Raw genomic sequence first — 144179 nt, 5'->3', positions numbered from 1 at the left:
AAAATGTTTTAAAACCTGCATAGATCAGTTTACAAGAGAAAAAATAAAACAACCATTTTATATGGCATAAAATTCAGTACTAAAACGCTGGGACTTCTGCAGCTTTGATTGTAAAACTATCAAATTCTGTTCTCTTACATCTTCCATTCTGCCACTTTTATATTTCCATAACACCACTTTTTTTAATTTCCACAATATATATATATTGGATGCCATACACAGTAAATCCTGGATGTATTGCTAGTATTGTCTGCTCTTAAAATTAAGGTAACAGTCCAATACTGACAGGGTCATTGCTGAGACTCACATTCCATTGCATGGAATTGTTCAAAGTGAGCATTGCGTATATTTTCTGACTAAACAGACATAATAAACAGATAGAGGGACTTCAATTTGTCTGCTATAACTAGGACGGGATGGAAACCTACTCTGACTGCTAGCTTGCCTGACTCCACAATTGTATCCTGCTACTTGAATGTTGGCTGGGGATTCATGGATAGAGCAGAAGCCACTGGTCCTCAAATGCTGGCAGAGGCACTGAAAGCAGTAGCTTTAATCTACTGATACTTCTATGAAGCAGAGAACTAGCCATTCCCCTGCAGACAGGAAACTACAGTTTTCACTAAGCACCAACATTTGGCAGATGTTGCAGAATGAATGAAGTTGAATGATGTAGAGACTTCTGTCTGTAGCTGGTTGCTACCTCTAACATCAAATAATACTATAGCAATGGCAGTAACAGAAGGGAGGGAAGGAAGCAGTCACAATCAGGCTAGCTCATCCAGAGCTGTATACACTGGATATCATAGGATTGCCAAGATCTTTGACCACCTGCCACACATGTCAGTCACAGACAATGCTTGCAGTGTGAGGTGAATTGGTTCATTGCCATTAGGAACAAGGTTGAAGAAGTTTTCACTCTGTAACAGACTTGCAAGGAGTCAGACACTCCCTGCTGAAACTGTTGTCCTCCATAGTAGGAAATACCCACCAGATCTGGAAAGAGAAGAATTTAAAAGAGATCCAATGCGTTGAAAAGGCATCTAAAACATGCTCCCCGTTTACCAGTTAATATAACCTTTTTTCCCCCTCAAATTTTTGAATTTGTCAGGTACTCAGGATCTAGTATCTGGAAGTCATCCTATATCAATGATCAATTATCTACTGGAAAGTACATATCTAGGGGCATTATTGAAGGTGAATTAAAACATTGAAAGACAAACTTAACACGTGATAAAGACTCATACACAGGGGGCTCATTTACAAATAATAAAAACTGAGCCCTTGCAGTACTTTGTGAAAAATATACCTAATTGGCCAATATATACATACATAGGTACAGCACATATTGTGGCCTTGGCACCCACGTCTACATATGTGTGATTGTGGATTCAGCTAGTAATCCATATGGTAGAAAGAGCAAAAACATAATTTCAAATTCCTGTCTACTGCCACTTTATTAACTTTAATTATTATTTTTTTCTCATACAATATTGCTTTATATGTTATATTTGATACTATTGTACATTTGAATTGTTTAAATTGTTTTCACATTGGTTCAAATTCACCTTTAAAGTGTGGTTTCCCATATAAAATAAAACTGGAAATTACAAAAGGCATTACAATAAAAGGCCATGCCTGACTTTGTCTACCTAGATGGACAAGTTTTTACTAAGGTAGAGAAAGAGGCTTTGCTGTCCTTCACTAAATATGGAACTTCCCCATAAATGCATTCTTTCCACCTCTTGAATCCAATTTAAATATCTTGCAGGTAAAATAAAACCTTGTTTTTGCTTCTGGGGGTGCAAATATAAGGTACACAAGTATGCCTGCATTCAGCAAGAAAAGCTATGAACCATCTAAATCCTTTCGTCTAAGCTAACAAACTTTTGCACACAAACTATTTTCATGTGTATACTTCCCACTATAAAAACAGCACAATTTTGGAGAAAGCAATATTATGTCACAAAATGTAACTTGTATTATACACTAGCCTTTTTGAAGCTTCCTAAATACCCCTCAACGTGTTGTAAATTTTTTCAATACAACATTATAAAATACATGCAGCTTGTACATCAAAGATAAGCTTAGTAATCTTCATTATTACGTTATACTACAATTGTGTGCGGTTTCTCTTATTTATCATCTTATGGTCATACTTAAAATGATGTAACAAAAAATAAATATATGCAAAATCATGTTACAATTATCTTTTAGTAAATAAACGTTTACATGGAGAGGTCAATCCATAGAAATTGTCAGTATGACATTATACATCATACAGTTAATTTAAATGCCAGATAAGTCAACTTATATTTCCTTTAAATTACTTACAAGTAAACGTGCTGATACATTATTTGAAGTACAACTGAATCATTGTTTATTTGCTTGTTCAGAAGTTAATTAAATCATTTTCTATAAGGTATGCTGTAAAAGTAAAAATGAAATACATTTTTTTATGTTGCTTTATAGTAATATAGAAACATCAGTTTAAGCACATGATGTGTGACACAATTAGATATTTGCATTTGCTTGACCTGGAACCCGCTTTATGTTAATATGAACAAAAGTTCTGTATTATGTAAATTTAATAAAGTATTTTTAATAGCAAAAAGAGTTCAAAATTATTGGATGAAATTGGAAAAAAAAAATCCCTCTCCAGCAATCCCATCTGCTACACCAAGAGGTGTTTTTGCACTTGGGAAATTTCAGCCATCTGTTGGTTTGATGCTTATTTTCAGTCTAGTACCTAAAAGGCATAGCCACAATTTTATGACAGCGTATTGTTGGCACACAGACATTATTTTATCTTAATTGTTATTCTATAATATGTTTCTCTGTAATGTGTTCTTTGTATCACGCAGTCAAAATATATACTCATTTACATAGGAACCACTGAATACATTTCACAACATATATATTTTTAAATATGTTGATTAAAAGTGTTATGTTTTTTTTGCATATTTTTATATGAAATCATTTTTAAATATTCCTTTTTTTACATTGCTAAAAGTGTGGCTAGGGTCTTTGTTAGACATGAACCAGTCATCAGTAAAGTTAATTCAGCCAATTACAGGGAAACGTAACACTCAGTGCTAAAGTTACTTATTTCTGTGGTAGACATCTTAATCTTTTCCTTCTTCTTCATCTCTCCCAAAGTTTACTGTGTTCAGAATTTCTCTCTTTCTCCTCTATCACTTGCAGCAATATACTGCCCTCTTGCACTAGTCTCTCAATCATTTTTTGCCTGGCTCCTTCCATACCTTAACATTTATACCCATACTATTATTACCTAATGTTGATTAACAGATTGTGATAAAGGTATAATGGTTTATGATGGCAAGCTATTCTTGTTTTGACAAATTACAGTGGAAATACCGCAACCCCTTGTTTTGTATCAGTGCACCTGGACGATCCATCCCATTTTCTTCATGTGTGGGAGATGCCTCCACAATCTAGAATATAAAGAGAAATATAAAAAGGCTCCAGAGTTGCAATGTGCAAAAGTGTAACTGAAACATCAAAGTCAAACTTCCTACAATTTTAGTATCACCCCTTTTATTAAAATACATTTTTCAGTTTCCATCCTAAAATATTGCTCTATTTAGGCATCAAATGACCTTGACAATGAAGGGACATCACAATTACATGTGATAATTGTGTCTGTTTAAGCTTTTTATTAGAGTGTAGCTAAAAATTTGTTTCTCCACCGAAATTCCACATAGAGGTGGAAAATGGGTCCCATCTGTAAGCTGGTTAAAAATTTAACTCTTTTTGTGAAATGAAAATGACCATGCACCCATCTGAGCAGCAAGGAACATCCCTAAATTTTACACTCTTCACCCCTTTGTTCAATAATCTTACTCTGCAAAAAGAAATGTTACTTCTACAATACTCCACAAAACTGGCACCCACTTGCAAGGGATGCCCTCCCACAGCCTTCTGTTACTCCACAAACATCACTATCTTGCTCCACAATACCATGTACTCTGATGTAAACCTAGGCACATTTGTGCAAATTGAGGAACCAATGCTCACCCACTGTCTAGCAACTACAAACTATATATAGCGTATACACATAGACTAAACAAGTTGCAAGTGTCATCATATTCCTAGAATATTGTGCTGAGAATTTGTTCAACTATGACAACAATTTAGTAGTTGTAGTTTCATATATTTTGGACTCTAGTTTACAACTATAATGGTGCAGTATATTTTTTATATAGCATGTTTATTGTTCTTGTGATTCTCGGGGGATGTGAATTCAAGGGTCATCCATTGATTGATTTTTTTTATATAAATGTCAGCATTTACTTTCAAATACAGCAAAACATTTGCACATTTTTGGCTTGTAGCATGTTTCTGTCCTTGAAACTAACTACCTTCAAATATCGTATGTGTTCTTTACTGATCGATCAGGAGTTCATAAATCATGACATACACAATTGAGGTCAAGATAAATTGAGCTAAGTTCCTTTATTCAGGGAGTCTTTTATAGGCAGACCACAAAGCAAGAAAAATTCTGTTGATTATTGCAAAAAGCACTTATCATATAACATGTCCATATATTAAGTAGCTTATCACTTCTGTGAGGAAACATCTGCCAGTTGTGGTTGGAACAGTTAGATCATCTTATGGGTGTAACATCTTATGAAATGTCTGATCTCGCATCTTGACTGCAGGGGTAGGTGTTATCACCTTCCAGGCTGGTTCCTGTCACAAAGATCTTATCACCTTCTTGTCCATAAAATCTCACTTGCACATAACTATATTTTTCCATTTAATATATCTGTGCATACTTATAAGAAATCATATATCTTAATACCTATATTTCAACATACACATTATTTTATAAGGAATCGTATCACACATTATTCCCTCACATTTCCAACAGAGTTACTATTAAGTCTCTATATTTTTTTCTTGTCTATGTCCATATCTCTTTCTCTTTTCTTGATAGTTTTACTAGGGTGCTCATTTTGCATTTATAATAAGATGCAATATACCATGGCTGCTAATTCTTCACATCACCAGCTAAAACCAAATCTATTTGTGCTCAGTTCTCTTTAGTAATCTGTTCATGTCTTTCAACGCCAATACATATCTGACCAATATCATCATCATCTTGGCTGCCTATTAACTGATGAATGTTGTCATCATTAGGTTAGAGAAAGAGGCAACATATTAGTGTGATCATGCTTACTGTCCCATTGCACATAACTTAACAATTTTAGAATAATAGAAAAGATATTGGTAATGCCATGCTTATCCCTGTTAACAAGCTTGGATGCCTCTTTAAAAGGAGTACAGTAGTGTATGATGTGTACCATTAGTTGTTATTGACATGGATGAAAAATACATTTCTTATACATTTTGATATGGCAAAATATTGTCTTTTCTTTATTCATGCAGTCCCTCAAGCATAATAACTATGTAAGAATTATATCTGGTTAGAATAGCGCAAATGAGTTGATATTGTAACATGACAACAGAATATTTTGCACAAAACGTCTTGAGATTACCAATACTAACATGAAGATGTTTTGTTCTTTCCCTTGTGTCCCTTACTGACCTTATAGGGGCACAAGGTGATGATCCTGCTTTGTTTAGAGATTTTGAAAATGTTATCATTTTAAACGGCAATCTAGTGTCAGTAGTCGCTGAGCTCCTTACCCTTGTTTATTCTCCAGAATGACAATCTTCCTTATAGGGATAAGCAAAAATCAGGGAGTAAAAATTGATGGTCCCCACTCCCTTATGTAGACAGGTGTTCACTTGCTATACTATGGGGAGATCATCTTGTAAGGGGAAAATTATTTTTTTTCTTACCATGAAGTAACAAAGTTTTTTGTTGCCTGTCCAAAGTACCAAGGGATCAACCCTGGTCCATTTAATGTCCCTTCTAATAATCAGGGTTCCATTTGAAAAAATAGGGGCTAATTTTGTGGGCCCTATAGAACCGTCTTGAAGAGTGTATAAGTTTATAGTGGTAGACTATGCCAATAGATATCATTAAGCTGTTCCACTACTTGCAGCCATTGCTAAACAAGTGGCTAACAGATTAATAGAGCGTTTCTCCTGAGTAGGTCTACCTGGAGTTTCCTTACAGATCAAAATAAAAACTTTATCTCCCAGCTGATGCAAGGGCTCCTTAAGTTCTTGAAAGTTCACTCAGCTAAGACATCCCTATGCTATCCACACACTGCCGACCTAGGTTGTCGATGTAATGGTAACTGGTAGGTTATGCTAAAAAGAGTTATTCAAAATGGGACAAGTTGGGACAAACTTCTCCCCTCCCCTGTTTGCAGATTGAGAAGTTATCTAGGGTTTAATTGGGTTTTGCCATTTGAGTTTCTATATGGCAGGAAGATTCAGGGCATTCTTAGTCTGAGCCTTGTGAGGAACAGATTGTCAAAGATAAAGTTTTTCACAGTGTATGTGTAGCCACCTGGGATTAATTGGTTGTTGTTCAAGAGAAACTAAGGAATTCATAGTGAGGTCAAGAGTGGTTGTATAATCAAAATGCCTATTTCCCTTGTATATCAGGTGACAAGGTATTATTATTACTACCCCTACAGGAGAATAAATTGTTGGCTAAATGGCAGAGCTCCTTGTATTTCAAATGACATCTGGACTTCATGTTGCGGTGCTCCTGCTTCCTTCCAATATCTCATTGATTAAGTACTCCATCACAGTTTCCCAAGTGATCACAGATTCCCAAGTGACTTGAATATTTGATATTGCATCTACATTATTTGTTATTACTAGGTCCAGTATAGTCCGGTTCCTAGTTGGATCCTCTACTAATTGGGACATGTAATGGTCTCTTAGCGTGCTCAGAAACCTATTTTCCCTAGCTGTACCGCAGGTCTCAATACTCCAATCAATGTCTGGATAATTAAAATCCCCCATAATTAAAATTGACCTAGTTGTGTAGCCTTTTCAATTTGCTGTAGAAGTTAGGCTTCCTCAATCATACTAAAATCTGGCGGTTTATAGCATATCCCTGTCAGCAACTTCTCTGAACTTATTCCTCCGCCGGATATTTCCACCCATAATGCCTCTATATTATCACCAATATTCTTGTAAATAACTCCTACTTGGTTTTAACTCTGGCTTAATATAAAGACATACTCCTCCTCCCCTTTTATTTACCCTATCCCTCCTGAAGAGAGTATAGCATTCCAAGTTGACTGCCCAGTCATGTGTATCATCCCACCAGGTCTCCGTAATACCTATAATATCATACTGCTCATTCATTGCTACTAGTTCTAAGTCCCCCATTTTACCTGTCAGGCTTCTTGCATTTGCAAGCATACACTTAAGTCTATTGCCTCCCTTAGGTATTTCTTTTTGCTTTAAAAAGGGCCTCTCCTTATCGGCTATGCTTCCCTTTCCCCCCTCTCCACCCTCTTGACTCTTGTTAAATTCCTCCTTACTACTCTCAATGTCTATCCCATAAATACTTGCTTGCCCCTCCCTCCTGAAGCCTAGTTTAAAATCTCCTCCAACCTTCTAACCATCCTCCTCCCTAGCAAAGCAGCCCCCTCCTCATTCGGGTGCAATCCATCTCGACAATAAAGATGGCAACTGACTGAGAAATCAGCCCAGTGCTCTAAGAATCCAAAACCCTCCTTCCGTATTTCTTCTGTAGGCCTGCAAAATATAATCTATATATCAGGTTTTTTGAAGAAGAAGCCATCTTGAATGACCCCTTCCTGGCAAATCTAGTTCACTCTGACAGGTACATAGACAATCTATTTTTGTTTGATGTGGGATCCCTCCACCTTTTATCTTTCATTCAGCATCTTAATCTTAAAATGCATGTTTTGTAGTTCACTTATATATGTAGTTCTTCAAAAATTTATTTTCTGGCTGAGTAAGTAAAAATATATTTGATAGGTGGCATACTGAAAATCTATTTGGAACAACAAGTGAAGCAATACAAAGGTAATTATTGAAATACCTGGGTGATAACAGTCTTACTATAAGACTGTGGACTTTCCAATTATGGGAGACTCTGAACACCTCTATTTATTGACTGGTGAACACTAACTATGGTTCTATATATATCCTGAATAATGCAACTTGCCACAGTTTTGCAACTGGAACTTGAACTGCATTCACCATATAGAAATTTGACCTCCCAGTCTGACAGACCACAGAAGATAATTCTGTGCTGAGTAAATCAACTTACTTTGAACACATTGCTCCTCCTTTAGAGGGACCTGTATGGCATCAGATTCCATCTGCGCAGAATGTTTTTTTCTGAGATCAATAGCTCCTTGTTTTCTATATTGAAGTACAATATTGCTTATTAAAAATAGTCAGCATGATTGACTGACTTTTGATAGCATCCCTATGCTTATTAAATACATTTTTATGGTCTCTTAGAGACCTTATGGTAATTTTGTATTTATTGGGTGTGTATAACAGACAAAAACTTATTGTGCTCCATTTTTTTATTTATTTATTCAAATATATATATATATATATATATATATATATATATATATATAGATATATAGATCCTCTTTTTACATATTCTAAATAGTTCTCTTGTTCCAAAGAAAATCTTTTTATAACACAGTAAAGTGTCTTTTGCAAAAAGGATTAACTTCAAAAGCATTTCTTTCTTATAGAACACAGTACTGAACACATAGGGAGAAAAATATTTTTTCACACCCCAATAATAGTTCTCTTACGTATTTAATCATCCATAACCCAGCCTATTAGATTCAAAATATCCAATAAAATATATTAAGCTCCACAGAGTCGTTTAACTCTTTTGGATTTAAAGAACCAAGGGCAAAAGTCTAAAATGCCTCTTTTTATCCCCACCTCCAATTGTGGGTTTAATTTACTCAATAGCTGTAATTTTCAAAACTTTCAGGGAACCATTATGTTTACAAATAAAATTTCTTGCTGATTATGTGTACTATTTTTTGTCAAGATGATTCTTCTATGCTCTAAAAATCTTTTATTCAATACTCCAGTGATTTGGCCTATGTATTTAGCCCCACAACTACAATGAATCAAATATATCACGAAATTTGAATGTCAGTTTATAAAACTTTCATAATTTTTTATTGTCACAACAGAACAAAAATATTTTTTTTGCTTTGAACAAACCTACATATAATGCAACAGTTGAAAAAGCCAACAGAGTTTTCTGTAGTAACTTCTAATTTGTGCCTCCTCTTAAAAAGACTTGCTACCAACTTGTCTTTTATAGTAACTCTGCTCCTTAACACACTCTTGGGGTTCTTATGCACTGAAGCCATAAGTATTTTATCATGCTCTAGTATTGATTTTTTTTTTCCTAATAATACCTTTAATTTGTTTTGAATACAAATTATGTTGACTAATAAATGTTACATCTTCTTCCTCATCACCTGCTCTATCAGACACTGTTTTTATTTCTTTACCAAATTTTGACGATAAAAGGTTTTCCTATCTACCTTTCTAACTTATAAAATGTTATAAAATTACAGATAAAACTGATCTGCTATAATATTTAGTACATAACCAAAAGGGCATAACCACCGATGGATAATATATTCACCATGCATCAAGGCTGATATATAGAATAACACAGTGTAACTGAAATGATCATACGGATTCTTTGGAGGCAGACAATTGTAATATGAAGTGGTGTATATTAGAGCGTAAATGAAAATATATAAGAAAATATAAATATAAAATGTAAAAATCAGTGCACTGATGTACATACATACAAATGTAATTTGTAATTACATTTGTATGTATGTACATCAGTGCACTGATTTTTATATTTACCTCTTCATATTACAATTGTCTGCATCCAATTTATTCATTCATTGTGGCGCCAAGGGTATATTACTTGATATCACACCAAGATACATTGTAACTGCTTCCTAACAACAGATTGACTATTTTCACCTGGTCTATATAATTTCAGCTGCAATCAAAGAATCCGTATGATCTTTTCAGTTACACTGTGTTATTCTATATATCAGCCTTCATGCATGGTGAATATATTACCCACCGGTGGTTATGCCCTTTTGGTGATGTACTAAATATTATAGCAGAATAGTTTTATCTGTAATTTTATAACATTGCAACTGTTTTAATGTATATATTCAGCCATCTTAACCAGGACCAAAGTTTATTTGCATACTAATTTCATCTTCTATCCTGGTCCTTCTTTTATTCTATTTTAATTTTTTTCTGTTCACAATAAATTTCTACATTTTAGACAACTATGTACATTTATGGTTCATGGGATTAACATACTGTTAGCTTTGCGCCAGGATTTGTACTGGTTCTTAATGAATTGTGCCTTAGTCTTCTTGTATGCTGCTCTCCACCCTCCTCTGCAACCTCTAAATCTGGGTCTAAATCTCAGTTCTTTCTTTTTTCTGATGATTGGGCTTTCTGTCCCTGATAATGCCCTCATTCTTCTTCCCAATGTTGGTGTTTCTCTAAAAAATGACTTTTCAAATGGGTCTGAGTGTTAGGTCTGATGCTATTGGGGTATCATATATCTCTTGTGCTCCATTTGTGTCTCTAGATTTATTCTCCATATCCCTATTGAGACCTAAAGCTCATTTCTACTGGTGCTAAGGGTGCAAAGTGATTATAATAACTTCTCCTCACTTTATGAGGTTCTTTTTTACTTCTTATTTCTAGATTACTTCTATCTCTCCACCTAACTTACTTTTTCTCCTAATGAATCATTGTTTTGATTAGAGAAAGGTCTATTTTTTGTATTTGCAATAGAGCTCAAATGATCATTGTTTTTTACTATATGTCCGTACTCCTCCCTGTTCAAAATCAATGTGATCCCTATTCCTTTTTGTATCATTGTTTTCCATAAGGAACTTTTCATATTCAATCAAATCTCTATTGATCAAACTATCGCGTTCTTGAACTGCGGGATTATTTTCAAAACTCGCTAGTTCTTCCTGGATCTCAATGATTTATTGTTCTAGAAGATTTATCTTTTTATTCCTTTAGCTCACCAATAGTTTCTTAAGTTCAAGAGAACATCTACCTAGAGTAATATTCAGACGTAAACTACTCACTATTTTTGAATGTACAGGATTTAAAAGTCCTCTTGGTATGAGTTTTTTTATCTATATATTTTTGCAAAGTTACCCTGTTCCACCAGTGTCTGGCCTTTGTTTTAGCTAGAGTATCCAGTCTATTAAGTAATGTATGCAAATCTTTATTAGTCACTTTTGAATCTTCAAAATCAACTGGGTGGAACATTTCTGTTAAGGCTAATTCCTATTTTTACTTTCTCTCATTTAAATAATTTTGATGATGCCAAACTAATTGAGATTTGCTGCCTCCTCATTAACTAAACTTTTTATTTCAACATAATGCTTAAATAGTGTCATATATTTTAAATTACTTTTTTAAATACTTTGCTTTAAATATAATTACAACAGTTATTTCCTGGTTTAATTCCTACCTGTCAAGCTGCTCCCTTTATGTTTCTATCTCTGGCACATGCTCCCCTTCACTCCCACTATCTTTTTTTATTGTACACCTCTTCTCTTGGGGCACTAATTCACTCATTCGGCATCCAGTACTACCTCAATGCTGTTGACTCCCAAATCTATATCTCTTCCTTTGACCCCTCAACTTCTGTACTATCTCTGGTAACCAACTGTCTTTTAGCTATTGCGACAATAGTTGAATTAGCATTGGGACATGGATGTCCCAATGCTACCTTAAGCTCAACATATTCAAAAGAGAACTTATTATCTTCCCTCCTGCCAGATTAACCACCTCCTTTTAAGTCTTCCTCTCTGTTAATAACACCACAATTTCCTCAGTCTCCCAAACCCGCTGCCTTAGTGTTACTCTTGATTCCACCCTCTGCTTTATATCTCACATCCTCACATCTCCTAGTTCTGTCAATTCTACCTTAAGAACATATGCCCTTTTGTTTACTCAACATGCTACCAAAACTCTTATCCATTCCCTCATCAGTTCCTGTCTTGACTACTGCAACCTACAGCATTCTGGCATTCCAGACACCCTTATATCCACACTTCAATCCATCCTAAATGGTGCTGCAAGACTGATCTTACTTTCTTACCACTTTACTTTTGCTGCCCCACTTTGCAAATCCATACACTGGCTCGCTGTGTCCTCCAAAATCCAATTAAATTACTCACCCTTACCTGAAAAGCCCTCAACAACACCACCCCTTCATAAATCTCAAATCTCATATCAAAATACTCACCATCCCACTCTCTTAGGCCTACCTCTGACCTGCACCTTTTTTCGCATCTGGTAACCACCTCTCAATTGCACCTACAGCAATTTCCCCATGCTGCTCTCCACTTATGGAATTCCCTAACACACCCAATCAGGCTTTCCCACAGCCTTCAAATCTTTAGAAGTTCTCTAAATACCCATCTTTTTTTCAAAGCTTACCTTATCTCTGATTAAATTATTTGCACTAATACACCCTTACAATACAATCCAAAAGAGGAAAACAAGAATAATGACCTAAACAAGCACTCAGTGCTTGTTTAGGTCATTATTCTTGTTTTCCTCTTTTGGATTGTATTGTATGCTTATACCCATGACCATAGCACCCCCCCACGCAATAGTATATCTATTAGTGAGGTAGGGTACTATCCTGTGCGGAGCGGTTTTCCCATTACCCTTTCCCCATCTCTTTCCATGATACTAATACACCCTCCCAGCTTTCCCAATCTCCACTCGTAGCCACGCTCACTTCTCTTGTTTCAGCTGTGCCCTTTTCCATTTAGAATGTAAGCTCTCTAATGAGCAGAGTACTCCATACCCTTTGTTTTTATGTCTGCATTTATTTTGTCTGCCTTGTTTGTTTAATATATGTCCTATTTTCCCTCCTGTACGGCGCTGCAGAGCACTGTGGCGCCTTACAAATCTACAGTGGATAATATTAATAATAATAATAATAATAATAGTAATTATAATAATACAATTGCACACTGTAAAAGTAATTTACATACATTGCATTTATTTTTGTGAAAATGCACCTTTTTAACACCATGTACATACAAATGTGCATGCCTACTTTTGGGAAATCCTCTTTCAGAAGAGATTAGCTGGAGTAAAAGTTTACTTGTAAAATTTGGAGTAGCAGAATAGATTCAACTAGTTTTATGGTGTAAAATGATTAATCTTTAGGAGCATAATTTTTGAGGAAGGGTAAATGTGTGACCTTTGCTTGTGACTCGGATACTCTTGTGTGCTGCTGGCCCTGATCTTTGCCTGAAACTGACCTAGCTGACTTCTTCTGCCTTTGGACCCTGGCCTGTTTCTGACCATTGTTACCTTCTGTCATCACCTTCTATTTCTGTGCTGCGGCGTTAATCATAAGCTTGCACTGCGTTGAGTTAAAGACCTGGGGGCATCTGAGTACCTGTGAGCATATCAAGCTTTGCTCGAAAGGCAGCTGCTATATGTGAAGACATCTGCTATAGTTCTGCAAGCTTATGGTAATTGCTGGTAGCAGTAACGGCATGGCCGTTTCCATTGTAAATGGAATTTAATTTTTCACCAGCTCAGTTCTTATCCTGTACTTTAATGGGATCTATTGTGTTCCTCCATGTTGCAATTGCCACATTTAACTTCCCAGCACTTTCATTTTAAATTTAAGTCATAAACTAGTAGAGTTGGACTGGCCCTCCGAGGAACCGGGGTATCTCCCGGTGGGCTCCGATGCCTGATGGCTCCACTCTTTGTTAGTGGGAGGAGAAGGTACTTTACAAAAATAAATAAATAAATAAATAATAATAATAATAATAATAATAATACTCACGTGATTGCGGCGTCGGCACTCCCCCTCCCTCCTCTCTGCTCCATTCCATTCTGAATGAATTGAGGAATGAAACTGAATTTAGTGAGGAGTGGCACAGAGAGAAGCAAGCAAGAAAAAAGACAGAAAACACGAAGAGAAGAAAAGAGAAGAGAAGAAAGAAGCCAATAAGAAGGTAAGAAAAGGAACGGAGGCAAGGGGAGGAAAGCAGCATGGCACATAGTGATGAAGGAAAGGAAGCAGTATGACACAGAGTTATGAAAGGAGGGAGCAGCATGACACAGAGTGATGAAAGATGGGGGAGCAGCATGACACAGAGTGATGAAGGGGGGGGCAAGCAGTATGACACAGAGTTATGAAAGGTGGGGGAGCAGTATGACCCAGAGTGATGAAAGGGGAGGGCAGGATGGCACAGAGTGATGAAGGGGAGAGCAAAAGCAGCATGGCACAGGGTGATGAAGGGGGGAGCAAAAGCAGCATGGCACAGGGTGATGAAGGGGGGAGCAAAAGCAGCATGGCACAGGGCAATGAAGGGGGGATCGAAAGCAGCATGGCACAGGGTGATGAAGGGGGGAGCAAAAGCAGCATGGCACAGGGTGATGAAGGGGGGAGCAAAAGCAGCATGGCACAGGGTGATGAAGGGGGGATCGAAAGCAGCATGGCACAGGGTGACGAAGGGGGGAGCAAAAGCAGCATGGCACGGGGTAATAAAGGGGGGCCAGGAGAAGGGAGCAAAAGCAGCATGGCACAGAGTAATGAAGGGGGCAGTTGAAGGGGGAGCAAAAGCAACATGGAGGGTGCAGTGTGATCATAAGGGGGCTCAGCATGGTGATGAAGGGGTACAGTAATGTGTGTGTGATGGCACAGGGGGCTTGTGGCAATGTAGTGTGTGTGTGTGTGAGGTAGGTGGTGGCTAATTAATGGGTGCTATTTTGTTTGTGGGGTGATGGTGGGGCAATTTCATTTTACAGTGGGGACTATTAATTTAAGATGGGGTGGTTTGGGGGCTATTAATTGAGTGTGGGGCTGAGTTTAAGGAGCATGAGGTCTATTTATTAAATGAGAATATGAATATTATTTAATGGTAGCGACAGTTGCGGGAAATAGGTATATTTATTATACGTAAATGCTATTAATTTATTGCAGGGGCTGTTTAGAGGGAGGGAAATAGGTTTATTTATTAAATAGGAATACTATTATTTTGAAGTTGGGGCTGGATGAAGGCCTAAGTATTAATCGTAAGTCCTATTAATTGAACGCCAGGGCTGGTTGGAATTTTCTAAATGTACCCATTTTTTTTTCCAAACAGGGCCCCCAACATTCCAGGATCCAGACAAGCCGTAACTAAAGAAACCAGCAACCACAGGTGGTGAAAGTGACAAGAACAGACAGGAGAGAGCAGGATAGTCTGTCAAATGTTCTGATTCTAGTGGGACAATCACAATTTTTGGTGACTGTTATGCCCAATCTAAGGGTCAGGTCAAGACTGTGTATTCTTTATATACTACACTATGGTGCTAGCTGTCCTTCATTGACTTACCACGCCCCGGTTTAGTTACGCCTCTCTAGTGACTGGCCATACCCCCTCTGGTGGGCCCCTACCATTGTATTCCCCCTGTGGGCCCTTCATGCCCCAGTCCGACACCTAACACTAGGCTAAACCAAACAGTATTTGTGGCCCCAAGTCCTTTTTTATGGTGCCTGGTTGTGGTCCACTTTGAATTTAGTTTCATCGAGGTAATGTTGTTTACCCTGCCACAGAGAAGACCAAACCACCTGAACTAACATGAAAGCCCAAATAAATTGGACTACTTTAAAAGATATGTTTTTTTTTATTAGGGTCAGAATCAAGTGCAAACAGAATTTATGGGATTTCTTACATAGCTATTATTTCCAGATTTATTTGAATAAGCTCTCTGTGATGGACATCTATTTTTAATGTTCCTGCTAATTACAATAATTATGTAAGTTTTCCTCCTTCACCACCTCATCCACCATCCAGAATACCTGTCACTCTGGATTCTCAGTACCTAGCAAGTGTGCACATCATTTTCATTCACTTAACCACTGTTACTTGCAGTCCTGTTCAGTCCAGTCCAGTCCAGAAATGGCACATGCATCACTGTTTTACATTACATAAGTGGACTTCACAGTAGAGAGTGAAGCTGACTCCTAAGTGACAATAGCTTTCCCAGCCCAGTGAGCATTTAAGTGGAAAGAATGTACTCACTTGTGAAAGGGAAAAAGTCTGTGCAAGGTGACATTGTATGTATGTATTTATGTATGTATGGGGCTGTAGAGATAAAAAAAATCTGCATGCCATCAAATGGAAAAGTCAGGGAGCCTATATCTTGTCTTAGGTTACTACATGGTCCTCTATTACTGCACAAGATTATCAGTCAGTGAGTATCATCATTGCTGCTCAGAGGGGTATGGAGGAAGTGTGAATTGTGAATACAAGTTAGTAACTGCAGGCAATTGCTGTTTTCATTCTCTCTGCTGCAGTGTTGCTGTCAGCCTGGGTGTTATCACATGAACTCCTCTCACCTGCAGCTCAATCTGACATCTGCCCTGATTGGCTACTACTGCTTTAAATATCTGTCAGTTTCACTGAACCTTTGCCAGTTATAGCGTTTCACGCTTACTTCTCCGTGATCCTGTTTCTGTGAATAGTCTACTCAAGTTTGGTACTCAGAATATCTGTCTTATCTGGTCCAGGTGTATCCTGCATTTTTGTTCCATAGATACAATATCTCTACTCAGCATCCCACTGTCAAGTTCTTTGTGGTTCCCACCTACCTGAATTAAGTTATCACTACTCGGTGATAACTTAACTACTCAAGTTTTGATAACTCAACTCGTAGGGTGATTAGTGACAATACACTTCCTCGTAGAGGTATAGAATGACAGCCCATGCATATAGCATACTGGGGCCTCAATCTGATTTATATGTCCCGTTCAAAAACAGTTCCTTATTGCTGATCAATTACAATCAGGGCTGTGTCCTTGGAGCATTCAGACAGAGCTCAGAGGAGACTGTGCTGCAAAAAGATTAGTCTTATGCATGGAAAATGCATGAGGCTTATTTCAATTGAAATTGGGGTTTGTGGGAAGGGTGTTCCAGACTACAAGAAACTCCCATTAATTGAATGCCTGGAGAAGGATGCTGTGTAAAATCAATATGAAGTGGACACTGATGTTTGGAAAACTATTGGCAATGATCAATGAGTTGTGGGCACTGGTTTTGCCATCAAAGATTGTTAGTGCACTGCTGGTATATTCATTTAGCTCTGCTTATATAATCAAAGGTTAAAGGCACTGATTTTATAATATGTGTGTTTGATGAATGGCCATATTATTAGTACTGAGGCTGATAATGATGCATTAACGGATACCGGTACTTCGGCTGGACCTGGTCCTCAAGAAAGGCTGGAAGACCTACACTACTCAGTCAACATCACCACCAGTCCATGATATTTTGGGAGTTCAGTGTTAGGGCTGTTTGTTTACTGGTCCCGTGTTCAGTATACACATCATGCATAATTAATAATGCAAAATATAGCATAGGTCTTTTTAAAGGGAGTTTATCTTTTTATCTTTCAACATGGAAGTCAAAATGGTACTATTGCAGTAGTCAAACTGAATAAAAGGATATATTGAGGAGGCTTGAGGGTGTAGTTATATTTTTTGCATTGTCCCCTCTGCTGCCTTGGTCCATCAATTGTTCTCACTCCAAGTTGACAGTATAGCAACATTTAGGAGCAGTGAGCAAGTTGGGAATTAAATTACAGTCATATTTCTGTTCCCTTGGTAACTACAAACATATTTTAGCAGTCAGATCTAATAGCCTATTAAGCAAACGTAGAAAAGTTAGCTTATTGCATTTATTAAACTATCAGGCCAAAATATTTCACAGCCGACTGTATGGTCACGAATGCTATTTCAGCATACTACTTGTAAGAAGAAGAGGGGATGAAGAAGAGATGTCTTGAAATGTTTAAAGCCATACAAAAAATCAAAGAAGATGGACTCATTTGCTTTTAATGCAAATGGCCAACTGAAAGTAAGATTACATGGAACATTACTATTGATGTTTTTGCTGCTTTATGGTTAAAAAGCATCTTTAAATGTATTAGTTTATATGTAGTATAAATGGCTTATTGTTTTACAGAAAGCGGAAATGTTATTTTAACAATTTTAAAAGCAGTAGTAATGGCTTCATGACAAGTTCTACTGTAGTAAAAAAGTAAGTTTTACTAATATAAATTTTAATATATGTACACAGTAAGAATAATTTACATGCATTTTATTCAATACAAAAGCACCTACTTAACCACCATATTCTACCATATTCATATAAATCTGAATACCTACTTTGTTCTTTTGGGAAAATCCTCTGTGCAAACAGTTGAAAAAAGAAAAAACATAACTATAATGGCTCAAGATATAATAAATATAAGTTGAAATAACATTTGCAGCATTTGTAATTAATGTGGTTATTCTTTTGGAATAATGCAGACCCTGGTTCTGATTCAAAGTAGAACGCATTTGTAAGTGTAACTTGCATTTGAAAAATTTGCATGCAAGCGTATGCGTATGTACGCCGTGTTCAGAGTTTAAGTTGTGATCAGGACGGAATGAGAAGCAGATACATGATTGACAACAGACACTCCCTTCAGACACTAATATCCAACTCACGAAAATGTACAAAAACTTTCATTTTTATATGTTAGCCTAGCTAATACAGCATAAAAAAATTGCTACAATATGTTTGGCAAATCATAATCTATAACCAAGCAACTATTAAAGCCTCAATAAACATCTACAAATTATTCACACATTTTTAATTGGAATTCGTCTTTATCATCCGCTGCTTACACCTTCTCCTCACCATCCGCAAATAAGACATTGCCTATGTTAGTACACCCTTTCCCTCCCCTGTCTCTCCACTTTAGGTAGTAAGGAGTCAAAAAGTAAATGGCAAAAGGTCACAGGTCTAGATAGTCATAGTTGCATAGTTGAGTTCGATTTCTGAGCCAGTGGTAGTGATCTCTCCGATTCAAGTAATTCCGACATGAGATTGAAGGACATGAAGACAGCGAATGCTTTTATTACGACATGCAGCAAATACAGACTTCATGAAAGGGTGACAGCCAACATTCCAGGCAATTATACATACCGACACTGAAGTCAATTCAAAGGGCAGCAGTTACATTCATGCTATTAAGGGGGCAATGCGAGTACCTGGTGGCTGTCTTATGTTTTTTAGGAAGGGTTGGACATTATACAGCCACAAGGTCCTCAACTTCTTTACGAACTGTGCAAAACCCTCTCTCTTCTTAATCATAGCAACAACCCCTCCATTTAAACTGTTTAGCAAGACCTCTGTTGATCACTTTAGAGCTGCAGGTACCCCTACCAAATATTATTGGTAAGGGCAGCAGTGTTGAGCAGGGGGGCAGGTGTAAAGTACCAAGCCTGAGAATGCCTGGGGGCCGAGAACCGAAGGCAAATATCCCGCCCAAATATCCTTCTCACCTGATGTAATTGTGAGGGCCCCCATCAAGAGATAGAAATAAAACAGAAAGATGATACTCACTGGGTAATCATCACCTACTCTTGATGGCACTCTCAGGATCGGCATCTAGAATAAAGGGCGTCTCAAGACAGTCTACCTACAATGCTATCTACCAGGCTAATATGTACTTCCCACACTAGTGCTCACTACAATAACACAACAAAACAGTGCCTTAGTCTTAACAACAAAACTATGTGACCAGATGCACAACTATAAACTCCTAGCACTAGGTGTTGTGTATGGCCCTAACTCAAACCCTGCAGTTCACAGACACCAATCACAAAATGCAGACACAGGGAATGCAGATACCAAAATGATACCTTTAATGGGGGCCTGACTTCTAGTTCTTGGAAAGGAAAATGCTTTTAAAAGATACAATACAATAAAGTACAGTAAATGGGACCACCACAGACTGGACATCTAAATACAAAACAGCCAGGCATGGTTTCACAATGGCAGGGTACCTCCCTAACTGTGACCACAGGTTAATCCTATACTTCAACTGATGCCCATAGGCTAATACTGTAATTACTTGGTGCTACAGGCTAAGTCTGATATTAGTTGGACCCGCAGGCTAAGCCTGAGATTAAATGCTGGCACAGGCTAGGCCTGAAATTAAATGCTGGCACAGACTATATTAAGGAAGAAATATACAGTGACCCTAAGCAATTCTAATTACCCAGGGCCTTAAGCTAACTGCTGCTGGTACGGGCCTAGTGCCCAAAAGATGCACAGGGCCTTGTGCCTAAAGTGTAATAAAGATAGAGTACGGGTGGGTTTGGAAGTGGGCTGTCCAAAGAGCCTTATCTGACCCTAGCAACTTTCTTTTGCAGCAGGAGGTAACTGTGAAAGCTCTTTTGCTCCACCCTGCTGCTTCTTCTGGGTGACGTCTTCAGTTGGCGTCTTCAGAAATCTTCTGGCTTGAACCCACAGGTCTTCGGCTCTGCATTGTCTGTCAACATCTTTATTCTTCTCTTCTTGTCTCCATCAGCTTCTTTCTTCTCTCCCACGTCTTCTTTGTTGATCCCGCCGGCTCCTTCATTGACTCCGGTGTTTTCTGTTTTGATTGCACCATCTCTCCGCAGCTCCTTCTTGATATGTCTCCACCACTGAACTGAAACTGCACCATGTGGGATGGCTATATAATAGCCATCACACGAGCGCAAATTGGTGAGACAGCAAGTCCTTTGGCTCGTTGCGGTGCCAAAAATTTAAATGGCCGGAGCTGAGCCCAGATTGCCTCACTCTTCCAGCCACTGATTGGTTTGTGGTGAATTGTTTCTGATTCGGTTCTGGACTTGCAAGAAAGAAGATGAACATACCATTGTGGGATCCCTGGACAAGTGAGTCTTCTTTGCTTCCTTTCTTCACCCTCTTCATGGACTCTGTATTTACGACCTCACATGTACAAACCTCCAAATTTGCCTAACATCATTCCATGGTTGGTTGTGATTTTTAGGAAGCTTAGAAATCCAAATCAAACAATGCACTGTGTTAATTTAGTACAGTAAAACATGATTGTGGGAGCATACATACTCTTTAGACTTGGGCATATGTCAATCAATGTGCACCAGAATGCATATGCATTTAGATTTGTGAGCATCATAGACATGCAGCACATTATGCTTTGAAAGGAGGAATGGCATCAGGCAAGCATTTGTTTGGTACAGTAAGAACATGTTCATGTAAGTGTAGATCACCACCTGGGGATGAAACATAGTGATGTGTCTCCAGATATGTCTCTTAAGAGGTGTATCTCTTGCGGGTACTTATGTGCTGGAGCAAAGATACAGGATGATGATGATAATGATAACAATCAGCGACAGTACCCAGCCACTTCTGACTGTCTTCTATCTCTACATAGAACTAAATTCATTAACATCACTGCTATGTAATATCAAGTTACAGCCATCTATTTGCACTTTTTATTTCACATTTCTATTTCAACCACTGCAAGAAATTCCTATTTAATTTAAAGAGGCAAACAACAGATATGAAAGTTTTTATTACCTTTTAAGTTGCAAATGTGACTCTCATTCATTAATAATTGTACTTATGCAGGAAAGAAGATGCCCAATTAATTTTTAAAAGTGGTAAACAACAGTTTTGAAGGTGCTTGTATGTAATTATATTTTTTATGGAAATTACAGCTGTCACATGTATTATTAGCACTGTCAAGACAATATTCTCTCTTGAATATAATCACATTTCACTACATTATTATATTGTTTACGAATCATTTGAATTCTGTTCTTACTACTAACACTGTCAAGCTGTATCCCTACATTAAGAAGATATATACATATGTGTATGCTTGACATAGAAAAACTGCATTTTTATAGTTGGAGATATATATGACTCAACCTACACACACAAGTATGTATTTTTTTGCAATAGAATCCTTACGATATATTCAGAGCACAAAATGCATCAAACTCTAAATACGGCCCTATGGATCTATCTTGTAGTGAAGACTGAACCCAACAGAGGAATTATCAAATCCTAGAGTCCGCTAACACTGCCAATCACCATGGTCCCGCTACAGTGATTGCAGAAAGAACAACATGTGGCTCATATCATTGAACTGTATCATGTTTCACAGATTATGTCTGATGTGGATGTAGTAATGTATTCTGCTGGAGTTCTATAATGGACTCTGTTTGCCCCAGACTCTGCTTGTCTTCTGTCTGTCCAGTTCCATGGTTTGGATTATCTGACTATTTTCCTGAATGTCCTGAATGTACTTTACTTCATATTAACCTGGTCACTGGTGTTTACAAACAGACTCAAAATCACTTAGGGTAAATTTACTAAACTGCGTGTCTGAAAAAGTGGAGATGTTGCCAATAGCAACCAATCAGATTCTAGCTGTCATTTTGTAGAATGTACTAAATAAATGCTAACTAGAATCTGATTGATTGCTATATGCAACATCTCCAATTTTTCAAACACGCAGTTTAGTAAACATACATCTTACTGTTTTTTGATGTGAAGAGTCACACAAAGTTCTATCCACCTCTCTACAGTCGCATTGGGGTTTATGCTTGCATATAATTATATATAAATACATATAAACAGAAAATGTTTTGAACATCTATGTCACATTTTGTATCTTTGTATGTTTACATATAAACATACAACTTAATCATATGATTTAAACTTACAGTAATTGACTCACAAAAATATGTCACTGATGTCCAGCAACCAATACATCCCAATATTAGCATAATTTTCTCCAACAATAGATTGTTTAAAAAATAATAATCTTATTTAACTGTTTGTATGTTGTTAGTTTTAAAAACAACAGCACAGATATAGATATTTTATTACCTTCACATACATTGCAAAGTATCACCAGATTAAAAATTTCATCTGCTCAGAATGGCCTTAATACATTTGGGAGCAGAACACTTTTTTAACTTCTTATCTACCAAAGCTTTGAAGCACTAATAGTACTTTTAAAATGCATCAGTCGTGTAAAAATTAATAGCATCCAGAACGTTAATTTATACTTTGGATTCCTTGTGGCCCCTCTGAACTTTTCCATGTGCCTTAATCAGGCCAAGCACTGCTACTTAATTTGGAAATTGGAGACTTGTGCTCACCATCCATCTAAATATACCAGATCAGCTTTGAAACACTACTGCAATATATGCAGTTTGACCCCTCAACTCCTGCTAGAGCAACATGGGAGTATAAAAATTTACTCCCTGGTCTCTGCCTGGTCCTCAAAGTGCCATCCGGGCTATACAGCTTACTTTTTGTAGACAAAGCTCTAATTCCCATACATAGGAGAAAGATATACCCATCTCGATGCTGACTTTTGATCATATCTGTGACATCAGCTGGTGTGAGACTTTACCCTCTGCAGGGGATTCAAAATCCACTCTTCAGCCTTGGAGGTATATTTACTAAACTGCAGGTTTGAAAAGGTGGAGATGTTGCCTATAGCAACCAATCAGATTGTAGCTGTCATTTTGTAGAATGTTCTAAATAAATGATAACGAGAATCTGATTGATTGCTATAGGCAACATCTCCACCTTTTCAAACCCGTAGTTTAGTAGATATACCACTTGATCGGTTCTATATTTATTTATTTTTTAAATAAAGTTTTATTAAGATTTTTCAGAATAAATGGGGGAGGGGAGGGGGTACAGAAAGGAAAAATGTGGGTGAGTGAGTAAGGGAAAAGCACTGGAATCTAAACATTTAGAATGACATTTATGTGTAACTCAGAGAAGTTTAATACATAAAAACCTCTTTGCGAACAAGAAATTGTAGACTGATGCAAGTAATGTTGAGAGAGACAGAGACAAGGGCTAGAGGAGGAATAAAAGGAAGAAGGAGGCAGGAGCAGTAGGGAGTAGGGAACTGACTACTTCCTTCTTGGGAAGATAAGTAGTGGGGCGGAAAGGAAGGCAGATATTCAGTAGAGAAGATCAAGTTCTCTAAACATTTTCTTGGAACTCAGGAAATAAGAACAGGATATCATGGAAATAAGTATACCAGGACTGCCAGGTCCATAGGAACTGGTTGGGTCGATCATTTATGATGCTAGTTATATGCTGTAGATTGTGGATCTGCCAAATATTGTTATTTAGAGCTGGGACAGTTGGAGGATCTGGCTGCTTCCATTTCATGGCTACTAGCCATCTAGCTGCTGTGAGAATGGGGCTCAGTAGTTTCCCACTCAGTCTGTGGACTCCAGAGGGGAGATATGGGAGAAGGAAATAGGAGAGGTGAAATGGAAATTGCAATTGAGTAATCTTACGGGTAAGGTCCTCTCGCCAAAAGGGCATTATTTTAGGGCAGTTACACCAAACATGGGCCAGGGGACCGCATTGGCCGCAATTGCGCCAGTAAAGATCTGTAAATGTTTGATAGATTGCCTTCAGTCTGGAGGGGACTAAATACCAGCAAAACAATTTGTATGAGTTCTCTTTAATTCGGGTGCAAATTGAAGACTTGGCTACTGCTTCCCGGAGTGACTTCCATTCCTCTATTTCAAAGGTTTCAGCCATGTCCTCCTCCCAACGCAGCTCATGAGATTCATTGTCGGCTCATTGTATTGCATCAGAAGAGCATAAGAAGTGGATATGCGTCCTCTAGAGGAGGACTAGTGAAGGCAGAAAGTTTCTAACGGGGATGGGCAATAGGGTACATATTGACCAATTTGAGAGCTGTGGAGGTGACGGATCTGTAGATATTGATAGAAAGTGGAATGTGGGAGGTTAAGACGATCACGGAGCTCAGGGAACCCAGGGAAACATCCCATCGGGATTATGTCAGCAAGTTATGTTTTGTCCAGGATATCAAGGATTTGGAATTGAGACCAGGAGGAAACATTCTCTCTGGGTTCTTAATAAGTTTGAAAGTCCGAGTGCAGCATCTCCATATTGAGAGAGAGAAGTGTATCGTGTTTGGTTGGGGGGGGGGGAGGCTGTGTGTATAACCAGAACAGGGTGTAAGGAGGAAGCAGATGAAATAGGTCAGCCTCAATGTCTACCCATAGTCTGGTATGGAGATTTGCATGGGCCAAGATGGCCTGCATTAGATGGGAGGACAGGTAATATTTTTGAATACAGGGTAGACCCAACCTGCCCTTTTTAGCATGGCGATACAAGACCATCTGGCAGACCCTTGGGTGTCTTCCAGACCAAACAAAGTGGGATACACTGGACTGTATATTTTTGAAGACTGTAGATGGGGCCCAGACTGGCAGAGTCTGGAATAAATAAAGGAGCCCGGGGAAGATGTTCATTTTTACTGCATTCACACTGCTGATCCAGGAGATGATTTGTGAGTTCCAGGAGCGCAGTTCCTGTTTTAGAGAAGCGATTAAGGAGGGGAAATTGGCTGCAAATAGTTTGTCATAGTGTGTGGTGAGGTTGATCCCCAGATATTTAATCTGGAGTGGTTGCCAGGTAAATTTAAAAGTGTCTTGTAAGTGCTGTAGGACACGAGCAGGAAAATTAAGAGCGAGGGGTTCGGTTTTGTCTGAGTTTATCTTATAATTGGAAAGCAAGCAATAGTCTCTAATTTCGGACAGTAGGGATGGAATCGAAGAGTAGGGGGTTGTTAAAGTGAGTAGGACATTTTCCACATAGAGAGTGATTTTGGACGATCTTATGTCAGAAGAAATACCCAAGATATTTTGGTTGTTTCTAATTCTAGCTGTGGATTGGGAATGTCATAGAAGTCATGAAGCTTAAGTAAAGAGGCAATTATTATTATTATTATTATTATTTATTATTAACTTTAATTTATAAGGCGCCAATAAAGGGTCCGCAGATTCGTACATGACATATACAGAAAACAGTGACCCATGACACAACATAATACATAAAGAACAAAATATGAAGAACAAAAATATATAAATATATATACGCACACACGCGCATGTAACATGGTAATGCAAATTAAATTATTTCTGGGACAATGAGTAGATGTGATGGTAGAAATCAGTGAGAAGTAGTCCGAAGCTTAAGAAAACAGGGCTAACAACGGTCAAGAGAAACAGAGGGTGATGGAATAGTAGAAGGAGCACACAAGGAAAGAGGGACCTGCTCGTGAGAGCTTACATCCTAAAAGAAAGGGGCAGACACAAATAGGGCGGTACTAACTTGGAGAGAGAGCCGGGACATGGGAGTTAGGAGGAAGACTGATAGACTTTAATAAAGAAATGAGTCTTAAGGGCACACTTTAAGCCATTGACAGTAAATGCTAACCTGATGGTACGTGGAAGATCGTTCCACAGCTGGGGAGCAGCCTGGGCAAAGTCCTGGAGACAGGAGTGGGAAGAGGTGATCAAAGAAGTAGTGAGGTGGCGGTCACAGGCAAAGCAGAGGGGACGGCTAGGAGTGTATGTAGAGATGAGATTGGAGATGTACGGAGGGGGGATTGATTAAGAGCTTTAAATGTGAGGGTGAGGAGTTTAAATTTAATTCTGTAGGCCATGGGAGCCAATGTAGTGACTGTTGGAGGGAGACAGCAGAGATAGATCGACGGGAGAGAAAAATGAGGTGGGCAGCAGCATCGAGGTTAGACTTAAGAGGGTCAAGGTGAGAATCATGTAGGCCAGAGAGAAGGAGGTTACAGCAGTCAAGGCAAGAGATTACAAGCGAGTGAACAAGGGTTTTCAGGGCTTACGTGGTGAGAAAGGGGCATATCTTGGATATATTCCGAAGATGGAAGTAGCAGGATTTTGAGAGGGACAGAGTGTGAGGTATGAAGGAGAGGGAGGAATCAAGGATGACCACAAGGCATCAGACTTGAGGGACAGAAACGAGAGTAGTGTTATTAACAGAAATAGAGGAGGAGGAGGTAGGAGAGTCCTGGAAGGGGGAGGCAAGCTGACGTGACTCTCTAAGTGGGCGTGCCGAAGGAGGAGGAACCGGCGAACAATCTATTTTTGCATCTTGTATGGTGTTGAAATCTCCACCAAAAATAATGTGCCCCCTGTTAGACTGAAGATGGTTAGTGAAAAAAATCAGTAAAGAAGGGACCTTGACCCGCATTTGATGCATACATTGAAGCAATCGAAACAGACGTTTGGGACAGTGATCCAGTTACAATCGTATATCTGGCCTGGTCATTGAGAACCGACCAGTCCACAGTGAAAGAACCTGAGTGGTGAATTAGAAATGTCGCACCACAAGTCTTTCGGGGAGACGTAGAATGAAAGTCCTGAAGAAACGTCCTGTTTGTGAGATCTGGGTGAGCTTGGGTAAAGTGTGTTTCTTGCAATAAGATTATAGGAGTCTTTAATCGCTTAAAATGTTGTAGCGCCATGATATGCTTCTGGGGGATTTTGAGCCCATTCACATACAGTGATACAACCTTAATAGTCATGTCGGCAATTGAGGTGGGAGGCGTAGCATGAAATGCAAGAGAACTTGATAAAAAAAAAAGAAAATGAGGAGTGAAGGGGATGTTAGTAAGGTAGAGGGAATGTAGGTAGGGAGGTGTCCGAGGGGCGTAAGGCCGCCCTCCAGATCAAGGTCAGTAGGACACATCCTGTATGTCAGAGGGGTTTGCGGGGGAAGTTGCTAACAAACCAAAGTGTTGATGTAGTGTAAGTGTAAATGCACAAGTTATAAAAGGTGAAGGGAAATGTTGAACCTCGTGGGGGAGGCATGCAGCAGTGAGTGAACCAACAGGGTGCGGGCACCGTTATCGGGAGGGTGGACCACAGTGTGATACACTTATAGAAAAAATTTTAGGCGACCCAATTGAAAAGGAGACAATGGGACATCTGCCCGGACACAAACAGGGCGCCCATTCACAATTGTAGACATTGAAAAATTTAATAATGCAAAATTTACAGTTAGTGAAGACTCACAACAAAGTCAACTATTTGTGTAACAAAAGTATATGAACAATTAGAGAGCAGAGAGTGGGACCCGATTTAAGCAGACAGCATATGTTCACTCATTGTCTTAAATAGGTATAATCTAACCGAAGGCTGTCCCAGCCCTTTCTTATAATCCTTTGTTAATGAGATCTTCCAAGACTTTTTATATCACTTCGTCGTTGTCTACCTGGACGACATCCTGATTTTTTCCCGAGATGTTATCTCCCATCGACATCACGTTAAAGAAGTCTTACTTCGACTACGAGTCAACCAACTCTTCTGCAAATTAGAGAAGTGTATTTTTGAAGTTGAACAACTCTCTTTACTAGGGTACATTGTTTCAGGATCAGGATTAAGCATGGATCCACAAAAGGTATCTGCCATTACCAGCTGGCCTCTTCCCCAAGGCACCAAGGCCATTCAAAGATTTATTAGGTTCGCCAACTATTACAGGCAGTTTGTTAAGGGGTTCTCTTCCATTATTGCGCCATTAACCGCGCTAACACGAAAATCAGCCAATCCCAGAAATTGGCCTTCGGACGCCCTGAAGGCATTTAATCTCCTGAAACAAGCCTTTTCATCTGCTCCAGCCCTTTCTCAACTGGATCAATCCGAACCCTTTTTTCTGGAGGTTGACGCTTCCGCTATAGGTATTGGGGCAGTACTCTTCCAAAAATCTAAATGTGGTTCTCATCTCCCCTGCGGGTTCTTTTCTAAAAAATGCTTATCTCACAAGAAGAATTATGGCATTGGTGACAAAGAGTTACTCGCAATCAAAGCTGCCCTGGAGGAGTGGCGACATCTATTAGAAGGCTCACATCATCCAGTAACAGTTTTTACTGATCATAAGAACCTGCTCTATATCAGTGAGGCTCGGTGCCTCAATCCACGTCAAGCTCGATGGGCATCGTTCTTCGCACGCTTTAATATCATCCTGACTTACCATCCAGGATCCAAGAACATCCGAGCAGACGCTCTGTCTCAAACTTTTGACAATACTGACCTCTGTACTCCCCTGGAGCCTCTACCCATTCTAACCCCTATCAGGGTTATCGCCCTTACCAAAACCTCTGCCAGGACACCCCCTAGGGGTTGTTCCTTCTTGGAGCCTAATTTACGAATCAAAGCTCTCCGCTGGCACATTCCTCCAAATTGGCAGGACACGCCGGGGTAAATAAAACTTACGAATTTCTTCGTCGAAGATTTTGGTGGCCGGCTCTGCATTTGGATGTACGAAGTTTTGTGGCCTCCTGTGATACATGTGCTCGTTGTAAGAACTCCAGATTGGCCCCTTCAGGGCTCCTTCAACCACTTCCCACTACAGATTTTCCTTGGCAAAGCATATCCATGGATTTCATCACTGACCTTCCCTCCAGCAATGGATGCACCACTATTTGGTCCGTTGTGGACAGATTCTCTAAAATGGCCCACTTTGTACCATTGCCCGCTCTACCATCTGCTTCTCAGTTGGCTCTTATCTTTATTAAGGAAATATTCAGACTCCATTTCAGACCGTGGAGTGCAGTTTGTTTCCAAATTCTGGAGGGCTTTTTGTAAAATACTTGGTTCCGACCTCAAGTACTCATCCGGCTATCATCCACAAACCAATGGCCAAACGGAGCGTGTTAACCAAGACCTTGAAGTCTTGTTACGATGTTTTTCTTCAGACAACCAAACAGATTTGGTCAAATAGTAAAACTAAACTCCAAGAGACTTCTCAACGCTACAAGCAAGCTGCAGATCATCATCGGAGACTTGTTCCTCTAATACAGGTTAACGATAAAGTATGGTTGTCCACACGCAACCTCAAGTTGAGGGTGCCTTCTCAAAAATTTGCTCCTCGTTATATCGGGCCTTTCTCCATAACTCATGTGATCAATGCAGTAACCTATAGACTCCGGTAACCTTCTTCCCTGAAGATCCACAATGTTTTTCATGTCTCTCTTCTTAAACGACTGATACTCAATAAGTTCCATGGATTACCTCATCGTCCAGCTCCTATACGGACTACCAATGGTGAAGAATTTAAAGTAAGTCGCATCCTGGATTCTCGTGTCCTCCATGGACGGCACCAGTTCTTAGTACATTGGAGGGGTTTTGGGCCAGAAGAGAGATCCTGGGTGCAAGAAGAAGATCTTCACGCCCCGCGGCTATTAAAACAGTTCCTTAAGCAAAGATCTATCCAACAATGTAGGGAAGGAGGTACTGTCAGACGCCGTCCCTGTGCTATGTCCGCCGCACAGGGACGGACGCCTGCTTCTGCTGCTGAGCGGCCGGTTGCTAGGCAACTGGGCGCACTTCCGGGTCGGCGGTCGCGTTCCGTTGCTAGGCAATGGAATGCTTCTCAGTAATTCCGGCAGTGGTGTTCAGCGTCACCACCGCCGATGATTGGTTAGCAGCCCCTATATTAAGTTCACTCTGGCACTTGAATAGTGCCAGAGTATTAGGTCTCATCCTAGCTCCAGCGTTCCTGTGTACTTTTCTCCAGTGTTTCCTGTGTATTACCCGGCTTGTTACTGACTACTCCTGTTCTGTGCTTCTTGTGAATTTGACCTCGGCTTGATTGACTACTCCCTCCTGCACTTCTGACGCCGACCCGGCTACCTTGACTACGGCTTTGGATTTCCCCTGTGGCATCTCCTGAATTCTCGGTTTGGACCCGGCTTGCCTGACACCGTTTTCATCTATCGCTTCACTGGTTACTCCCTCTGAGGACCGCGACCTGCGTGTCTCCCGCAGCTAAGACCATACTCCCTTGCGGGGGTTCCTGGTGAAGACCTGGGACACGTTAGACTCCGCGCCTCTTTGGTGAGTAGTGCAAAAACCAGTAAGCAAATACCCTGAGTCAGTGACAGTAACCTGGAGATGTCTGCGGCTGACAGGCATTACCACTAATGTGAAGATTAGACTTTTCCAGGCTGCAGGTACGATACAAGGTAACGTGGACATGTCTGCGGCTGACAGGTATTGTAGCGGGTACACTGGAGAGATTCTACAACAGGCAGGTAACCCGATCCAGGAGGTGAGAACTCCTTGGTTAGCTCAGCAGAATGAGGACCAAGAACAGGCAAAGGAAGTAGGACAGGGGTGCCTTAAATAGTGAGAGGCAATTAGTGAACCAAGGAGAAGAGGGTGAAGGTTTTAACAGTCCTCAGGTCTGCACGTGCGCAAAAACATAGTTAAGATGGTGGACGATCGCGGCATTGCACGGGCGCCGGCAGAGCAATCAGTGACTTAGATCTTGGCTTAGAGGAACCAACGATCTGGTGAGTGACACCGAGTAAGGGATCATTGGGTGTTGCGCTTTGAGGAGATGAATTGTTCCTTGACTTTATAATAATGGAATCTCACGATCACATCTCGAGGAGGTTGATCTGCAGCTGGCTTAGTACAGAGGGCTCTATGAGCACAGTCCAGCTGGAAGACTGAAACAGGAGAGTCTGGTAGACACTGGCAGAATAGGCCTTCAAGATACTTAGGCAGAGCATCAGTATCAATCAGCTCCGGTATGTTTTTAAAACGGACATTGTTGCGTCTCAAGCGATTTTCGATGTCCTCAATGTGATCATACACATCAGTCTGACGCATCTCCATTAATTGCTTTTCGACTGACTATTGGTAGCTGCAAACCTTGTCAACCTTGTGTGCAAGAGAGTCAGTTTGAGAGCCTAAAGCTGTGACCTCAGCTTTGATATCCTGGATGACTGCGCTCATCTCTGTCCGTGTGGTACTTTGAATTAAGCTCAGTAACTCCCGTAATTAAAGGCGCTCCGCCGTCTCTAGATGTGTCTCAGGCGATATAAATGTCTCAGGCGATATAAATCAGTGTGTATACTGTGGTGTCGGTATATATATTAGTGATATCTCACAAACATCTGGTTGACATATACTGGAACCTCTGTAGCATATATAAAATGGAGAGTAGTAGTTTACTTAACAAATAGAAAAGTGATAGTGTTTCCCTCATTTTTGTTGTTGCTGTTTAAGCACTTAGTAGAACTTTAGTTAAAAAGTTGGGCCTAGCATTATGTCTATGCTTAACCCTTAGTTTAAGTCCTACTAAACTTCTCCAGTGTTATGTAGATTTATTAAAATATAGTTGCACTCTGTGGAGTCTTGTTAACTTGACCTGCTGAAAATCTTGTTATTACATCTATGATCCTCATGCATATAAGCATATACGCAATCAAAGTTGAGACTTCCAATCAAAGTTGAAATTTGAAAGTTCCAATATCTTTTTCTCTCTGAAGTAGATGTTGTGCTGTATTGTGTTTGTCCAGGAAATCCACTGTCTAGGAAAAAAACAAAAGGAATTATGATCCAGGAGATATAACACTCACTGTCTACCATGCCTGTGACTCAAAACAAAATAAAAAGGAGTATCTATCTATTCTCATTCTCTATCATTTATGATTTGGACTAGCTGAGGCAATAACAAACAAAATGGGCAGAAAGCTTATTATCCCAGATTATCTCTAGTTAAACTAATTAATATGTGGGACCCAAATTACAGCCAAGCTTACTTTTTCCCTTCACTAGATCAGGAACTAGCACAATATAAAAGGGGCAGCGAATCTTGCTTGTGACTAATACTTTTCTTGATCAAATTCTAAACCCTCTTACACCTTGTACAATAATTCAAATGTATGTGTGCAAAAAACATCAATGAGAACATAATCACAAAAAATTGCATTAAAAAATATTATAAATTACAAATTATAATTTATAATATTTTTTACATAAATTTTATGTGATTATTTAATATTGTTTTATCTTATCTATCCAAGTAAAAATCTTACATTTGTATCTGTTGTCAATCATGTTTTTATGCACACATACATTTTAATTCTAGATTGTAACATCCATTTTGGTTAGCGCTGGAATTATTTAGTACTATACACTCTAGCAGAATGTATATAATGTTACCTTCAGCTCAAGTATCTCTCTTCAGAGACTAGGGGCCTGATTCATTAAGGATTTTAAATGAAGAGTATTCTTATTTCAGTCTCCTGGACAAAACCATGTTACATTGTAAGGGGTGCAAATGAGTGTTCTGTTTTGCCCATAAGTTAAATACTTCCTGTTTTTTCATGTAGCACACAAATACTTGATAGCTTATTTGTACACTGAAATTTAAAGTTGATATGTGTGTGCTACATGAAAAAACAGGCAGTATTTAACTTACGGGCAAAACAGAACACTCATTTGCACCCCTCACAATGTTACATGGTTTTGTCCAGGAGACTGAAATAAGAATTCTCTTCATTTAAGATCCTTAATGAATCAGGCCCTAGGAGTAGAAGGAGGCATGTAAGCGTGGACTAAATACATTATAGGCGTGTTGGAGCAATTACAACTTATGTATACTCTGACGCACAGGCTCTGTCAGGAGATGGGAAACTTGTGGATGCTCAACCACTGGTTTAATTTATGAACTGATAATGAGTATGATCAGCTCAGATGCATACAACTCAACCTATCCAAGTAAAATGTTTCGTTTTTTAGATGCAATTTACGTCTGTGTTTTAGACTGACATTGCTTCTAATTCTACACAAGACCGACAGGCTGCAATATCGGACAATTTGAACATCTGAGGCCCCAAAATGAACCCTAACACATTCTAAATATATTTGATCATTGCCAAATATATTTTCATGTTCAGTAAAACAAAGTGCATTTTAATTGCTGGAGGGTTGGATTTACAACAGAAATTGTCTATAACATACACAATACTGTTGATTCAACCAGAGAAATGAGAATGTAGGTTTAATTGTGAGAACTCTAAGACAGGGGATTTAATTATCTAAAACATATTCTGCTAAATGTACTGTAACTACATATTCACATGCCTAAACATGATTTAAATTTTACACTAGAGATGTTTCCCACTAAAATGAATATAACATGTAAATCTATGTTGCAATGACTATAAGCTAGCACAATATTTGTCTATAAGTGTGTGGTCTAGCCAAAACGTGATACTTTTATGAAAAAAACATTGGTGGCACTAAACAGATACAAATTAATGGTGATTATTCTATAAAATATATATTTATTAAAATAGAGTGAAAGTTTTGAGTGTAAATTTATCAAACATTCTAAAAAGAAATGGATGTGTTGCCTATAGCAACTAATCAAATTCCAGGTAGCATTTTCTAGAATGTACTAAATAAATGATAGCTAGAATCTGAATAGTTTCTTTGGGCTACACCTCCACTTTCCTTGTGAGAAGATATGATAAATCTATCCATACATCTTTACTTTAATTGAAAGCCATTCAATAAAAAAATAAGCCTGAATGCTAAAATATATGCGAATGAGGTAAAATTTGGTTAATTCATTCCCATAGACCTGATACATTATGCACCTTTAGGGGCATATTCAATTGTTTGAATATCCCGCCGCGTAAAAACTATTACCGTTATTACGGTAATAGTAAGCTGGATTTCAGCTCGCGGCTCAGGGAGCTGCGAGCTGAAATCCAGCGAGAAAACTACCGTAATAAAGGTTTTTACGGAGCGCAAGATTTTTGCCGTTTACGCCGACAATTGAATATGCCCTTAAGTGTTGCAAGAGGGTACTTCCTAGCTCAAATCTAAATTGCAGTGTAAAAATACAGCTGCCCGGTATTTGTGTGCTATGTGTGCAGTTTTTCCCCTGAATGTACGAGAAAAATGTATTTCCACCCCTTGCATTACAGCATGGTTTGTTCAGGTGCAAATTTGCACTCTTTAGCTGGATTAGTTCATGACTGAAAATAAGGTAGTAAATAATGTTACAACTATAGTGATAGTACTATAGTGCCTCTGCATTGTAACAGGGAATCCCACTGACATTAACATATTGAAAAGTCTCAGTATGTCTGGCGAACGTACTCAAACAGTTTTAAATCCGCTTTAATAGGCTCAAATCATGGTGGAATCTTTTAAAATTGCGAATTTTGAGAATTGTCCTATATGAAATATATCTTGTCAGAAAGCTATCCACCAATGCTGATACTGCCGATATTACAATAGGAGAATTTATTGTCAGATATGAAACAAAAAAACAATTATATGGAATTTAAAGATGTTTTTCTATTCATTAGGTCAATTTCATATTCATGTTCCAGTTAATGCATTATTTTATCTTCACCATTGAATGGTCCAGCTTGGTTCCCTATTTTTTATGTATACTACTAAACGTGGCATAACTACCCTGTATATTAATACCATTTATCCAAAGTCAGCAGAGCTTTAATGATTTGGTATATCAATCACAAAGCAGTGACATGACTGAATTGTAGTGAGTTAAAGACTGAAAATAAAGAAATAAAGATCACTCGTCATCCATGTTAGGTACATTTTTTCCCTAAGTGCTTTTGTTTACTTCAGATGAGAAAGCCCTATGTGCATAGTTTCAAGTGGAGGCCGACTCTGGTTCATGCTGGTCAGGAACTGTTCATATCAGTCCCTTGTCATGAGAAGTGAAAATGTTGAAAATATAGTCATAATGTGAAAGAGTCAAAGGTTTTTAAATGTCAAATAGTTTTGACAAGGAGCCTAACACATTAGTTCATGACTTTCATGTGCTCAGATTTTTGTATAATGGAACAAAATGTCATATTTCAAACTTACAACTATACAAACTGCTACAATATATGACTTAATCACAAAACAGTATTTTAGTCTCTGTCTAATAATGAGTTGGCCTTGTTCCAGTGTGCAAAACACATGATTGAAAATGCACCACTTTCATTGCAATATACAGCAGGATCATCACCCAAGCTCAGTTTATCGTGTCAATGTCATACATGACTATGGGATTTGCTGGCGCTATATAAATAAATGTTGATGATGATGATGATGCACTATAATGTGATTTGAGGGTCATTCCACCTCAAATCAACACAATTTTATAACAATTGATACCTTAAATTGTCTAAATTCAATTAAATTTGGTGTAATAAATGCTGCCATGGGTGTAAAGAAAACCCCCAAATCTTAAGTTATGTACACTGGTTTTGTAGTTATATACCTTTGTACATTTGTAACTCACCTAATTGAGCTAGAGAGTTGGGCAAAGTCTTATTTTAAACCTCTTTTCATATCATATACAACAGTAGTATGTTTCAATAAAAAAATTTAAAAAGTCAAAAGCAACATTTTTTATTTTCTCAAAAAAGGCAATTGTTTTACATTTTTGAAAAACACTTAAAAAATTGTTCATACTGTTGTTAATAAATCCCCAAAGTTTTTTTGGGAGATCATAATGGGATCATTTGCCACAGGAGCTTTCATTTTTGAGTGATTCGTGAAAACTGTATTTATCGAGGCTCTACACATCTGAGAATATCAACAAAACAATATTTTACAGTTCACTTCATTAGAGAAATGCACATTCCCCTTCAGGTGTGTTTGGGGACGAAATTCAACAGACAGTGCCTGCTCCCACTTCTACGCAGCTGTGCAAATTTAAGTGGAAAGATACTCCACATGGAAAGACACTTCAATTGTGTTGAATATTCCCGCCCTTTACATTTCCATGGACTACTACAAATGGTGCAGGGACAGTATAGGTTTGACAATGTACTTTACAAAGCGTTGTACATGGCTGCATACTTATATTACCCCTTTAACAGCACCGATAACAGAGTTGCGGTTTCAGTGACATCATCAAGTTGCGACGGGTTCTTCATTCATCGCAAATGGTTGGCACCTCAGTCGTCCTGGAGCATGGTCGGGAAGGTGCCCTTCGGTGTCAAGACGTCGGGGTAAGTCTTGTCGGAATAATCAGCATCAGCATCATTATTACGTACCCCATCCACCTGGAGTCAGAGATGTGGGAGCAACAATGTACTTGCAAGAAGAAGCCTCAGTCACCTAGCAAGGCAGAGAAGAGAAGGCACAGCCCATGAGGCTGCTGCTGATCTCCATGGGTCAGAGGAGCATGTGATAGCCTCCTCCAATCAGAGCTCAGCACATGCTTCTCTCACCCCTCAGCAGAGTCACATGGAAATTATTTTACCAACTCTCTGGCAGCCCAGTACGAGCCTGCTTTGGTGTTTAAATTGTTTTTGAGCACTGTTTGCAGTGGTTGATGTTTAAATTGGTTTAGAGAAGTAAAGAGGAATAAAGATGGAGGAAAGTGACAGGAATTCAACCCCTTTAAAAAGGCTGCTCATACTTCTAATAACAAGGGGTTGAGAACTGTTTCAGAATGGATGTGTAAATTATTTTCTGAAATGTCAAAAGTTGCTAAAGTTGGTGCCAGTGCAGAAAACAAGTTGGGACATTTTGAAAAGAGCATTGTTCAGTTTCTCAAGATAATGCAGTATCACATTGTGAAAAATATCCAGATTTTACATTACAGTATTTAGAGGCTATTCAGGCTCTTAAGACATCCCTTCAAGAGCTAGAAGAGTCCCCTGTCAAAGTTAAAAATGCAAAATACTAGCAGTTTTCTGCAGAAAAGATTAAGAAAATTTGTTCAACCATAAAACGTACAGTTTTTCATGATAGAGAGTTTTCGGACAGCGATAGTGGGATTCCAAATGAATTAGTCTTTAGCAACCTCTAAGCACAGTTCAGTAGTTTAACCAGCAGGAAAAAGAAACTTATGATTTTAGCTCGTTTGCCTGAATCATGGAGTGTTAGGAAAATAATGCGTGAGTATAATGGTCCTAATTACATGGTTCGGCAAGCAAAGAATCTCTTTTAGGATAAAGGGATTTTGGCAACTCCAGATCAGAAACCATGGAAAAGCATTTAAGGATTAAAGGATAGCAGTGGTCGCAAAATTTTTGTTTCAAAGAGGCTCATTCTGTATAATTTAATAGAAGCATACAGATTGTTTAAAGACAAGTTTTTCAACATGGTAGTCAGTGTTTTGAAATTTGCAGAGCTTCGACCAAAATAACTGTGTTTTGGCAGGTCAGAATGGTACACTCACAGTGTGTATGTGTGTGTGTGTGTGTGTGTGTGTGTGTGTGTGTGTGTGTGTGTGTATGTGTGTGTGTATACAATTCATCTAAAAGTGAAACTTATGATAGAAAATGCTAGGTTGGCCTCGTTAACAAACAGACAAATTAAAATATACAAAGACTGTCTTGCAAAGGTGAATTGCAACTCAGCATCAATCAGCTGCCACATAGGGGACTGCACATCTTGCCCTGGGACTGCAGAAATCAAAAGCTTAGTTGAGCAAGCATTTGATGAAAAAGTGCTATGTTCCGCCAATGGATTTCTGTTGACAGATGCACTTTAGAAATTGCCTAGGAAGCAAATATCCGAGTTCATTAGTTTAATTTGTGACAAACTTTCAGTGAGGATTCATCATGACTTTGCGGTAAAAAAAACAAAGTTCATTCATGAACCATATTAAAGAAAACCTAAAAAGAATCAGAGTTTGCAGTTACTCTTGATTTTGCTGAGAACTACTCATTTGTCATGCAGGATAAGGCCCAGAGCTATCATTGGACCAGTGCTCAAGCTATGATTCTCCCATTTGTGGTGTATTACAAGAGAAAAACAAAAACTGAGCATCTTAGCTATGTTATAGACTGTCTGGAACACAACAAAGGAGCAGTCTACCGCTTCCAGAGGAAACTCATAAACTTGTTAAAGACAACCAAAAAAACACCAAAAAGATTTCCTACTTCTATGCTGGGTCAGCAGTACAATTTAAGAACAAGAAAAACTTTGCTAACTTATGCTCTAATAAAGATGATTTTGATATAGAAGCAGAGTGGTATTTTTCAGCGAATGCATATAGCAAAGGGCCTTGCGATGGTGTAGGTGGCATGCTGAAGAAGTTAGCATCCTGAGCAAGCTTGCAATGTCCATATGAGAATCAGATTCTTTCACCACAACAACTTTTTGACTGGGCAGAGGAAAACATTACAGGAATGCACTTTACTTTATCAACAAAGAAGTACATATTGAGACAGTAATATTTCTAGGTGATTGCTTCAAAAACACAGTAACCATTTTTGGGTCCCAGAAATTCCATGCTTTCATTACTGCAGCATCCACAACAAAAATCTTTGTGAAGACGTTTTCCTTCTCACAAAACTCATTGGAACAGACTGTGACAGCATCACAAGAAAAGCTCCCACTTGCTGACAGCAGAGGGTATGTAACTGCTGTCTATGACAAGAAATGGTGGCTAGCATTTATGCTGGAGAAAAAGGAAGTGAAAGTGACATTCCTCCATCCAGCTGGTCCATCACCATCTTTTTCATACCCAAGGAAGCTGGATGTTTTATGGATTTCTATGGTAGATGTTCTGTGTAAGTTGAATCCGTTAACTCCAACAGGTCGAATGTAGACCCTTTCTGAAATGAAAATGTTAAAAACAATTGAAGCCTTCAGCCAGTTCCAACCCATCAAATAGCTCCATCCATCCAGAGCAGCAGCACCAAATGGTAATGATCTGTAGTAAGCTTTCTTATAATATGTGAAAGACGTAAAAAAATTATCACAAATGTTTTAAATAGATCAGTATTAACATATTGTGTCATTGTACATAATATACATCAAAGGGATTGTTTAAGGAGGTAAACTTAAAGAAATGAACATGCCTAGATAGTTCTCATTTTCATTATTTTAACAAATAGTCCAAAGTGAAAGCTCTTGTAGCAGATGATCCCATCATGATCCCAAAATAAAATTTTGGGGATTTGTTAACAACAGTATGAACAATTTTTGAGATGTATTTTTATTTTTTTATTTTTTATTGAAACATACTGTGTTCTATATCATATGAAAGCCCATAAAAAGTGGTTTAAAATGAGAACAAATTTCTAGCTCAATTAGGTAAACTACAAATGCAATTTAAAAACATTTTAAAAGCCACTTTTTCATTAAAAAGTTGCAGCCTTAAAGGCATAGAACTTCAAAACCAGTTTACATATCAGTCTAAGATTTTGTGGGGTTCTTTATAACTATGGCAACATTTATTATATTGACTTTCATTACAATCTGAAATGGTCAGCTTGAAACCTGCATCGATTTGATGTGGAATGACCTTTGAAAAGGTCTGTGCCCCTTACTCACCCAAGGACTTTGACATCTGTCCAAAATACCTCTGGAATAATCCATCAATGATTTATATAGAGGACAGTCCAAACATCAAGATATGCAACTTAATTGTATGCAATACTGATATGTTAAGTGGCTTTTGAGTAAAGGATCCCTAGTCTGTGGTTGCTTGTGTGTTTATGTGTGTGCATGCATGTGTCCCTGTGTGTGTATGGTAAGTAATTTAGATTGTAAGCTCCAAGGGAGCAGGGAGCGATGTGAATGATTATATATTCTCTGTACAGCACTGCATAATATGATTAATGCCATATATAAAGTATCAATAAATAATAAATAAAAACAAATTTGTAAATCAAAATAAACTTCCAATGTTGATTGGAGAATAATGATGTGCCCAATGTTTGGAATGTTCACGGAAGAACACACTTTATACAGTTTTGAAGAAATATTTCAGTAACTCATTTCCAATTTTTTTTTTAACCTTTATTGTTTTACTTTAATTCTGCCTTGTTTATTTCCATCATCAGGTTTTTGGTGTAAACCCTCGCCATGCCTTGCTCTCTAAGCCACCACCATGTGCTTGAATCCAAGCATCAATAGAGGATGTTTGTATTATCCTCTGACAGAAATGATGTGCAATGTCATCATACAAAATAACAATATGAAATACCTCTATTGGCTATTAGATACAGGCAGTGTACAGTCTGCTCAAGTAACAAAATAGGATAAAAAGGTGGCAATGTAAACTTTTAGATGGCACCAGAGCAGGGCCGGACTGGGACTAAAAATCAGCCCTGGCATTTAAAGCACACAGGCCCACGTGTTGTGGGTTCCATGCACTATATTGTTGCACACTGATGCTGGCGCAGTACAACATGATGTAATATGAGTGTGTGTGTGGGGGGGGGGTATTTATTTCTCTTAATGACCCTCAACATTACATTGTTAGCACCCCAATTACATCAATAAACACCATGACAATACATTATTAGTACCCAAATTACAGCAATAAATAACCCCCCACACACACTCATACTACATCAATCATCCCCACATTACAGCAACCGGCAGCACCCCCCCACATTACAGCATCCAGCATCACCCCCCACATTACAGCGTCCGGCATCACCCCCCCACATTATAGCAATACCCTCTCCTACTCATTAGCAATACTAAGCACCAAACACACTACAACATTGCCACCACCATGCCACCCCATACTACAGCAATACCACCAATTATACAGGCGCCACTGTAGGAAACAATGTTTTGCTTTTTTCAAATCTCCCACAAAATAGCAACAACGAACAGAGTACTTACACACACATATAGGTAACAGGTGCCCTTTTCCCTCCATTAAATAGTAATGGCAGAATTTTCATGAATCATTCCACATGAAATAAAACTTTAATATATCTAAAAAAAAACATAACTATTGAATGATCAGTTGAACCCACACGGCCGCATTAAAAGTATTTCCATCTACAGCAAAATGTCAGAGAAAAATATTTTTGTTTTACTACAGTAATTGGATATGCGTCTTTTCTATTCATTTTAAATAACACAGTATATAAATTAAGGGGGATAGAGGAGGTGGGTGAGAAATAATTGGATGTGATCCATCAGTTTGATTAGATAGGAAACATTTAGATTATTTACCTGGAGGCGTCTACCCCGTTGACTCACAGGCAGGGCTGACAAGAGGAATTTTGGGCCCCGATACAGCAACTTCTTTGGGCTCCCGTCATATTCAACAATGAAAGACTTGCCTTTGGCAGAAGTTCATATGATGCTACACCGTAGTGTGCCCAGTTCATATTATGCCACATCGTAGTGCCCCACGGTCATATTATGCCACATAGTGTTACCCTCAATTCATATTTGGTCATGCAGAAGTGCCCACAAATCATATTATTGCATAGTAGTGCTCCCAAATCATTAGTAAAGCTCAGATAAAAACTCATTCACAAATAAAAATTGGTACAGCATATCAGATACTGAGTGTGAGTCCCAAGAGCAGCTTAATACATCATTTACAATACAAACAAAAATAGATATATTGACACAATTACAGATAAAATTTATGACAAGCAATGTTTTTTGCTCTTAATTAAAAATCTCTGTACAGATAAATATGCAAAAAACATTACAACGCAATAATGAGCAATACATAGTGTTAAACATTATTGGATACGCTGTAGTGTCCCCAGTTCAAGAAAGGATGGTTAAAAACATATTGCACACGAGAAAATATATGAACTTACCTGATTATGGCATCCTGTGTTCTGTTCTCCTAGTGGGCACGCTGGGCGAGGAGGGATCAGCAGCTGTCAGCTCAAAAAGGCAGTCGGGAGCAGGAATAGAGGGCAGTGGTCGAAGCAGAAATTTAGCAGTGGGGGTATAGAAAATATAGGTGGAGTATGAAGGCTTGATTTTTTTTTTTTTTAACACTTGTCCCCTCTGTGCATTTTAATTCTTCATTACTACTTGTGTTTTATGATGGCTGCATCCCTGACATTCCCATTCTTAAGATGTCTCTCCCTTTACACTTTCTTTTACCTATGCCCCTGCACCATCTTCTCCTTTGTCCCTCTCACTTAACCCCCTGCACCACCTTCTCCGCTGGCTCTCACACATCTTCCTGTACCACCTACTCCCCTGGCTCTCTCACTCCTCTTCCTGCACCCCCTACCACCCTGTCTCTCTCACCCCCTCTCCCAGCGCCCCCTTCCCCTTGGCTCTCTCACCCCCTCTCCTAGCACCCCCTGGCTCTCACCCCTCTCCCAGAACCCCCTTCCCCTTTGGCTCTCTCACCCCCTCTCCCAGCACCCCCTTCGGCTCTCTCACCCCCTCTCCCAGCACCCTCTGGCTCTCACCCCCTTTCCCAGCACCCCCTTCGGCTCTCTCACCTCCTTTCCCAGCACACCCTTCGGCTCTCTCACCCCCTCTCCCAGCACCCCCTGGCTCTCATCCCCTTTCCCAGCACCCCCTTCGGCTCTCTCACCCCCTTTCCCAGCACCATCTTCGGCTCTCTCACCCCCTCTCCCAGCACCCCCTGGCTCTCACCCCCTTTCCTAGCACCCCCTTCCGCTCTCTCACCCCCTTTCTCAGCACCCCCTTCGACTCTCTCACCCCCTTTCCCAGCACCCCCTTCGGCTCTCTCACCCCCTCTCCCAGCACCCCCTGGCTCTCACCCCCTTTCCCAGCACCCCCTGGCTCTCACCCCCGCGACCCCCTCCACCCGAAAATTGCGGCACCCCCGCGACCCCCCCGTGACCCCCCCCCCAAAAAAAATCACGGCACCCCCGCGACCCCCCCCCCTCTTCAGTAAAAAAAAAAGCAAATTAAAAAAAAACAGGAAACTCACCACTCACCAGTGTAACTGGCTGCACAGCATAACAGGGGAGGGAGCTGGGGAGCGCGCAGCAGAAGTGGCTGGTTCCTGGAACCAGCCACCAAGAAGACAGGGGGAGTCGGGCCGGCCCATATAGCCATCGGCCCTTCTGGCATTTGCCAGAAGTGCCAGATGGCCAGTCCGGCCCTGCACCAGAGGCAAGCAGGGCAGTAAGCTTTTATTAACTAAAAGGAAGATAAAGACATACTCAACTCCAGTTCCATGCTACTACCATACCATTGTATCTATTATTTTAGGTTAATATGGGAAATTATAGAGTATTAGGATAGGAATGGGTCCTGTATGTCCCATATCCAACTTAAGTGAAATAATAGAACAACATAAATTAGTAATGATTTCTGCTGTTTGTTAAAGTCAGTAAATGTGAGCAATTGCATTTGTACTGTACAAGAAATGGCTGAAGGGAATTTGAGGTGTACTTTGTAATGAGAGCATTTAGACTGTACAGTATGCTGAGTGCATTTGGGATGTACTGTATACTGTCTGGGGCATGTCATGGGTGTAATAATGGAGTCTATCTCTAAAAGTACCATGAAGTATATAACATTTTTAAAACAGTTTAACAGGAGAAAAAATCAAATATGAATGCAGTTGATTTAGGCTTGGAGTATTACCAGGTCAAGGAGAGATTTATTAACACAGATAGACTTAAAATTTTAGTGTAACACCAATATCCTCTTTTTTCAAATAAGTGGTTTTCTTTTTAAGAATTCAGCACCACTACTCATCAACCATAGCTCAAAATAAACACATTCAGTATTCTCTCACTATATTTTCTCGCCTATGTATGCAGATGGGTCTTACACCTGTATCTCCATTTGTAATGACTTATCCCTCAGGGATTTTGCTTCACCCTCCTGCGATTATCATGATCGGACCTGTATGTAAGTCAGGGTTTAGAATTAAGGTGTGGATAGTTAGAGAACAAGAAGTGTATAAATGATACAGAAAGAATACAATAGGATTAAAAAATGTCAGGCAGGTCACACAAGGGGCTGATACAGAGATGATCGCAAAATGGGTGTAAATTACTCTTAAAAAGCTCACAGAAATATAAGTAATCAAAACAATATAATTTCTTCAAATGTATGTATATATCCAATCACATGACAAATAATATAATATTATAATTTTAATAGGCAGCTATTGCAGAACAACCCTTCAGTATAAATATTTCCTTCGTAAATTAACATATATTAATTTGTTTATTGCAAAGTATTCCTTAGCATTTCTACTTGTTCTGTCATAGAGCAAAAGCAAAAATGTGGAAGTTAGTCAAACAACAAAAGAACAAATGTACATGTATTATTAAACAAATGTTCTTAAGTAATAGCATTTTTGAAGGTTTTCTGGTAAAAGTAATTGATGAAATACCAAAATAAGCTGTATATGTATTTTTTCATATAGTAAATGAAAAAATGAAATTGAAACCTAATAATTATTTGTGTTTACTGCATGAAACTTAATTGAAGTGCCTTGTAAATTCATTTAATTGCATGCAATTACAGTGTGTGTTTCATTATGCTATAGAAAATACCTAAAAAAAGGGTTTGTATTTATCCCTAACTTTTATATCTTCGTAATTCAATATAAGGGATTAAATATGCTAATTTATCATAATAAATGTAAATAAATACACCCATACATTTGTTACCTCTAGAGTAAATTAATAGCTATTTAAAGCTAACAGGTTTTCAGCCTCAATAAGTTCTGTAACTGTTTAATTCACAAAATTAAGATACTGTTCATTTCATTTCATACTAGCTGCTGTGTATTTTTGTCAGATAACCACATTCAAATTGCATTCATTTATGAAAAGGAGAATACTTGCCAGCTTGTAAATATTCATATATCAGAATAGTTTTACAGCAAATCACAACAAATTTTAAAATGATGAATTTTTGACATTTACAAAAGGCCCGTTAAAAAATATTTGGCCACAGAAATATGTAGGTTGAGAATAAATCCACAGGCAATCAATTAATAAATACAGTCAAATATAATTTGAAAGAGTGAAGTACCTCTTATAGTCCATCATTTAGAATATTTAATGAAACTGGGGAGGCGGCTATTTATTTGCATAATAGGACATAATTTGCAGTGGTAGAGTTTTAATTATTTATAGACTGTCTGAAATATTAAAATTGGCATCACTGAGGAGCATCTTGGTTAATGCCTTAATTTCAGTTTTTCTGCTATTTTCTTTATGCGCCCAGTGATTTACATTAATTAGCACACAGGGCAATTTGAGCTAAGACATAAGGCGAGCAAATTGTTTTCAATTAATTTGCACTTGAGTGATTTTAGACTGTCATGGGTCAAAAGGAACATAAATAGTACAGTGTTTGTGTAATAAAGGTGATCTGAATTGTTGAAATTATAGATGTAGGAAATGAGTAAATGTTCAGCTCACACTTTGCTGTAGTATTGAAGCTTCATGATGTAAACCCAAATACAAGTACAGGGATGTCCAACATGTTCATTTTTAAATACATACTCTACAAATGTTACTTTATGGTAAGTGCTGTCTAAGCAATTACATGTAAAGAGCCACATAGAGATGTAGGGCCTGATTCATTAAGGATCTTAAATGAAGATGTATCTTATTTCAGTCTTCTGGACAAAACTATGTTACAATGCAAGGGGTGCAAACTAGTTTTCTGTTTTGCACATAAGTTAAATACTGACTGTTTTTTCATGTAGCACACAAATACTTGATAGCTTATTTGTACACTGAAATTTAAAGTTGATATGTGTGTGCTACATGAAAAAACAGTCAGTATTTAACTTATGTGCAAAACAGAAAAATGATTTGCACCCCTTGCAATGTAACATGGTTTTGTCCAGGAGACTGAAATAAGATACCTCTTCATTTAAGATCCTTAATGAATCAAGCCCTTAGACATTTCTTTAAGACAAACAGCATGATCAAACATTGGTCAACTCTAAGCATACTGCAACTCAATTGTGATACATTGGGTTTGGTCAATATGAAACAATTTGGCAAATCTTTTGTAGTGCAAGGTTCACTAGCTTTTACCACATGGTAAAAGGAACTGTGCTCCATATATATTTGTTATAACTATGTTCTTGTTTGCTTAATACTGTTACAAATAATGTGATACAGTAGAATTTATAGAAGTTGTCAGTAGATTACTTGGACTTTTTTATACAGTAAAGTTTATGAAGCCATAAAACAGGCTCAGAGGGCTACCAAATGAAAAGTCTCAATATAGCTAAAATCTTTTCCTGCCCTGCAGAACTCAAAAAGTAACTGTATCATAGTGAGAAGCCAATGAAAATTCTCATACATTCTATTAATGGACACACTGCAGCTTTATGTTCATATTGTTAACACCAAAATCAGTAATTCTGGGGTGGAGGAAATAGGGTGGTTGCTATTGAAATTATCTGTAATTTTTCCTCTGTTAACTTAGGATGGTGATAGATTATATCATAAAGTGAATAATAGCAATATTACCTGGTTAATATAAAATATTCTATTTCCTATTTATACCATCTTTATACCATAACTTACATGTACTATCAAATATATTATACACGTTTAATAAATTTGCATTAAGAGATACCAATTTGGTTTTATGTTATTATTATTGCAACATAACACTTGAGGCAATGTTAGTTGTAATCTGCACACCAGGCTAAATTAATAAAGCTAGAATAATCATTAACAAATGAAGTGTAATACAGCAATTTCTCCCCCAGAAGACCTGCAGTAGGGACAATTATTACAATATTTTTAAATCAGGTTAGAATTGTAAGTTTGTAAGTGCCATTGTTTTCTAGGTTTTTTTTTTTTTCATTTTTTTTACAGATAATTAGAGGTCTTACCAAACTGCACAATGTGTAAAACAGTGACTTCAGCATGCTTCACATTATAAAGCTCTTTCTTTATTATTATTTGCCATCAGTGATATTTGGATTACAACTAAACATATAAAGCAGTAAGTGGTCAAAGTGGGGGTGTATACGGTTGTATACCATACTGCCACTACTCATACTGCTTTCATTGTAAAACTATAACATTCCATTCACTTACATTTTCTATACCATCACTTCTTAATTGCCATACTTCTAAATTTTCACTTTGATCACTGATAGTAGTAAAAGAGGAATAAAATGATATAAGAGATAGTAAATAGGCAGTAAGCATAAGAAATATATATACGTTGCCCTGACAGTTGATGTTCTTGCTCTGCATATCACACTAAATCTACAAATGTTATAATTATATGAATAACAGAATACATATTTGGTGAAAAGTTGTCATAGACATAATTAATTGGAATGGTGACAAAGAAAGCATGAGCAAACCCTTAGCTCCAGCCAAAATAACAAATAAACCAATGTGGGGTGGCCCTACGTCCCCTACACTACCAGAACATGAAGAACCTATTCTCCCTGGCTCAGTACTGGACTCCCCCTCCCCACAAGGATGGTGGCCAGGACCCCATGAATGGGTGGTGTCACAATTTACTGCATTATGAAGGACCATGCTCCATAACCATCTGTTGCTCCAAACCTTGACTGTCGAGTGTTGTGTTTTCCAGCATAACTATGTCCTGTCTGCAAATAAAGATGTTCGTGCATTACAAATAAAATTGCATAAACATAAAAAATAATAAAGGCATGGGTGGCTGGGAATTTCAAAAATTCAAGAGGAGGTTCTCACAAACCCCTCTCCAATAAATAGATTTCTAGAGCCTGAATCATTAAGGAGAGCAAAGCATAAAAAAGCAGTAACTATCCACCTGGACAAAACCATGTTGCAATGGAGGGGGAGGTGAATTTAAAATGTGGTGATTTAACCCAATCTTGGCAATTAAACACCCTCGGGCTTATGCAGCCCTCTGTTATCAACTACTGACTCAAATTAGCTGGCATTATTTTCCCAAATACAAATAATGAGCTTTTCTAGATGAGGCTTGGTGAAGTTTTTTATTATTTTAATTTTTGTCAAAGTCTGATTGCTATAAAAAATAAACAAAATTTTGAAAACATAGAGGATAAAAAAACATGCAATCCAGACTTTTAAGGATTTTGCTAAATTTGCTAAAGGGATTCCTAAAAATATCATAAAAAATGTGTTTTCAAAATGTTAATGGAAAGTCATCTTCAACATAATTAGATGACATAATTTTTTGCCTCCACTCAGACCAAACTCCTTTCTTCAGTGCAAAAGATGGAAATTCTTGATAGCAATAATGATAGATGGACAAAGGGAAAGGTCAAAAGCACAAACACAAAAAAAGGTACAAAAGAGATCATCAAACTGTTTAGGTCAGTAACTATATATTAGCAGGCTATCTCAATCTAGCAGAGTATCTTCACAGGTTAAGCAAAACATGCTTTCTTAGACTAATTTCTAGAAAAACACACATAAAGTGCTGGGATATTTAGATGCTGTGACAGAAACGCTGGGAAAGAAGTGAATTGCAGGTACATAAGTCAAAGATTCCTGTCATTCATATTTAAAACACCAGGGAATTTTTTTGTGTCTGAGGAAAAGTTTCTCCAAGTGCTTTCCCACGTAGGAAAATATGGCAAGGGTCTCTGATGTTATGTATGGTGAGAGAAGGGTGGACTCCATACATAGGGCCCAGTCCGAGTCTTCTGGTCTGCCAGTCTCTCAGCAGACTAATCAGGAGTTGCACCTGTGTGGTGCCTGTAAAAGGCTGTTAGGCAGTTCACTCATTCTCTCATTGTCTGGGAAGGAGGACAGGTGGCTCCTGAGAGAAACTGCAACTTTGATCTGTGCATTCCATTGTTTGGTTTAAGTGAGGGACATTTGGCCCCTCACTCTAGAGCGGTAATACCTCTGTATTAGTTTGTAGCCAGATGGCTAGGATTTTGTTTATATTTTGTTCTATTTGCAAGCTGGTGAAAAAAACTAGCTGAGGCTATTGAACCTGAAACACTAGGTTCATGTGATTAATCTGGCTGAAATGCGACTGTCAACCCCAGAGGATGGCAATCCCAATTCGATCTTGTCACAATGCTTAAATGACTGAAACTATTTGCAATAAAAATCAACTACAGTTTATTGGTACAATAATCTTGTTGACACTACAAAATCTAAATATTAATGAAATTATTAGTAAACATAAATAGTTAAATTAGCAGAGCTGTGATTAAAAATATTCCTCATGAAAGAAGAAACATCATATGCAAAATGGTGAGTGGCCCCAACAGTGGAATGAATGATGGCCCTTTGTGTGCTATAACGTTTTGTAATATAAGTGGACCCTTCACAAAGTTGTAGAATGTACAGATGTGCACAAAAGTAAGCTTCTCATATAAATATTTGATTACATAATAATTACCTATTTAAATGATTTTACTGGTTGTTTGGGTATTTTTTGACAACTGATGCTGGGTTGCTGCATGAATCCACTAAAATATCATCCCTGGAATTGCAAGAGACACCTATTGTCTGATGGACTTTTTGATCACCCAGCAAATACAAAATCAGGTGTGGATTTAGAACTTAAATTGGTCCTGGAAATAATTTTGAAAGAGGCCTCATGTAGGTGGTATCAAATGAATTAGAGATGGAACCAACACAGAAGTAGGTGGGGTTAGTACACCATTATCCCTAGCTACATTGTCGAGGTCAATGCAATATGCAATGGTTGGTGAAGTCACAACAATGGTGCACATTTTAGGGACATATATACAAGACAGGCATTTTAGGGACCCATATACAATACATAGAGTATTCCAGTGACTGATCTACAACACTGAGAGTATCGCAGAGACCAATATAAAATCTGGAGAGCACCACAGTGACCATTATATACAAAACAGAGAGCATTCAAGAGACTGATATACAATACAGAGAGCTTCCCATTTACCATCATAAAATACAGAGAGTATTCAAGTGACTGCCTCTTAGGAACAGCAGGTAATTTCTGTTTACGGTACTGCTGCTGTAGTCTTGATGTCAGCCTGGGAGTGATCGTATTAACTCCACTCACCTGCAGCTTAATCTGACACTTGCCCTGATAAGATACCACTGCTTTAAATACTTGTCAGTTTCACTAAACCATTGACGGTTATAGCGCTCACATGCTTGCTTCTCCGTGCTCCTGTTCCTGTGTATATTCTGCTTTTTGTCTGAAACTCAGTTTTGAACTTTGCCTGTGACCTGACCACTGCTGATTGTTGTCTGGATTTACCTTATTGCTTGTGACCCCAATTATGTTTATTGCTGCCCGGTCCAACTTTTTTTTACCTATTGTTTGGCCTTTCGCCTGTGATACCACTTCCCAGCCACAATATCATGATGCCTGCTATCTGCTCCATTGGACCTTCTTGTGTCAGCTGTGGTTTACAATCCTGATTTACAGTTCAATCTTGCTTCTGAACATTCCCTAGAACTGTGTGTTGCTCTCCAGCGCCATCCCCAAAGAGTGGGCAACTGGCAGTACATCCTTCATCTATTCAAAGTGGTTATTGTGGGGGTGGTTGGTACTATACCTCACTGCAACTCAGTATACCTGATTAATCTGGTCGAGGTACATTCTGTATCCCTGGTGCCATAGAGATCTCTGCTAAGCATCCCACTACCTAGTCCTCTGTGGTGCCCACCTACCTGAGTTAAATTATCACTACTCAAGATTAAGTCCTGGGGACAACCAAGTACCAGCGAACATATCTGGTTCCATGGGAACAGTGGTTGCTAAAGTATAAGTACTGAGCAAGGTCTCAATCATTGACTCAGATCTCAATAAGCATACTAATCAGGATAATACAGACATCACCCTCCCATCAAACACTTACTTGCTATGAAGATGCTGCAACAGCAAATAATTTAACATAGTGGGGTATCCTGTGTGCTGTTGCATTAAAAATGATATATGTTCAGCTACAACTGCTGTAGATATTAAACAGATATTGTTATAGTAGGTGATAAACAATATTTTGCATTTCCTTTCTAGTATTTTGATCAAATCAAATATGACCTTGCAGTCATAGCTAGATGACTTTATTTTGTTTTAGAAACACCATATAGGTTAAGATGAATATTACAGCTTCTAACAGAGTATAATGCATTTACAAAATGACTGTGAGACACATGGTTTTCTAATTGAAATTTGCATTTATATAGAGTATTTCAGGAAAACTATATCCCACGCACATACAGACAGAAGTTGTATTTACCTTCTGATTGTTTTACAGCTGTCCAATAATTATAAAATTGCTTCCTTCTGTCAGTAGGCTCTAGGTTTTTCCATTGTATATATTTTGTATGTATTTTCTTCAATGTTCATGTTGTTTGTACAACAAGAAAAGATTCATGTTACCTTCAAATGCGAGTCCTTGATTTAAAGACAATGGGTGCACATTTTTTTATGTAATTAAGCAAAATACTAATGTAGAATACAGCAAATAGTAAAAAAAAAAAAGACAAAAGTAAGTTCCATTATGTTTCTAAAATACTGATCGATTAAGCCTCATTTTTGTCATGGGAATATGGGAACATCAATTTAATGTGTCACATTTGTGTATTTTCCTAATACTGCTACAGTGTTACATTACACTGTTTGCAATTTCTAATTCATGACCCATTGTTGCACTGTACACTATCATTGTTACACTGCATATTACTGTTTGCTGCTAGTTTAAAGTCAATTTAGGAACTGTGTACCATGCCTCTATTTCTTTTCATTGCTATTTTGTTACCTCTGTGCACTGTTCTCGGTCATTCTTCCATGCTCCCTTTTTTGCCCTTGCAGCCTCCCTATTGCTGCGATAGCCATCCATCTCTCTTTTTCTCTCTCTCACTTTACACTCATATTTTCTCACCCCACCTATCTATTTTTTGAACCCCTGACTCTCCTCACTCCTCCTTGGACCTTTGTCCAGCTTTTGATACAGTCGATTACCATATCCTATTGCACACCCTTCATTCCATTGGTTTTCCGACATTGTCTTCTCTTAGTTCATCTCCTACCTTTCTAACCACTTGTTAGGGTTCTGTTCACAACCACTTCCTTAATTACAGCCATAGAGCCAGACACGTGATATAAACGTTTAAACTGTTTATTGCAGTAAAGTAAAGTCCAGGTAAGGCAAAAATAAACAGTAACAGTTCAGGCTGAATGGAACAATGGATTTCCAGATCTTGGCAAACAAGCAGTAAATAATAAAGAAATGCAGCAGATGACTTAACTGAAACCAGTTTGTAGTAGCAGCCAGAAACATGCAGGTAATCCAGGAACAGAGAGACACATGAGCAGGCTAGGAACATCACATGAACAGGCAAGAAAACTTCAATGACCAGCAAAGCATACAGGAATCAGCAGGCACATATAGGCCACAGACAGGTGTGGAGTGATTAACTAGCAGTGCAAGTTAACCCCTGACCGAAAAGGCTGAACAGCAGTACCCCAGGAGAATCACAGGCACTGCAGGGTAATATGCACACAGGAAAACTAGGCAAATAATAACACAGGGCAAAATGCACACAACGATACAAGGCAGATCATAACAGCAGGGTAATATGCACACAGGAAAACAAGGCAAATAATAACACAGGGCAAAATGCACACAAAGAAACAGGGCAGATCATAACACCACTCCTTCTCTGTCTTCACCTTTGGGTCCTTCTCTGACACTGCCCCACTTCCCGTAGAATCACAGGCACTGCAGGGTAATATGCACACAAAGAAACAGGGCAGATCATAACATAGCCCCCCCTTTAAGGAGCGGATTCCAGACGCTCCATACATGCTCCTTTCAGGTTTTTCTCCTCTTCTTTTTCTTTTTATAAGATCTCCCTGGAGACACAATTGGGCTCTTCTCTAATGGAGTACAGAGAAAACCCAATTCTTCAGAAGCAGAAGAATTGGCAAGTTCATCCACTAACACTCTAGTATCCTCCAAAAATTCGCTTTCAGAGTCTGAGTCCCAGCCTAGAGTCGGAACAGGACTGTTAATTTTATGAGAAGATGGTGAAATGCCCATGAAGCCGGTAACCAAGGTTTGTTATTTGTGATTGTTCTTTTTATTTTTTGAAGATATAGGCTGACCAATGGAAGCAACAGACATCGATGACTTGTGAATAAGCTTAGGTGCAGAAACACAGGCTGGAATGGAAACAGAAGAACTATGACCAGGAAACTCAACTGTTGATGGAGAGTACTTCTTGCACACAGCGTTAACAAAGTCCATGGTATTATGGATAATGGGGTTATTGGAATTTAAAAGGGAGAAGGCCCAGGTCTGTGGCTCCCCTCTAAAATTCATGATCATAAAACCCACTTGGTTAAATTGGCTGGCAAAGTCATCTGGCGAGTCTTGAAACAGTTTCATGGTAAGCTAAAGAACCGAAATAAACTGTTTGATGTCTCCATCAAAGAAGACTGGAGGAGGATCTAATGACTCGGAAGAGGCATCTGGGCATTCTGGCTCACTAGGAAACTCTGGGGAGTCTTCAACTTGAGCAGCAGTCTCTGGAGAATCCCTCACTGGGATGGCAGAGCATAAGTCCCCGACTGGGACGTCAGAGCAGGAGTCCCCCACTGGGACGTCAGAGCAGGAGTCCCCCACTGGGACGGCAGAGCATGAGTCCCCCACTGGGACGGCAGAGCATGAGTCCCCCACTGGGACGGCAGAGCATGAGTCCCCCACTGGGACGGCAGAGCATGAGTCCCCCACTGGGACGGCAGAGCAACTCGGGCTGAACCGCATGGACTGGCAACTCGGGCTGAACCGCATGGACTGGCAACTCGGGCTGAACCGCATGGACTGGCAACTCGGGCTGAACCGCATGGACTGGCAACTCGGGCTGAACCGCATGGACCCGGGCCCTCTCTGGAGCGGACTGGAGGGACAGGGCCCTCTCTGGAGCGGACTGGAGGGACAGGGCCCTCTCTGGAGCGGACTGGAGGGACAGGGCCCTCTCTGGAGCGGACTGGAGGGACAGGGCCCTCTCTGGAGCGGACTGGAGGGACAGGGCCCTCTCTGGAACGGACTGGAGGGACAGGGCCCTCTCTGGAACGGACTGGAGGGACAGGGCCCCCTCTGGAGCGGACTGTAAGGGCAGCGCCCCCTCTGGAGCGGACTGTAAGGGCAGCGCCCCCTCTGGAGCGGACTGTAAGGGCAACGCCCCCTCTGGAGCGGACTGTAAGGGCAGCGCCCCCTCTGGAGCGGACTGTAAGGGCAGCGCCCCCTCTGGAGCGGACTGTAAGGGCAGCGCCCCCTCTGGAGCGGACTGTAAGGGCAGCGCCCCCTCTGGAGAGGGCTGTAAGGGCAGCGCCCCCTCTGGAGCGGGCTGTAAGGGCAGCGCCCCCTCTGGAGCGGACTGTAAGGGCAGCGCCCCCTCTGGAGCGGACTGTACGGGCAGCGCCCCCTCTGGAGCGGACTGTAAGGGCAGCGCCCCCTCTGGAACGGACTGTAAGGGCAGCGCCCCCTCTGGAGCGGACTGTAAGGGCAGCGCCCCCTCTGGAGCGGACTGTACGGGCAGCGCCCCCTCTGGAGCGGACTGTAAGGGCAGCGCCCCCTCTGGAGCGGACTGTAAGGGCAGCGCCCCCTCTGGAACGGACTGTAAGGGCAGCGCCCCCTCTGGAACGGACTGTAGCTCAGGAACAACGACAGCAGCTTGTGACTCGGAACTGGAGGCCGCGGCTGAAGACTCGGAACCGGGCAGCACAGTGGCAGGAGACTCGGGTGCAACAGCTGCAGCAGGAGACTCAGGACCGGACACAGTGGCAGCAGGCTCAGGACCGGACACAGTGGCAGCAGGCTCAGGACCGGACACAGTGGCAGCAGGCTCCAAGCTGGAGGCAGCTGATGTGACCTCAGAGCTGGAAGCAGATGATGTGACCTCAGAGCTGGAGGCAGATGATGTGACCTCAGAGCTGGAGGCAGATGATGTGACCTCAGAGCTGGAGGCAGATGATGTGACCTCGGAACAGGAGACAGAGGCTGGCACCTCGGAACAGGAGACAGAGGCTGGCACCTCGGAACAGGAGACAGAGGCTGGCACCTCGGAACAGGAGACAGAGGCTGGCACCTCGGAACAGGAGACAGAGGCTGGCACCTCGGAACAGGAGACAGAGGCTGGCACCTCGGAACAGGAGACAGAGGCTGGCACCTCGGAACAGGAGACAGAGGCTGGCACCTCGGAACAAACGGCTGGAGCTGGCACCTCAGAGCTGGTAACTGGGGTTGGCAAATTGGGTCTCATGCCAGGGAGCAGAATAGGAGAAGTATAAACAAATCCAGAATGCGGAGAAGTAACAACAGAAGATGGTTTGGTAGGCTGTCATGGTCTGCGGAGAGGACAGGCTTGTAAGAAGTGTATATTACTTGCACAGTAGAGACACAGTTTGTTGGCTATTCTGCGCCGTCGCTCCGCTTCGGTCAGGTGGGGGCGTGGACCACCTGTGAACCGGGCATCTGTTACACTGTAGTTGTTAGTTAAATGCAAATTTGTCCTAGTACTATTAAGATGTGCTGGCAGCACAGTTTCAGCAGCAGACAGAGTTGGCTGAAGCAAATCAACAGTATTGGATTTCAGAGAAACAGATTCTGATAGTCTTCTGAGTGGGTCCAAAAGTATAGCAGAAAATTGAGCCAGCTGAGAGCGTAACAAAAATATGTCAGTTTGCAGACACTGAAGCAGAGGCTGTTCAGCCATTTGTAGAGCAGACATGTTTGCAGGGAGAAAACAAATGAAATCAATTGCAATGAGAGTTCCAGGTGAAATCTAAAGCAGGGTTTTTTCACAGGACTCCAAGGCTTTCTTTTTGGCTGGTCATTCTGTTAGGGTTCTGTTCACAACCACTTCCTTAATTATAGCCATGGAGCCAGACACGTGATATAAACGTTTAAACTGTTTATTGCAGTAAAGTAAAGTCCAGGTAAGGCAAAAATAAACAGTAACAGTTCAGGCTGAATGGAACAATGGATTTCCAGATCTTGGCAAACAAGCAGTAAATAATAAAGAAATGCAGCAGATGACTTAACTGAAACCAGTTTGTAGTAGCAGCCAGAAACATGCAGGTAATCCAGGAACAGAGAGACACATGAGTAGGCTAGGAACATCACATGAACAGGCAAGAAAACTTCAATGACCAGCAAAGGATACAGGAATCAGCAGGCACATATAGGCCACAGACAGGTGTGGAGTGATTAACTAGCAGTGCAAGTTAACCCCTGACCGAAAAGGCTGAACAGTAGTACCCCAGGAGAATCACAGGCACTGCAGGGTAATATGCACACAGGGAAACTAGACAAATAATAACACAGGGCAAAATGCACACAACGATACAAGGCAGATCATAACAGCAGGGTAATATGCACACAGGAAAACAAGGCAAATAATAACACAGGGCAAAATGCACACAAAGAAACAGGGCAGATCATAACACCACTCCTTCTCTGTCTTCACCTTTGGGTCCTTCTCTGACACTGCCCCACTTCCCGTAGGAGTTTCTTAGGGCTCTGTCCTTGGCACTCTGCTCTTTTCTTTGTACACCTCATCACTAATCTTGTCAGATCCTTCGGCCTCCAGTACCACCTTTGGCTGATGACATCCATATCTATCTCTCTTCTCCTCATATCTATATCCTTCTCCCTTGCTTCCTCCATCTCTTTCAACCCTCACATTCAATCCCTTGCCCAATCCTGCCATTTCCATCGTCGCACTATAGCTTGGATCAGATCCTTCTTCTCCTCTGAGGCCACAAAAACTCTCATCCACTTGCTGATCATCTCCTGCCCTGATTACTGCAACCTGCTCCTCATTGGCCTCCCCTGTAACCATCTGACTCCTCTTCAGTCCATACTTAATGCTGCAGCCCGACTTATCTATCTCTCCTGCTGGTCCTCATCTGCCTCCCCTCACTGTCAAGCCCTACACTAGCTGCCCCTCCATTTCAGAATCCTCTTCAAACTCCTCACTCTTACCTATAAAAACCTCCCTAACTCCACCGCTCCATATCTCTCCAACCTCATCTTCACTCATGCTCATTCTTGCCCTCTACAGTCTTCCAATGACTGCCATCTCACCTCCCATCTGGTCACCACCACTCATTCTCACATTCAAGACTTCTCCAGTGCTGCCCCCTTCTCTAGAATTAACACCCCTGATCTGTCAGACTTTCCCCTATCCTGTCAAACTTCAAATAATCCTTAAAAACCGATCTGTTCAGGTTAATCTACCATTCCACCACCTAATTCTGACCCTCTGCAACCGTTTTCTTTATCTTTCTATACTAACCATACTATACCTTGCCACATCCTACTTACTCCTGTGCTTCTCTCCCCTCAGTGTTCTCATCCACCTCATATACCTTTGCCACTCTGTGACTCCTGTCAGTCCCTCCCTTGGGTCCTCTTTCCTCGTGTCCTCTTCTTCTGGTTTACCTTTGCCTTCGTCTCCCCACCTAGGGGTAAATGTATCAAAGTGCGAGTTTGCCAGCGTGTTTAAATCACGGCAAATCGCGAGTTTTAAAAAAAAAAAATGGAAATGTATCAACCTGCGATTTTGAGACTCATGTTCAAAATCGCTGGTCATCTCTGGCGATTTTGAGCGATGTAAACACTCACGAGTTTGGCAAACTCGCCTGTGTTGTAACAGTGAGTTGTCAACACATCACTGTTACACTGGCCCTGGTTAAAAGTTAAAGAATAGATAAAAGTAAAAAAAAAAAAAAGCGTGGGGTCCCCCCACTATTTAGGCTTAACCCTAGTGCTACCTGACTAGTGCTGGTCCCGTGAAAATTGGGGAAAAATTTTGTGTGGGGTTCCCCCGATTTTCACTTTACCAGCACTAGGCAAACCAGCCAGGGTTGGCGGCACTATAGCAGGGGGACGCGCGGCAGGGGTCCCCCTGCCATAATGACTAACCAACCCTAGGCTGTTCAGCGCTGGGCTGGATTCCCTAGGGAGTGGGGTCTGCCGAAAAAAACGAGCGGGCCCCCCACCTAGAAAGAACCAGCCCAGTGCTGGTAGCACTAGGGCTCTTCTTACTACCCCTGGGCTATGGGTAGTAGGGTAATACGGAGAGAAAGTGTTAAAAAAACAAACTGACACCAATTTTTTTTTTGTGGAACTACAAGTCCCAGCCAGCCAGGTTGCCCTAAAAACTGTGGCCATGCTGTTGCTTGTATAACTACAAGCACCAGCATACCCACGGCAGCCAGAGCATTTTGGCACTTGGAGAGCCACAAGTACCAACATGCCCTGACATCCCTGGCTTGCTGGGACCTGTAGTTCCACAAAAAAAAAGTTTACAAAACAACAACTCCCTCATAAAAACCACAAAGAAAGTGCATTTTTATTTCTAACTTCATGGTATGCTGTCCTTTCACTGCTTGTTTGTTTAAAACTTTTGTTGCTAGTCTTTGCTGGGGTTTACTGAGGGTCTGATTTAAGACATTGATCACATTTGTTTGTTAACCATATAAAATCATTGTAGAATGGCTGCTTAGTCAGTGTGTATAGTTTTAAGTGTATTAGTTACAAGTACATTCAGTCTGTATTAATAGCATAAGTCTGAGTTACTCCGGAGTTAAACAGGAGGAAACAGGAAAAGAACATTCTAGCTACACAAGGACAACAGTCAGTATTCAACTGAAACTCCATAATCTACTCCTGGGGGTAAATGTATCAACTGCTGATTTTTTCAGAGAATTTAAATCAGAAATGTCTTTAAAGGCATTGTTTTGTCTTTAAAGCCATTGCTGCCTTAAATTTTCACTTCAAACTCGCCGTATAGCGGCGAATTGAAAAAAAATGTCAGTTGATACATTTACCCCTGGGGGTAAACTTATCTTTCTCTGATTTCTGCAAATCGCCAGAAATCAGGGACTTTGCAGTGAAATCTTAAAGTGGCAATGGCTTGTAAAGGCAAGTTTGCCTTTACAAGCCACCTATGCTCATTCCACCTCTAATTATAATCTGTAATCTCTCTCTCTCTACTGGCATCTTTCCATCACTATTCAAGCATGCAGTAATTATTCTTATTCTGAAAAAAACAAAATTCTGCCCCAAACTCTCTCTTAAATTACCACACAATCTCTCTGTTCCCATGCCCCTCCAAACTTCGAGAGAATTGCCTACACTTGCCTCAAGCACTTTCTTGCAGCAAACAGCCTACTGAATTTTCCTCAGTCAGGCTTTAGCTTTCAACACTGCACAGAGACTGCACTGACCAAGGTTGTCAATGACTTGATCACAGCAAAAACTAAAATCCAATACTCCTTCTAATTCTCCTGTATCTCTCTGCTGTATTTGACACTGTTGACCACTCTCTCCTCATACAAATGCTACAATCCCTAGGTCTTGAAGGCGCTGTCCTATCCTGGTTCTTATCCTACCTGTCTAATCGCTTTTTCAGTGTTAATTTATCTGGATCTACCTCCACTCTGCTTCCTTTATCAGTTGGAGTACAACAAGACTCAGTCCTAGGTCCTTTGTTATTCTCTTCTACAACACTTCTCTTGGAAAACTAATATCTCCTTTTGGATTTCAGTATCATCTCTATGCGGATGATACAGATTTATCTATCCTCTCCTGATCTCTCACGATCTGTGTCGTCTCGCTTTACTGTCTTTCTTTCTGCCATTTTGTCTTGAATGTCCACTCACCAACTCAAACTCAATCTTTCAAAAAGAGAATTAATAATATTCCTACCCACCAAAAGAAACTTCCTGCCTGACATTTCTATTTCTGTTGATAACATGACCATACATTCCACCCCACAAGCTCACTACCTAGTGTTATGATTTCTAGTAAACTCAAGAAGCGCCCACGAAAGTATAATACAAATGTCTTTATTCCGGCAAAATATATGAGCAAAGATTCAGTTTAACGAATATGCAGGTGTTCATGTAACAGTAAAAACAGGTATAACTCCCAACATAAATATGAACAGGTGTGGCAGGAAAGTTCACAGAAATAACAGGTCCAATGACCAGGCAGATATCTGGCAAAACAAGTACAAGCAAAACCAGGGTCCAAGCAGAGTACAGGGTCACAAGCAAGCTAGCATAGTCCGGTAATTAGGCCGAAGTCTTGGGCAACGAGAGTTCAAGCAGTATCCAGTATTCAGGCAGAGTTCGGGGTCATGAGCAATCAAACATAAACGGCAAACAGGCCAAGGTCACAACGAGAGATCAAGTAGCAGCAGAACCAAACTGGAACAGTGAGACACAAGCAGCAGCCAGGTATATACGGATGAATTGCACTGAGCACAAGTTGAGGCAGCTGTAAGAAGCTGTGAGCCAGGTGCAGTTCTAATTAGGCAAGGAGGTCAACCCTTCAGGCATGGTGCAAGCTCTGGAGCAGAACAGCAGCATCTCTGTAGGATTAAAGGTACTGCTGCCACAACAAAACATAGGCAGAGTCGTAACACCTATGTGTAATCCTTGACTCACAAATATAATTTGTTCCAAACATCGACTCTATATCTAAATTGTTACATACATCTAAAAAACATTTCCAGAATATACACATATCTCACACAAGACACTGCAAAAACCTTAATTCATGCACTCATCTTCTCCCACATTGACTATTGCAAATCCCTCCTTACTGGTCTTCCCAAAATGTGACTGAAACCCCTACAATCTATTTTGTATGCAGCGGCTAGATTGAACGAATCCAATATAAAATTCTTCTACTAACATACAAGGCCATCAACACGATTGCACCAACATACATCTCCCCACTTGTCTAAAAATATCTCCCAACTCAACACCTCCATTCTGCATCTCTCTTCCACTCTCATTACATCCTCCCATTCCCAGTTACAGGACTTTTCTCGGGCTGCACTCAGCTTGTGGAATTTCCTTCCACACACAATAAGAACCTTCACAGTTTCCAACCCTCAAGTGTTCTCTGAAAACCCACCTCTTCAGATTATAATATTCCTCAACCACTATCATAATCTCCCTAGGTTACCCTATTACCACCCTCTACACAGCAAACACAAGACAACAACAACCGTCCACTCAATACTTTTTACCTTTCTAGCTGGACCAATATGCAATAGGACAATTACCCCTGTGTATCAAACTCCCATTGTCCCATAGATTGTACGCTTGCAAGCAGGGCCCTCTTACCTCTCTGTTTGTATGTATTACCCAGTATTGTTTTATTAACGTCTGTTCCCAATTGCAAAGCACTGCAGAATTTGCTGGTGCTATATAAATAAATGATGATGATGAATCAAGTTCTGAGCCTCTCAAAGTTACTTGTTTTTCTTCCATATCTCTAACACCAGATATAGGGCTAGTCTAAGTCCTGAGTCCTAGTTATGTCAGTATCATATGCATGCTATAACATGTGTCTGCAATCAAGTAGCAACTGTAAAAATGTCTTATGTACATTAGACATTAAGTACAGCCTAATAAAGGTTTTTCCAAGGAAAAAAAAATACAAAAAACTATTTTTCTTAAATTTCCATGTATAATCATAAATTGACTATATTATTGACAGATAACATTAAATGCTTAATATTTTTTTTTTCTGTGCGTTCTTTTGAAATGTTATATTCCACATAGGTATTGTACGTATCCTGCAGTGTCTGGTCTAGTAGAGCAGAGTTAACCTACACCCATAGTTAACACCACACATATCTTTAGATCTTTTCCTTGTTGATTTCAGGAATATGCAGAGCCGATATACGTGCTGTTTAAAACAAACGCACAATGCGCTCATTATGCGTGCCTTAATGACTCAGGCCCATTGAGTATGTTTGTTATATTAAATTATGTTTAAACAAACTTATTACAATATTTATTTAAGTGAAATCGAAACATTCATAATACAGCTAATACACAGCAGTCATAATACAGCTGAAAGCACAACCGTGTTCTCAGGCACAGTTAGTATAAAGTTTATTAAAACAGCTTCAACCTCACCTACTGCTCTATTTTATTTGAGAGAAAATGAAACTCTTGTAGAGGAGAACATTTTCAATTAACATATAGTATATACAAATCATTTTAACCCATGCACACTGCATTATTTATTTGAACTAACAAAGACATTTGTTGACAATTTAATGTCACAGTTAAAATAAAGTATATTTATTACCTACCACTATCCTGTACTCCTGCTCACCCCTGTCAGGCACCTTGGCATTGATTTCTATGTCTCCCACATACATCGGTTCATGAACTGTTTGTTTATTTGCTTGTCTTAAAGAAATTCAACATAGGTTCCATTCTAAAATCTAAATTAGCTATATTTTACGCTAGCTGCATCTGAACTCTGTAGGTAGAGTTGGACACTGATATGTCTGATGCAAATACTAGTGTTGTACAGTTGGACGCATCTTGAGATGCAACCAACAGAACATGATGCACTTCTTTTTGCATGTGTCTTTTCCTGAGTATGTTTATGCTGCAAATTCATGCAAATCTACATGAGGCCCTAAATGTGGATTAGGAGCACTTGTGTGGCTCATTTTACACGCTCATGAAAAAAACAACATTTTGGTTTGCAGGCCAAGATATTTAAATGAGATGTAAGTAAGGGGGATGGTGCATTCACTAGAGTGTTACTGTTTTGAGTGTTGCCATACAGCCTATTGTACCACCAAAATAATTTTATTTTTCCACATTATAGTAGATGACAGAAACCAGACCTAGACCTCGAAGGTAAACTTTATATGGGAAAAGTAGATTTCTAGGAAAAGTTCTATGAATATAGTGAAACAACAGACAAGTACAATAATGATAATATTGTAATAGTTACTCTCATTATTAATATAGGACATAAATGAGGTCTGACCAAGCAGTATTTCAGTGAAAAATTAATATGTTAAATTCAATAAAGATGGTGTTCCCAAATTAATACTAGTCTGGGCTTGAAATCATATTTTTAAATATTTTACCAGGTGCAAATGATATTCTGTCTACCAATCACTTTTAGTGCAATACACAGTAAAAAAGCAACTTTCAAATCTAACAATCAATTTCTCACTCTGTCTTCTCTTGCTCTAAAGCAGTGTTTCTCAAATCCAGTCCTCAGGACTCACTAACAGTGCAAGATTGCCGGGTGACCAGTGAAATAATTATACCACCTGCTACACTGTGTCAGTCAGTAATGAATACACCTGTGCTCCAGCAAGGAGATATGGAAAACATGTACTGCTAGGGGGTCCTGAGGACTGGATTTGAGAAACACTGCTCTAAAGTAATGCTTCCCCTATTCTTAGGGCAGGGTTTCCCAAACCCAGTCCTCAGGGCTCCCTAACAGTGCAGGTTTTCCATATCTCCTTGCTGGAGCACAGGTGTATTCATTACTGACTGACACATTGTAACAGATCCACAGGTGGTCCTAATTATATCACATGTGATCCGGAAAACCTGCGCTGTTAGGGAGCCCTGAGGACTGGGTTTGGGAAACCCTGTCTTAGGGCTTCCCTTCCTCTCACCTGTTCCTGTCTACTAACGCTAGTTTAAGAAATACAACCAATTTATTAACATTAACCATTGGTCAGCTCATCATGTCCTCTGTAAGTGCAACAAGCTCAACAACAATCACAAGTTGTTGCTTTCTAACCTGCTAGACCTGTTGGCTCTTACTGTATCCTCACACATTGATTTACCATTTACCCTGTCATTCTGAAAGAGACAAAGCAGCATAATATGAATAATTGTGTTTCCTCCCTATATTTATAGCACTATCCCTTAAACCTATATTTTACTTTCACATCCTTCATGTGAATACAATTTTACCCTTATATTCATGGCCAACATACAACAGCAAAACTTTTACTTGTACATTTTGTAGACACCCTTTTTTAGTTTTACATTGCAAATGGTACCTTATGTCAATTTTACTCATGTCAAGATCCTTAACTTATTTCCTTCTTTTATCTCCCTACTTCACAGAGGAAAATCATGAAACATTTTTTTTCTCATTTTAATGAAAAGTGTTTCATTATTGAGGCAAAACTATTCTATGCTTGAAAATCACATTTTCCACTTCTGCAAATTACTGTATGACAATACATCCTCTTTTCTAATAAATACTTAAAAATTAACTTCAATCAATTGTATAGAAATATGATTTATTAAAGAGGAAAATGTGTGTATGTGCTATGTTATAGGCTCTTTACAACTAATTTATGATAAAGAAAAAAAGGAATGTGCTTCTAGCTGTTCTTGAATGCATAGTTATAAGATTTATTGGAGGTGAAAGTATATCGGGAGTTTTCTTTCTGTCTCATATCTTCTGTTTTACATTAAACATACTTTATATTTTGAATTCTGCTTTAAATGTCAGATTCCACTAGATCTTTCACTTTTAAAAAGATTTTCAAGAAACATTTAAATTTACACTGCAAAATAATATTTGTACAACATCTGATACATTTGTGAAATCCACTGTTCCTATATAGTTTCTTGAGATCCGCTTGTCACTTTTTTATTTGAATTTTTTGTAACAAATTTTTTTGTTTCTTTTTCCAGACCTACAGAGAGCACAGCCTTTCATTAATGGAGGAATTGATCAGTTTGTTACACAACTAAGTTGGAACTAGAATACATCTTTCATCTGGCTTGGAACATTTGTGGATTTTCTATATTAGTGGTTGTTTTCTACACTATATATGAACTAACAATGGGAATCATGTTGTTTCATCTGGTCTTGGCATTTTTCCCAATATTCTTCACGAGGAGTATGAAAGTATTTCAGACCATTATTTAACCTTCCGACTGCTGGCAGAAAACAGAGGTGTGTAGCTTGTTTCAACAGATTTTTTTTTTTTCTAGTTTTAATTTTGTATACATAGTCTTCTTTGTACTGAATTCCTTCTTTCCCTATTAGCATATTGTTTTTCTTATTTATTTATGCTACTTCAAAATATACATGTTACCAATTCACAGTGAAAGCAGCCATTTCTGAGGTGAACCAATATTCATGATAATGCACTATACCATTTCAATAGGAACTATGGACTTCACTGAGGAATGGTCAAATATTAAAGATACATGAACTAATTGTGCATTTATAGGGTTCATTCTCCTCATTATTGGTTCAACACACACAACTGTTGCATCAACTGCTTGCATCTGACAGGTCCACTTAAAATATGTATTCTAAAACTTGAAGAATCATCTCATGTTTTCTTTTGCTGTCTAACTTGCTGCTGCTTGCATTTGTCAGAGCAGAGCTTATGCACAGCTTTGGTAATGGAGTATGATCATGAATAATAAAGAAACATGTGAATGGTTCCATGGAAGGGTGTTGCAGTTTTTACTGGACAAGGAGATACTTATTAGTTTATGTTGTGGCAAATGATAAAAGCTTTGGGGACATAACAGATACAGAAAATCAGGATCTTGGGAAGGAGACAAATGAAAAGCAGAATAGTTGTTAACTTTTTTTCTTTGTTTTTCGTTCAAGCTACAGGGATAACATAATAATTGAATGTCAACTGCATCTTACATATGCATCTAATTCATGTTACATCCAAATGTGATTTAGAGGTTTATATACATTCAAATTTACATGCAAAGAAAAAGCTGTAAATATGTGTATCACCAAAGTTTGCTTCCGACCTGCGGATTATATGGCTGAACAATGTGCCAGGACTGGGATTAATCATCCTGATACCTGTATTATTTTGTAACCTGGAAGCAATCTTTACCTCCAATATATATCATCAGGCTCATTCCCTAATGGATTGTATTGGAAGATCACTATGGGGTATATTTACTAAACGGCGGGTTTGAAAAAGTGGAGATGTTGCCTATAGCAACCAATCAGATTCTTGTTATCATTCATTTAGTACATTCTACAAAATAACAGCTAGAATCTGATTGGTTGCTATAGACAACATCTCCACTTTTTCAAACCCGCCGTTTAGTAAATATACCCCTATGCCTTTAGTTTAGGAGTGAGGGCTATTGCTTTCAGTATGCCCACTACAATACAATCTAAAGAATGCACTACTTTTTAATTCTAAGAGATCTTTGTGAAAGTTACTGTAATGTTTGCCCTCTAAAATTGGTGTTCGAAGACACTGTAACATAATAAAATACCTGCTTCTCTTAACATAACTTCATGTGTCACAGTGCTGGGATATACTAACTTCTACAGCAATCAGCCCACACCTGTAAATAATATTTATGGGGACATTTTCTATGCCTCTAGCAAATGTCCTTAATCTAGTCCTTGTGGTTAGTGAGTTGTTAAAGTTGCTCTAAGCTCATTAGCTTTTGATTACAGATCTTTCAGCTATCCTAAACGTTAATCAGTGGTACAGATGGAAAAAGTGTCTTCACTCCTTAATAACTGAATCTGTAACCCTCCTGTATACACATTTTACACAGACTGCATTCATGTTTGGAGTAGCTAATCATTTGCTTGACAACTCTTAAGGGATTTGTAATAACAACATTAGAAATGTATGTGTAGCTCTCCTTATGGTGTCATTATACAGAAGAGTAGTCTGGCTACTTTAATAACAATTCATTTATTTAGCAGGTGGTGAACATCAGCTATGCATACATAATCAATGGGAGTGTGGTTTTTCCTTTCAAGCTTGCTCGAAATATAGAGACTTTATAGATGGTTCTTGGGTGCTCAAGATCAATGTCACGTAATTCACATTAAGCAAATTGTATTAATGTAGTTCGGTGCTGCTTTGCCAATATAAAATATTTCTAAAGAATGATATCAATGGCAGCTTTTGTATTTTTTATGTTCCTTGGGCATGAATTAAGTATGATGATAATAGTAATAATAGTAATAATGCATATTCACAATATGTTCATGTATCCATGTTCTATGCAATAATCAAATATGATGTCAATGCTAATGACAAATCATTTTGTCAGCATTCATGTTCGGGATTGTCATATACATTTGCCTTTTTGTTATATACATTTAAAGTATTTTATAATTTTCTTCCTATCTACTTTACTTCTACATATCTTCTAAAATACTACAGGTGTAACATACCATCGTAATACACTAAGTTGATTACTTTGAACAATATAAATGTCAATTTATACAGATATCAGTCTGACTACCAACAAACTCATGGCATATCTTGACAAATGTATTATATTTAAATTTCATTTAATGCAAAATATATGAAATGAATTGCATGTTAATATATGTACAGTAAAGTACAGTACAGGTATGAGATCTTTTGTCCAGACATCTTTCATCCAGAAAGTTTCAAGATTAGAAAATAAAAAAATGAAATCAAAGAAATATCAATTATATTATCTTACACTAACTGTGACAAATACTATTAAACTATTTAATAAAATTGAAATGCAAAGGTAAATATAAAGTTATATTTTAAATGTAATTAAGTATGTTATAAGCATGGTGCGCAAAGCTTTGGTATAACCTCTTATCTGAAAGCCCAACAACTTCTGGATAAGAAGTCCCATAAATCTTTATACAAATGAACTGTTTCATAACCATTGGCCATATAACTATAGCCTGTTAGACTGCAGTGGAGCCTAACCCTTATTAACATATATGATTTACACAGCTTCTCTGACTGGCTGATTGGAACAAGGTACAACCGGTTATACAACCTGTGGAATTCATATATGTTGCTTATTAAATTGATTAGTCGACTTGATTTTTGAGCTTATTCTTCCATATTGGGGGTTTAGCAGGCCACTCATGATTTTAAAGTCCCCATTGACTCCCGCATATAGAGGTTTATAATATGCTGTAAAAAAATATATTTCAAAATTCAAGTAACCCAAACATCTCATCAACATTAGATGATGAAGAGTATTATTATTAATAATAGTTAATAATATTATTATTCAGGCCAGTATTCTTTGCATAAATTTTGTCCAATTCAGTGAGCCGTAGCGAACTTTAAATTTGCAAATGAAACACATACTGTTGATATAAATGTCATATGATGTATTAAATGTTATTTTAAAGCTACATTTATAAGTTATATAAAAAATGAAATATATTCAGAATAATTTCCCTGCTCAGCGCAATAAAACGGTCACTCATATTATAAGACAGATAAAAATGCCATGGGTACCATGTACTCACATAAAAATGTGTTAACATATTGTAACAATGAATGTGCCTTCACAAACAATAGGTGGGACCATCCCTAGTTTGGTCCAGCTGCACTAGCCTTAGCTCTCTTTCTACCACTCTCACAATTGTGTACACAAGGGATTTGCAACCATAACCAAGTGTGGTAAAAAATCAGTGTAAAAATTATAGAAAACAAAAATATCTTTGTATCTTTGATCCTGCACCATATAACTACACTAAACTTTAAAGTGCCTCTGTCACCTAATCACAGTGGGAACAGCCATTTTATTAGCTGAACTAAAATGTATATTAATATAGCCTATTGACTCCTTCGCTACTAAGGACAAGTGGGTTGCCCTCGTCCTCAGAGCATATTTGATTGCAGAGTACTCACAAGTTAATCATCATCAGAATGGTGAGTTTTCCATCAGGCTACCATCAGGTGAAGAGGTGGTGATATCACAAATTATCTGCTATGCATCTTGCATGAAAGGAAATAATAGAGCCCAGGGATGGAGGTAGGTAAAAAATAGCCATAATCTTAGACAGTGATTTTACTAATTAGATATTGTCTATTTATCCCAAGTGATCACAGACAATATATCTACTACACTACACCACAGAAAATGTATTAAAAAGCCGAGGACTATGTGCATTTGTGTCCTTACGATAACTCTACTACTAAGTAAATTCATACAAACAAGGCAACAAGACTTTAAGCTATTTAGCACAGACAATTTAGGACTGCGCTTAACATATAGTAAATTAATGGAAAATTATTAAATACTTATGACTGCAATAAGTCTAAACAAACTTCATTTATTTAAAGAAAACACATTAAATCATAAACCAGATGTATATAAATATATGTTAAGATCATACAGTGTATCATTATACAGTGTTATTTACAAGTCATAAATGGTATTCTACAGAAGAACCAAGTTCTTTAGATGAATTTGTGGACTCCCTTGCATTCAGATAATATGAAAACGGATATAGGAACCTGTAGAGTTCCACTGGTTACTGAAATGAAATATGGAACAAAAAGTCCCAAGTAATCAAAGTGGAAAAATTGTAAGTTTGCACTTGCCGAGCACAGTTATTTACAAAGGGTCAGGCTTAGCAAAATATTAGTTGCATGTAGTGAAAGTCCTGCTCCAAATTCCAGCTGTTTGATGGTTCCATGATGGTTTTAGTTATAAAAACTGTCATTGATTAGGATCTTGGAGACAGATATAATAGCTCGAGGTCTTGATATTTTTATAAAAACACTGTTTAGCATCCGTACCTTCACACATTTTGTTGCTCCATCCAGTGACTGATGTCACTGAGATCAGTTAATGCTTCTTATGAACACTTTTAACTATGTATAGCATGTTGTTCTTCATTTAGCGGCGTCACCTGAGTCATGAGACATAATGTATTGAAAATCTCTTTCTTAAAACTCATTATTTAAGAAAAAACAATACTATGCATTATTAAACACATTTGTTAACACATACAGAACAGTGCTGTAACTATACATTTTGGTGCCCTGGGCGAGACAGGGCACCGGCGCCCCCATCTAAGGAGGGGGGTTGGGGGGGTAGGAGGACAGAAAGAGAGAGAGATTTTAACTTACTAGAGCTTGATGCTTCAGCCATTAAGATCCGCCGTGGAACTCATGTGCGTTCCACTGACAGAAAGTTCGGCATTTGGAACGCAACTTCTCCCAACCATCCAAGAACAGTTTGGTGATAAACAATGCTGTTTCCAGCATGATGGAGCACATTGCCATAAGGCAAAAGTGATAACTAAGTGGTTTGGGGGTCAAAACATTGAAATTTTGGTTTCATAGCCAGGAGACTCCACAGACCTTAATCCCATTGAGAACTTGTATTTAATCCTCAAGAGGCGGGTGGACAAACAAAAACCCACAGATTCTGACAAACTCCAAGCATTGATTAAGCAAGAATGGGCGGCCATTTAGGAGGTGTGTTAGATAGGCAGGGAAGGGACTTCAATGGAACTATTACTAGCTGCCATACATGATTAGTTAGGAATCCGCGATAACTGTCTACTGGGACTTTGGTTCATTGTAAGCCTATCAGATATATGCAGCAGAGCGGTAATCAGCTGAGACAGCTTTACCTTTCATGGAGTTCCGTTACACCCTTGGTTAGGGGCACAAACAGGTGTCATCTTGTCTCATAGGAAAGATTAGATTGTAACTCTAATATTTATTATAAAGTTATTTATTCCTTTAGCCAAGAACTATTAAGATTATATAGCCTATCAGTGGGAACATAATCCGGTCACATGTACGGTATACCAACTTTTGAAGGTGACACAGACTATCATAGTGTGTTCCGTTACGTTTATCCTGATACAGGTAGAGGGTTTAATAGCTAAGCCTTTACATATACCATTCAGGATCCATCTTTATCGATTTTTACCATTGTGTGCCGGAACTACTATCACACTATATATATCTACACACCTTATTAGAATTTGTCATACTCATTATTGAGAGGGCAGCGCGTACTAGCAGTATAGCTAGTTTTAACAGTTCATAAGAATTTATCTGGTCATATTACATTTTTCAACTTTTAATATTTCACTGTTCTATCCTAACATGTAATAGTATTTTTAATGTATATTAATAAAGCTTTATTATGTTTTATATCTATTTGGTCCTAAGAGTGCCCCAATAAAGACACAATGTTTCTCTGTTTATGTTAATATTTAATGGATTGTGTGGGTGCACCATCTCTAGTTCACATGGTTTCCATATAATTGTCATGATTAGATATAAGGGTATTATAACCAGCCTCTAGAGAGGGCTTTTCCTGGTGCGATAAAATCCATGTTCTGTCAATCTTCAAGAATGGGCGGCCATCATTCAGTATGTGACCCAGAAGTTGATTGACAGCATGCCAGGACAAATTGCAGAGGTCTTTAAAAAGAAGGGTCAACTGCAAATATTGACTATTTGCATAAAAAAAAGTAATTGCCAATAAAAGCCTTTAACCCTTATGAAATGCTTGTAATTTTACTTCAGTGTACCATAACAACATCTGACAAAAAGGTCTAAACACTGAAGCAGCAAACTTTGTGAAAACCAAATTTGTGTCATTCTGAAAACTTTTTGCCATGACTGTAAACATTTTCCAAACTTTTATTTGACAGATATGTGAAAAACATGTTTTTTTCTCTTATTGCACAACCTTCTGGAAAATATTGTGCTTTCCAGTGTTTGACAAAGATAAATTATTACCAAACATATAACAACAAAGTGTTATGTCCGTATCTATTGTCACCAATAAATATTGTCGGATGCGATTAATGTGGTTCCAAAGCACAAAAGACATTTAATAGCAAAATATAGCAGAACACAATAATATAAAGTACAACTGATACATACGTAGCCCGCCCTGGATCCAGGAACAGTCCGTCAAAGCTGATGTCTGTTGGCAAAGAGAGACCGTTCCTGAATCAGAGGCTGCTTATATGCTGTTAGGTTTATAAAATGAAAACCTGATGATGTCACAAATATACACAAATAATAATAAGAGAGGTCTTCATTGGTCCAGGGTTTACGATGTTCCAGTAGACTGCTGGTCATAGGTCAGTTCATTTGATCATCTTACAAAGGAGGGAGCATCTCACTCCAACTGTTGTCGAAGAACCGGTTTGAATAGACCCATAAACAGAGTGCTTTCGAGTATTGATCTCATATTGTTCATAGCTAACGAGCGCTAGATGCGATCACTACTCTGTTGAAACCGGGTTTCTGCTGGTAAACTATGGATTAATAAGACCAAATTCCATATATTTTATAGGACCTGAACCATAAATACCTTTACTGTAATATTATCTATGTATAAATCTTTAATTCATGTAGTAAATAATCAAGTGTGGATTGGAACTTTAAAAAAAATGTGTACTATTTACAAGTGTAAGTTTAAGTGTGTGTTATTTACCTGTGCAATTACATCATTAGACGTAGCATACTAATCGCACGATAAACCAATATTAACTAATGTAGCCGACTTCATCCAATTATTCTACTTCAACGGTGTTTCTTGGTGGAGTTTATAAAGAAAAAGCATGCGTAGGCTTATAACTCACTCTGTAGTAATGTTAATAGAAAAAAAATTGTTGACCATTTTCACTTTGTCATGACATTTTATTTTTATAAGCAAACAAATTGTATATCGTAAAATACAATGTTTTCTAAAAAAAAAAAAAAAAAGGTATGAGTTGTTTGTGTACTGCAGAGGAAAATTGCTAACATTGATATTGGAGTGTGACCATCAGATAAAAGGGCCACAATTTCTCACTACGGGGGTGTGCGAGCCTCATCCACAAAGGGATTTATTTATTAGTAATCCTAATCTGTCCAGTTTCAAACGGACCCTAAAAACTCACCTTTTTCTTAAAGCCTTTCTGTCTCCCACTTAACTTCCTACCTTATCTTCTGCCTCCGTCCCCCTACTCTCCCTCTCTCCCCTGCATCTCTCTGTCTGTCCACCCCTCCCCTTAGATTGTACGCTCCTCTGAGAATGGCCATCTCTCCTGCTGTTTCCACCACTTCTAACTCTGCTCTCCAGCTACTTAGCCCTCCTCCTCAAGGGTCCTCCACCCCAGGTCCACTCTCGCTCCCTCCTCCCCCCTGGGGGTCTCCGTCTTCTGCGCCCTCCTTCTTGGACCCTGTCGTTTGCGGATCCTCCCTCCCCCTTCCCCGCCCTCTCTAGCTGTGCATTGAGCTTATTGAGTTACTGTGCTTAATGTTTACTGTACTGTGCTGTCTCCCATTGTATTGTAATTTGTTTGTCCCTGTACGGCGCTACGGACACCTTGTGGCGCCTTATAAATAAATATTAATAATAATAATTAGTAACTAGAATCTCATGGATGTAACATGTAGTATGATTTATATTATATACAATATATAACATGGTTTATATTAATGAGGTATGAGGTATCTGTTTCTAGTAAATAAATAGGCTGCTTTCTCACGAATATTAGTCATGCTGTACCTCGGTGGTATTGCTGTTTCCTAGTAAATTGACAGGCTGCGCACAGGTTCAGCCCACAAATTGGATGGCACAACTATGTGTAGGTGGCTGGTCCACTTTACCAGATTTTTTAATTATACCCAGGAATCCTAGGCAGGATTTAACTAATTGTATGATTGCAACTATGGGAAAAATCATAAAAAAAAGTGTATTTATTCCAATTTTTTATTGTTTTTATACTGATATGTTAGTAAAAAAAAAGCTCCAAATACAAATAATATACAATTAAAGGCTGAAGAATGAAAATGTATCCTGGCAAAATAATCACTAAGGGAAATGTATGAGTATATCTGTTGCATGAGAAACAGTAAAGACAGTGGGAAGTTCACCTGGTTGGGATTACTTGTCTGAAATTCCTATGTGATGTATTATCAGAGTGTGATCAATTTGCTTCAAGTTTAGGGAGCCACAGTTGATAATCCCATCAAATGTATGCATGCATTTGTTAGTGTGGCTTATTTCTATTGATCTTTTTATCTACAAACTTCAAAAAGTGGCTACACATGGACATAACAGATCTTAAGGATTATTATAATGTTCACACCAGAAAGTAGTGCATAAGATTAAAAAGTAAGATAAAGAATTATGGAAAAAAAACAAGAAAACAAACAAGGGAGCATAAACAATAAAGGATCACTAGACCATACTCAAAACACTCAAGCTGTAAAATAGGGAAATAGGCACAACATGGGCAGATGGACCAGTAGTTTCTTTTTTTGCAATGACATTTTATGTTTCTATATCACAGTAGATCATGGTCGCAGGTCTGCCAATTTTCTAAGCCATTCGTTTTTAAATAATTACATTTCTCAAAATGTATAAAAAAATATGTGACTGCTTAATGGCTGGCAGTGACTTTTAATTCATTTAAATAAAAAGCATGATTGCACGTTAACTCTCACCTATCTGTCCTTTTTCTAGATCTGAGAAAAAGAGTGGGCGGGAGAGAGTGAGGGAGACAGAGAGAGAGAGAGAGACAGCTAGCTCAGTTTGATATCATTTATTAAGTTGAATTAAACAAAAATCAATAGAGAATATAAATTATGTTCAGCATAGTTCTGACCAAAGACACATAATTTCATCATGTCCAGGCATAGATATTGCAGTTAATTATTATTTCATTGTATCTCAATGAATGCTTGAGCCGTCTAACAGCTGGACACTGACATCTGTGCTGTGCAGAAAATTTGAGTTGAGCTATGTAGTAAAATAAAGCAATTTAAATTCCTTCTGTATATTTTATTTAATAATACGTTCTGTAAAAAAGTCAGTGGTTTTCTCCTAGAAACATCAGAGGTCATAATTTTCTAATTTGCACTGGGAACTTTAAAAATCCGTAAACATTTCATAAAAGTTACCTCTTATGCTATTTAGTTTCTTCATTTGCCTAATTCTTTCTGTTGTGTAGGTTTTTTAATGTCTACTGTAGAGAACTTACCATTTGATTATTTTGTTGTTCAGACCAGATTGAAAAAAAAGTTTATGCTATAATTCAAAGCAGCAATGACATACAGAAAGTTTGTTAGTTTTTTCTTTAACTAGTAAGCTAAATAATTTATGAATCCGATGGTCATTTATCTTAGCTGTCCCCTATAAATCATTATTTCCTTTTCAAAATCTGTCTGGAGAGCTGACAAGTAAAACACATAAAAGGGTATATTTACTAAACTGCGGGTTTTAAAAGTGGAGATGTTGCCTGTAGCTGCCAATCAGATTTTAGCTGTCATTTTGTAGCATGTACTGAATAAATAACTAGAATCTGATTGGTTGCTAGAGGCAACATCTCCACTTTTTCAAACCTGCAGTTTAGTAAAAAGACCCCACTGACTCATATTTTCAGCATATCACTTGAAGACAGAGGGGCCAAAAGAATGGGGGAGGATACAAGTACAGATAAATCTGAGCTGTACATTCCAAAGCTTCTCTGCTCACTACATCATGTGCTTTGTGACAATGGTTGCTTTGGTAATGACACGAGGAAGGAACAGCAGAAAGAATTTAGCATATTTAGGCAGGCTTATATGCAACAATGTCAAAATTTTAATAATGCTACAATTTGAGCAGAGTCTATTGTGTAACATGCTGTACTATGACTAAGGATTAAGTGAAAGATCTGTGCTATCTCTAACCATAGCATTAAAGAAGGAAGGCATAACATTGTTCTAAAATGGCACAAATCCTCTCTATTTTCAGTCCAGTCAATGTTAACAAATATAAATAAACTACTAGAGCTTTCATTAGACATCTTATAGTACAAAAATATAAAAATAAGACAAAAATAAAAATATATAAATGCAAAATAATTCATACAATTTCATATAACAAAGTGTAAGTATTATACATATATAGGAAGCACTTAGTTGATCAATGAAAGGAGGTTTTATATCAAGCACAGTGAGATAAAATAGTGCATCATATAAAATGTATGCCACAACTGAAATGTACAGATGTGATGAGAAAAATAGAAATAGTTTTTATAAAATGTAGAACTGGCAGCCACAGGTCTGGCTTTTAGTTCCACTGAGCATATGTGAAACAACAATGTTAAGTAACGAATGCGCAGAGGAACACTGCACTGGCTGACAAAGCGGTAAAAGACCTCTTTCAAGGGAGTGGCCTAGCAGCCATCTTTAGCAGACATGCTTGTCAACAGCTCCTGCTCTCATGCCAGGATTAGAAAAAGAAAAACTGGGACACTCTATCCATAATCTGCGTTAGCAGCATGGAAGCAACTTGGGGACACATTGACACGCACCCAGAGTGGCATCTAACTCGCCTGCCTGCAGACCGGAGCCGCAGTGGTCAGCATACAGCAGAGACCTACAGTTCGCTGCCCACCAACTCCGCACAAAGACATCTCTGGACAGGCTCTCTCACACGTGCTCCAGGTTAGTGCGGCGTCCCACACTGAGAATCCTAACTGTGCAGCAGCGCCTGTCTGACCAAGGCGCTGCTGCACAGGGAATAGACTGAGAGGAACGGCCACCATTGTTGCCTCTGTGCAGACACCCCTGCTGTTAAGAGGGGGAGCGCAACTCCTTGGGCTCCCCCTCAAAAAATCCGTGTACCATCCAGCAGACACACTTAGCTTTGAAAGTGCCCAGTGACTCAGAGGTTCTCTCTATTGAGCTACAAAGTGGCTATAGGTGCTAAAGGGTTAATTACCACTGCACACAGTCTGTCAACTTACTTCCCCTGCTCAACTCAATGCTGCCATCTAGTAACCACACTTACAACTGCAGCTGCTTCTGTCACCCACAACCGGACAATAAACTAGTGACCCCTTTTACAATTTTTTATTATTATTATTAATATTTATTTATAAGGCGCCACAAGACATCCGCAGCGCCGTACAGAGACAAACAAAATCACAATACAATGGGAGACAGCACAGTACAGAAAACACAGCAACTCAGTACGCTCAATGCACAGCTAGAGAGGGCGGGGAAGGGGGAGGGAGGATCCGCAAACGACGGGGCCCAAGAAGGAGGGCGCGGAAGACAGGGAGACCCCCAGGGGGGAGGAGGGAGCGAGAGTGGACGTGGGGTGGAGGACCCTCGAGGAGGAGGGCTAAGTAGCTGGAGAGCAGAGTTAGAAGTGGTGGAAACAGGAGGAGAGATGGCCCTGCTCAGAAGAGCGTACAATCTACTTGCACTCCTGCCATCTTCCACAGCTCTCTGATTTGGCTATTGAATTCCTCAGCTCCAATATAACAGAGGAGGAAACCATCACAGCCCTACGCTGCATGAAGGTTGCCTCTACCCCATGACCGGATGGATTCCCAGCTAAATACTACAAAACATTTGCTGGTGGCCTTAGCCCTAAGCTTACCCTGTGGTTTAATTCAATTTTTGATGGGGCCACCTTTGACACAGCAACAACCCGAGCCCGGATAATGGTCATACCGAAAGAGGACAAATACCCTTCCCTTTGTAGTAGTTATCACCCCATTTCATTACTAAATGTATCCCTGAATATATATACGCTAAAGTCCTTGCAAATAGAGTAAACTCTGTATTCCCCAAACTAGTACATCCCGACCAGGTAGGATTTGTCCCAGAACGCCAGGCTGCAGGCAATTCTAGATGGACCATAGACCTTTTCCACAACATTAATGAATACAAACAACCCTCCCTCCTCTTATGCCTATACGCTGAGAAGGCATTTGACCATGTTGGCTGGCCCTTCTTTAAGAAGACCCTTACTGGTATGGCTTCCAAGATCGTTTCCTTGCCAGGATCTCGGCCCTATACTACAATCCAACTGCCTTGGTCCAGGTGAATGGCTGCTCCTCTCCCTTTTTTCCTATCCGCATTGGGACCTGACAGGGTCCCTCTTTGCATTAGTCATAGAACCCCTAGCCACGAAAATATGCCTAAACCCTGACATCACCGGTATACAATTGCCCTCTAATACCTGCAAGGTTGTACTCAATGCAGATGACATTCTCCTCACCATCACTAACCCCTTAACCCCAGTCCCTAATCTGTTTCAAAACCTTTTCCATGCTTTCAAACTTAAAATTCAACACAGCTAATACAGACATTCTAGATTTCCACATGCCTCCTAAATTGAAGCAACTCCTGGAGCTGAACTTTCCTTTTCACTGAAACTTCACCCATATTAGGTATCTGGGAATATCACTTGCCATAAGGGTGGAAAATCTCTATTGAGCTAATTATCTTCCGCTCATAGCTTTTATTAAGAAAAGCGTGACTTCCTGGGATAAACTTATGATATCTTGGGTGGGGTGGATCACATCAGTGAAGTTGAATTTGCTTCCTAGACTACTATACCACTATCACACATTACCCATTAGGGTCACCCCCTCAACCCTAAAAATGTTGCAGACCTCTTTAATGCACTTTATCTGGTCAAACAAGAGACCTAGGATTTCTTTCGTATCCTTCAGCGATCCCCCATGGCATGTGGCCTTGGCATTCCCAATCATCGCAATTATTACTATGCTGCCCAATTAGCCCAATGTGTGTAAAGGAATTCCTCCCCTGGAACCAGGATCTGGATTGATATAGTCAGACCTACTAGAGGGATCACCAATTTGCTCTACTCTATGACTTCCTACCGCAAAACGACCAACTACTGCTCAATCTCATCCAGTGGTGCTCCTTTAACTTTAACACAGCAACAGAATGGCCTCTCTCTCTCGCCCCATCGATTTTGATTCCCCTTTGGGCCAACCCCACCTTCAAGCCTGGCCTTTCCCACCCCATTCATAATAAATGGGCAGGTGGGGGCAAATTGTTACATTTAAATCATATCACCAGGACTGCATCATTCCCACAGTTTTCAGACCTAGAAAAACGCTGTGGGTTTACAATGGGACGGCTTCATCAATATTTGCAAAGTATTTTCCATCAAGCGGTTAAAACCCAGCTATCAGCTAGGACACCCACTGTGTTTGAGAATCTATGCCTCTCTAGACCATCCTTATAATGTATAATGCATTGCTCCCTCTCACCACGATTGTAGGTGGTCGGGTGAGAGGGAGCAATGGTCGGGCATCTACAAAAGGACAGCACACTGTTCTATAAATATCTGCATTAAATAAAATACCAGTAAATTACTCTATAGATGGTACTATGTTCCATCCAAAACTACACTCTATATACCCACAGACAAGTGCTGCTTGCTGGAGAAACTGTGACCACACTGGTACTATGTCTTTATTGGACTGCTGTCCTCTCTTTAGCCTCAGCAGTCCTTAGTGTCCCTTTATTAAACGACCCCAAATATGTGCTTTTGTCCTTACCTATCCCAAATCTCCCCTCTCATGCCCATAAACTTTTGCAACATATTGTTAGTGTGGTAACCTGCCAAATAGCTGCCTCCTGGAAAAACCCTATATCTCCAACACTTTAAATGGCCTGTGATCGGGTTTGGCACACCTACCAGATGGAACATATCACCAGCATCCTTAGGGGCTGCTCCGTATCTTTCTACAAAGTATGGTCCCAATTGGCTTCTTATCATAATCAGCCTCTGTTCCGATTCTAACAAGTAGCGAACCAGGGACAGGATTGCCAGTTTAGACCTTCCTTTCTTACTCATCACATGAACTTTCTCTCCCACATTCCTAAGCAATTGCCCCCAGGCTCCACACTTTAACCCTGTACTATACCCCCTTTTCTTCATTGCCTTATACCCCCTACCTCCCTGTAAGAAATGTTAATTTTTAATATTTCTGATACCAGACCAGTGCATAGCAGATTTCTAATTGAAATAGCATCATTGTGCAGTGTTGTGTGTCCCATATATATATATATATATATATATATATATATATATATAATGTTACTGATGTACCTCTCAGGAATTTCTCTTTTTAACACTTAATTTTAACAAAATATATGTATTTATTTATTTTTTTAAAAAAAAGACCTCTTTCCATTGCCAGTCAGTATCTGCGGGAGCCAGGCATGCTCAGTTGCGTGGGTGGAATCTTTTTGTTTACTTGGGGGAGAAGAGATGTTTCTCTCCCTGCAATAAGCAACAATAGAAATTTTTTTGTACCGCCCAACCTTGTTAAATAGACTTTTTAATTCTAATTGCAAATCTTAACAGTGATATTTCTATGTCCACATTTAGAGCAGTTAGTGGTGTGAAGGCAAGTATGTACTGATTTAAATGTGGAGAAAATGACATTAAAAATAGGTACAAGTTTGCTTACCACTGTAGGTTGCGGACCAGAGACTGTTGTAAAACTCAGTCACCCAGCAGAAGGTGCCAACTCACAGTGTTTCTATTTTTATGCAATCTTTATTTAATTTTAGATTACAGACAAAAATAAACAATACAAATCTGCAACAAAGAAAAAAACACACAAAAAAAAGAAAAAGTAAACAAAATTCTAGAAAGAGACTGTATGATATGCAATCAATAACAGACATAAAATTTATGGAATGGAATACAAAACAAAGGAGAAAATAGAGAAAGAGAGGTTACAGAAAGTTACTCTGTAATCACTTTTATTAATATAGTCTATACATTGTGTGAATATGCATCAAAATATAATTACATTAATTTTCTTAAATAAGACCAAAGTAGACAACTGTCCCATTGGGAATTTATCTATTGCCACTCAGCTCCCTTGTAAGCCTATGATAAGATCTCTTCCAACTAAGTTTGAAATGAATCCAGACAGTCTATGTTTTTTATGTTTTCCGCTACATGTTTTTAATATTTGCAGATAATTCATATCCAATAAACCCACTTTTTTTAACCAACCACTCATTTCTGAGTTCTACAGATGGAGTATTCCATCCCTTCTAGCACCTAGAGATTAGGATTTTAATTGAATTCAACAAATAAGGTAATAATCAGATAATATATATACCCTTTGAACTTGAGGCTCTTTAGCACAAAATTAGTAAGAGGTCTGCTAGGATTTCATAATATAGTATAGTTTTTCATCATTTCCAAATGACCATACAACTGGGCATGGCCACCATATGTGTGAGAATCTGCCAATATGACCACAGGCCCTCCAGCACCCAGAAAGATATGAAGGAAACATCTTATGAAAATGGGCTTGAGTTTAGTAACACCTAGCTAACAGCTGCCTACTTGCCCCCCAGCCCAGCCAGCTTCTATCGCCAAACTTCCTTGACAGTAAATGTATGATACTGGCAGATGGAATTAAAGGTGGGGGTTTAAGGGGCTAACCCCCAAAATATTAGCGTTATACTATATTCTGTTTGTCACAGTAGTGACAATGAATGAGGATAGAAACAGGCTTCTCAGTGACAGGGGAATCCACGGAGAACAATTCCCTAGCCAGCTTGTCATCAATCTCTTTTGGCTACCATGCTTGACGCAATCAATTGTTGTGAGAACAGATGATATATAATCATCTCTAAACTCTAGTACCCAAAGCACCAAGTGTACTCATGAAATTTTACTGATCTTCTTCGCTTCTTAAAGGGTAAATTGTCTTGAATAAAGGATGTCTCCCTATAAGGAGTGTGATATTCATAATCTAACATTTATTTACATTATTCTTGAAATTTAAAAGCCTGACGATTACCTCCAGCTCCCTCAAAATGTTGTAAACACTAATAATAAATTAATTAATAAAAAAAGATCATCCATGTAAGGCACTATCCCTGCTCTCCTCTCCTTCCACAGGAATGGACACCTTCTTCTTATAATACATGTCCACATGTTGGACCCATAACTACTGGTATGGGTCCAGCATGTGGACATGTAGGGCTACTGGGATTCCTGCATTTTTGTTTGTTTAAAATGTTTCTAATAAACTGCTAGACTGGGTCTCTACCCCGGACTAAAATTTGCTAGTCAGACATGTCTTCTGTATCTTCTGCTGCCCTATGAGTGCATGTGTAATTCTTGTATCGGCTGTCAGTTTGACCTCAATGCCAATACCTTTATTGGACTGCGTTCAAGGCAGGCTCTGGAACTAATAGGGTATTAGATGACTTTTGTTGTTTTCTGGTGTGAACCCTGCGCTTTAGTTCATCAGTTCTCCTTGGTACTGATAACATTTTCTGCCTGATGATTTTCTGCCTGATGATTTTGTTCTGTTTGGATCTCCTGGTTCTATCTTTGACCTGTTCCCAACTACTCTTCTGCCTCACGTGTTGGTTCCATTTGGATCTTCTGCCACTAAGTGTTGCAGTATTCACTATCTTAGATGAGATAAAAATGAATGGTCATGCTGGTGGCCTCTGGTGGATGGATTCAGAAAGTTACAAAATAAATATAATATTCAAACTTAATTTCTTATCAATGACATTTTCTAGATAGTGCCTGACAAAGTTTTGGAAATGCATCTTTGGTGAAATGTAACTGTGTAATGTGAACATTATCTTCCAGTTCCCATTAGTTATCTTTAATATCATAATCCTGCCACTGAATAAGGTACTGGAACTAGTTCAGGAAAAGTCTTGTATCCAGTATTGTTTTTACAATAAATTATTCTTGTCCACTACAAATTATATCTAACTTGGATATAATTTGGAATTGGCAAAGTCTTATCTAGAAAAGGATTTGAAAGATGTGATTTCATGGACTTCGAGAATTCAAGCTGAAAACTAACCAGCATCACTTTTGCCAACACTTTAATTGAACCCATGCATTTTTCCCAAGTTGAAAAAGAGTATATTGAGTTATATTCTGTCTTCATTATAACTTCCCTTTGGCCTGAATATAATCCAACAGACAGCATAACCACTGCTACTTTAATAATCCAGTCTTGATGTGATATTCTGAACTATGGTGTTTATTCAAGTAGTAAAGAACATGATAGATCATGTGTTAAAACTGTAATACAGCAATGATAGAATACAATCAAAATATGTACAGCTATAATGCAATGCAAACTTGAAAACATGGCATAAATGCATAACTTAACAGAATGTTTTACCATAGATGTTGTGCTAAGGGGAGATATATACTGCACCTCTTACTTCTTAGCATGTAATATTTAAAATGGACACCTCATGTCATTAACCATGGGGCATTGAAAGCTAACTACGGAGGCCATGAGAGTTCAGTTTAAGATGATACTTGGCTGGCCACTAGATGGAGTTTACACAGAACTAATGCATATGTAAAGTAACAATGCTTAAGGCACGACAAGTGTAAATTTTTAATTAAAAATTACACAACAACCCTATGCTAAAAACTTGGGGGGATCTGCATGATATGTCTGTATTACTTTTATATCTTTAATAGGCTTTCAGTAACATCTATTTTAGGATGTCCAGGTTATATTGCAATAAGCCTCTGTTGGTAATAGCAAGAATGAAAGAGTCCATTGGGTCAGTGCTTTGGTTATGAACAAGATTATTGAAGAAGCTGATCTGTTTAGTGAAAGCATGAGAAATTATTATAGATTATCTTTGCTATTGAAATAACATTGGTCCAGTCATCCTATAGACATATATAGGTAGCATTTAAGATATTGTTCTAGGGTCAGATTGGTGAACTCATCCAGGACATTATAATGATGATGATGAAATGCAGAAGACAAATTAAATTCATTATTTAATGCTGCACAATTATTTTTGCCGAAAATGCCTATGGAAACTGCACTCCTTAATTTGATAATACATGACCATATACACCAAGTAGCCTGAAAACTTCCCAAATATCTCCTTAGCAAAAGGTAATTCTTGTTAAGACGCAAATCTTTGTGAGGTGATCAGCAACAATTTAGCTGATGTGGTGTCCTAAAATCCACTATGAAATCCATTGAGATCGATCTCCAGGATTAATCTGTCATAGGTTGCAGTTGTAATAATCCCAAAGGGATGGGTTTGAGGCGTTTTAAACTAGGTTAAAGGTAAGGTAAAAGGACAAATGACACATATTTCTCTGCAACCTCTCACACTTCCAGCCTCCAGTAAAAACAAGATAATTATTCTTGTGTTTCTACATGCCCTTATGTTTTGCCAGTTTTGTATCATTAGTTCATTTTAACACACTTTAATTTAATTGTGCTGCTGCCAAAACATAAAAATAATGTGCCTGATGATTAGTTGAACATACACCTGTCTTTGTTAAAAATTCAAAAATGTGCACTGTGCATGCCCACAATGAGAGTACACACATATGTATGCATGCAGAGTTGCATGAAACTGACACTTGCACCTCCTTGTGACTGGAGAGATGGAATGGGGTAGAGGTCTAACATAAACTGAGTACAATAAAAGCATTTTCACACAAATGTGGCTGAGAATAGCTAGCATAGAGAAGCATATACATGTGTCAAGGGCCATATATTTTGCAACTTCTAGACCACAGGTGCAAATATATACTGGTGATGATGAGTCATCAGCACTAGCTAACCACTTTTGATTGGCTACTTGTGAATTTACCTCTGAAGCTGATGTGTTTTCCGCATTAATTGTGCATATTTTATAGGATTTTGTGGTTGTATTTTAAAAACAATTTTTGAAGATACCAGGTTTTGTGGCCCAATTCTACCCACTTCTCTCTAGATGGAAACCCCCGGGTGCCTTCCTAGGCCAGGGAAGCCTACCCAGTACCTGCTAAGGTTCTTATTAGTCACTCAGGCAAATGCAGTTAGAAAGTAAAGGAATACATTTATTGTAATAAAAACAATCTCTAGATTATTATGTATACTCAGTAAATAAATGCCAGGCAGGTTTACTACATCATATGTCCCTTACCCCATTAGCTTAAGGAACTACAGTCGCCTGGATGTTCTGACTTAAAGACCCATGGAGTTCTTCTTTTAGCTGCAGCTGTAGTCCATTGGTAGAGAAAGAAAACCCAAAACCAGCTTAATTGCACTTTCCATGAATCAAATCTTAGAATGCACATTACTTCCACCAATGGAGTGGCTCCTTATATCTCAAGTCAAATTTCTACAGTGCTTTCCCCTCCCTGGGCAAACCCCTGGGCCTCTCTTTGTTAATCATTGGTGGATTAGGGGGGTTGGAGAGGGGGGATGGACATGAGCTGTACTTACACAAAACCTCCCCTGCCAGATTGTAGACCAAACATCTGAAGTAGTCTTTTGAGAACAATGAATACTAATTAGCCTTTCCCCTCACCAGTGATTTGCAACCTGATCCCTACCCACAACCCCCCCAGGCTTCATTTTAAGGACAATGAAAAGCAACCTCACTACCACATCAACAGTATACAATAACCAATAGACATATTTACAATGAGCTACAATGTCCTATTATCCACGTGTTATTAAACACTGCAGTTGTACTCTGTTGAGCAGGGAAACAAAAGCAAGGGCTATAAAAGTACTTGCTATAATCCACATTATGTGAGAAAAGAGGGACAGGCTGGCTAAAGTGTTATCAAACTCGTTTCGTCACAATTTTTTTCTAATTTCATATGCATACATAATAAGTAATATTATATCTGCTATGTTATGTCAAGATTAAAATTGAATGTGTTTTTTTTTTTGCTATTGCAACAAACAAATGTTACACTTTTGTGCTTATGACCTGGTTGGATATATATGCCTGATGTGAACCTGACACACATGCTACAGATGCATCTTGGGATACATACAACTCAGCATATTGACGTAAATATGACATTTTTACAGATGGCCTTTTTGACCATAAATTACATCCAACATGCATCCCACTCAGCATCAGACTATGTTTGAAGGTCCATATTCTATTCTGAAAAGTGAACAGTGGAGAATAAAGTATGATCTTTTTCCTGACCCACCTTTATATCTAATTGCCAATTTAACTCCAAAAAATGGATGTGAAATGAATGCTCTTTTTCTGGTTCTGTTTGTAGGAAGTCCTTGATAAATGCTCTTGGTAGGGCATCAGCCATTTCATTTCAGAATTCTGTTCTGTAGGAGAAGACAACATTAAAATGATTTCAGAAAAAACTTCATTTAAATTACTAATTAGAAAATCTCTTATCTGAAAAATTCCAAATTATGATTATAAATTATGTGATATCCAAGAAAAGTTTCTATTACGTGAACAATTTCTAACTGTTCCTTGTACCCTACTTCATAGATCTTCTTTAGATAGGTTATTTGATGAGTAAAAACAACTTTACACTATTCTATGGGGCATATCCAATTAGCTTTCGGATTCGCGGTAACGCGCCGGAACAGCCGCGAAACGTAATACACGTTACCGCAATAACGTGGATTTTCGTTCGCAGCCCAAGTCTAGATTTTAAAAGAGTGCAAGTTATCTTCTCGTCTGTAGACCAACAAATGTTTACTTTGTTATTCAGATATTTGGAGCAATAATACAGGAAAAAGTAACCTAGCACCCTACATCTGAATGATCAGAATGTATGGTTGAGATCAATATAACCATGAAATGGAATAACTTAATAGGACAATGGTACAATATAAGTGCAAAAAAAGATTAACTAAACAATAGTATTCAACAATGCCATAGAATTCAGAAAAAATATGACAGTAATATTTGGTAAATAAATAAGAGTAGCATTTATAAATTGCCAAAGTTCATATTGACAAAATTTCCAAAGGACTCTCTTTTTTATGCTAGACCACTAATCTAGGTTTATAGAATGAAGCTGTGTGTGCATGTGAAAATTTATGTTCTTTGCTAATATTAGGCGTGGGCATAAAGAGGGTAGTACTCTTAAAAAATCTATGCATATACATCCTGAAGTGCATGAAGGCTCATACTGGTGGCATGGATGAAATGGAACAGCTAATAGTAAAGAGTAAGTATAAGGTATTTGTTATTGAAAACAACTAAGAATATGACTCTGACCTCTCACCTTGCAGTATTTTCTAAATTTCATGTACCATTTTTTTTCCAAATAGAGTCCCCAACATTCCAGTATCCAGACAAGCAGTAACTGAGCTAAAGGCATCAGTGGCCACTGGTAGTGACAGAAACAAGAACTTTTCACTGGCCACTAGCCAGAATCCTTCACAATGCACACCTGCCCAGTTCAATCTTTTACAGTTGAGACTCCTCCCACGGTCTTGGCTTGACGGACAGGCGATACTCCCACCTTGCCTTTAAAAGGAAGTCCCCTCAGATGCTCTGTAACCACTCTTGATTGCAGACAATCTTGTCAGCTTTGCTGTTAGCTGTGGAAGAGACACTGAACGCATGTAAGTAAAATCATACTTTCTGTCACGGGCACTAGGAGTCTTTACCCAGAATATCACCAGATGATGTTCTTACCAGAGTAATATAGCTGGTACTATGGTCCTCTGGTAGCAGGGTGACAACGGAACAGGAGAATCAGCAGATGGTGAGAGAATGCTCGAGGAAAGTCTATGACTAGCAGCAACTGGTAATGACTTAGATGTATATACACGAGGAACCAAATGGACAAGTAAACGTGAAGAGAGTCAATGGTCTGCGTACAGCAAGTTGTACCACTGCTATAGTGAGGAGGAATGTCCAGGAGTAGAGAGGAGGTAGTGAAAGTCAGTGGTCTGCGTATAGCAAGTTGTACCACTGTCTATAGTGAAGGAATGGAATCCAGGTGCAAGTAGGTAACGGGGAAGTCAGTGGTCTGCGTACAGCAAGTTGTACCACTGCTTATGTGAGAGGATACTTGAAACTGGTGCCAATGGGAAATAGGAGTCAGTGGTCTGCGTTCAGCAAGTTGTACCACTGCTATATATATGTGAGGAGGGACACGAGGAGATGAATGGAATACTGAGGATACACGGAGCACATGGAACCTGATCCCACGATGATATCCACAATATAATAATAACTGACAAGCGCTGCTTGAAGTATACAAAGTCACTATAGGGATCCAGGCAATAGGAAACAAAGTCAATAGTAACAATAGCCTTAGTAGATGGACGACTCCGGAGATGAACACAACACAGTCCAGCCGGATATGCAATACAATAGCAAAGTCAATGGAAAGTATGCATACCGCGGTTCAGGAGAGCAGGCTGTCAGGGAGACGTGTAGGGATACCTGAACGGCTGAACGCCGGCAGGAGGAGAGACCACTGGAGTCTGGAAGCAGTAATCAAGTTGGTGCAGCGCACGGAAGGTAGCCAGTAATCAACGGAGCAATACTCAGGAAGCAGTAGTAAGTAACACTGGAAACATGATGAACATGGGAGCGTTGAGGCGGTCTGGTATCCAGCAGTAGTAGCGAAGGCAGCGGGGAGCAGACACAATGAACACAGAAGAGTTGAGGCGGAATGAAATCCGGCAGCAGTAGCAGATAGGAATCTGCTGAGTGCAGACACGATGAACACAGGAGAGTTGAAGTGGTCTGGAAACCACAATCGAAGTAGACAGGAATCAACTGGAGCTGAACACACGAGGAAACACAGGAACACCTTCAGAGGCTCTTGGGGAATGAGACTCCAAGATCAGGCAACCAGGCAATGATCACAGGTGGCTCAAACAGGGAGGGCTGCCTGATCATCCAATCAATTAAAAGCAACAGGTACTGAAGGTTTCATAAGGGCTGCACATGCGCAGACCCTCAGGATGGCGGACGGCCACTGTTCCTGAACACAGGAGAAATGGCACTCACAGTCCGGTGAGTGACACTTTCTCTTTCATCCATCTGTGGGACACTGTTAACCATGGGGTAAAGTAGGGTAGGGAGGAGTCTGGCACCCAAATAGTTAATCTTTTGCTGCTGACAGACATATACTTCCCCACAGAACTCAGTTTGAAGTAGGTGCCCTAGGAGTATGGGCTGAAGTTTGGAGAGCTGCACAGTGAACTGAGTACACTAGGTTTAGGCTATTTTGTTTTTAGCTGTTGACATAGTGCACGAGTGGCTCTGTGAGACAGAGCGCACTCGTGAGAAGGACTGTACAGCGGGGGAGCCGAGGCACCCGCTGACAGGTTGGAAACAGTGAGACTTCTCGCAGTATGAGATGCGCTCTCACACTGCTAGCAGAGTGAGGCGCTCCCACAGGCAGTAAGCGCCGGTGCTCTTGCCATCCCCGGGGCCATGGAAAATACCAAGTCCCCTCCTCAAGGAAAGAGGAGGGGTAACTTGAGCTAATGGTCGCGCTATTCAGCGCTTTGCAGAGGGGAACACAGGAGCGGATAGCAGCGATTCCACTCACAGGAAGTCTGTGGAAATTGCTGTCAGTCTGCACAGGTGAAACAGAGAGAGCCAGGGAGGGGGAAGTTAGAAAACCTCCCCCCTCCCCCGCTGAGTGAGCAGGTGGAAGATTAGCCAAATTACAAAGGAAGGAAGGACACAGCAGCCATTTGGAGGAGGCACAGCTGCTGGCAAACATCTCCCTGCTAAGTATCATTTATTTTCTCTGTATTGCATGGCTAGAGAAGTATAATTGTTATGGGCATATATGTTAAGTAGAGCCTGTATAAAACAACAAAATTTGGCTCTCCTGTGTTGATTCAGAAATGCTGTAATGTGTTGAGACATAATTAGTTAGTATTTCTGATAACTATTGAGTGTTTGTGCTTGTCTGGTTGTTTGTGGCTTTGTTTTTTCTCCCAATAATGGCTGATAAAAGTAAAGTAACACGTGCCAAACATATGATCTGTTCAAAGTGTAATGTTAAATTAATTAGTGAACGTCTGGATCAGGGGCTTTGTGCTGGTTTTGCTGTGACACCTGTAATATTGCAGCCTAAAGACAGCCCTATTCAGGGGACAAAGCCTCCAGAGTGGATGGCAACCTTTTCACAGGGGGTTAATACCCTTGTGAATCTGTTATCTAAACTAGCAGAGATCCCAGTGGTGGCTATGAGACTTCCATCTACCTCTGAGAAACAACCCCCAGTGAAGTTAGGAGGGGAAATGAGTAGTTCATTACCTCCAGAGGTTGTACAATTTCCTTTCCCGGCACTGCAAGAGTCACCCCACAGTGGGGAGGCGGGATGGTCGGCAGTGGCTAGAGGTCTTGACCGACTAAACCAATTGATAGAAAATCCTAGACATATTCGTAGTTATAAAAGACATAGATCAGCTAATACACTATTGTCTCTGTCTGATTCAGAGGGATCCTCGGTGGAGGAAGGTGAATTGTTAGAGGATTCTGATCTTTCATTAATAGAATCAGAAGGAAGCTCCAGGCACCAGGGTATGGACGATCTGGTAAAAGCAGTACCTCAGACCTCGGGGTTTATTGAAATAGAGGAGACGAGGTCCTTGGACCGGTCTCTCTTTAAGAAGGCTTCTAAACAGGTGGTCAGGTTCCGTCCCTCAGCAGAGCTGAGAGATATTGCAGAGGCCTCTTGGAAGCATCCGGACAAGAGGTTCACTGTGCCTAGAAAATTTGGTTCATTATATCCTTTACAAGAGGAGGACATGACCAGATGGGAACAGGTGGCGAGAGTAGATGCGCCTGTGGCGAGACTGGTTCGCCAAACCACGCTACCAGTACCAGGAACGGCGGGCCCTACAGGATTCGACCGATCGTTAGTTGGAAACTTTTTTGAAATCGGTCTTTACGGCTGCTGGTACAAACTTCAGACCGGCATTATCTTCGGCCTGGGTAGCAAGGGCTATGGAAGCCTGGGCTGGGCAGTTAGAGTCCGCATTACAGGATTCGGAACTGCTCCCCCTGGCCATGCACCTTAAGGAGGCGGCAGGATATATATATGAGGCGGCCCAGAATTCAGCCTCCATATCATCTTCTATTTCTGCTACAGCAGTAGAAACAAGAACAACATTATGGTTAAGAGCCTGGAATGCGGATTTGGAGTCAAAAAGATCATTAGAATCCATTCCGTATACTAGTGGGATGCTATTTGGTCTAGAGTTGGACTCCTGGATCTCACAGGCCTCGGGGGGTAGGAGTACGTCCTTGCCTGTGAATGCTCCTAGACTCAGAGTTCCAAGGTTTAATTATTTTAGACAGCCTTTTCGCGGGGGCGCGTCTGGCAGAGGCCAGACAGTCAGGTCAAGGGCTGCTGGAGGTAGGAGACAGTCGCTTAGAGGAAGGTCATCCTTTTCCTCCACAGCAGCAAGGTCCTCTTCCGCCAAGCTGCCAGATAGACCGACAGCATGACTACCACCCTCCTCTGATAATGGAGGGGGGAGTGGGAGGACGGCTGCTGGCGTTTGCCCAGCAGTGGACAGAGTCCTTAGCGGACAGGTGGGTTCAGGGGATCATGAGAAGGGGTCACATGATAGAGTTGGTGGAGCCTGCTCCACACAGGTTTTTTGTAACCAGTTTACCCCGCTGTTCTCAAAAAAGACAGGCAATGCTCTCTTCTGTCGATTTGCTTCTTTTAAAGAAGGTTATTGTACAGGTTCCGGAGTACCAAAGAAGGGAGGGGCTTTACTCAAATCTATTCTTGGTACAGAAACCGAATGGTTCATTCAGACCAGTGCTGAACCTCAAGCAGCTAAATCTGCATCTGAGAGTAGATTCTTTCAGGATGGAATCCCTAAGATCTGTCATAGATGGCCTGGAGGCAGGCCAGTTCATGGCATCAATAGACATCAGGGATGCCTATCTTCATGTGCCGATCTGGGAGGGGCATCAGCCACTTCTCAGATTCACGGTAGGCTCAGCTCACTATCAGTTCAGAGCTCTTCCGTTCGGGCTTGCCACAGCCCCAAGAGTATTCACAAGGATTATGGCGATTATGGCAGCACTCCTTCACTCCAAAGGGGTGCAGATTGTACCTTATTTGGACGATCTTCTAATCAAGGCATCAATGGGTCAGTTGTTGGATCAACATCTTCGTCTTATGGTGAGGGTGCTGGAACAGCACGGTTGGCTCCTGAATGTAACAAAGTCACAAATGATCCCTTGTCAGAGAATGACATTTTTGGGACTAATAATGGACATTGCAGACAGCAGAGTTTTTCTTCCAGAGGACAAGATAAGGTCCTTGATGGAGTGGACAGACAGGGTTCTGTCACACAGGAGGCTGTGAGTACTCATGTGTATGAAGCTGCTAGGAAAGATGGTGGCATCTTTCAAGACGCTGCCATACAGAAGAATCCACTCCAGATGTCTTCAATGGGACATTCTGAGGAAGTGGTAGGGGTCCTTCCTCTGTTTGGATCGCCAGTGGATGAGGTTATCTCTAGAGACGAGGAAATCCCTCAGCTGGTGGTTGTTAAAGGACAACCTAATAAAGGGCAGATACTTTGCCCCATGGGCCTGGATCATAGTATCTGCAGACACCAGTCTGAGTGGTAGGGGCGCAGTGGTCCTTCACCTAAGGATGCAGGGACTGTGGTCAGAGAGACAGTCGGTTCTTCCCATAAATGTGCTGGAACTTATGGCCATCCTGACTGGCACTGCAGAGGGCTCAGGGTGTGTTACAGGGAAGGCCGTTTCGTATCCAGTCCGACAATGCCACGGCAGTGTCATACATAAACAGACAATGGGGCACCAGGAGTGTGCAAGAGCGATGAGGGTCACGTTTCAGATTTTTGCCTGGGTAGAAAGAAACGTGCCTGCGCTGTCAGTGGTGTTTATCCCAGGGAAACAGAATGTACAAGCAGACTATCTAAGTCGGCACAAAATTCTACCAGGGGAGTGGGCTCTGCATCCGGAAGTATTCCAGTTGCTGGTGGATGAATAGGGACTTCCGGATCGAGACCTGATGGCGTCAAGAGTCAACAGGAAAGTCCCAGAGTTTTGCGCAAGAACAACGGACCCACTGTCTGTGGCAGTGGACGTCCTAACAATGCCTTGGGACTTCATGTTAGGATACCTGTTCCCCCACATATCAATGATTCCCAGGGTCCTCCGAAGGGTCAGGCAGGGAGATCGACCAGTCATTCTGGTAGCTCCAGCCTGGCCACGAAGGGTATGGTTCCCAGAGATTCTTCTGGTAGCAGTAGGTCAAGGGGTTTGGTTGCCACTTCGAAGAGATCTGCTGACCCAGGGACCGTTCTTACATCAGGGTCTAGACCGGCTGAATTTAATGGCATGGCTTTTGAATCCAGTCTGTGAAGAGCCAGAGGGTTCTCTGTGAGTGTAGTAGACACTCTCCTGAGTGCCAGGAAGCCAGTTTCGGCTAGGATTTATTACCGCATCTGGCATGTGTATACAAGGTGGTGTAAAAAGAAATCTTACAATTCAAAATCCTTTTGTCTGGCTAGATTTCTATTTTTTTTGCAGGGTGGCTTGGATGCGGGTCTCCGGTTGGGAACCTTAAAGGTTCTGGTGTCAGCATTGTCAGTGTATTTTCACAGACGGCTGGCGGAGATTCCAGATGTTAGAACTTTCTTGCAGGGAGTGCTTCACATCCAGCCACCCTACGTGCATCCTACGGATCCTTGGGATCTTAATTTGGTCCTGGACATGTTGCAGGAGCCTCCATTCGAACCACTTCACTCAGCGGAATTGCAGTTCTTGACTTGGAAGGCAGTTTTCCTGCTGGCTATTGCCTCAGCTAGGAGTCTCTGAGCTGGGGGCCTTATCTTATAAAGAACCTTATTTGGTCTTTCATGAGGATAGGGCAGTTTTAAGGACTATTCCATCCTTCCTCCGAAGGTGGTGTCGGGTTTCCATATTAATCAGGAAATAGTAGTTCCGGTATTCAGAGAGGATCCTCAGGTTACTGGAACAAAAGGAAGTAAATGTTTTGATGTCGTTAGGGTGTTGTGGATATATGTTAAGAGAACTGCAAAGATACGTAAGACAGATTCTCTATTTGTGTTATTTGATTTCGCTAGGCGAGGATGGCCTGTGTCTAAGCAGTCAATTGCTAGGTGGCTTACCCTAACAATTAGGGAGGCTTATGTTCGTACTAAGCGTCCTGTGCCGAAGCGTATTGTTGCCCATTCTACCCGTTTGGTTGGGGCGTCTTGAGCAGCGTGAAACAGGGCCTCAGCGGACCAGCTAGGCAGGGCAGCTACCTGGTCCTCGGTCCATACTTTCACAAAATTCTACCAATTTAATGTCTTTGCGTCTGAGGACGCCTCATTTGGCTGTAGTGCTCTACGTGCGGGGCGATCAGAGCGGTCCCACCCATCAGAGTAAGTCCCCATGGTTAACAGTGTCCCCCAGATGGATGAAAGAGAAAAGAGGATTTATACTTACGATAAATCGGTTTCTCTGATTCCATCTGGGGGACACTGCGTTCCCCCCCTCTTTTCTTTTTTGTATATCTTGGTTGATTGGCCTGTCCTCCTAGGACTTTGTTAATCAAACTGAGTTCTGTGGGGAAGGGGCGGGGGTATATGTCTGTTAGCAGCTAAAGATTAACTATTTGGGTGCCAGACTCCTCCCTACCCTACTCTACCCCATGGTTAACAGTGTCCCCCAGATGGAATCAGAGAAACCGATTTATCGTAAGTATAAATCCTCTTTTTACTTTCTGACAGATGTCTTAGAATTGTATGTCACTAAACCCAGGTGCACTGCTATACCTGTGTGTGACTAGGTCCGCATTCTTTACCTGCATTCTATCAGCTGCATAGCTGATTCTACTCCAGTCCCTTTGCCACTAATATATATATTATTATACACACCCCATTATAATCAGCAAGGCACATAAAATAAATGGTGCTGTAGGTAGAAGAAACGAAAAGAGAAGGTGACGTTTGTTTGGGGTTTTTTTACATTATTTATTTTCATTATGTAAAATTTATCATTTATAATAATAATGTATCACTGGGTTAAGCACCACTAAAATAGTCTCTTTTTTTAGATTCATAAATATATATTGTACTGAAAACCAACCTTTAAGGATGGGCTTCTACTTATGGGCCAGTGCTGTGTGTTTGCCCCCTGGGCTAAAGTCTGCCAGCCATCCCCTGGTCTCAGATGAGCTATTTCCATATTTTTGGTAATAACACTTTAAATACATTAAGCCATTAGTCATATGTTTTTATAAACGGGTACTCTGAAGAATGGGGAATTAGAAATGTATCCCTTATATACTTTTGGTGTCCATTTGCAAAAAAGAAGAAAAAAGAAACGTCCAATGAATTAGCACTTTCAACAGAGTAATAGTCTTTATTATCATGGGACAGAATGTTCTATTAGCTTGTATATACTTAAGTTATAAGTTGATGAATGATACAAATGATGTGAGTTTTATCTTTATAGTTGTGAAGTCCATTTTAATGAGTTAAATTGAATGCTGAGATACAGGTAAATTGGTTGAATTATGTGAGTGTCAAAGCCCCTTGGCTATGCAGTTTATACAATGAAACCACATTTTTAACACCATCAAGAACAATATTTTGCACAGTGTCACTTTAAATGTGTCTTTCCGGACAAAAGTGTGTACATTGTCCTACACTGTAATGTATTGTTAAGTTAACTTTATGATTGCAAGCTTGCGAGCAGGGTTCTCTTACCTCTCTTTCTGTATGTATTACCCAGTATTGTCTTATCAATGTTTGTTCCCAATTGCAAAGCGGAATTTGCTGGCGCTATATAAATAAATGATGATGATGATGATGATGATGATACAAATATAACAAGCAATAGAATTATACTTCCTAATTTGTCAGGTGTATAATTTCCATGCAGATAAACATTTGTATGCTTACTTTATCGCTTTGGTGCAGACAAATAGAAATATAGTAGGGCTCTCTATTCCTATGGTCTCCTTGTTTTAGCTAAATTATAGAACAACTGGATTAAATATGTTTAAAATTATTTGTAGTTTAGTAATGTTAAATATTGTAACATTTTGTTATAATATTGTGGAACAGCTGTTGATCAATAGATTATGTGCGATGCTGCAACTGAAACATCAGCAACGTACATTTAATAAACCTTCTGTAAATATAAAAGTAATGTAATGAGAGAAAGATATAGATGTTGTGCGCAGAAGGAATTTTATTTTTGTGGCAGACCCACCAGTGCTGACATTTCCCAATCTAACTGTTGATACTGATTTAGGACAACAGGTTGATGCAGTTTTAAAAGGGGGAATAGGAGCGATGGTATATTAAACAAGTTTATTGCTAAAATAGCACAACATAAAAATCATAAAATTATATGATAACACGAAAATTTAAAACATACATGTAGACATCGATATGGACAGTATAATATCAATATTTCATATAAATAGCACAAAAATCCACAAATGGATATTTCATATAAATTGCACAAAAAAACACAAATGGATAGATTGGAAGAAAAAAACCAAAACAAAAAAACCCCAAATAGGGTAGTTAGCTGATGTGATAATTGTATAAACTCTTGATGATAATTAACCTTCTATTGCACATCAGGGATAGAGTCACATAAAAATGCAGAAAAAAGTTTATTCCAGCATGAAGGTGATATAGATCGAAAGTAGAACTATGTATACATACAATGCAGATCTGCAGGATGTTCCTATAAATATAGTCCAATCTACTTTAATGGAATCCACTTTAATGAAAAAGGTCCTGTTTTCCTTTTAAAGGAACATTACTAGTGCAGTGTTGCCTTTTTCAACATCACTTGCAGTAGATGTTGCAACTAGAGCTAGTGCTAGTACCATTTTGAGGATCTGATCAAATAAATGTTTAGCCTGTAGGTAAATTTGCTGTTCTGCTGTAAATTGTGCCTGGTACAGGAATGCCATTTCACATATTAGTCAAACACTGAAAGCGGTTGTGATTTATTAGTAGTACCAAGGCCAAAGGTGTTGTGATGTTACTGGCCTTATTGTATTGCTCTGTGCTGCACAGTTGACAAACACGGTAACTATCAAAGGTTCAAAAATCACTCAGGCAAATATCCAAAATAAAATAAATAGGTTTATTTAACACAATTGTAGCATGCATCAGCAATAATAATATTTAAATAACCTGCAGCAAATAACACTACAGTCTGGCACAGACAACATACAGGGCACAATGAAAACACCTCACCAGTTTCTTAGCCCCTCTCAGGGAGTGCTGTCCATCCAAGCTTCTCCTGGGATGCAGACCCTCTCCCCTTTAAGGCTACCAGCAAGGCAGCAGTCCTTAGTCACTGTCACTCCACTTTTGGTGGACACATAGTTTCCCAATGTTAATATATTGAAACACTTTGCTCCGTCTTCTTAACTGCAGCCCAAAACCCGGTGGTCTAGGAGTAAGTGGGGCAGAGGGAGAATGTCTTCGATGCGCTACTGCACATGTGCTGGGACCCGAAACTGGAAGTTCAGCTTTAGCACAGACACTTCCATCAGGGGCAGTGAAGTGAACGGATCCAACATTAGGAGCTGCATATTTAGTATATTCTAACGTCCCCCAAAGTATCCAACTGTGAACTGGAGTATCCTATAGTATATTAGGAGAGTGTGTATGCCCACAATAACCTGCACGGACGCACAGTGTCTAAAGAGTCCTGCCTGCAAACATACAAGCGCATCTGCATAAGCATATCTGTATAAGAGTGTATACTACATACAGGGCCGGTGCTAGGGTCCACGGCGCCCTGGGCATTTTTTTAAAAAAAATCTCCCCCCCCCGCAAAAATCGCCGCCCTCCTCCCTCCTCCCTCCTCCCTCCTCCCTCCTCTCCTTACCTTGTCTCACCATCGCCGCCTCTCTGCTCCGTCTCCTCCCCTCCACTCACTGACACTAGTAAGTGGAGGGGAGGAGACAGAGCAGAGAGGCGGCGGTGGTGACAAAATAGCCTCTTCCCCCCCCTCCCCGTCCATCTGAATGCTGTGCGGCGGCCGTAACAGGTATGGTCAGCGGTTGCCGCACAGTTTTAAAGTATTTTAGAATACTTGGGCGCCCTCCAGGCGCCCTCCAGAGCCCGTCGCCCTAGGCAAGTGCCTAACCTTGCCTAATGGGAGCGCCGGGCCTGACTACATATACATGAGACTGCATAAAAATGTTATTGCCTGATTGCTGCAACTGTACTACAAAAGTGATACACCAACTGTGAGTACCTGCACATATATCTACTGTTATTCAAGTTCAATAAACAGCAACCTGTTTAAGTTCAAAAACGTTGTAGCTTAACATCCACATTAGCACCGCTGACACCTTTAATAACATCAGAAGGTATAACCAACACCCAAGACCTGGAGAGGTAGATCAGTACAACAGCAGTATTCCAGGGACTGATTGTCCCTTCCCTGTCTCCTGGCAGAGACCAAGATCTCAACACCAGGCTGACTGTAGCTTTAACTCAATAGTGAATACCCATTTGCTGTTCTTAGGAGCTGGTTTTTAAAGGCAGAAATGACCTTCTCCGGCCATTCAGGACATACCTCATTGGTCCCTTTCTGTGTTTACCTTTTCACAGATAGCAGATGATTTGATGTAATTAGGGACAGGTATTGTTTTATGGCTACACAGCAGACTTTGTTTAAATAATAGAGATCACAATATATATATATATATATATATATATATATATATATATATATATATATATATATCTTTAAATATGATTGACAAATATGGGAAACCAGAGGACTAGAAAAAGTATATTTTTTATAGTACAAACTAGTTGAGGTGATATTAATACCTCAATTCATTACAGGTATATTATTATAGAATGCAGTTTATAATAATACATTTTACCATTGTTTACCATATATACATTTTGCCAGCTGAGATATCTGTGGTAATATAATGTAGTTTGTGCCATTTGACAAATTAAGAATATAATCTTAATACATGTAATTAAATACAATATATATTTATATAAACAAGTATATCAAAGCATACCGATTTCAAAGAAAACTTGGCCTGTACATCATCAAGTCTGATCCAAATTTTTAAAATTATGCTGTATTTAAACTGCTGAAATAAATATTCTGGTCATGGACATGCAAATGTGCATATAAAATACGTTATGCCTCATAACTCAGTAGTTTACTGCATTAAATAGTTTATATGGTTTAGACTTGGTTAAGGGAGTTGATAAAGAAGGTGATATGCACTTTAGCAAACATTATTCACTGGAATTTCTGAAAAACTGCATTTCCTTATGCAAATTAATATAACTTTCAATACTTCGTGAGATTAACATTCCACAAGTATCAGTCATGGCTTGAAGTTTGCATGGTAAATACATGCGTAACAATGTCAGAAAATGATGATTGAATTGTTTTTAGCATATCCCACATATCAACATCTCTTGTGATTTAAATTAACACATATATTTTCACAGTGTTGACACCTTAGCATAATTAACATTTCTGAAGCCATTTTCACTATAACTGTTGAACATATCACTTAGGACAGCATTATCATCTTGAGTACTGAGGGCTCTGGTTCTCCTCCCAGTCACGTCATTGCGTCATTGCACCTCATACTCCTTCTTCTATGCTTTCATGTTGGGTTTGAGGTCTGCTGATGTCAATAGGAGATGGAGTCAAAAAACTATTCAGTGCACAAGCATATGCCTGAGCAATAGACATTATCATGCTATTTGATCTTTATTTGTGTTATTGGCTTGAGTTGTTTCTGAACTATTCCTGTTTTTAGCGACCCTAACCTTTGGCTCAAATCTTGGCTACAAATCTGTGCTACACACAGAGAATCAAAGAAAGCTCCACTCAATCATATGCAGGAATAAATTCATCCAGTGGAATAGTTTTATTCCAGAACAATATTTAGGAGCTCCTACCCCCTGCCTTAGTACATGAGGCAGTTCTGGAAGAAAACTATTCCCATGGGTAAACTTGTTTCTTCATCTGACTGAGTGGCAGATTCTTGGTTTATCAGAGAGTGACAGAATTTGAACAAACATTATTGGAGAATAAGAAAATGAAGTTTACTCGAGATGTAAAAGATTGTTAGGAAGATAGTGAAAACATACAATAAAAAATTGCAAGATAGGAGATCTGTTGACCCTTTTCGTCCCCCCTTTAGAAGGAGGAGACCGGAGAAATAATGAGGTGACCTTCAAATTGTATGATTTTGATCCAAACAGAAAGGAGGTTAGATCCACTATTACAAAATGTAGATCACCCTCACCCGTGAGAGGGAATAGAGGTGAAAATATACTTTGCCCTGAAAACTATAAAAAAAATATAATGAGGAGTTGAGCCAGATAGTGCTTAATGTAGATGAAAGGGGGTGTTTAAATAATCTGGAGAACCTATGGTTAAATTGAAATACTATGGATTGCGGTTCTCAGTTAGAGAAAATGATTTTTGACATTAATGATGAAAGGGTAATTGAAAATAAAGGAATGTTTAGAAATAAGTCAAGCTTTTTCCCAACTAATCAAAGGGGTGAAGCAATAGATATTTTGCATAGGAAGACCATTCAGGATTTTAAACAGTTTTGTATTGGAGCAGATACCCAGAGAATCTAGGTAAAATAAATTTGACCAAAGGGGAGAGAAGGGTTTTGAAACAGTTACAGAATAATACTGTACTAGTTATTAAACAAGCAGATAAGGGGGATGGGGGTTGTGATATTGAATAAAGAGGACTATGTGGCAGAAGCCTATAGTCTACTCTTGGATTTGAATTTTTATTGAATGCTCAAAAATGATCCTACTAATGACTTTAAAGGACAGTTGAGATACCTTCTGGAAGAGGTCCTTGCTATGGGAGTGATCTCCAAGGTGGAGTTTCATTTTCTTTTTATTCTATATCCTGTTACATCTATTTGTTATCACCTTCCTAAAATTCATAATTCACTTGTTAATCCACCGAGACATCCTATAATTTCATTGATAGGGTCACTCACTTTCAATTTGTCTGCTTTTGTTGATTTTTATTTAAGGCAGTATGTTTGTTTTTTTTCCGAGATCCCATGTACATGACAATATTCATTTGTTGAATGTGTTAAAGGGTTTCAAATGGCGTCCATCTTATGCATTTTTGACATTGCATGTACAAGCATTGTGTACACATATCCAGCATACTAAGTGAGTTGAAGCAGTATTTGCTCTGAGATACTGGGGTCTCAGAGGAATTTCATAATTTTATTTTGGATTCAATTATGTTTATGTTACTTTTATTCTCTTTTTGACACTACTGTTTTTCTGCAGGCCCTCGGTACGGCCATTGGAAGTAGGTTCGCCCCGACGTTCGCAAATTTATATATGAGTTTATTTGAAGAAGAATTTATCTTGAGTGGACCATTTAGGGCGAACCTAGTGCTATATGGCAAATATATAGATGACCTGTTTTTTTGTTTGGGATGGAGATATACTTTTAGCACAAAATTTTGTTTCCTATTTGAATAAAAATGAGTTTAATTTGAAGTTTACATTTGAATTTAACACTTTAGTGGTGAATTTCTTGGACCTCTCTCTCATGGCAAGGGAGGGGGAGATTGTATTAAAAACTCTAATAAACCAGTAGATACTTGTAATTATTTACATTACAAAAGTAGCCGTCATAAACCATGTATACATCATATCGCCAAAGGACAATTTAATTGTCTGTGTGTGTGTTTGTTAGGAAATTTAGACTGCAAGCTCCAATGTGGCAGGGACTGATATGAGTGAGTTCACTGTTCAGTAGTGATGGGTAGTTCACGAATGATTAGTTCAAATGAACTAATCTACAAAGTGAACTAAATCATTTAGTTCACAGCTCTGGCAAAGATTAGTTCACTGATACTCATGGGTCAGTACCTCTAAACTACCAAAGGTGGCACTGCTGTGCTCAGACATTGTGTGAGACTCTGGAGCTGATCACTGAGCTATGAGTCATTCTCCTGGCTCAGGAGTTCAATAGTTCATCTAGTTCATTTCACTCTTCGAATCTTTCAAATCATTCCACTCTTCAAATCTTTCCACTCACCGAATCATTTCACTCATTTAGATCCTTTAGCTCATGAGTCACAGGATACATTCCCTTCCCTGTCAGCTCAAGACACACTGCACTGCTGAATGCTGCATGTTATATACTGTAGTTCTGTTTACTGCACCATATATACAGGGGAGATGTATTAAACCTTCAAGAGAGATAAAGTGGAAGCGTTGCCCATAGCAACTAATCAGTTTCTGTCATTTTATAGACTCTGCTAGATAAATGACAGAAGCTGATTAGTCATAATTGCCAACATTATGTTGGTTACGTCTAGGAGTTCCTGGAGCGGGGTATTGGCGTAGGGGGTGGGGCTTTGCAAATTGCGCAATTTTGGCCCCGCCACCAGTGACGTGATGCCTATTTGGGGTCTTTTTACGGCTGTAAAAATTCCCCCCTAAGGTTTGAAACATCTCCCCTATATCCTGAATGCACTGATCTCAATTTTAAAAGCAAAAAATTTACACTTTTTTTTATAATACTCTGAATTTGGGTCTTTTTCATTTACATATTATGGAAATAAAAAATAAAAATTAAAATTTAATTAACTTTGCAGAGCTCAACATGTCACTACTAGTTTTTGTATAAGTGATTGCCCTTTTTAAAATATTAAAAATGATCTGACATATTAAACTTATCTGATCATTTTAACAGGACTATAACTCATCTAATGAGATGTAGTATATATGCCTACAGTATGTGTAATATACTAGATCTATGTCTCCAATCACTTTTCTCAGCAGTGTTCCAGAGCCAGTGATCTAACTGAACTAACTGAGCTAAATGAACTAAATGAACTACTGAGTCAAATGAGTCAAATGAATTACTGAGTCAAATGAGTGAAATGAACTAATCTTTTGAACTAATCTTTTGTGTGAACTAGATCAGAATGAACTAATCTTCAAAATGAACTAGATTTCCCATCACTACTGTTCAGCGCTGCGGAATTAGTGGTGCTATATAAATAAATGGTGATGATGATAACTTATATTGTGTATGTTCTAGAATATATGGGAAGAACCACAAGGAGTCTTAATAAAAAGATTCAGGTAACATAGAAGGAGTATATTAAACAAACTACAGACACATAGTGTAGCAAAACATTTTTCCTTGGTACACAGGAGGGACCCTGAAGGATTAAAAGTTATAGGAGTGGAACAGGTTAAAAAGACTCTTTTAAGATTGAACCAGAAAGAGAGTTTCTGAATTTGTCATTTGCAGACACCAGATGGACTTAATGAGAAACTTGAATTTAGTGATGGTGGCTATTGAAGCCATATATGGGGTTAATTCTGGTTTGTTTATTATTTTAGGATCATACATACATAGATATCTTTATATGTTATGTATGCTTGAACATATTTTGTTGTGTTACATATTTTTCTTTTGTTTTTGGGTGCATTGACTCTGTTCTTATCTAAATTCAAAATTAGACATTATATTGATTTCTTTTTACATGTTCAATATGAGAATCTGAGGATCCTGCGCTATATTTAAAAGGATTATATATTTTTATTTTTATCTTTTTTATTTGTATTTTTATTAATATTTTGTTGTTCATATTGTGTTGTATTAAATTTGCTACAAATGAACTAAGAATTCTTTATTAGTCAGGCGTTTCCTGTTTGCTATAATGAGGACTGGATCGGAGTGGTTTAATGATTGACTGACTAATTGAAGACAATATATTTATCCATGAGAAATACTATTTTTAGGAAGGCTATAATGTAGCTCCAATATGCTTTGAGGAAGTCCCCGTTATAGGGACGAAACATGTCAGCTGGTGTTGGTGTAGAAAAATTTGATGAATGACAAGAGATCGTGTTCAGCATTTTTATTGCTCCAAGGAATAAGATTGTGCAGGACTCTCAATGGTGTTTTCTGTCTTTGGTACCTTTTGACCTGACAGTGGTGAACAGTGTGTTATTAGGAGGAGCATTAATCCCAGCACTGTGAGAAGTTGGAAAGCTATTAGCGGTCTTTAGCAGCTAATGTGACTTAGTCACCTGACCTCACACTACTGAAGAGAGGATTGAGACAAAGTATACAGAGATTACACAAGTAGTCCTGTTACTAAGGAATGCTGAGTGGCTTTTTAAAGTCCAGAGGAGAGCAGTGTTGTAAGAAGTGTCATCAGTTACACATGCTGTTTTAAGGTACCTGTACCGTTTCCTATAAATACATTATTTTTGGATTGTTTTAGAGCACATTTGAAACAGATTATCCCGATTTTTGAAATAATACAGATGAGAAGACTCTAAATAAATAGAGCTGAAGATAACTATTTGGAAGGATTGTTTGTAGCTCATTTCGGTGCTTGCCTGTTTACTTCCAAATCAATTAATACAGTTTTTTCTGCAGGGGGACGCACCTTTACAATTTCTCCAAGAGTCTATGTGGTTTTGTTAGTTATATATCATTTATGTATTTGTTGTATTACTATATATTTTTCAAACTTATTTTATATATTATTTGTATAGAGGGATTCAAGAGTTTTAGAATTCAAATCAGGTGACCCAGTACCTTCCATTTTTTTTATGCATTTTTCAGGCAGTAAAAATTCTATTAAAATCTGTCAGTGCATTTTCTATGTAAGTTGAATTATATAAATGGCTGCCATTTCTGTTTCATCTAGATTTCAGACAGAGTTCTGCAACTTCTATTCATTATTGGAAAAACTACAGTGTATCTAAACAAAAATATTGACTTTCATTTGTTTTCTGTTAAAATTGTTTTAACAGGTTTCAATGTGAACAAACAGCGCGAAAACCACATAAAAAACTAAATGTGTACTCATGGTAAACTCACACAGATAGTTATCCTATATTGCTCTCCATCTGACCTGACCTGAGTTCAATTCATGTAGTGTTGAATGGAGCATAATTCAAGAACAGATTATTGATCCCTAAAGGAATTGTAGAGGCCACTCGCTTGATCATTTAGGGTAAAGCAGAGACAATATAAGCATCTTGTACTATTGTTTATGCAATTTGTCATGAATGGACACATGACTAGCTTTTGCCATCCTTATATGGATCATAATCTGATTAAGGCCCATGCACTGTGTAAATCAAGTTATGGGAAACATGAAATACTTTTTTTTATGTTGGAATCTATTTGATTTGTAAAGTTATGTAAAAACAGTATTTGCTGCTGTTTGAAATTCATATATAACTTCTTAGTAGATATCCTGTAGTATATATCAATATTTATTAGTAGAGATGATGGGGACTTCAGATACAACACAATTGTGTTGATTTGACAATATTGCTGACAATGCTGCTGTGTGGGATGTATAACTAATACATTTAACGTTCTGAGACATTCTTCATGCACCTAAGGTGGTAATGGCTTCAGTAATTAACAAGGTCTTACAACTGGTCTGTCTATTGCACTTTAATATGATACTAAAACCATGTAATACCTTAATTGTACAATTCAGAAATTCCACTTTACTATTATTATCCTTGTAGTGCTGACAGGTACATTATTATTATTATTATTATTATAGTTACTTTACAGCTCTACAGCAATAACAGTAGGGGTTATTTACAAACTGCAGACAATGTGGCTTTGCAGTGCTTCTGTATTCATGCAACTGCTCCTGTATTCCCCCCTGCACATTTTAAGGTGCACATCCACTCGCAATCCTTGGAACTGCCCCATAAGATTCACTTTTACCTAGTTTTTGTGGCTTGCATAAAATTTACACACTGGAAAGAATGCAAATGTCACTTCAAAGTTTAATCTACTACTATGTGAATTTAACCCCATTAAAATAATTTTTTCTATTTTATCCAAAAATGCTCATCGTTTTAGCCTCATTTGTATGTTAAATTATGAATGTGACGGTACAAGTGTCTTTTTGATGCATGTCACTTTTGTGTGTTTAAATGTTTTTATTTCATTGGTCATATTTTGCCTAAAATGTTTTTCTGCAGGAGTTCAATTGCAATGCATCCCATTAAAAGTATTGGGTGACACCTATTCACGACCACCTCTGAGAAAGGTGAAACCTATTCTCTACCACCTAAAGTTGAGGGGGGTGTGTAGGGTACTTCTGATTTTATTAGTACCAGCACTAGGCTTTGTCAGCTGGGGCTGGTGTTATGTCTGGCCCTATCCTGTAGTGCAATGTTATTGTTTAATATTACCAGGATTTTCCTTTGACCTGGATATTGTGTGTTCTGTTCACTTTTTTTAAGAGCTGGTGGCACTATATCAGAGAAACCTGCAACATGGGGTCCTCCAGCCATAATAACATCCAACCCCAGGCTGGTCAACAGGGAGCTGGATTCCCTAGGGAGATGGGGTCTGCAAAAAGAAAGTGAAACTCCCTAGGGGTTCCCTGCCCCGTGCTGAAAGCACTAGGGCTCAAACGCCCCTGAGTGTGAGGCAATAAAAAATATTTAATGTTAAAAACATCATTTTGTCTCTGGTGTACTACAGGACCCATCAAGCTGAGGCTGCCATTATCAGTTTGGCCATTTTAGTGTTTGTAGTACTACAAGCATCAGCATACTCATGGCAGCCAGAGCATGCTGGGACCTGGAGTTCACAAGACAAAATGTAAATAAAGCAAACATTTCATTTAAAAAAAAACACCCACTCCTGTAATACTCAGCAATGTCCAGGTTTTTCATCTGTAATACATGCTTGTCCATAAAAATGTATCCTATAATCTGTCACCTGAATAAAATCCATGTCCAGAAAATGAAATGATATCCTAAGATCTGGCAGGTTTATACCTAAATAAAAAATACATGTCCATAAAATAAACAAAAACACATCCTTGGTCCTGCAGCTTTGTAAAAAAAAACGACAAATAATAGAGGATTCTTGCTTGGCAAAATATAAAACCCTTTCCAACACATTGAAAAATAGCTGTTAACATGAAGATTTCCTACCGCATAATGAGAGACTTACAGCCACTAGATCTATTGATAATCTGAGGCTTTCTCATATCCTCAGTGCTGATGTGTGTTTTATTTACATTTTGTCTTGCTGCACTTTTGCGGACCCCATCTCCATAGGGAATCCAGCCCAATGTAACCAGTCTGGGGTTGGTTGTGATTATTTGTGAGGGACCTCACGCCATAGGATCATCAGCCTACTTTTTGTTCCCCTGATTTTGCCAGTATCAGCACTAGGGTTAAGCTTACTTTTTTTTTTGGGGGGGGGGGGGACGCTGTATTTTTTATGTATTAACATTTTATTTATTTGTTTTTACTGTATTAGGCTTATGGGCCCTGTGGCTGTATTTATCAGCCAGCAGATCCTCCAGCACTAGTGTTACTGGGTCTGCATCATAAAGGAGAGCAAAGCATAAAAAATGAGTAACTTTGCACCTGGGCATAACCAGGTTGCATTGGAGGGCGAGGTGAATTTAAAACATGGGAACAGATTTATAGTTGGGGTAGGGCATTTTCTAGATCAACTTTAAACTCAAGTATAAAAATGAATCTATCAAGTATTTTGTGTTATATGAAAAATCAACCAGTATTTAACTTATGTGCAAAGTAGTAAACTAATTTGCACCCCTTGAATTGTAAAATGGTTTGTCCCGAAGAACATTTACTCCTTTTTTTTTTTGGCTTACTTTCCTTAATGACACAGGCCCAATGTGTTTTGCAGGAGTTTTTGTGGCAGCGGGTCCGGCTGCCACTGACACTGCTGTTTGATTGTGACTGTCAAAATGTCGCCATTTTAACCATGTACACTCACTGAACCTGTTGATATTTTTGACTATATTTTGGTGTCAACAGTCTGGTTGTTGACAGGTTCAGCATCGGCAGATTGTTCCTATTTATATATGCTCCATATACCTGGCAAATGGGGCCACAATATATGTTTTTAGGAGGCATAAATGTGATTGAGGATGATAATCTTTAGAAGATATAAAAAAATAATTGAATAAATACATTTATAAAAAATGAAGAAATAGCAGCTTGAGACTTTCCCTCTGGGCTGGCTGGTGCTGTGGTTGCTGGTGATGACTGATGTCTAGAAACTGTGGTCTGTTCCTCTGGGCTGGGCTGTGCAGGTGTAGATCGCAAAAAGTGTAGTCTGTCCACTTGGATCTTGGTAATAGAGTTGGGAAATGTAGTCACAATTCCATCCCCAAATTCTTTGCCCAAGATAAGATCAGTTGGAAGTCCATCCATAACGTCAACACCTAGCCAACTCCCAGGTCCAGATAGACCTTTGCTACAGGCATTTCCTTCTCCAGTCCATCTGCCACAGTAACTTTAGCAGTTCGACCCTACAATACTGCAGCAGTATCAATAGGATGGGGCCTCACTACAGTTAATGACGCCCCTGAATCTTTCAGTCCTTCTCCCTGCAATGGTCCGACTTGGATGAGCTCCAGGTTTCTCCACATATTTGTCTAAAAGAGCTCCCAAAAACAAGTGACTCTCTTCGCTGAGTCACCTTCAGACATGCCACACTCCGTTGGACTGGCAGGGGTGGAATCAGTCTCTACTGGCTCACCTTCATCAGTTAAGCAAGTCAGCCTGGCCCCAGGACTCTGACTAGTGGCAGAAGTCTGGGGTGCTGGAACTGTGGGACAGTCCATCCTTAGGTGACCGGTTTTCCCATAGCTGTAGCACTTCTTCTCCAGCCTAGGCTCCGATGGTCTCTAATTCCCAGGGATAGGATGGGGCGATAGGTGGCTAAAGGAACCGGAAGGGTTGAGTGCTTGCTCTTGGGGGTGAGTAGAAGAGGGGTGTCCCCCTGATTGTACAGTCCTTTGTTGTTTGCTCTTAACAAGGCGCTTCTGCCAGTGTGGCCTCACTGCCACATACTGATCCGCCAACTGGAGGCTGCTTGCAAGGTGGCTGGCTTCCTGACCAGCACCCATTCTTTCACCTCCGGTGCGCACTGGATTTAACTTTTTAGTCTCCTGAGACTCACATTTTTATCACTAGTTGCAGATGGACTGATTTTCTCCCTTTTTTTTCTTCCCCCTCTCTCCCTCCTGTCCTTTTCCCAAAATGACATTTAGTAGTGCACTATCCCCTTACTCACCTTCTCCCCCAACTTAAAGTCTAAAAAACCCTACAATTATATATCACATATTTTATATTAATCAATCATACCACCGAAGGTTTAACTGCGTGTGTATGTGTGTATATATATATATATATATATATATATATATATATATATATATATATGTATAGGGTAGAGAGAACAAACAAGATATCTACAGATGGCGCTTACCCAATATATGGAATATAACACAAATACAAAATTGCATGTGCGTGTATAAGGCAATAAATAAATAGATGATTATACAATAGTAAAAGCAACAGTAAAAGCAACACCTCCACAACGTACGTGTGGCAGCCAACCTTAAAAGCGGATGGTTAGTCCGATAACATAGTAGGATATAAATGGTAAAGGGCGGCGCCTTCAGGTGTATATAATGTATATAAACATATAAGCACAAATGTACACAGAAATAGTCCAGAGTAGTTAGAACCACTTCTATTTATTCTGCACGATCAACTTTTGAATATATTTATCCTGTACTACAGTGATCTATAGCCATCTGTGGTGCAGATACAGACACCATCCTGTTCTAACTACTCTGGACTATTTCTGTGTACATTTGTGCTTATATGTTTATATACATTATATACACCTGAAGGCGCCGCCCTTTACCATTTATATCCTACAATATATATATGTATGTGTATATATATATATATATGTATATATATATATACTATAACACCAATAGGTTGACAATATGGGGTTGTATAACTATTTGTGTTGCCCTTTCATTTTTTTGTTGTGACACCTTATATTTTCCAACTGTGCAACAAATGATATTTATGTTAAGATCAATGTGTTATTTTTTTGCTATTATAAATAAAAAGTAAAAAAAAAAAAGAAAATGTTTCTTTCCCTTAAAATAAGTAACTATCACTACTAGTGCAATAGCCTGGATTAATTACTGCTAGTGAATGGGGACAAATGCGGAAACCTGCACCAGGCTATGAAAGTCCATGCTGTTCACACCATGATGCCCACATGTCATAAAATATCATTCCCAGGTCAGAATGGGATACAGGATGGAATTATAGCCTACTATAAGTGAGGTCCTTAATGAAATACACATTATCTACGCATTGAGGGCCTCATTTAGAAATAGGACAAATACAGCTAAATATTACACATTTACAACTGTACAAGTCATGTTGTGATGCAAGGGGTGCAAATGCCATTTTTTCTGGCATGCAGGGAAAGTACTGTCTGCTTTTGAATTTAACATACAAATACTGGGCAGATTTATTTTTTTACACTGTAATTTAGAGTTGAAATGCTCTCTTTCCAACTCTATTTATTTATTTCATTATTTTAAATTTGCTATCCTCTTCCTGTGTATAATGGTTTTGGCAAAATTGACACTTCTAGCTTAATTTACTCCTAATTCTAAATGAGGTCCCAATAACAGAGGATGATCAGCAGCCCGTAGAACTTAAACTTGTGTTTTTCAGTTCAGAGTTTGTGAGAGGATAATAATTTGAATCTCCACTGCAGCCTGACAATAAATCATTTAGAGAAAATCGGTAGATAGCTTCCTTCCCTGGCCAGATCACTTAAAAATCCCCTGTTGCCATAGTAATTTGCGATAGTTTTACTTTTGCCAATTTTACATAAATCATTAGAGAATCAATCCAGTACATATGTTAATGTTTAGCAAAATTGCAAATAATTATGACTGTACCTCATTTAACTTAAGAACTGTCTTTAACCAAAAATACTTTCACCTAAATGAATACTATGTGGAACCAATGTCAAGAGAACACATGCAAATTGATTAATTACTAAAGCACCGTAATTTAGGGTAGAGTAGAAATCACTAATTTATGTGCAGTGTTATTATGGGAAAAATATCTTAGAGAATTTTAATTGCAGATTACATTTTAGAACATAAACATATTACTATTATAGAATTATTCACACTGAACTGAATTTAAACATTAGAGCACATTACTTTGTATACAATTTAGCAGCACAGGAAAGAAAGCAGTTTAGTGCAATTTATGTGTTCCTAACTTTGCTGTAGACTTGTAGAGTAACATATTCCAAAAATTGACAAATTAAGGAGGAATAAAAGTGAAAATAGCATAGTAGGCTTTATTCATTAAAAATATATTTATGATATGTATTGTAATGTATTGTACTGTGCGTTATCAGTTTTATTTTTTGCATTTACAATATGTGCTCATACGTTTATACATAAACAAGATGACTGTCAAAAGTGGGCCAATTTTTACAGCTCACATCTATAAAAAAAAGACATGTAAAAGTCCCCCTCTCCTTCCTTCTACCTGGATATCCCTTTGTCAGCTTCTGGAAACTTTATTGGAAGCTGCCCCGAGGACTCAACAAGAGATTTGTCAAAATTCAGAGTTCTAAAATAAGAAAGTGGAATGTCAAGAGCTTCAAAATTGGCAACACATGACTGTCACTAGTCCATTCTTTCATTTCCATAGAGTTGATTCAAAGCCATTAAACAATGTATATGTCAATTGTAATGTCATATAATCATCTTGTCATACCGTAGATTTTTTTTTCTCCAGCTGAATTCAGTTTTTGTAGCTATCTTATTTACTATGACAAGAGTGAAGCCAGTAGATTAGCCATAATTGCCCTCCCTTCACTATGTCCTAGCAAAAGACCCCTTAACAGCCTATATCACAATTGTTAAAAACAATGCAGACTCTTTACTTTTGTCAGAGTGCACAGCAATCATATTCTAGTGGACATTGTTACCTACACTAGTGAGTGGCATGGCTACATAAGAGTAAATCTAGACAAGCAAGATTATTAGCTATATAGTTTTTTATTATATTATAGTTATCATTTAAGAGTTTTTATTAACACATACTCCCAGTGCTCTCCACTGTAGTGACCATAAGACAGCTTAATTTACCCATGGCTTTCTGGAGCAATTATTAATATTATTATTATCCTTTATTTGTTAGGCGCCACAAGAGTTCCGCAGCGCCGTACAATGCACAAACAATAGACAGTACAGGGTAAAATATTACTGAGCAGTAAACAAAAATACCACATCTTCGGGAGCTCCAAGCAGGCTAATGCAGAAAAGACGGAGCAGAAGAGTAGGTAAGGACACAGGAGGGAAGAGGGCCCTGCTCGAATGAGCTTACATCCTAAGGGAGGGTGAACAAGACTCAGGTACAAAGGGGGCCAGATAATGTAAAGGAGAGAAGAGGGGACGGGAGGAGGGAGGGGAGAGCGGGTTAGGAGGAAGGATGGTAGGCTTTGAGGAACAGGTGGGTTTTTAGTGCCCGTTTGAAGGAGCTTAGAGTGGGAGAGAGACGGACGGAGCGAGGGAGGTCATTCCAGTGAAGGGGGGCTGCTCGGGAGAAGTCTTGGATTCTGGAATGGGAAGAGGTGATTAGAGTGGAGGAGAGACGACGGTCATTGGCCGAGCGCAGGGAGCGGGCAGTAGTGTGAATGGAGAGGAGGTTGGAGATGTAGGGGGCAGTAGACTGGGAGAGTGCCTTGTATGTGGTGGTCAGAAGTTTGAAGATGATTCTATAGGGGATGGGGAGCAATACAATTTGCTTCTAAATTCCATCTTCAACATACAGCCCCCTCCTTTTCAGAGCATAATATGTTTAAACTGGAACACACTTTAGTCCTAGGAGCAGTTATCCCCTTTGTCCAGATTTCCATTCCTAAATATTGGATTGTTCATGGCTAATGTGCTAAACATTTCCTCTATTAATGCTAAGAACCTGAACATCCTCAAGAACTAGGACATATGGGCGTGCATAGAGCCCTGACTGCTGTATATACTGATGCAACAGGCACTTACTAGATCCTACAATTCCAGGGATTGATTGGGGTGGGGAAAGGGTATTTGACCATAGTCAAATTTCCATGGGGCATCCTCGTGCAGCAATGTCCAAGTCAGGTCCAGACACATGCAGCAGTAACCACATTTCCAGGCATAAAGTCTACACTTGATTTATGTCTAGTTTGAAATCTCAACTGTCCATTGTATGCAAACACAGCTGCACCCCCCGTCATCTAATGAAAATGCCTGTTGAATAGTAAACAGGTTGTGCACGATATGCATGCCTTAATGAATACAGGGCTCACTTGCATTTAGTCTCAGATGAATGTTTCAAGTTCATTATTTATTGTGATGCTTTTAATGTCAGTAGTGAATGATTTCTTGCTGCATCAATAAACTAATATTTATTACAGCATATATTTATTAACCTTTGTTATAAAAATCCTAGTTTTCCTGGGCTCTATATGACAAATGTATCTACAAATTTATTTTTATGATAACGTTTTCACAGATGGAATTTGACATACTAATCAATTTATTTACATATCTATTTATATATTTATAATCATTTATTATTCGTTTCAATTCCAATTTCTTGTGCTATAATATTTGCAAATGGATTTATTGGATACAGGAAGGGGAGCATGCACACACTAGGCAGCAATCTTACAATAGTTTGACATTTATAAATTGCATTATTTGTGATAGGAATTGTGATTGTGTGTTTTTTTAAACATAAAACAAACACATGAATACAAACCTGCAGCTATGCATCTTTATCTAAGACACCGGAAAAATCCACTAGTTGGTTTTTATTTTCAAACTTCTAGTAACCCATGGCAACCAATCAGCAGCAGTTAGATCAGTGATGGGCAAGATGTGCCCATCGAGCTGCCAGAAACCCAGCAAGCCTACACTTACAATCCCAGCTCTATATTTATTCTCGGCCATGTGCTCTGCTGCGTTTCACCCAAGGACAAAGCTGTAATCAAATAAGAGCTGAAGCTGCAGGTGAAGCTCAGCATATCATAAAGCAGAGAATACATCTGAATGGCAGCAGCTAATGTTTTCTATATTACTTCCTCTGCACAACACAATACATCCCCATGAATGTGAGTGGGGGCATGTGGGGAAGTCTGGAGGGAATTATGAAGTACAAAAGAGATCTGTCAGCTTACACAGTATTTTGAGGTTAATGGAAACATTTTATGGTGAGTAGAATGTCCTAGTGCTATGAGGGGGCTTTACATAGCAAGTGGGGTTCTGAGGGCATGTGGGGGATTTTTGGGACAGCTGGGTATCTAAGTGGAAAGTCTGTGATTCATGAGTGGGCATTTTGGGATAAATGAGTGGCTGGTGTGGAAGTAATTTTTGGCCTATTTTTAAGGATAAAGTGAACACTTTTGGAGGCTATCGAGATGAACATGTGTCCCTTGTAGGGTATCAGGTTGCCAGTCATCGAGTTAGACAGTGAACTGATTGCTTGATAGGGTTTTGTTGTGCTTTTGCCCATAAATGACAACCCCCAATATGTTGTTGGTGATTTGTGACTCCCTTGTTTCTAACACTAATCATGATAACTGTATTAAAATCCCAATATCTATTTTTTTCTGCTTACATACTGTACAGTATTTTGTTTGTTTTTTGTGATTAGCTATACGACTGCTAAACTACAATAATTTGTATTTGCAAGCAAGTAACATACAATAATTCTTATTCCAAAACAATTATAAAAATGACAAATTGTTTTATTTACGCATCATCCATTTATTTATTCAAATGTATATGGTTTTTGTTCATGTCAGAGATTTTATTGACTTTATAGCCTTTTTGTATTTTATAATGCACCTGTGATACTATTAGGAAACACACTTCTGTATGTTTTCTCATTTATAAAATATAAGAGGACTGTTAGATAAGATACTACTAGGGACATATCCCTAAAGAGTTAATTAGAGTGAGCAGAAGTTAAGAAAATGATAGTTTATTAAAAATGAATATTACATTTCTAAATACGCAGCAAAATGTATATGTGTAATTAATGTTTAGAATAGCAGTTGTTAGCAAAAATTATTTGATAATTAAAAGTTTACTGAGCTTATTTATCAAACTCCATGAAATTATCTGAATTGTGGTAAAGAGTAAACAAAACATACATAGAAGTAAGTGATATTCATCTAAAAGGTCTTCCAAATAAACATAACAAGGGATTAAAAATATATTCGCCAATTTAAGTAAGACCTAAGCTCAACTGAGTAGCATTATTCCTGATTGCTTTATGGAAACATGTAGCTTATAGATAAAGCTAGACCTTGCTAGTCTGTTGTCAGTTGTTCAGAAACTGGTTTGTGGGCTCAAGCGTCAATCAATGAGTCTATTCCTGAGATCAACACCCTGTCATATATGTTCATTGATGGCAATAGTTCAATATTTTCTGTCTTGCTACAACAATATTTACAGCTATCTACACTGTCTTCCAATTTAAGTACTTTAACTGCTATTACTGTAAAGAACCCTCTCTGCAGTTTGGAGATAAAGGTGTAGATTTAGTTAAGGGGATGGCTTTTGACACCGAATATCTGATTTCACAGGTAAGTTGTTGTGTGCTCCTGCTTTAGGATGCATAAAAATAGGAGCAGAGTGTCAGAGGTCAGAGCTCTGAATGTGCCAATGTTGCAATATATCATCACACCCCCTTTGAAAGCAATAGAAAAAGTACTTGAGATTAAAATGCAATTAGAATGTTCATGAACATTGTTCATCCTTAGTTTTAGGAATGAATGGTTCCTCTCAATTCATGCTTAGACAACACTGTATAGCCTGACTGATTTATGTTTCATCATACACTCTTTCCAAATAACAGTCTCCCATTTATTTTAAAGCAGTGGGTAGGAAATTTGTGTCAGAAGTGGTGCGTACAACATATAATAGTTAATATGATGGTAGACCATATTGAATAGTCTGGGATTAGTCAGCAATCTGTTTATGGATACTGTAGTCATGGTTATAAAGAAATATTTTTCACTATACTTATTCTCACTCCCAAATATTATCACATGTTGCACACACATTACCTCACTTAGATGGTTTTTATTATCACATAGTTATAACTACATTTGTTTTTTTATACTGAAGAATGATATGGTGCACAAAAAAGTCACATAATTCTGAGCAATATAATATGATTTGAATTAATTACATTAATAAGAGACAATCCTACATATTAATAAAGGGTACAGAACCTAATATACTAATATAAAAGTAGTCAATGCTGAGATGTTAGGTAATGAAACAATTTTATAAATATACTTTATGTCAAAATAAAAGACACAATTTTGTTTATGGTTAAACTAAAAAATATGTGCACTAAACTAAAAATTGACAGAGAGGGCAGATTCAACAATGTTTTTAACTCAATGATTAGTGAGTGTAATATGTGAGAGGAATAATATACTGGAAAATGCTATTTACATAATGTTTGCAAAATATATTTTGTCTTAATAATTACTACCAGATATATTTGAACTAGGTCGACTATACAATTAAATTATATTGTCATAATCATTCAATTATCACCCAATTATTTATTAGAAGAGGTGGATATCCAAACACGACCATGGCTAATTATTGGCAAGGGATGAATAAGGTATTAGAATAGGAATGAGTTTAAGAGATCTAAATAATTTTTGGGAAATGAGTGAGGTCACTAAAGGGGTATGATCAGATGGACAATTTAAAACAGTAAATTCCAATCATATGCTGTGCCTCTAGAAAGCTAAACTTTAGCAAAATATGAATCTGAATTTGAAAGATATGTCATTCTTATTAGCTCCATTTATTTAATCAAGTAATTTAATTAAATAAATACCAAAACTTTGTATGAATGGTATGATTAGTATAGGCTTTAGAATCTGCCTTCAGTGTGCAGAAGCGATAGATCAGAATATATTATTATGAATGGTTGATGGATGGATGTGTTCGGAATTAGGAATAGACACTCCATGGTGTTTGAAGCTTATACACTAATAGACTGTATAGAACTGTGAATGGTTTTGATAATTTGAGAGATACATGAAAGACTCATACAAATGTTTTAAATATAAAGTGTCACAATATAGGCATTTATAGATATAGTAATTAATAATAATAACTAATAACAGGAGACATACAGCATTATATCATATTTTAATTAAAATGTAAGATTATTTCACTCATTATCACCTTATCATTTACCTTGTTTTAAATATTTTTCTAAATTTTAATGAAATAATAAAGTAATTACATTTTTAATCCTTTTATTTAGACACCCAGGGGTGCTACATTAAAATAACACTCTTTTACTTTCAAATATAGGATGAAAGCTATCTAACACTAAAGTATTATTGTCTGTACTTTTTATATTGAATTGAGCTTGTCTACAAATGTTGTGAGAAGTGATCTGTCACCAGTCTATAGCATGAACAGGTCATCATTTCATTCAACATAACAATAAATACATTCTGAAAAAATATGTTTTGTTTCATATTGATTCATATATAAATTAGAATATGATGGGACCACATTTCAACCCATTACAGTCCCCTGTAATTGTAAACAAAAATACAAATAAAAATAATTTTTATCCAAAATTACATCAATGAACAAGATGGTATTTGTCCAGCTAAGATTTAATCATCCTGGACAATAGGGCCTGTGTTATAGCTGTCATGTGTGGGTGAGTAGACAACTTTGGACATGTCTCTTAGTCAGGGGATGCTACATGTACTGGACTAAAGTGTACATCTGAACGGTTCCAAGTCTCTCTTTAATGCTGCATTGTAAATGCCAAGGATCTCATAGTACCCCTAAGGTAACCTAGTTCATGTATGTTGCTGGAATGCAAACAAGCATTTAGAATTAGGTCAAATAGAAATAAAGAGGAAGGCATAACATACATTAATGGCAGAAATACATGTAGCAGTCAGAGGTATAGAGGCAAGCATAGTGAAACAGAATAAATTAACAGAAATACAATGTTATCTTCATTTAGAAATCAGATATTATATATCTTATACAGCACATATTAGTGATATGGAATATAGCAGTGAGCTCATAAACATAAATCATGCATGCCTGGACTGAAACATAATGGCCCAAATATCAAACAAGGAACCATAGAAAAGAATACACAGCTCCAGGTTTATACAGTGTACAGAGTGACATGTGAGGAAACAGCTGGTGAACATACGGGATAGCATGTGAGAGAATAGTTATTTGTCATGTGTAAGAAGCTGATGAGCAGGGGATGACAGAAAAGAATAGCTGATGAGCATTGGTGATGTGAGAGAAAAGCTGGTGGGCATGTGGAGTAGTACTTGAGAAAAAAGCTTGTAAGCATGTGTCAAAAGCTGGTGTGCATTGGATGACAGGGGTCAAAGGAGGGTAGAAACTCACTTGACCCCTTGGGAAAAACAGCTTTATCAACTGTAGCCCAGTCTAGGCAATTCCAACTGTGGCTGAGGGATGCCAATCCAAGTACAATATAATAAAATAACATCAAAAGCAGAGGGAGCCTATGGAAGCCATGGAAAAAATTGTCCAGTTCTGCTGGGCACTTAGAAAAAAAACCCTAAAGTTAAACTAAATGGATGTCTTGCAATAATTATTTCCACCTTATGCCGACAAACTTAATAAATAGTAGGAAAAATGAGTGTTAAAACTATAACATAGTTAAGTGTTGGCTAACCTGTGGCACTCCAGGTGTTGTGAAAATAAGTTGGGGGTATTACTTTTGTAGAAATTCAAGGTTGATATGCAGTGTACAGTGTGTCTATGACAAGTATTCCAAAAAGTTTCCCTAAAAGTATATATTTATCAATAGAAACTGCCCAAATAAATGTTTGATGCATTTGACCAAAGCGCCCATCTACTAGTGTTTAAGTTTTTTGACTCACATAAATGCATATTTGTAGGTTTATGTAATTTATTTTTTAAAATTTCAGGATTGCTGTTATTCTTTATTTTCAAGATAAAGAATGTGGAAGCAATATGAGAATTAGAAGTACAAATGATCATATACAGTACTGAAGTTCTAAGTGTAAACTAACAGGTTGCAAAATAAATGGTAGTAACAAAGTTTCAGAATCATAGTACCAAATAAAATACAAAATCTTCTAGACCTATATTCTGTTGTCTGTACTTCTATTCAGTGTCCAAAGTGGAAATTTAGAAGTGGGGTATGGAAAATGTCAGTGAACGAAATGTGATAGTTTTACAATCATAGTAGTAGGAGAAGTGATGGTATGGGCTACTATTGTATACCAGATCACTTTGAACACTGCTTCTATTCTATCAAATATCAATATAACAGAAAAAAGTGACAATAATATAAAATCCCACAGAATGTGTAGGTCATATTGCAGTATTTATTTTTGTGGTATATGTAAGGTTTGCATGTGCAGTAATTAATTATGATTAATGCACACTCTTTAGCTCTTTTTAGATCAGATATTGTTGCCATGCATTAAATCACATAGAAAGAAAACTTGACATTTTTGCCCACTTTCAGAAAACCTGCTTTATTATCTCTTACCTAATGGAAAAAGGGCCAAAGCTACAAAAAACCGCATCCATTTACAATTTATTTTGTAGCAACTTTAAAGGGGGTGATTAGCTATATAGTGACACAGCTACAAATTATTTACAGCAATAACACAATATAATATAGACATTTTGAATTCTATCTACATACCACCATATAACTTAATTAAACATATGTTTAATCTCATATAATTTCTGCATAACTTTAATAATAGTGTCTCTTAATAAATGCAAAGCACAAATTAGCTAACTGATGAAAATTACTGTAATTATGTTGTTCAGAATCAGGATGTAACTCTAAATTTCAATGTCTGAGAAGCAAGAGGAGGGAATGTTCAGAAAAAAAGGAAAAATTGCAAAATTTGCTAATAAATTTTCCTTTTCTTCAAAATGGACTTTCTACACATATCCCCCAGAATATTTAAAAGATCCTGTTTATAGCCCAAATCACCTTTGTTGGGTTGACGGTTTTGTGTTTCTGGGTAAGATGTAGAACCTGTCTCATTAGAAATGTATAAGGTCTCAGTATTACTAATAGCTTTTTTAGCTTTTTGCAACCATTTACCATCAGGAAAAACTGTTCAAATTGATATATTGTCCACAAAGAAAACTTTGAAATTCTAAAAATTAAATTTTACCCATTTCAGATATGACTTCATGATTAATCAATGCCAAAACCGTTTCCATTGATTTTACCCAATCATCTTTTTTACCCAGTCCCTTTATTTTCACAGTCTGAGCATGTTCCTGCCATTTTCCCTAACCTGAAAATCCTGATTAAAAATAAATGATTATCTAGCCTGTATTTTTATAGTCTTCTCAGTGGCTCTTGCTCTTGTCATTAATAGTCCCCAAAATGGCCTCAGATGCTAGGGTTCCACAATCTCCTGCATTTAACTTAGTGATCTTCCTGCTGCCTTGGAAATCAGTGGTTCTCCCAAAGATTATATTATAATGACTGCAGTTGCCTCTGAGTTTGCAGCATTATTGTTGGTTTCCAAATTAGTCTAGTTTAAGGTGGACATATTTGTGCCTCAGAAGAGCCTAATGGGGTTCTGTGTGCCTCAGAATAAACCATTGGTACCCTAGGACACCCTAATGGTCTGCTGGATGCCTCAATCCTGATGAGAGCTCTTCTGTGACAATATTTGAACTAACAACTCTTCTAATTGATATAAATAGAAGAAAACATTATGTAAATGTGTGTGTGTGTGTGTGTGTGTGTGTGTGTATATATATATATATATATATATATATATATATATATATACAAGTTAACCCGTGCATGAAACTCATGCATTCTAGTCAAATCAAGCTACTTAAGGTGTTAAAAAGGTTCTTGTCATGCATTTTGGCCATAGCCCAGGCCTCCTCAGGGGAAGAGCGTTACATTCCGACGTAAGCGCCCTTTTTTAACGTGGTTTTGTCCACATGTCACCACCTCATCATTCTTCTCCATCACCTCATCCTTCATTTTCATCGCCACATCTATCCAGGGATCTCTCTCAGTGGTCCTGAGTATCACACTCCTCTCACTCTGTCACCCCCAGCAACCACCAACCCCTCCCCACTGTCACCCCCGGCAACCACCAACCACTCCCAACTGTCACTTCTCCTTCAAGAAATATATATATATTTTTTTTAAATCTTTATAAACACTTTTAACAATTAACAAACTAAATTAACAAATTAAGAACATCTTAGTATACCAAATTTCAGCCCTTTCTGAATTTTTTTTTACACACACACTAAGAATTTAGTGGGTCAGTGTATAACTTTGCCCAGCAGGTGGCGCTGCAGCTTGGTTTTATTTTTTCCACACACACACACACACACACACACACACACACACACACAGACAGACTAACACACGCCACTAAGCATTTATATTATAGATACACATACACACGCACACATAGAATATTAGTTTGGCATTTGGAATACACTTACTGAGGGTAAAGGTAATGTATGGTTCTGCTTTAGTTTTGAACTCAGAACTTCTACACTTTACTACTTTATCTTTGACTCTGAACTATTTCAGTAGTGGAGGTTTCTGGAAAATTTTGCCGCCCAAATTCTGTTGCACATATGTGAGAAGCACCTCCAGAATATGTGTGTGTCTCACACAAGACACTGTAAAAACTTTCATTTATGCACTCATAATCTCTTACTTTGACTATTACATAGCAAGATGTTAACCCCTATAATCTTTTATGAATTCATTGGCTAGATTAATTTTCCTCACAGAATGTTCTGCTACTGTTGCTCCACTTTATAAGTGCATACATTTCTAGCCTATAATTTACAAAATCAATATGAAATACTTATACTTACATGCACAGCTATCAACAAAATTGCATCAACACACATCTCTTCCTTTGTCTCATAATGTCATCAAATAAAACATGTAGCTAGTCTTAATAGTGACTGGAAAAGAACTCCCACAGCTTTGCAAGTAGTTGCCCATTTATGAATTATGTTGGCGAAAGCACCAGACTAGCTTTTCTCCTCATGAATAATTCTGTGAAGACCTTACTACCTATCTAATCGCTCTTTCAGTGTTAATTTCTCTGGAATAACCTCCACTCCACTTCCTTTATCTGATGGACTACCACAAGACTCAGTCCTAGGTCTTATGCTATTCTCTATCTACACCACTTCTCTTGGAAAACTAATAAGCTCCAATGGATTTCAGTATCATATCTATGCAGAAGATACCCAAATGTATCTATCCTCTCCTGGAAATAAATGTATCAAACTGTGATTTTGAAAATCTCAGGAAAGTTAAAACTCACTGATGTGTGAACCTGAGATTTGATGTAAAATCGCTAGAGGTGTGTTTTATGCAAAAATCATTATTTCAATAACCAGCCCAGTGCTGAAAGCACTAGGACTCTTCCTACACCCCATTGTTTCTTTATGTCTTTGCCTCCTGACTATCCCTCCTCGGCCTTTACAATGCCTCTTATACCAGCTGCCTTTTTTCCATGCAAATAGTTTTAAGATATAAATGCTAGATCATTGTCTGTTGTATAATCCATTATCTCAACCATTGCCTGCTTCCCTTTACCTGCCTTCCCGTCATTATCTTTGGTATGCCCTTATGTGTCTTGACATACCTGTGATCTGTCCCGTGCCTCTTTCTATGTCTCTTGTCTTATCCAAAGACTTAAGTATGTCTCAAACATACTATTCCAGTGCAAATCCAAAATTCAAAAGGTAAGTGAAATCACATTGTGCTCACTGTGTTAATAATAACATTGAATATTGAACAAATTAAATTTTATTGGATTCATCTAAAATTAAGTGAACTGCCATCAAAAGCATCACCTTCATATGTCATTAAATTAATCATATAGGTTCTTATTACCATAGAAAACTACCTTTAGGTTCAAGCCAGCACAGCCAGAATCATACGTTTAATTTTTATTTATAAAGCATGCACCACATCATTTTGCAATTAATCCAGCTCAGATTGGCTTACACCAACTCTGGGCACTATTCTAGTCTGATAGCTCATCCACTTCCACATGCAACTATCAAAGTGCACCTCTCAGTCTTAATCCATGCCATCTGCCTCTATGTGTTTTTCAATCACCCAAAAGCTACCTTAGGAGTTCAATGAATACCTACCCAATAAAAGGAATTATAAATGTGGACTCATTTACTATCTCAATAATTTATTTTATATTTATCATCATCATCATCATCATCATTTATTTATATAGTGCCAACATATTCTGTAGCGCTTTGCAATTGGGGACAAACATAGTAAACTAATAAACAAACTGGGTAAAACAGACAAAGAGGTGAGAAGGCCCTGCTCGCAATCTTATAATCTATGGGACAATGGGAGTTTGACACATGAGGCTAAGGCTAAGTCTACATTTTGTATTTTGGCCCAGCAGACTGCAAAGGTAATAGTGACTCATAAGCTAATAATCCTGTCACACAACAATGTTGGTCAGGGGGTAGTTGTCTTGTGTGAAATAATGTAACGGGTGGTAATAGGGTAATGTAGTGAGGTTAAGAGGGTGGTTGAGGAATATTATAAGTTTGTCTGAAGAGGTGGGGTTTCAGAGAACACTTGAAAGTTTGTAGAGCAGAGGAGAGTCTTATTGTGCGATGGAGAGAATTCCACAGAGTGGGTGCAGCCCGAAAAAAGTCCTGTAACCGGGAATGGGAAAATGTAATGAGGGTGGATGAGAGACGCATATCTTGTGCAGAATGGAGATGCCGAGTTGGGAGATATTTTGTGACAAGAGAGGAGATGTATGTTGGTGCAGCTTTGTTGATGGCCTTGTAGGTTAGTAAAAGTATTTTATATTGGATTCGGCAGAAAACAGGCAACCAGTGTAGAGACATACAGAATGATTCATTTTTGAGTCTGTTTTGGGAAAGACCAGTAAGGAGGGAATTGCAATAATCAATGCGGGAGATGATAAGTGCATGAACTAAGGTTTTTGCAGTGTCTTGGGTGAGATATGTGCGAATTCTGGAAATGTTTTTTAGATGTATGGAACATGATTTAGATATAGAGTCAATGTTGGGAACAAAGAATAGGTTTGAGTCAAGGATCACACCTAGGCAGCAAGCTTTTGGGGTGGGATTAATGTTCATGTTATCAACAGAGATAGAAATGTCAGGTATGCTCTTGTTGGTTGGTGGGAATATTATTAACTCTGTTTTAGAAAGATTAAGTTTGAGTTGGCGAGAGGACATCCAAGATAAAATGGCAGAAAGACAGTCAGTTACGCGGGACAACACAGATGTTGAGAGATCAGGAGAGGATACATACATTTGGGTATCATCCGCATAGAGATTATGCTGAAATCCAAAGGAACTTATTAGATTTCCAAGAAAAGCGGTATAGATAGAGAGCAGCAGAGGACCTACCACTGAGCCTTGTGGTACTCCAACTGATAAAGGAAGTGGAGCAGAGGTGGCCCCAGAGAAATTAACAGTGAAAGAGCGATTAGAAAGGTAGGATGAGAACCAGGAGAGAACAGTATCTTGAAGACCTAGGGATTGCAGTGTTTGTATGAGAGTGGTCAATGGTGTCAAATGCAGCCTAGAGATCCAGGGGAATTAGGAGAGAGTATGGTGTTTAGTTTTAGCAGTGATCAGATCATTGACAACCTTAGCAACGCAGTCTCTGTGGAGTGTTGAAAACAAAAGCCAGACTGAAGAGGATCCAACAGGTTGTTTGCGGAAAGAAAGCATGTGAGGCGAGTGTAGGCAAGTCTCTCTAGAAGCTTAGAGGGGCACGAGAGCTGGGAGATGGGACAGTAATTTGAAAGAGAGTTTGGGTCAGAATCTTGTTTTTTTAGAATAGTAGAAATCATTGCGTGCTTGTATAGTGATGGAAAGATGCCAGTAGAGAGTGAGAGATTACAGACTTTAGTTAGAGGTGAAATGAGCTCAGGAAACAGGGATCTACCAATTTGCGAGGGAATAGTATCAAGAGAGCAGAAGGTAGAGTAGGAAGATAAGAAGAGAGTAGAAATTTCCTCTTCATTTGTGGGGTCAAATGAAGAGAGGGTGTCAGAGGGTAGTGAGAAGGAATTGAGCTGATTGCTTGTCGAGAAAGAGGATACCATTTCTAGTCTGATCTTACCAATCTTGTCCTTCAAGTAGGAAGCAAGATCCTGGGCACTGATAGTAGACGGAGGGTTTGGGGTGGGAGGATTGAGAAGAGATTTAAATGTATTGAAAATGCGTTTGGGGTTAGAAGCCTGAGCATAGAAGCATAAATAAGAGATTGGAAGTATGTTTGCTTTGCAGTGTCCAGAGCATTTCGTAAGGAGCAGTAGACAGAAGTATATGCGAAGAAGTCATTAGAAGTGCGAGATTTACGCCAGTGACGTTCTGCTTTACAGGAAAGTTTTTGAAGATTTTGCGTTGCTGTAGTGTTGTTTGTGCGTCTCTGCGTAGTTTTGCCTCAATCGGAAACAAAACCTTCCTGTACACAGCCCACATTTGACTGCCCTTTACTTCCTCCATTCCACCTTTCCAGTTGTACAGAGGTGCAACTGTGAGATATGACCAAATCTGCATTTGGACACTTGTTTATTTGAACATGTAGTACCAATTTTCATATTTTACACTATCATCATCCACATCATCATCAACATTTATTTATATAGGGCCAGCAGATTTTGTAGCGCTTTACAATTGGGAACAAACAGTAATAAAACAATACTGGGTAATACATACATAGAGGTAAGAAGGCCCTGCTCACAAGCTTACATCCTATGGGAAAATGGTTTCATACACAAGGGTAAGTGCTACATCATATTGAATATTTGTCCAGCTAGAATGCAAAGGTTATAAAGTATTTAGTGGGCTGTATGCTCAGTCACAAAACTATGTTGGTCAGTGGGTTGTTGTCTTGTGTTAGCTGTGTAGAGAGTGGTAATAGGGTAACCTATGGAGATTAAGAGGGTGGTAGAGGAATACTATAAGCTTGTCTGAAGAGGTGGGTTTTCAGAGAACGCTTGAACGTTTGAACACAAGAGAAAAGTCTTGTGATGCGAGGGAGTGAATTCCATAAAGTGGGTGCAGCCCAAAAAAAGTCTTGTAACCAAGAATGGGAGGAAGTGATGATAGTGGAAGAGAGATGCAGATTTTGAGCAGAACGGAGGTGTCAGGTTGGGAGATATTTTGAGACAAGTGAGGAGATGTATGTTGGTGCAATTTTGATGATGGTCTTGTATGTTAGAAGAATAATTTTAAATTGGATTCTTTGAAAAACAGGCAACCAATATAGAGACTGACAGAGTGACTCAGCAGATGTAAATGATTTGCAAGGAAAATCAATCTAGCTGCTGCATGCAAAATAGATTGTAGGGGCTTAAGTCTGATTTTGGGAAGACCAGTAAGGAGGGAATTACAAAAGTCGATGCGGGAGATGATGAGTGCAAGAATTAAAGTTATTGCAGTGTCTTGTGTGTAACATTTCCAGAATACATACATATCTCAAAGGATAGCTGCGGGTCAAGGATTATACCTAGGCAGCAAGCTTGCGTGGTGTGATTTATAGTTATGTCAACAGAGATAGAAATATCAGGCAGTAAGCTTCTAGTAGGAATATTATTAATTCTGTTTTTAAAAGATTGAGTTTGAGTTGGCAAGAGGACATCCAAAATGAAATGGCAGAAAGACAGTCAGTAACGCGAGACAACACAGATGGTGAGAGATCAGGAGAGGATAGATATATTTGTGTATCATCTGCATAGAGATGATACTGAAATCCAAAGGAGCTTAGTTTTCCTAGAGAAGTGGTGTAGATAGAGAATAACAGAGGAAATAAATGAAGTATGTCCAGCTCAGCCGGAGGCGCCGGCTGTACAGTGTACAAGGATTTGTAAAGTGCATTGTACAGCCGGTGTCTCCTTAAATTACCACCTTAACAGCACAAATAATTGTGCCGCCCTTCAAAGTGATGTCATTGTAGTCTGCTGGGATCGTTATTGGTCGGAATTGTTTGAAGTCTCTTTATGAAGCAATCGGTATTACCAGTCTGTCGGGAGTGTCAGGTTCGGTGTCATCACATCGGGGTATGTCTTGTCGATGTTTAGATCATCGCAGTTATGACTGCTACCAAACAATATCTCATACAAATCAAACTAACACAAACAATTATTTTCTGTGACTCCATTTTAAACAATATATATTTAATATATATAACCATTATATATGGCCTCATGATCATATACTACCATAGCCCAGGAAGGCTTTAAAAAGTGTCCTCCTCTTGCCTGATCCATGATGTTCAAAGAGGGAATATACATATATCTTTTTCCAGAGAGCTATCCCAGTAGATGTGAGCTTGAATGTGTGTCTGAGTGTTTCTACAAATGTGCCTTTTCTTAAGGGATGTTAATTACAAGAGGCCTGTGCAGATCATATTTGTCAATCAAAAAATACTGGTTGAGCATAATCCAATAAAGAGGGGGAGATCTCTTCATCAAGACCTTTATTTGAGGACTGTAGGGGCTATGCTGTTTTATTCAAGTTGGGACCATTACTAAAATTCTAAACTTAATTGTAGGTTTTTCAGGTATGAATTCCTTTCAAATTGAATCTTTTTATAAAATAAAAAAATAATTAGAACCTTTTTTGCCATTTCGAATGGACAGATAATATCCAATATTTAAAAATAAACTTATAGGGGCATATTCAATTAGCTTTGCAGTCCGCGATTATATGCGGCTACACGAGTCCCGTTACCGCAGCATGGCAGATTTCCGTGTGCACCCCATAGGGTTGCAAAGGGAAATCCGCAATGTTGATAGTCGCACCTAATCACGGACCGCAAGGCTAATTTAATATATGCCCCATTATTGGATTTCACCCTGTTCCCTTTAGTTACCAACATCTCTTGTTCAAGTTTTTGCATAGCATTACAACAACATTCAAATGTTTTTTTCTCTTAACTTCTATCTAATGCTTACATTACGTTTCCCTTTTGCACCGGATAACTATTTGAGGATGAATTGCTTGGAGGAAGTTTGGCACATTATTTTTCTAATGACAAAGAATTGTGGACAGGTAGCCTGCTGAAAACTAAAAAGCGGTCTGGATTTTCTCATTAATGACTATTTGGATTTATCCTTCTTTATTTTCAATAGTGTATATACTTATCCCTTTTTGAGAGACGTTATATATGTTACGTCCTGAGAGTTGTTCTTATTGCTACATTCATAATCTGTGTTATACCATGCCATATTGGTCATTTATTTTAGTGCTGAATCTAACTACTTTGAGTACCACATTATTTTTTCTGGCTGCAAAGATGGATCTCCATTATGGACTTTATTCTAATATAAAAGAAATTACAATAGATATAAATAAACTGGCAAACAATTTAAAGAGCACTCCACAAGGTTAATACTCTCCTAATTAGATACTGCAAGAAACAGTACAAAACTGTTATCTATAATGAAAGTCTGGTGAACAGAGTACCTGATTCATCAAGGAATGCAAATGCCGATACGTGTCGTATTTTGTGTAAAATTGCCCTGCGCATATCCAGAACCAAACTATACACCTAAGAACGCAAGAACATCCAATTAATCTAATCATGCAAATAACACTTACTACTACCGAAGATTTCATGGACACCAGTCGTTGTACAATAAGGGTGTGCCAAGCTCGAACGCACGCAGCAGCATCTGATTCCAGCTTTAGGTATCTCTAAAGTATGTGTTTTTCAGTTTCATCACTTGCACCACTGTTGTAAGTGCCGAGTGGTAATGATGACGATCTTGTATGCATGATAAAACGTGTTTGCAATTAATAGTAACTATAAAAATGCATTTTATGTGCAGGAGACAATAATAATCTCCTGATAAATGTATTTTTTTAAAAAAATAAAATAAATAAATAATGTTTTGTCATTAATTACTAAATTATTAACAGGTGACAATAATTTAATGCATTTTTTTCCCCAGTGAGTTCTGCTGGCATATTATATTCCACATAGGTATCGTATATGTCCAACAATGTGTTGTGTTACTCACAATACGGCAAGTGTCGTATATGCAGAGCGTACCTACATCCATATTGAGCAAGAGACTTAATTTCATATGTGCTTGTAGTTGAATACGAACATGCTGTCGAAGTCAGCAAATTGGATAAAGTCATTTCAATTAATATCGAGCAAACTTGGTTGTCTTTGTCTGAAAATATGCGTAGAGCACGCTACGACATGGAAGGGCGTATCCAGCCGCAACACGTGGCAATAACAGTTTTTACACTTTTATATACATTCGCTCAAACACACACATTTGTAACTAGTACACATTAATCGTAGTTGCAACACATAGTTATTTATGTCAAAATATAGTAGTATATATGTTTAATATTATAAGTTATATGCATGTTAGTAAAGCATATGGTACAGGTTAAAGGAAATGTGTCATGTCTGGTATCATTTTGATTCCCTATTCATCAGCAGCTGTCTGGTTCATTCGGCGAAGAGATAGTACATTGCTTACTCTAGTCATTGATGTTAGGGAATAAATCTTTAAAGTTATACTGGCTATAAAATGCTAATAGACTAGTTGAGACTGGATTCTTGGCGGGAAAGTGGGAGCACATCCCCTGGAGAGATGACCCCCACCTTTGGATATTTTGGTTGGAACTAGCCTATGATCTGCAGCACCCTGGACCTTCCTGAAACCTGGACCAATAGAAGCAAGCCACACCATCTGCATTGCTTTACTTTATTTCTGTCTGCATATAAGCAGGAGCTTTTCATCTAGTGAGCAGTCATCTTTGACCACAGACTTCAGACCTGAATGACTGTTCACTGGATCCAGAGCGCCTGCAATAAGTAACGGTTGTACTTATTATTACTTCGCTTGAATCATTCTGCTATTTTTTTGAGAATAAATATTTGTGCGTTGGAAACACAAATCGAGATTCGACAATCGTTATTGTATTGCGACAAAACGTGTATAACAATGCATGTGCCTGATTTCCGTGAGTAAAAATGCACAATACGTTCCTTTTACGTGCCTTAATGAATCAGGCCCAGAATCTCATAGAGCTATTACAGATGTAATGCACCAGACAGCACCAGTCATCAAGGAAAATGGCTGTACAAGATAATTGGCTGAGTTTCAATTTCATTCAAGAGATGGCCCTTTGTGATACTCGAATAGAACTTTTTTCTTGCAATCAGATTTCAATTAGTGTTCCTGAAATCCACCTAAATGATTAAGATATTACAACCAACAGTACGTTTCAATTTTCCAAAGCCTGCCAAGTGTAAATGTGAGAGAGACAGTTGATTCAATGCTAAGCAGACATAAAAAGTAAATTCCTACTTTTCTAGTACAGAACAGATATTCACTAGTTAACAAGTACAGAACTTTCAAAAAAAGTTTTTAATGTAGTTTCCTCCTTATATGTACTGCTCCTAATATTGCAATGGCACACTTTTGGTAGTATTCAAGTTGTATTCACTAGCGAGGAGTCTCATCGATTGGAGGTGATAGGTCCACGTCCAATTCTTGCAAACAGGCTTTTCTATATGTCCAATGATGCTTTAGGCTTTGAGGAAATGTGTTGCTTGTATCAACAGATGCAGAGCTCATAAAACAAAGAGTAGCAATCTGTAATATGACTTCGCATTTTAATGCTCAAATGCAACTTCATCAGAGAGATGAAATGATTGCTTCTGGCCTCATTTATATAGTCTAAATTAACTTGTTAATTGAGCAGACACCTGAAACAATTTGTTATAATTACCACGTTATCAAAAATACACATTATACATACAATGTAACCAATAATATTAGAAACACAATACTTTCCTAATAAAAAGGAGGCAGTCACAAATCAGTATCATCTAAGGTAATAATATTAGTAATGAGAAACTCTCTTAATGCCAATTTTCAAGATGAAAATGCTAAATGCTTGCATTTGATTAGCATAATATCTATTTTTTTAAAAAAAATCTTTTGCAAGACTGTCTAAACCATAATTATATTTTTTAAACATTTTTTAGTTTTTTCTTTTTTGCTTTGGATGATTTTTTTATTGAAGTTAAAAAGTCTGCTTACACAGAAACAGAACTCTACTGAGGATTGATTATAACAATTGTAATCAACTACAATGAAAATACTTTAGATCATTTTTAAATAGGCAAATGAGGTAGGTTGTGCTAATGGCAAGTAGAATAAAAAGTCTATGATTTTGATCCTTCATAAATAGGCCCCTATATGTCTGCAGTTATAAGCATGTCAGCAAATGCCCTAAACACACACAGATTAAATGTATCTTAATTTTTACTTGAAACGCCCATTTCACAAACATATAAAACAGACATAGAGCAAGTAACTGGCAATAAGTCATGAAAATAAAAACATTTTATAAATGTAAAAAGTGGGAAATGATTTTACCCCCAAAACACAGCCAAAACCTATTTAATGTTTTAAATTGTAGAAAAGATGCAAGTTTGTAATTTATTGTAAGTATACTCTCATTTTTATTTTATCTTTTAGCAACACATTGTGAAAGCTGTACAGATTAAATATGTATAGGTATAATTGGATGGCTTATGCATTCTTTTTTTTTCTGTTCAGTCATGGAAAATACAATTTAGTTCTCTAAATGGTTTATGTCATGAAAAGTTTGCTTCAACTGCAACTACTATAGTTCAACTGCAGTACATTCTTAGTACAGATTTGATTACTGTATATTTGATTGTATCCATGACCTGTTCTATCAATCACTGACTCATTTTCTCCTCTACCTTTGCACATCAATCCCTCTTGATTTCCTTATCAGTGCCATTAGACTCATCAAAGGGGATCGGCAGAGGTGAATGCAGTCACCCTGTTCCTAAAGTGGTAAATTAAATGGTGACCTAATTCTTTATACCACCTACCATAAATAATTGAATTTTAGCTGTGTACATTATTAAAGGAACATATAGTATTACAACATGTTACATTTTTTTGCTGTAAGAAAATTAGTTTTTTTCTTTTTTTTATTCACTAAATTTTACTGGTATCCTTGATCTTCTTCTTGACACAATTTCCCCAGTTTGCCTCATTATAAGTACACCCCTGGAGACAGAGAACATGAAGTAGAAGAAATGGGGATAATCATTGACATTTTTAGTGAATACAGCCATAAAGTACATTATTAGTAGTAAAAATGTAAAATAATCAGTAAGGTTAAGCCTTAACTGAGCCTTCCATTTATTACTCCCTATTCTCAGAACTTTTTAATAGTAATAACAATCTGCATTAAAAACTGTCATGCTGAGCGATATTGATAAGGTGAGTATGTTCTGAGGGTTTTAAGAGAAATCTATTCATACTATTTTTAGATAGAGTAAGTTACAAAATAGGGGCGGCCTTTTTAAGAACAGTTTTTTATTGGAAAATGAGCTCTTCAGTGCTAGAGTACAAGAGGCCATACATCTTTTCTTTGCTCCCTGTCTACTAGAAGCAATCAGCCCACTCTGATTTCTGTAATCCCATGTTCTGTTTTTCCCACAATCCTGATAGCCAGCTTAGATAGTCCAGAGGCTTTAGTAAAACAAACATTTGGTACTAGTGATCCCATGTCTTTTACACAGGGATCTTAGAAAGATGGCATGTTTTCTAGCTATAGAGAGTTTCCTTTTTAAGGAATCCTATGTGTCCTACTTTTCCCAGGGCAGTCCACTTTTTACACCCACAATCTTTATAATACTTCATAATACTTATTTTCCATACATCACGTACAGTACTGGTTTTCCATTTCAAAATGATTTTAGCCCCCTTGATTCCTTATCTACATCCACTCCAGAGGGCCCAGGAAGATGCCCTAAGTTGTACTTAGTAAAGGGCGCTATACACTTCGGCTTGCTCCCTTGATCTAATAAAGCAATCAGCCCAGCAATAAATATCCCACAGGCTGGCAGTTGCAATTGTGGAATACAATGTTGTGGGTCCCTCCAATGTTATAGTATCCAGCTCGGTAGGCTAGTGTAAAAGCCGATCTGTAATGGAGATAGTGTTCTGTGGTCCCTGGTTCTGTTATAAGGGGAATCTAGGGAGGGGACATGGTTGTCCACTCTTGAGGTTCGACATGCTTACCTCACTGTAAATGCAAATAAGTATAGCCAAAAATCTGCACCAACTCAAAGTGGCAAGTAATATATATTTGTTCCTAAAGACCTATTGCCACTTACTTTTTTGTTTCTGTAACCAACACGGATATGAGAGTGGTCAGAAAAATCACTTGCACATTTTACTGCTTAGTTGAATGCAATTTGTAGAATGGACTGAGCCACTACATATTACTGATCTCCACAATATCTCAGCAGCAATCACAATTCACATGCACATCAGCAGCTTGGTGCCTATGGAAACCCTCTACATTGATATTTTTGTGACTCACTCAGCTAAAGTAACCAGCTCCACACTGAGTAGCATTTCTTTGGCTTCTTGGGACCTTATTAATGACTATAGCAACCATAAGCATAGTCCTTTAAATTTTCAGTGTTTGTCTTTAGTATAGAAGGGGGGAAGCATTGTTTGCTTTTATCCAGACACACTCTACTCTCTACTAAAAGCATTTTTAAAAGTAACCTCAGTTTTGTTCATACTTGCCAACTCTCCCGGAAAGTCTGGGAGACTCCCGAAAATCGGTTAAGTCTCCCGGGCTCCCGCGAGAGTTTGGCATTTCTCCCGCATCCCGGAATTCCTTTGTTAAAATGGTGCGATTCACCAAGAATCGCACCATTTTGGCCCTGCCCTCTGCGAAAAACCCTCATTTCCGTTGCGGGGGGTGGGGCCAAAATGACGCATTTGGCCGCATCCCGCACCCTCTCCTGGAAACAAGTTTCTGGGAGTAGGTAAGTATGGTTTTGTTACTAAGATTAAGTATGAATCCACATGACAGGGTTACATGAGAATTATGCTAGCCAATTCTAACAGGTTGCCCTCAGTTTAAAATGCGTGAGGGAGAAGTTAAACTGTTATTTTTGTATTTGGTATTCTGGGTCTTTCTGACTCTTTTTACAATTGCACAAATGAGAAACAGCTTTCTAGTTCAAAAACTGAATATTTATGTATGGTTGAAATATGAAAAGTTGAATTCGAAATAATGAAGTTACATTTTTTTCTATACTTTTAATTTGAGAAACTAATGTAAAAAACAAATCAGTTTAAAGCACAGCAAAGTTTCTATATAAAGTTACAAAAAAAACCACAGGAAATTGTGCTGTTAAGGTTGTTAATTCCCCCCACCCCCACTACAAGGATTCTCTAATCAGATCATTGATAAAATCACATCAGAAATTACATAATTAATGATCATATCACTTTTAGCAATGCAGCACGGATTACATAACTGAACATGATTCTGTAGTCTCACAAAACCAACAAACATTACTGAGTATTTACAGTGGTTTGTAAACCCATCTGAGTCTTGAAAGGATAGTTTCTTTTAACTAAGTCATTTTATCTTTCAATCTATAAAACTGACCAATGAAAAATGATTTGTGCCAGTTACAGTTCTAGCCTGCAGCCACACTTTGAGTATGAGAACTTGAATCAGTTTATTGCAATCTTAAAGTGTACTTGTACTGCAAAGAAAGAAATGTCCAAAGCTAAAGAAAACCATTATAATTCACCTCTCCAACCAAATGTTTTGAATTAGCTATTTGATGTTAAATACATATACAAACCTAGATTAAAATAGGTATTTTGTTTATTAACAAGTTTCAGTCACCTTATTTCATGAATAAAAAACACACATCTCTGCCCCAAAAAAGGAAAAATTATCATTTTAGTATCTGAAGCCTTGGGGCATAATGCTAAGTTGGACATATGTCTGTTTGCGTAGCGTATGATCTGAAAGATTTGTACTGCTCTTGCCCACAGAGCATATATGTACAGTATATTTTGCTTGCATCAGACACTTGCACCTGTTTGCAGTTCAGGTGGAGAGGCAGGACAGGTTAGAGACGCGGTCTAACATGGGCTGAGAAAGTTAAGACATGTTCACGTAATGTGAGCAGATGTGTGATCAGATGAATATATCTATCTATCTATCTATCTATATATATATATATATATAATATATATATTATATGCTATTGCTTGCGGGTAACTGAGAACTGATGCAAATAAGCGCTGATACCTCCACTATCTAGTTGTTTCTGATAGGCTAATTTGCAAATACACATCTGAAACTTAGAGGTGATCATCCATATTTATTTTTATTTTGTAGGCTTATCTAAAATGTTTTTTATTGCTATTTTCATTCAACAAGAAATATTATATCTACTGTATTACAGAGGACACTGATTACATAAAACTAAATAGCAAATGTGTTTTATGCTACCAAAATTAATGTTAATAAACTGTTCTTGTGCTTACAACAGTGGTTCCCAAACTTTCTCAGCTCGAGGCACCCTTAGGGACACCATCATTTTTCCAAGGTACCCCTAAGCAAAAATAATTTTTAAGTAGTTGGAACAAAATGACGTAAGATGTATTTAGACTCCTTCACCATCACATTGTGCTCCTTTATCATATCACTCTGTATCCCCTTCGCCATCTCACACCCTGTGTCCCCCTCTTCGCCATCTCACACCCTGTGTCCCCCTCTTCGCCATCTCACACTGTGTCCCCCTCTTCGCCATCTCACAACCTGTGTCCCCCTCTTCGCCATCTCACACCCTGTGTCCCCCTCTTCGCCATCTCACACCCTGTGTCCCCCTCTTTGCCATCTCACACCCTGTGTCCCCCTTTTTCCCATCTCACACCCTGTGTCCCCCTTTTCCCCATCTCACACTCTGTGTCCCTCTTCATCAGCTCACACTCTGACCCCCCTTCAGCATCTCTCTCTATCCCCCTCCTTCAGTGTCTCTCTATCCCCCTTCTTCAGTGTCTCTCTATCCCCCTCCTTCAGCATCTCTGTGTCCCCTTCAGCGTCTCTCTGTCCCCTTCAGTGTCTCTCTCCCCTTCAGTGTCTCTCTGTCCCCTTCAGTGTCTCTCTGTCCCCTTCAGTGTCTCTCTGTCCCCTTCAGCCTCTCTGTGTCCCCCTTCAGTGTCTCTGTGTCGCCTTCAGTGTCTCTCTGTGTCTTCCTTCAGTGTCTCTCTGACCCCCTTCAGTGTCTCTCTGTCCCCTTCAGTGTCTCTCTGTCCCCTTCAGTGTCTCTCTGTCCCCTTCAGTGTCTCTGTGTCTCCCTTCAGTGTCTCTCTGTCCCCTTCAGTGTCTCTCAATATCCCCCTTCATCATCTCTCTGTCCCCTTCAGCCTCTCTGTGTTCCGCTTCAGTGTCTCTCTGTCCCCTTCAGTGTCTCTCTGTCCCCTTCAGTGTCTCTCTGTCCCCTTCAGCCTCTCTCTGTCCCCTTCAGCCTCTCTCTGTCTCCCTTCAGCGTCTCTCTGTCCCCCTTCAGCCTCTCTGTGTCCCCCTTCAGTGCGTCTGTGTCTCCCTTCAACGTCTTTCTGTCCCCCTTCAGCCTGTCTGTGTCTCCCTTCAGCCTGTCTGTGTCTCCCTTCAGCCTGTCTGTGTCTCCCTTCAGCGTCTCTCTGTCCCCTTCAGCCTGTCTGTGTCTCCCTTCAGCGTCTCTCTGTCCCCTTCAGCCTGTCTGTGTCTCCCTTCAGCCTGTCTGTGTCTCCCTTCAGCCCCTCTCTCTGTCCCCTTCAGCGTCTCTCTGTCCCCTTCAACGTCTCTCTGTCCCCTTCAGCGTCTCTCTGTCCTCTTCAGCCTGTCTGTGTCTTCCTTCAGCCCCTCTCTGTCCCCTTCAGCGTCTCTCATTGCCCCCTTTACTTCCTTTACTTACCTTCTTCCCTGAAGTCTTCTCTGCTGCTGCTCCTCACTGAGGCTGCCGGACATGATGACGTCACGCCCGGCAGTCAGTGAGGAGGAGGATCCGGCGCTGAATGATGGGTAAGTTTTTTTTTTTTGTTGTTGTTTTTTTTTTCTTTTTTCTTTTTTTTTCCTAGGGCGATCACGGCACCCCAGTGATAGCGCCGCGGCACCCCAGGGAGCCGCGGCGCACAGTTTGGGAACCGCCGGCTTACAACCTGTTTATGTGTATAAGTATATGTATAAGCATGTATATGCTACTGATATAGAGCTGAATTTAATTTGGTTCTGTACACCTCAGTGTATTTATATCAGATGGGGGTGTTACAACTCAGGGTACCTGTCACAATCCAGACTAGGGCTGGCAGACGGATTCCCCAGTGTTCACCAAGAACCGCCACAAGGCGGAATGGGCTTTGTTGCCAGGAACCCATAGGTCATGGTCGTGAGGATTGCCTCGGGATGTGATACTAGGTCTGAGGAGGTCTTGAGAGAACTGAGGAACCTGCTGTTGGATAGAATGTAGAAAGGAGTCCGCAGGAGAACAGCTGGACCAAAGTGATGCAAACGAGGTACACGGATGTCAGGCAGAGAAGAACTTTAGGAGGTTCCACAGACTTGGTCAGACAGGTGATACTGGTACACAGGGAGATCCAACAGAGAGTCAGAAAACAACAGGGAGTCAGAGGCACAGCAAACTAGTTACACTGACAGCATGCAAGTGTCAATGCAGGTTTAAATAGGAGGTGGTTTGAAACTAATGCCCCAGAAACCTGATCATGTGATCGCAACGGAGAGCCGATCACAACATTGCAAGACCATCGCTGGAACGAGTGACAGATGAGTGTCCTATCAGCGCGATGTGAGCCCCGTTACCCGGAAATGCAGCAAATGGCACAGAGAAGCCAGCGTGGGAACATAGAAGGTAAGTTTCGCAACAGGGGGTAAGTTTACTGATTTATCATCACTTTTTCCATTTACTGAGCTTTTGACAAAGGTACTTATAGGACCAAAACTTCAGCTAAATAATTGTTATCAGGATACTGTGAGTAAATAAATATGTACTTATTAACCATCATCCCTATTGTTATTTGTAAGGCAGCACAAATTTCTGCAGCATTGGACAGTCAGGGTTCATGTCATACAAAAACAATTGCACATACAGTGCATCCTGAAAGTATTCACAGCGCTTCACTTTTTCCACATTTTGTTATGTTACAGCCTTATTCCAAAATGGAATAAAATCCCTTTTTCCCCTCAAAATTCTACACACAATACCCCATAATGACAACATGAAAAAAGTTTTTTTGAGATCTTTGCAAATTTATTAAAAATAAAAAACGAATAAATCACTAAAAAATCACATGTACATAGCTATTCGCTGCCAATACTTTGTTGATGCACCTTTGGCAGCTATTACAGCCTCAAGTCTTTTTGAATATGATGCCACAAGCTTACCACACCTTTCTATGGGCAGTTTCGCTCATTCCTCTTTGCAGCACCACTCAAGCTCCTTGGTTGGGAAGCGTCGGTACATAGCTATTTTCAGATCTCTCCAGAGATGTTCAATCGGATTCAAGTCTGGGCTCTGGCTGGGCCACTCAAGGACATTCACAGAGTTGTCCTAAAGCCACTCCTTTGATATCTTGGCTGTGTGCTTAGGATCGTTGTCCTGTTGAAAGATGAACCCTCGCCCCAGTCTGAGGTCAAGAGCGCTATGAAGCAGGTTTTCATCCAGGATGTCTCTGTACATTGCTGCATTCATCTTTCCATCTATCCTGACTTTTCTCCAAGTTCCTGCCGCTGAAAAACATCCCCACAACATGATGCTGCCACCACCATGCTTCACTGTAGGGATGGTATTGCTCTGGTGATGAGCAATGCCTGGTTTCCTCCAAACATGACGCCTGGTATTCACGCCAAAGAGTTCAATCTTTGTCTCATCAGACCAGAGAATATTGTTTCTCATGGTCTGAGAGTCCTTCAGGTGCATTTTGGCAAACTTCAGGCGGGCTGCCATGTGCTATTTATTAAGGAGTGGCTTCTGTCTGGCCACTCTACCATACAGGCCTGATTGGTGGATTGGTGCAGAGATGGCTTTCCTTCTGGAAGGTTCTCCTCACTCTACAGAGGAATGCTGTAACTATGACAGAGTGACTATCGGGTTCTTGTTCACCTCCCTGACTAGGGCCCTTCTCCTCTGATCACTCAGTTTATACGGCCGGCCAGCTCTAGGAAGAGTCCTGGTGGTTCCGAACTTCTTCCATTTACGGATGATGAAGGAGACTGTGCTCATTGGGACCTTCAAAGAAGCAGATATTTTTCTGTACCCTTCCCCAGATTTGTGCCTCGAGACAATCCTACCTCAGAGGTCTACTGGCAATTCCTTTGATTTCATCCTTGGTTTTTACTCTGACATTCACTGTCAAGTGTGGGACCTTATATAGACAGGTGTGTGCCTTTGCAAATCATGTCCAATCAACTGAATTTACCACAGGTAGACTCCAATTAAGCTGTATGAACATCTCAAGGATGATCAGTGGAAACATTATGTACCTGAGCTCAATTTTGAGTTTCATGGCAAAGGCTGTGAATACTTATGTACATGTGATTTCTTAGTTTTTTATTTTTAATAAATTTGCAAAAATGTCAAAAACACTTTTTTCATGTTGTCATTATGGGGTATTGTGTGTAGAATGTTGAGGAGAAAAAGGAATTTATTCCATTTTAGAATAAGGCTGTAACATAACAAAATGTGGAAAAGTGAAGCGTTGTGAATGCTTTCCTGGATGCACTGGAAAAAGAGAATGAGCAAAGATGAGGTTGATGAAGAGGATGCAGACGTTAGGCAAAGAGTAGAGAGGCCAATAAGTTTACAGAGCTTACAGTCTTGAAGCAGAGTGTTAGGTACGGTCAGATGGCTTTAGGGAACCGCAGAAGGTGGAGTAGCAGGGGAAAATCTTGGAGGCGGAAGTGAGTGGTGGTTACCAGGAAGAAGAGGTGTAGGTCAGAGGCAGGTGACAGAAGGCGAGTGGGAATGTCTTGTGATGAGCTCTCAGAGATGTCAGACAACTCCAGCATGAGTTATCCTGGTATAATTATCACTAGTGTTATGACTAAAATAGCATTATACTATGACATCTCACTTTATAGCAATAGCCAGTTCCCAGGTTGATCAGCACAGGACTGGATGGCATGGTCCCTGCTCTAAAGGTTACCAGCCCTGCATAAGAAAGCACTGGGGCACTGGGTAATGAAAGATTTTGACCAGGTGACTGACAAATCTGATACCTTTTTGGTCCATGCAAAATGGATAAGTGAGCTGCAAGACCCTTGTCTATACACTTAAAATAGTAATAAAAAAATAACAGTCACAGAGTTAATTATTTGAACAAACCACACACAGGGGTCTGTTTATTATCAAGCGCTGATAACAATGATTTAAAATAAAATAAAATGTCACCATAATTTATTGATAATATCTCTCTTAGGTAGCTCTGCTCAGTGGTACTGGCTCCACAACCATCATTTGTAGTCCTCAAATCAACTTCCATTAGCTGTAGCCTAGCACCAATAGCCTTGTCAAATATTTCAAATATCTTCTCTGTGGTTTGGGATCTAACTCTCAGGGGTATATTTACTAAAGTGGGTGTTTGAAAAAGTTGAAATGTTGTCTACAGCATTCAATCAGATTCTAGCTGTCATTTTGTAGATTGTACTAAATAAATGATAAATAGAATCTGATTGGTTGCTATAGGCAACATCTCCAATTTTTGAAACCCGCACTTATAAATGTACCCCTCAGTCTGTTTTTTTATGCATCCTGGTCATATTACATTCAGTTCTGACCCTCACTTCAATATTCACACTAATGGATAGTTCATTGCCTACAAAATTTAATAATACCCATCTTCTGTAAATTGTTTTGTTGTTTTGAATCTTCAATTGTGTGGTGGGCTGCAGGCTGATCTATCTCCATCCATTTACCAACTCAAGACAATTTAAAAAAAGCAACATTTTCAAAATTGTTCCAGAGAATATTTGCTCATTTCACATTTGGGCACACAGTTGCTGTCATCCTAGCTCTATTTATAAACTATAAATCCTTTGGAAAAAAGTTACTGATACAGAGTTGGTTCAAAACGAGTATAAACTAGTCTTATAAACCAGTGAAAAAAAAAGTGCATGCAAAAATAGAGTATTTCTGCACATATGCAGAACCACACATGTCTAAACGTGTGACCTCCTCCATATCAGCAGCATATGAGCCTCATTTACGCCAAGTCATCATCATCACCATGTATGTGAAATTGCCTTCTAGTAGCTGCAAAAGAATGGCTACTAGCAGGTGTATCTGTATGTCAGCATAAGCTGCATTTGTGTAATTTATATATTAGATTTTACAAGTATTTAAATGTGCTGCTTATCAGATATTGTGATATCATTATGTTCTGTTTTTGCACTATAGGAGAATGCCATCTGTCAAGTTTGTTTAGTGATATTATATACAACCAAGGCCGGATTAACCATAGGGCTAACTGGGCTACAGCCCAGGGGCCTATGGCATCCAGGGGGTCCTTGAAAATGCTCAACAGCAGTATTGATCGGTCAGGGGCGGGGGCGCCCCCGGCGCGATCAGTGCTGCTGAGCACTTTCACTGCGGTCCTTCCCCGGCGCGCTGTAGTCTCCTTACTGAGGAGATCTTGTGAGTCTCACTCTCACGAGATCTCCTCAGTAAAGAGCATACAGCGCGCCGGAGAAGGAGGTAAGTGCCGGGGGGGGGGGGGGGGGGGGGCATGTATACAACAACCAACCCCCTGTTATGTTTTACATAGACATGTATTGAATGGTGCTGGCAGTAATATCAACTTTACTCTGATGGTGTAAAGGAGAAATTATCATTGAGGGAACATGCTACAAATGAAGAATAGTGTAAGTGTAAAAGCCAAGTAAAAAAAGTCACAAAAGGATATGATCATTTTAAAAAGTACTTAATTTAATAATTTAATGCTTATCGCTGAACACTGCTCGCATTGAACTCTTCGTGTATTGCTGCTCGATACCACTTATTACTAGAGATGCTAACTGACCCCCGTGAAGTGGTTTTGGTTTTGGTTGTGGCAAAACCGTCCTCGTGTGTTTTGTTTTTACATTATTATTTGCAGTCAATTTTGATGACCTCACAGATCACAATATTATTTTCATACACTTTCGGACAAATACTGCAGCGACAGGGCTGGATGGTAAGCGACAGAGCAATGACTCAAACACACGGCAGGTCCTACCACATCTAGGACACATTGGCACACAGCAGTAGCAGAAAATAAAAGTGGTGCAAGATTGAATTGTCCTTGGATCATGAAACCAGTTATGGTTTATTTGATCACTCCACCTATTTTTTGGATAATTGAGGTAATTCTACAGCTAATACATGGCAACAAGCGCTGACCCCCCCAGGATGCATGCTTTTATCAGACCCACACCAATACAGGGTGCCAGACAATGCAATAAAACTAGCCATTGCAATTTCCAGGAAAAAGCGAGTTCATCAGTGAGCTTTGAATCAGCCCCAATTCCCACAAAATTATACTCTAGTTAGGTACCTTTGATATAAAGTGCAGATTACAAACACTTGATGAAACAGCAGCAAAGTGGAAGGTTATACATATACACGTCTATTTAGACATCGATGCTTACATTACTGTGACTTACAAACGCTACACATGGCTAGACAGGATTTGGAATTTTTGGTCTTATGTCCAGGCATGGCAATGGCTTTGTTCTTATCACGTGCCAGAACTGCTTCCACTGGTGCAGGACTTACACAAACAACATCATCCTCATCAACAGCCTCATTAGCGCCCTTGTCGGCTAAACAAAAAACCCTCTCATCCTGTTGCAATTCCAAAGTAGCATCCTCAATTGGTGTATAACCGGCTACACTCGGGCTGTTCAAGCACACATCTGCAGAAATTATCATTGAGGGAACATGCTACAAATGAAGAATAGTGTAAGTGTAAAAGCCAAGTAAAAAAAGTCACAAAAGGATATGATCATTTTAAACAGTACTTAATTTAATAATTTAATGCTTATCACTGAACACTGCTCGCATTGAACTCATCGTGTATTGCTGCTCGATACCACTTATTACTAGAGATGCTCACTGACCCCCGTGAAGTGGTTTTGGTTTTGGTTGTGGCAAAACCGTCCTCGTGTGTTTTTGTTTTTGTTTTTGGATCCTACAATATTATTAACCTCAATAACACTTACACAAACAACATCATCCTCATCAACAGCCTCATTAGCGCCCTTGTCGGCTAAACAAATATCCCTCTCATCCTGTTGCAATTCCAAAGTGGCATCCTCAATTGGTGTATAACCGGCTACACTCGGGCTGTTCAAGCACACATCTGCAGAAATGCTGAAAGGGGCCTTCTTTTTGGGTACACTATCAGAATGGTCACAATTACACATATCACTCGTGGATGGACTCTCCTCAGGGATTTGTGTCATTTCTGAATCTGAACATACACTCCTCTAATGCCTTACTGTTGTCTTCCAGCTCGGCTTTTACACGTAAAAGTATTTAGACACCACTTTTGGAGTCCGAATGAAAAGGTCTTGCTTGGTCACAACTGACCTTACAAGAAGATGCCTCAGGGAAAGTTGCAGAAATCGCACTCATAGAGAAAGGCGAAGGCCTCATTCTTTCTTTTCCACTATGTGTGTAGAATGGCATGTTGGCAATTTTATTTTTTTCTGAAGATAACTTTGCCTGGATTACAGGTCTTTTTATCTTGACCAAGGTAAAAGGTGTTTTTTTTTACATTTTTGTTTCCCTGACTTAAAGACACTATGTACTTTTATATAGGCTTTACCAGATGACGTACAGGGATTACTATCATCATGACTGGTGGCAGCAGCTGATTGGTGCCCCTGCTCTTCTGTGTACTGTTGTGAATCCATTTTGATAACACCATACACTTTAAATGCAAATTCAGAAGAAAAGCCTGCAAGGTCTATTATTTGTATTTCAGCAATGACAATTAGCAATGGAGCAATGAAGATCTTCTCTTTGTGTGTTACCTAAATAACACAATATAATTTGACTGTATAATTACACCAACCCTGCCAGCACTAGTATTTGTATTTTTCTGCAATGAGAATTAGCAATGGAGCTGTCCTCTATGTGTGTTACCTATATAACACAGAAGAATTTCACTGCAGAATTACACCAACCCTGACAGCACTAGTATTTGTATATTTCTGCAATGAGAATTACCAATGGAGGTCTCCTGAATGTCACTGTAGACTTTGTTGAACACTGCTACCCCCTCCTCTTTCAATTATATCTATTTGGCTGTCCAACTGCTCTACACACTATGCTACCCCTTCTGTGTCCCTCTTTCAAATGGCGCTAGATCGCTGTGGAGGGCGGTATTTATAGATTTCAAAACTCGTGAGATCCAACAACGTAACAATGTCGTTTTGCCTCGTTTTCGGCTACTCGGATCCCCTAAATTTGGGTGTGTTTGGTTCTCGAGGAACCGAGTCTGAGCATCTCTACTTATTACAGGGATTTTAATTGTATACTAGACAAACCACTACAATAACTACAGTATTGGGTATGTAAACACGAAAATACTCTAAAAGCACTTTATTTTTCTTTATTTTATTAGCAAGTAATTATCTTTGCCATGAAACTTAGTGACATAGACCCCAATATAGTCCTGTCTCAGCAGACTTTAACAATACCTCCATTAAGACTCTATAAATGATACGCAAACCAAAAAGATACCCCTATTGACTGCCCCCACTCACATTTTTTACTTGGCAAATAATTGTGTGCGATGCTCAAACAGTATTTTTGTCAGGGCCATAAACTCCAACAACAAAAATTAGAATATATTTGATCGATTTTTATACATATTGGATGCAAGCCACAAATCACACTTTCAATGTAAGGGCTGAACTCCCATGACACAGACCAGCCGAAACATGCCCATAGCTACCCAGAAACAAGGGGAAAAAAATAATATAGTCCCTAGTCATCACCGGCCTACCTCGAAAACTCCCAGGGAGG

Source organism: Mixophyes fleayi, chromosome 1, assembly GCF_038048845.1.
Source record: "Mixophyes fleayi isolate aMixFle1 chromosome 1, aMixFle1.hap1, whole genome shotgun sequence".
Lineage (NCBI taxonomy): Eukaryota > Metazoa > Chordata > Amphibia > Anura > Limnodynastidae > Mixophyes > Mixophyes fleayi.
Note: the sequence above shows the minus strand (reverse complement) of the source record.